At 47.8% G+C, this 115,413-nt stretch overlaps 4 protein-coding genes and 2 non-coding genes across 14 annotated transcripts; 2 read left to right on the top strand and 4 right to left on the bottom strand.

The window, feature by feature from the left end:
• Positions 1–3,772: 3,772 nt before the first annotated feature.
• LOC114817880 (killer cell lectin-like receptor subfamily B member 1B allele A) lies at positions 3,773–18,519 on the top strand. The gene is made up of 7 exons (XM_029082443.2): positions 3,773–4,211; positions 6,310–6,408; positions 8,332–8,439; positions 10,814–10,974; positions 16,322–16,434; positions 17,641–17,858; positions 18,515–18,519. The coding sequence occupies exons 1-7, from the start codon at positions 4,139–4,141 to the stop codon at positions 18,517–18,519; spliced, it is 777 nt and encodes a 258-aa protein (XP_028938276.2). The 5' UTR covers positions 3,773–4,138.
• On the bottom strand, positions 9,827–9,964 carry LOC114818092. Its single transcript, XR_003765913.1, has one exon. It is a non-coding gene; the product is annotated as a small nucleolar RNA SNORA7 (small nucleolar RNA).
• A 5,556-nt stretch (positions 18,520–24,075) lies between the features above and the next one.
• Positions 24,076–46,607, top strand: LOC103168057 (killer cell lectin-like receptor subfamily B member 1B allele B). Its single transcript, XM_007662208.3, has 5 exons — positions 24,076–24,254; positions 36,097–36,195; positions 37,730–37,890; positions 42,430–42,542; positions 45,313–46,607. The coding sequence occupies exons 1-5, from the start codon at positions 24,167–24,169 to the stop codon at positions 45,419–45,421; spliced, it is 570 nt and encodes a 189-aa protein (XP_007660398.1). The 5' UTR covers positions 24,076–24,166; the 3' UTR covers positions 45,422–46,607.
• LOC114818066 lies at positions 28,907–29,044 on the bottom strand. Its single transcript, XR_003765887.1, has one exon. It is a non-coding gene; the product is annotated as a small nucleolar RNA SNORA7 (small nucleolar RNA).
• A 3,117-nt stretch (positions 46,608–49,724) lies between the features above and the next one.
• Positions 49,725–114,890, bottom strand: LOC100077979 (C-type lectin domain family 2 member B-like). Of its 7 annotated transcripts, none has more exons than XM_039914426.1 (5): positions 101,603–101,777; positions 98,630–98,737; positions 96,474–96,676; positions 91,663–91,766; positions 49,725–50,613 (listed from the first exon to the last, which is right to left on the bottom strand). In XM_039914426.1, the coding sequence occupies exons 1-5, from the start codon at positions 101,685–101,687 to the stop codon at positions 50,493–50,495; spliced, it is 621 nt and encodes a 206-aa protein (XP_039770360.1). In that variant the 5' UTR covers positions 101,688–101,777; the 3' UTR covers positions 49,725–50,492. The 7 variants fall into 7 exon arrangements, with proteins under 7 accessions (XP_039770360.1, XP_028937466.2, XP_028938060.1 ...); XM_029082227.1 differs by lacking the exons at positions 49,725–50,613; positions 101,603–101,777 and adding exons at positions 89,593–90,933; positions 114,745–114,890; XM_029082224.2 differs by lacking the exon at positions 49,725–50,613 and adding an exon at positions 89,593–90,933 and having other exon boundaries at positions 101,603–101,767.
• On the bottom strand, positions 68,547–80,504 carry LOC103167308 (C-type lectin domain family 2 member A-like). Of its 3 annotated transcripts, none has more exons than XM_039914427.1 (4): positions 80,328–80,504; positions 73,348–73,721; positions 69,528–69,631; positions 68,547–69,012 (listed from the first exon to the last, which is right to left on the bottom strand). In XM_039914427.1, the coding sequence occupies exons 1-4, from the start codon at positions 80,347–80,349 to the stop codon at positions 68,901–68,903; spliced, it is 612 nt and encodes a 203-aa protein (XP_039770361.1). In that variant the 5' UTR covers positions 80,350–80,504; the 3' UTR covers positions 68,547–68,900. The 3 variants fall into 3 exon arrangements, with proteins under 3 accessions (XP_039770361.1, XP_039770362.1, XP_007658971.1); XM_039914428.1 differs by lacking the exon at positions 80,328–80,504 and adding an exon at positions 74,152–74,244; XM_007660781.3 differs by lacking the exon at positions 80,328–80,504 and having other exon boundaries at positions 73,348–73,816.
• Positions 114,891–115,413: the final 523 nt, after the last annotated feature.

Genomic DNA, 115,413 nt, shown 5'->3' with positions numbered 1-115,413 from the left:
ACTCCAGTCCTTCCCTTGGACCCTTTGGCTGAGATCTGGAACATTTCATTGGCAATAGAGTCCACCATTGTTCCTAATTGCTGACCCCTGTAAGGTCCAACAAGCATTCTGAAGGCAACCTGGACTTGGTGAGACAGTGTGGGGTCCCCAGATATCAGTCAATCAATCAATCATAGATGCAGTTGGATCAGTTGGATCCAAAGTGGAGAGTGGCCTCCAGTACTTGATCACAAGATGAAGGAATCTGCCTTGCGTAGCACTTTATGGCCTGTAGTAAAGATTCAGCTCGTGCTCAGATTTAGCTCAGAGAAGGCATCTCAGGGCCACTGGGCCCATGGTAGGTGCCAAGTTCCAAAGAGTTCTGTAGATATAAAAATATCAGAACAGACAAGGGAACTATTTCCCCCTTTTGGAAGACGAAGAGCATTTCTCCACAAACAGCTCCTTGGAGCAGCATTACCTAGTGGATAGATCACTGGCCTGGAAGTCAGAAAGTCATGGGTTCAAATCCTGGCTCCACCACTTGTCTGCTCTGCGACCTTGGACAAGTCACTTTACTTCTCTGTGCCTCAATTACCTCATCTGTAAAATGGGGATTAAGACATATCATACCCTGCACTTAATATAGTGCCTGGCACATAGTAACCTCCCTTGATGCCAGAACTCCCTCCAGTTATCACCCCATTCCTCATCCTACCATTCCTCCCCAAACTCCTTGAGTGCAGTTTCTAAACCTGCTGCCTCAAGTTGCTCTTCTCCAATTCTCTCCTTGAGCCCCTCCATTCTGGCTTCTGTCCCCTTCACTCCATAGAAACCACCCTCTAAAGGTCACAGATGATTTCCTTCTTGCCAAATCCAGTGGCCTAATCCACCCTAATCCACCCTAATCCTCCTCAACCTCTCAGCTGTCTTCGATGTTGTAGATCACCCCCTTCTCCTGGAAACATTATCCAAACTTGGTTTCACTGTCACTGCCCTGTCTTGGTTGCCCTCCTATCTCTCTGCTTGCAAATTCACAGTCTCTTTTGTGGGTTCCTGTGCCACTTCCCACCCCCTACCTGTGGGGGTCCCTCAAGGTTTGGTTCTGGGTCCCCGTCTATTCTTCATTTTCACCCAGTTCTTTGGAGAACTCATTTGCTCCCATGGCTTCGACTACCACCTCTATGTAGATGATGCTCAAGTCTTCATCTCCAGCTCTTATCTCTCTCCTTCTCTGCAGTCTCACATTTCCTCCTGCCTACAAGATATCTTTACTTGAATGCATGTCCAAAACAATGTTCCTTATCTTTCCACACAAACTGGGTCCTCTGCCTGACTCTCCCAACACAGTAAACCTTCCTTCTTGTCTCACAGACCTTGGCCTTGGTGTTATCTTTGACTCATCCCTCTCATTCAACCCACAGTTTCAGGATATCACTAAATCCTGACTGTTCAACTTTAACTAACCTTAACCAACCTTAACCTCGAGTGCTTAACTATTCCAAAAAAAAACCAATCCTCAACCACCCAGCCCACTCCATGAATGGCGTGAGAAGAGACAGAAGTACCCAACATTGACCCATTGATCTATCCTCTAGAGGGCGCTCTCTTGAACCCCAGGTGATATAAGGGGAGCTATGCTGGACAGTGCATTTTTCCTGCAGGGGTCAACTGGGTTTGGCACCAGGGCTTTACTACTGAGGCGTACTGGAGTCTGTGAGCTGGGGTTTCCTACGCGGGGTGTTCCTGTATCCTGCATCCTGGGTCTCTCGGTGTTTGGGACTGTCAGTAATAATGTTGGCATTTGTTAAGCGCTTACTATGTGCCGAGCACTGTTCTAAGCGCTGGGGTAGACACAGGGAAATCAGGATTTCCCACGTGGGGTTCACAATCTTAATCCCCATTTTACAGATGAGGTAACTGAGGCACAGAGAAGTTAAGTGACTTGCCCACAGTCACACAGCTGACAAGTGGCAGAGCTGGGATTCGAACTCATGACCTCTGACTCCAAAGCCCGTGCTCTTTCCACTGAGCCACGCTGCTTCTCAAGAGAGGGGGTACTGCTGGGTACTGCGGGGACCCAGGCAATAAACTCTACTCTGTTCGCATACCAGTTTCCCAAGGCAAGAAGCTCAACTCCATTCACATAAGGAGCAACCGGATCACCTGGGGTCCTGACTAATGGGTAATTTTGCCAGAAACTGGGAAAGTAAAGGGAAGAGCAATACAGGCACTAGTGGGATGGAGTGGAAAATGTGTAAGAAAATGTTAGTAGTGTTGGAAGTTGTTTAATCTGCAGAAGGGAAGGCTGAGCATCATTGGCTAATGGTTTTAGGGCTAAGAGGAAGGCCCTGGCCACTTCTGCTCTGCCTCCGGAGAGAGCAAAAAAAGAGGAAATGGGTTTAAACAAAAGGAGTGAGACCGAATTCAAGAAAGGCATGAAGTAATAAGGATTATTCCTTCTAGCGAGAGCTCACCTTTTTTACTGTATAAGGGGGGAGGGGGCTGGAAACAGCCCCTTGTAGTGCATTTAAGAGATGAAGATCTAGGCCCTTCTTAACATCTTACAAGTCATGGGACAAACCTGTGGGGCTGTTTTTCATCTCTTCATGGGTGAGACACTAGGTGTGAAAACAAAAGGATTCTGGGAATTACAACCTTAAGAAGGGCTTAGAGCATGTTTGCGGGAAGTTCTCCCAGTGGGCATGCTCCCAGCCCAAAATTAACTCCAAACTCAGAAGTCTGGGGATAATTCTTCCTAAGGCCAAGAACATGGGGTCTTGAAACCAGGAATTGCCCTGGGCTACCTGGAGGCTCAAGTGTCAACTCCCATCATGGATCTGCCACTAGGACATAAGAGACTTGAGGGAAATTCGGTAGACTCCCCGGGAAAGGTTTTTCCTTGCTTGTAACCTCGGGCCTGCAGGAAAGCAGTGGGGCCTAATGGATAGAGCACAGACCTGGGAGTCAGAAGGACCTGGGTTCTCATCCCGGCTCTGCCACTTACCTGTTGTGTGACTTTGGCCAAGTCGCTTTACTCTTTTGTGCCTCAGTTACCTCAACTGTATAATGGGGATTAAGACTGTGAGATCCATGTGGGGCATGGACCGTGTCCAACTTGATTACCTTCTATCTACCCCAGCATTTAGAACAGTCCCTGGCACACAGTAAGCACCTTTTTTAAAAAAAAGAAGACCTAGGAGAAATATCTTACTGGCCATCTGCCCTTTGTTAGTGATTCTGATAGGGGGCATATCTTTAGGAGATTATTGAAGATGCTGGAAAAAAACCTTATTAGTATGAGTAGAATTGTATCACTGTATGACGAGAAGGAGCCCAGCCTAGTGGAAAGAGGCCTGGTGGTCAGAGGGCCTGGGTTCTAATCCCTGCTCTGCCATTTGCTTGCAGTGTGACCTTGAGCAAGTCGCTTAACTTCTCTGTGCCTCATTTCCTCAAATTTAAAATGAGGATTCAATATGCCTGTTTCCTCAAATGTAAAATGAGGATTCAATACCTGTTCTCCCTCCCAGCTAACCTGTGAACCCTAAATGTGTCTGACCTGATTGACTTGTACCTACCCCAGTGCTTAGAACAGTGCTTGACACATAGTGCTTAACAAATACTATGCTGATAATGATAATGACATTAATAATAATAATAATAGTAACAATAATGATTCTCTCATCCACATTTCACAAACTGGAAGGATTTTCCACCTTAGCTCACCTTTTGTGAAATCAAAGACCATGGCCAATGGGTCAGACCATTTGTTCTTTGCCCACAGCATTTGGTCTCCAGTAGTAGCAGCAGAATGCAAAAATTCCCTAAACATATTAATCCAAAGGAAGTAAACCTTCCCTACTGAGAACTTCATACTGTATAAGAGCCAACACACTCAGGGAATCAGACAAAACATGGCCCAGCTCTGAAAAACAACTGCAACGGGAAGTGCTGCTGAAGTTGGACTTGAGTGGATTTTGCAAACCCCTCAGCAAGGCTTCTATTTTCTGTTCCTTCTCTGTGGACTCAACCTGTAGGACTTCAAAGGAGGTAACAGTCAGAGTCCTCCGGGTGGTTGAAGGTCTTGGCCAGGGAGACAATTTCTCTCCATCTCTGTTACCCAAGGCTGGCAAACTCACCCTGCCTCAAGGGCAGGAGGATGCAGGATGAAGAAGGCTACACGACACTGAAACTCCGGTCCAAACAAGGGAAGCCTTCCCCTCCGCCTCCAGGTAACATTGGTCTTTCCTATTTTGCTCAGGGCATTCCAGCTTCCTGCTGTCATGCTCCAGCCCTGATCTCCTGGGGATACCCAGAGAGAGAGGGAAGGGTAAGGGAATGAGGGTGATCACTTCTATCTGTCTCTGGACTGTAAAATGGGACTAGCTTAGAACTCAAATAGTTCAGTCTGTGAATGTTAAATTTAAGGATAACATTTAAGGCTGAACAGCCAGGGCGGGGTGGGGGAGAGAATGTTGTGTGCACGCACATGTGTGTGTGTCGAGTAGTCAAAATTCGAGACATAGTTCAGACGTGCTGTTTCTCTGGGGTTGTTACTCCAAGACAGAGGTAAGCCTGTGCCCTGGAGGAGCTATATGGTAATCACTGCTCCTGAAGCAGCAACTTCTCTCCAGGCTGTTTGTTTTTTCCCTGTTTTTTCTTATGGTTTTGTTAAGCATTTACTATAAGCTGGGCACTGTTCTAAGCAGATACGGCACTGTCAGGTTGGACACAGTCCATGCCCCACACGGGGCTCACAGTCTAAAATCCCCATTTTACAGATGAGGTAACGGAGGCACAGAGAAGTTAGGTGAATTGTACTTTCCAAGAGCTCAAAAAAATGATTGAATGAACTGAATGAACGACTTGAACCAGGTCACACGGCAGAAAAGTGGTGGACCTGGGATTAGAACCCAAGTCCTTCTGACTCCCAGGCCTGTGCTCTAGCCAGTCAGCTGAAGGTTTGTTTCTGGGCTTGCTGACGAAGGGAAACTCTGAGGGCCCCTTGTATGACCTTGAGCAACAGCAACCATAGCCTTGAGGACAGAAGAAGGGGAACTCTGTGAGCCCCTTGTATGACCTTGAGCAACAGCAACCATAGCCTTGAGGACAGAAGCGGCTCTTCCTGCTGTCACCACCACAGGATCTCTGGAGCCGAAGCTGCAGTAGTGAGCACAGTTACAAGGGACCCAGCGGTCCTGAACGAGATCCGCAGAGAGCTGGCGGCCACTCTGTCACCTCCGTTCCCGGCCCGAGAGGGAACTGAGGAAACTGAGTGTGGACTCGGCCATCTTCCTGGAGTAGGAAAAGCTCTGACTATTTGGTGCCCCAAAATAAATACGTCAGACTTAAGACTTTGTTCTTCTAATGCCAACCTATTCATTGTACTTTGAAATCATCTATCATGCCACCCATCCATTGCCCACATCCTCCATCTGGCCTGGAACTCCCTCACTCAATCAATCAATGGCATTTATTGAGCACTGACTGTGTTCAGAACACTAAACTATACTAAGTGTTTAGGAGGCTAATAATAATGATAATGTTGGTATTTGTTAAGCGCTTACTATGTGCAGAGCACTGTTCTAAGCGCTGGGGTGGATACAGGGTCATCAGGTTGTCCCACATGAGGCTCACATTTAATCCCCATTTTACAGATGAGGTAACTGAGGCACAGAGAAGTTAGGTGACTTGCCCAAAGTCACAGTGCTGACAATTGGCAGAGCCGGGGTTAGAACCCACCACCTCTGACTCCCAAGCCCAGGCTCTTCCCACTAAGCCACGCTGCTTCTCTACAACAGAGGGTACAGTACAACAAAGTGGGTAGGCCCATTCCCTGCACACAAGGAGCTTATTCCCCTTCGTTTCCTGCATACCACCACTCTCCGCACCTTTAGAGCCTCCTTAAAATCACATCTTCTCCAAGAGACCTTTCCCCAACTATGCCCTCATTTTCCCTATTCCCTCTCCCTTCGGGGTCACCCACGATTTGGATTTGTACCCTTTATATAGTTGTTATCCACCCTCAGCCCTACATTCTTTGGCATACATTCTTAATTTATTTGAATGCCTCTCTTCCCCTCTAGACTGTAAGCTCATTCTGGGCAGGGAACATGTCTACCAACTCTGTCATAATTTACTCTCCCAAGAAGTTCCTAGAGTGTTTAGTACATAGTAAGTGTTCAAAAATACCACTGATTGATTGATTGATCAGTGCCACGTTCACACCGGACAGGTGACAGACCTGATGAAAACTAGACTGACATAAAATATGATGATGGGTCACCTTTTAAGTGAACAGTTTTTCAATAAAACATTCTCACTGTATAGATTCTCATCAATATCCCCATTGGCACGAGGTTACTCTGAAACTGGAATGTGCAGTGAACATTCTCCTCCTTCTGGCAGTGCTAACGCTGTGTTCTTTGGGTAAGTTATTTCACTCCGAATTGTACTTTCCAAGTGCTCAGTACAGTGCTCTGCACACAGTAAATGCACAATAAATACAATTGAATGAATGAAGAAATTTCACTCTGTTCAGTCACGGGTACATATTTGCAAGTTCCATTGCCTAAACGACCAACAATATCATCCACATTTTTGAAGCACTTGAATCCACAGCACCATACTAAGCACTTGGGAGCACGTGATAATAGTAGAAGATGCAGGCCCTGCTTGTGGCGAGTTTACAGCTGAGTACTAATGCCAAATCCTCCTCTGGAATTACATTTCACCTTCTCTTACTATTTACTGAGCTCTAAAATGATGGGATTTGACACTCAAATCAGAGCCCTTGAACAAGAGAATTGAGAACTAGAAATACTAAAAATAAAATAATAATAATGGTATTTGTTAAGTGCTTATTATGTGCCAAGCACTGTACAATTTTTATGTTAATGACCAAGGGAAGGATAGCTTCTTCTTTCTACTGAAAGAATGAGTGCCCTCCCTCTCTCGGTCAGAAGGTGCAGTTTTACTGACCAGAGGTCAGGCAGAGTGCAAACTGAAGTGTGCAGTTGGGTTGGGGGAAGGTTGTCCTGACCATCCCCTTAGGTGTGCTGAGCAATTTCAGTTGAATCAGCGGCCCCAGGCCAGGGCTCTTGAGGTTGTTCATGTGCAGTGCAGGCTTGGATCAGCAGCTGCCTCAGGACTTCACTGAGACATGCACACCCCCACCCCAGTAAATCAACCAATTAATTGTATTTATTGAGTGCTTACTGTGTGCAGAGCACTGTATTAAGTGATTGGGAGAGTACAACCTAACGGAGTCTCCGGACACCTTCTCTCCCACAGGTAGTTTACAGCCCAGATTGGGAAACAGACATAAACATAAGTTAAAAAACAATTACAGCTATGTACATTAAGGCTGTGGGGCCAAGGGGGAGTCAATAAAGGGTACGTAATCCAATTGCAAGGTAATACAGGAGTGATTGGGAGAAAGGAAATGAGGGCTTAGTTGGAGGAGATGTATTTTGTTGTACAGATGTATGTAGCTGGAGGAGATAAGCAGCATGGCTCAGTGGAAAGAGCATGGGCTTTGGAGTCAGAGGTCATGGGTTCGATTCCCAGCTCTGCCACTTGTCAGCTGTGTGACTGTGGGCAAGTCACTTCACTTCTCTGTGCCTCAGTTACCTCATCTGTCAAATGGGATTAAGACTGTGAGCCCCACGTGGGACAATCTGATTCCCCCATGTCTACCCCAGCGCTTAGAACAGTGCTCTGCACATAGTAAGCGCTTAACAAATACCAACATTATTATTATTATTATTATTATTTTAACAAGGATCGTAAGGTCGCGAAAGTGATTGTTTTCCTATGTGAAGAGAGAAGTTGTTCCAGGCTAGAGGCAGGACTCGGGTGACATGTGACCACCAGTTGCAGACCCCATATCCGGTGACTCCAGGACTACCCCGGCTCCAGTTGCCCGGCTCTCATCAGGCCTGGTCACCCCCAGGGTGGGCTCACCGTCCACCCCCCTCACTGACACTGAGTCCTGGACCCAGGACCGGGGCCCAACCGGAGAAGACCATGAGACAAGAGCTTTCAGGCCTCAATATTTTCCTCTTTTAACATTCAAATTTCTAGTTTTCAAAGAGGGCTCAGAGAACGTCTTCTTCCCTCCTCTACTGGTACAATTCTTTGTCCTTAGGAAAACTCCAAGAGTTAAATTGCCTATTCCCCATCAGCCCTTAGGAACATCTGCCATTGTGAGAAACCACAGTTTTGGTTTTCCTTCGAATGACTTACTCAATTTGAAAGACGTTTCCGTTCAGAGTCTCTTCAGAGCTACAGGGAGGGCAAAGTTTCAGGCTTGGGATTGACCTCTGCCATATCTCTCTCTTCCTTTGCTAGTTTTAAAACAGATGAACTCACTGGAATGCCTGCAGTTTGGCGCAGGAAATGCAGCTGAAAGTAGCAGTTGCCCAGGAACAAGTCCAGATGGAAACGATCCCTCAACAGGTGACTTTAATCTGCTTCAGACTGGAGGGTTCTCCAAGGGCAAGGGAATTATCTTTCCTTCAGTAACTTTAACAATAAAATGACGGAGTAACTGCCTTAGGTAATAATAATAATAATGTTGGTATTTGTTAAGCGCTTACTATGTGCCGAGCACTGTTCTAAGCGCTGGGGTAAACACAAGGGAATCAGGTTGTCCCACGTGGGGCTCACAGTCTTAATCCCCATTTTATAGATGAGGTAACTGAGGCACAGAGGAGTTAAGTGACTTGCCCACAGTCACACAGCTGACAAGTGGCGGAGCTGGGATTCGAACTCATGACCTCTGACTCCAAAGCGCGTGCTCTTTCCACTGAGCCACGCTGCTTCTCATGAAGCTTAGGTGTAAGCTTGCTGTGGGCAGGGAATGTGTCTACCAGCTCTGGTGCATCATACACTCTCAAGTGTTTAGTACAGTGCTCTACATACTGTATGTGCTCAAGAAATGTCATCTGTTGATTGCTTGGGTGCTTTAGGGATAGTTCTGTTTGGAGGCAGGGGGATGGATCACTTGATCTTCCAAGGACTCCCCACTTCAAAGTGACATATCTCACATGTATACTGGATCCCAGTGTAATCTCGAGGCATTTGACAATATAACTGCTCTTGACCTGAAAAGCAAGTCAACCGATCCATGAAATAATTTATTCTCAAACCCTCTAGTTGGTTCACACAATCACCCTTCTCAGCCCCCTGACAGGTTCACTAACTGTAAATTCTCCTAAACATTTAGTACAGTGCTCTGCACACCGTAGGACCTCAATAAACACCAGCAACTGAAATACATTGTAAGGGCTGGCAGAGTCTTAGTTTCAGACACCTGCTTGGCCCAGCACTAGTTGGGTGGCCGTGGTTAATCGCTGACACTCTTTCTGGTTTCTATTTCTAATGATGACATTTATTAAGCGTTTGCTACGTGCCAAGCTCTGTTCTGAGAGCTGGAATAGATGCAAAATAATCAGATCAAACACGAGAACTATTTCCCCCAGTTGGAAGGGGAAAAACACACCCAGCTCCTTCCAGTATCAGTCTATGAGAGTATACTATTCTCCAACTACTACTCCTAATATACTATCACTAACAATAATAATAATAATAATACAGCACTACTACTACTAGTTAGCATAGTCTTTTCTTACGCTGTCGAGTCGTCTCCAACTCCTAGCGACGCCATGGACACATCTCTCCCAGAACCCCCCACCTCCATCTGCAGTCGTACTGGCAACGTATCCCTAGCTTTCTCGGTAAAAATACGCAAGAGGTTTACCACTACCTCCTTCCGCGCAGTAAACTCGAGTCTCCGCCCATGACTCTCTCCCATGCCGCTGCTTCCCAACACAGATGAGTTTTGACTTGTAGCAGATTGCCTTCCACTCACTAGCCTCTGCCTAAGCTAGGAATGGAATGGGTAAGCCTCTACGTGACTCTCCCTCCCATAGTGGAGACTGGTAGAGTCCTGGAAACTCTCCAGGTGCTACCATGAGGGGGGAATTAGTACCATATTATATTCTACTAAGTACCATTTTACTGTGCAGGAAGCAGTTTGGCCTTGTGGAAAGAGCATGGGCCTGGGCATCAGAGGACCTGGGTTCTAAGCCGGCTCTGACACCGATTGGACAAGTCACTTCATTTCTCTGGGCCTATCCCACATGGACCTCCCAGTCTCGATCCCCCTTTTACAGATGAGGTAACAGAGGCCCAGAAAAATGAAGTGACTGGCCCAAGGTCACACAGCTGGCAAGCGACAGAGCCAAAATTAGAACCCATGACCTTCTGACTCCCAAGCCTGTGCTCTAACCACAAGGCCATGCTGCTTCTTACTACTTGCTTCTTCCTTTCTTCTGACTACTACTTCTTAATACAATTATATTATACTTTACTATCAACTATGCTATTATGCAGGAAGCAGTATTGCCTTGTCGAAAGAGCAATGGCCTGGGAGCCCGAGGACCAGGGTTCTAATCCAGGCTCAGATACTTGTCTGCCATGTGACTTTGGACAAGTCACTTCACTTCTCTGTGCCTCAGTAACTGTGACATTCGCCCCAGGATCCAGAGAAGATAATAATTATACTGATAATAATTATGGTACTTGTTAAGTGCTTACTATGTGCCAAACACTGTTCTAAGTGCTGTGGTAGATTCAAATTAGTCAGGTTGGACCCAGTCCCTGTCCTTCATGGGGTTCCCACTCTTAATCCCCATTTTACAGATGAGGTAACTGAGGCCCAGAGAAGTGAAGTGACTTGTCCCCAAGTTCACACAGCAGACATGTGGCAGAGCCGGGATGGTTCTGGTTTTAGAGACCTGAGAACTGCTCATCTTCTTTCTCTTCCCAGTGGTACCCACTCTACGAACATGCCCAGAAGACTGGCAGCTGCACCAAGGGAAATGCTATTGGTTTTCCAACGGGAGTAGAATCAGAACCTGGAATGACAGTGACGCCGACTGTGAGGGAAGGAAGTCAAATCTGACTGTGATTCGGGATATGTGTGAACTGGTGAGGATTGAAATTTCAATCGACCAATCAATAGCTTTTTTGAGCACCTACTTTTTTTCCGGACAGTGAACAATTGCTCTTTTTGACGCCTTCTCTGTGCTAAGAGATCAGGAGAATACGTAGAGCCAAAGAAGGAGCACCTCTTCCAGGAGGCCTTCCCAGACTGAGCCCCCCTTTCACTCTGCTCCTCCTTCCCTCCTCATCGCCCTGACTCCCTCCCTCTGCTCTACCTCCCTCCCCGCCCAACCTCACTTGTGTATATATGTACATATTTGTTATTCTATTTATTTTATTAATGACATGTATATATCTATAATTCTATTCATTTACACTATGCGACATAGGCTTGGGAATCAGAGGACATGGGTTCTAATCCCTGCTCTGCCACTTGTCAGCTGTATGACTTTGGGCAAGTCACTTAACCTCTCAGTTACTTCATCTGTAGAATGGGGATTAAAATTGTGAGCCCCACAGGGGACTACCCTGTATCTACCCCAGCGCTTAGAACAGTGCTTGGCACATAGTAAGTGCTTAAACACCATCATCATCATCATATATTACCCAGAGGTTGAGATGTCTTTCAGGAGAGCACATGATAGTCAATCACTGAGGCTGTCACGAAGAGTAATGAATCTCTGGAAGTAATTCAAAGCACTAAAGAGATATGCTGTCGATTACAAAGAGGAGAAGTCGTCACACCACAGCAATAAAAATAACGATAATAACTGTTTTTATAATAGTATTTAAGCACATAATATGTTCCACGCACTATATTAAGTGCTGAGGTATACATGTGACAATTAGGTAGGTCACAGGCCATGACTCAGGGGGACATGGACATTGTGGACATAAGCTCATCATGGAAAGGGAACATATCTGCCAATTCCGTCAGACTGTACTCTCCCAAGAACCTAGAACAGTGCTTTGCACTTAGTAAACATTCAATAAATACCACTGATGATGAAGATGAGGGAGGACAGGCAATTAATCTCCATTTTCCAGATGAGGAAATTGAGGCACAGAGAAGTTAAGCGTCTTGCTCAAGGTCCCACTGCAGGCAGGTTGCCCAGCTTGGATTAGAACCCAGGCCCCTTAATTCCTAGGAACATGTTCTTTCCATTAGACCATGCTGATTCTCAAGTGGATGCCTATCCACTTGCTTTGTTTTGTTTTGTTGTCTGTCTACCCCATCTTAGACTGTGAGTCTGCTGAGTAGGGATTGTCTTCATTTCTTGCTGAATTGTAGTTTCCAATCACTTAGTACAGTGCTCTGCACACAGTATTCATTAAATATGAATGAATGAATGAATGAATGAATGAATAAAGATGCTACCCTTCTAGGAGATTATTATCTAATTGGAGACTCAACACACACACAAAAAATTTACAAATTAAAAGAAGTGGTCAAAGTGTAGAATATTTAAACGGATATGTGCAAAAGTACTACGGAGGGGTGTGAACGCATAAATTGTGAGGTGGTAAAAAAGTGCTGAGATGATAGTTGAGAAGATAAGATGATTAGGGGATAAGGAAAATGAATTGAGGGAAGCCTCCTGGAGGAGGTGTGCTTTCAGAAAGTCTTTGAAGGTAGAGAGAGCTGAGGACTGATGGGTTTCAAGAGGGAGGGAGCTCCAAGCAAGAGGAAACCTGTCAGCAAGGCATCACAGGCGGGAGAATAGACAATGTGGCGCACAAAGAGTAAGCTAACTTGAGAAGAATGGAGAGAGTGAGATGGAGCATAGTAGGAAAAGAGAATAGTTAAGTTAGAGAGATCACTGAGCAATCAATCAATCAATTTTACTGAGCACTTACTCTGTGCAGAGGACTGTAATAAACACTTGGGAGAATACAATATAATAGAGTTTGTAGACACATTCCCTGCCCACAGTAATTTTTCAGTCTAGCAGGGGAGACTGACACAATAAAAATAAATAAATTACACATATATATTTAAATGCTATGGGGCTGAGGGAAGGGTGAATAATGGGTGAGATCCAGTGTGAAGGTGCCACAATAGGAAGTGGAAGAAGAGGAAATGGGGATTTAGTTGAGGAAGGTCTTTGGGAGGAGATGTGCTTTAAATGAAGCCTTGAAGCTGGGGAGAGTGGTAGTCTTGTCAGATTTCAAGAGGGGGGGAGTTTCAGTCGAGGAGAAGAACATGGATGAGGATTCAGTGCTCACTGGGGGCAGGGAGTATGTCTATGGTATTCTCCCAAGTGCTTAGTACAGTGCTCTGCACACAGTTAAGTGCTCAATAAATGTGATTGAGAGAGATGAGATAAAGGTACAGTTTGAACCTTGTGAAGTGTGTGGGCTGGGTTGCAGTAGGAAAGCAATGAGGTAAGGAAGGAAGGGGAAAGGTGATCGAGTGAACTGTGTCTATGATAAGGAGTTTCTGTTTGACGCAGAGGTAGGTGGGCAACCGCTCGAGGTTCTTGAGGAATGGGAAAACATGGACTGAATGATTTGGTAGAAAAATAATCCAGGCAGCAGAATGAAGTATGGACTGGAGTGGGGAGAGGACAGGAGCAGGGAGGTCAGCCAGGATGCTGAGGTAGTAGTCAAGGTGGGATAGGTTAAGGACTTGGATTAATGGGGGAGCAGTCTGAATGGAGAGCAGTGGGCAGATTTTAGGGATGTTGCGAAGTTTGAACCAACAGGATTAGGTGACAGATTCATTCATTCATTCAATAGTATTTATTGAGCGCTTACTATGTGCAGAGCACTGTACTAAGCGCTTGGGATGAACAAGTCGGCAACAGATAGAGACAGTCCCTGCCGTTTGACGGGCTTACAGTCTAATCGGGGGAGACGGACAGACAAGAACAATGGCAATAAATAGAGTCAAGGGGAAGAACATCTCGTAAAAACAATGGCAACTAAATAGAATCGAGGCGATGTACAATTCATTAACAAAATAAATAGGGTAACGAAAATATATACAGTTGAGCGGACGAGTACAGTGCTGTGGGGATGGGAAGGGAGAGGTGGAGGAGCAGAGGGAAAAGGGGAAAATGAGGGTTAAGCTGCGGAGAGGTAAAGGGGGGATGGCAGAGGGAGTAGAGGGAGAAGAGGAGCTCAGTCTGGGAAGGCCTCTTGGAGGAGGTGAGTTTTAAGTAGGGTTTTGAAGAGGGAAAGAGAATCAGTTTGGCGGAGGTGAGGAGGGAGGGCGTTCCGGGACCGCGGGAGGACGTGACCCAGGGGTCGACGGCGGGATAGGCGAGACCGAGGGACGGTGAGGAGGTGGGCGGCAGAGGAGCGGAGCGTGCGGGCTGGGTGGTAGAAAGAGAGAAGGGAGGAGAGGTAGAAAGGGGCAAGGTGATGGAGAGCCTCGAAGCCTAGAGTGAGGAGTTTTTGTTTGGAGCGGAGGTTGATAGGCAACCACTGGAGTTGTTTAAGAAGGGGAGTGACATGCCCAGATCGTTTCTGCAGGAAGATGAGCCGGGCAGCGGAGTCAAGAATAGACTGGAGCGGGGCGAGAGAGGAGGAAGGGAGGTCAGAGAGAAGGCTGACAGATTGAATACATGGGGTGAATGAGAGAGAGGAGTAGAGTATAACATCACAGTTTCAGGCTTGTGAGACAGAGTGGATGGTGGTGCTATCTACACTGATGGGAAAGTCATGGGGATGAAAGGGTTTGGGAGGGAAGATAAGGAGTTTTGTTTGACACAACTTTTTAGACACAAGTTTGAGGAGTCAGCGGGACATCCAAGTAGAGAGGTTCTGAAGGCAGGAGGAAATATGTGTCTGAGCCGAGAATGAGAGAAGTCGGGGCTGGAGATGCTGGTTTGAGAATCATCTGCACAGAGGTGGTCATTGAAGGCATGTAGTGGATGAGTTCTCCACGGGAGTGTAAAAGGAGATTGGCACTGATCCTCACCCTGATACTGGAGGGTGGAGACCCACAAGGATGAGGCGAGTCGGGGCAGGTTGAAGCTTTGATCACCTATTAGTAATGTCCCCGTTAAACTAAAAGGATAGTTTTGTCAACAGGAAAAGGGGCTTTGCCTGGAGGAAACAGCCTGATTTAGTAGAAGGAGCATGGGCCCTGGGAGATGGAGGACTCGGGAGTCAGAGGACCTGGGTTCTAATCCTGGCTCTGACACTTGTCCGTTGTCTGACCTTGGACAAGTCACTTAATTTCTCTGTGCCTCAATTTCCTCTTATGCAAAGTGGAAATCAATTCCTGTTCACCTTCCTACCTGAATGTGAGCCTCAGGTTGGACCGGGATTGTGTCCAACCTGATCAACTTGTATTGTCCCCAGAGCTTAGAACAGTGCTTAGGACTTAGTAAGCACTTAACTTCTACCATAATCATTATTACTGTTAGTATTACCAGTCGCATCAGTATTAATGATTCCCACCTGTGTATTCCCTCTGAGCCCTAACTATAGGCTCTGCTCACAGCAAGCACTTATATGTTCTTACTCATACCTATTCTAACACACACACACAAACACACACACATGGAAAATACAGGGATGTCCACAGGTTTGTTCCAGCTTCCCTAATTTGGGTGGATGGAGAGATGAGAGTCAAGTGTCTGGGAGTTTGGGGCCAACTGTACTTCTCCTGTGCTCTCTGTAACAGTTCAGGACTAGAGCTCATCCATGTTGGGAATCTGTATTAGAAATTCATCACTGCCTGACTGCTTCAAGCTGATGCTGGGTGAGTCTGTGCCTCAGGGAAGAAATAGTTTCCTGAGGAGAGAACCCAGAAAAACCAATTCTCTCACTAGCCCCTGATTGTTTGTTTACCCTTAGATGTGGAACGTCCAGAATTTTCTAGAGAGAATTTCAGACCATGATATGTGAGCTCCAGCTCAGGTTCCCGGCTTGGTGCCATCCCTCCACTTAGAGATGCTGTTCCCTGTCTACTTATTTTATTTTGTTTTGTGGTCTGTCTCTCCCCTTCTAGACTCTGAGCCCATTGTTGGGTAGGGATTGTCTCTATTTCTTGCCAAATTATATTTTATAAGCGCTTAGCACAGTGCTCTGCAAAAAGTAAGGGCTCAATAAATATGATTGAATGAATGAATGAATGAAAGAATCTGTTTTCTTGTGCCCCCATTTCCTAATTATTGCAATTCACTCATGGATCCTCCACAACCTGTGAGGCTGCCATTTCCCCACTGACAATTAAGGTGTAAATCTGCTGTGCTGTGATGGGTGGAGCTGGAGTGTTGGGGTGTATTGGGATGTGGGATGGAGGAGTTGGTCATTCTCTCTTGGGTCCAGAGATGTTCTCGTAGAAGTGGGGGCAGCAGATTCAGGGACCCCTTTTGTGCAGAGGGAGAAAATGCCAAGGTATCAGGGTTCCACTCACCCTCTGCTGTCCCCTCTCCAGGGCTTCATCTGGTCAAAGATACCACAGTCATGCAAATATTGGATCAGGCTGCCTATTCAAAACGCTGAAGGCAACTGGACCTGGTCAAATGACTCTGTCCTTAACTGGAGTCTGTGAGTATTTCGTGGAGTTTGACCTCTGATTGCGGAGTCAGGAATGACTTTCAGTTACCACGGGCTCCAGGTGGTGGTTTCCCTCCATCCTTCCCTGCCCATCGGTGCCTGGTTCACCCAAGGAAGACCCTGGGATTCTGCCTCCCTCCAGACATCATCAGGGATAGGATTAGTGTCCCTGTCACATTTCCTCCCACAGTCGTAGCCTAAAGGCACAGCACCATCTCCTTTGGTCGGCCCAGCCAGCTAGTCAAACCATCCCCTTGGGGTCTCCAATCCCAAAACTCATTTCCTCAACCTCAGCTCTCCAGAAGAGACCACTCCTACCTCCTTAGTCCCACCTAACGCTCAACCCTGTCTCCTGTGATTTGCTCGGCCTAACCGGACCTTCGCCGGAGCAGTAGCACAGCTGTCTGCGGCTCTTCCCATCCTGACTCTCTGCACTCAGAGGGACCGAAAGCCTTCCTGGGCACTCTGGACACCTAGAGCACTGTAATAATAATTATTGTCAGCTCAAAGGTTTGGTCACTGTGGTATTTGAGGAAGTTATTAAGCGGTAGATGAGGAGGAGGTTCCTGGAGGAACATTTTGGTCTAATTCCAGGACGAATAAGATGTACCGCTCCCCTCTTCTCACTCACATCCACAGGATTAGAGGAGAAAAAAGGAGAATAGCATGTAGGGTTAAAGTGTGGTGGGGAGGACCAGGATTCCCTCTTGCTAGGAGACTGGCAAAATCATGTCCCTCCCCCTTCAGTTCCACTCCCCCTTCCTCCCACCTTCTCCTGCTCCCTGGAATTCTGGGCTAACTCTAGAAAAGGATCTGCCAGGACCAAATCCTCACACGTTCCTACAGTCACTCACTCCAGGGAAACCAACCCAAAGGGAGACTAAAGCAGAGATGGCTCCTTACGCTGAACTGGGTTTGTACTTGCCGCCTGATTTCACTTTTTTCATTTGTTATTTTCATGGCTTGTTTTGTTCTGCTGTCTGTCTCCCCTTTTAGACTGTGAGCCCTATGTTGGGCAGGGATTGTCTCTGTATGTTGCCACATTGTACATTCCAAGTGTTTAGTACAGTCCTCTGCACACAGTAAGCGCTCAGTAAATACGATTGAATAAATTGAATGAATGAATGAATGGCTGTAGCCCATGCTGTTTTAAGGTCACTGTAAATGCTGATAGAGCATGTCTGCTTCTATGTACAGGTTCAAGGATAACAACCCGACAAATGAAAAGAATGAGGGGCAGGAAAATAAACAATGTGAAATGGACCCCCACAGAGATCAACAGAACAAGAAGCTCAAGGAAAACAAACGTGCCCAGGAAAATCCTAAAAATGAAAGGAAGAAGAAGCAGGCAAATAAATATCATGAAAAGCACAAACCCTCAGATAAAAAGAACCAGTGTCCTGTGCTCTCATGGGGTAAAATTGGTCTTGACAGTTGTGACAATGCAAATTTCTGGCTCTGCCAGCAGTAATGTGGACCCCTGAACCTCAGCATGCCCTGGGACTCTGGGAAAGGGGTGGGGAATGTCCTTTGGATTTGGCCTTTTCATTCTGTATGAGCTGGGTGGTGACTAAGGAGACGGCAGGAGAGATCTCAATCAACAGCAAGAAAGAAGCAGCATGGCCTAGTGGAGAGAACATGGGGTCCCTAATCCCACCTCCACCACTTGTCTTCTGTGTAACCTTGGGAAAATCTCTTGAGTTCTCTGGGTCTCAGTTACCTATTCTGTAAAATGGGGATGCAGACTGTGAGTCCCATGTGGGAACAGGGACTATGTCCAACCGTAAAACGTTGTACTTACCCTAGAGTTTAGTACAATTCTGGGTGAGCACTTAAACAAATGCCATTAAAAATATATATTCCAGCCTCCCAGGACTTCTCCAACAGCATGTGTGTCTGATTGTATGTGTGGGCGAGAGTGTGTGCGTGTCTATTTGAAGTGTTTAGCATGTTCTTGTGTGACAGTTTGGGGTTTCCCCAGTTCTGCTGTCATACAGGAGGAGTCCAAAGTCCACTAGCAATGTCCAGGCAAATCCAGCATTGAGAAACACTTTACTTTTTCCCTTTGCAGGATAAGGGCGGTCTGCATGACTCTGCCACCAGAACCCCAAACTCTGTCACTGTGTGCTGTCACTACCACACCACATTTACTTTCAGATAATAATAATAATGATAATGTTGATATTTGTTTAGAGCTTGCTATGTGTCGAGCACTATTCTAAGCACTGGGGTAGTGAGAGGATAATCAGATTGTCCCACGCGGGGCTCACAGTCTTAATCCCCATTTTACGGATGAGGTGACTGAGGCACCGAGAAGTCAAGTGACTTCCCCAAGTCACACGGCTGACAGACGGCGGAGCTGGCATTAGAACCCATGACCTCTGACTCCTAAACCCATGCTCTTTCCACTGAGCCACGCTGCTTCTCTATAAGGGCCCAACGAGCTAGAGGATTCTTCAGGGTTCCAGACGGCCAGACACTGCTTCTTGGGGCCTGGATTATCCTGCTTCAGGAAGGATAGCCTGCAGCCACCCCAATCCCGTGGCTCTTCCTCCGGAATCCTCTTTCTGATTGGTTTCTCCCTAACCGATTCAGGGAGACTTCATGTTTTCTTTTTCATCATTTGAACTATCACTAGCTTTACTATTCATTTTTTCTCTCATTACAACAATTAATTTTCCTATAATGACATTTATGCCCCAGTCTGAATAATAAGCTCAAAATTTTCCAGCCAAATGAAAACTAAGCCAGTCTAAGGCAGCAACAGCAGCTACAGCCAAACGCAATCTTTCTCTTTTTCCTCTGTCGCCCTTGAGCGTGTTTGGTGACATTAAGCACAGAGAGGCCGAGTTCTTGCTACGGTCACTATCGCTTCGATACAGTGGCTGTGAGTGGGCTAACGGATGTTGCCACTGATGTCCACTGTACCAGAATAACCCCCCAAAGTCCCAGGAAGTCTACCCACGGAGCCAGCCGAATGTCGAGAGGCTCGAAGCGAAGTAAATGCTGGACCCTGGAGAAGCAGCATGACACAGTGAAAAGAGCACAGGCCTGGAGAGTCAGAGGACCTGGATTCTAATCCCTTCTTGCCACTTGTCTACTGTGAGACCTTGGGTAAGTTACTTAAATTCCCTGGGCCTCAGTTTCCTCATCTGTAATGTGGGTGTTCCAAACCTGTTCTCCCTCTTTCTTGTGTACTTTTGGAGACCACCAGGGGTACCCCAGATGTCTATTGTTCTGGTGAAGAGCAGACCCTTTTGAGCACTGGTAAACACTCATTAAAGCCAACTGCAGTTGGAATCCATGAGCAACTCAAAATTACCTGCTCGTGTGGAGAGAAATAACTCCAGTCCTTCCTTTGGACCCTTTAGGCTGAGACCTGGAACATTTCATTGGTAATAGAGTCCATCATTGCTCCTCATTGCTGACCCCTGTAAGGTCCGACAAGCATTCTGAAGGTAACCTGGACTTGGTGAGACAGTGTGGGGTCCCCAGAGACCAGTCAATCAATCGATCATAGATGGAGATGGATCAATCGGATCCAAAGTGGAGAGTGGCCTCCAGTAGTTTATCACAAGATGAAGGAATCTGCCTTGCATAGCAGTTTACGACCTGTAAAATCGTGCTTAGATTTTAGCTCAGAGAAGGCATCTCTGGGCCACTGGGCCCATGACAGTTCATTGCTCTGTCCACGGTGTTAAGGCTTATGTGGCTGTGACCTTTGGTCTCTGGCGGAAGAGGTCTCAAGGTGGGGGACTGCTAGGCTGTGCTGCGTTACCGTCTTGAATGAGAGCTGTGTGCTTTCGAAAGCTTCAGTGATACTGTTGAAAGTTGGCCAGGGAATTTCAGAGAAGGAAAGGAGAAATGGCATCAAACTGTTGGGAAGGTAAGACAGAGAAGTGAGAGTTGATGATAAATTTGGGGGGGTTTCTGGGGTAAATCTTATAGTTTTAAGTTTCTATTTGATTCTCTCTGTGTGCTTGCTTTGTACATACCTCCGATTAAAATATCATTCGTTAGCAAACATGTGGGTAATCAGTTTTACAATTCTTCGAAGATCTCACAGTTTCCTTTCTGATTCTGGCCAAATTCCACTTCTCCTTTATTCCTTTGGAATACCTGAATTGGTGAAGGGCTCTTTATGCTTCTCATTCTAGGCATTTTAGCAACAAGCTGTTCCCCTCTCGTAGAACATGTGGGTAGAATACACAACCTAGAGGAACTGCCATGGATAAGGGTGTGGGCAGGAGAGAAAGAACTAGAGAAAGAGGTGGAGAGGAACAACTAAAGGGGGAAGAGGAAGACCAAGAAAAGACCGTGTCAAAAAGCACATAACTGCTTCTAGAAGAAGGGAGTTAAATCACATATTCAAGTTATTTATTCTGATCCAAATTATCACTAGTAGTATTATTATTATATCATTAAGTGCTTATTATTTGTCAAGCACCAATCTAAGTGCTGGGGTAGGTACAAGTTAATCATGTCGGGCACAGTCCTTGTCCCACATGGGGCTCACAGTCTAAGTTGGAGGGGAACAGACCTAGAATCTCCATTTTACAGTTGAATAACCTGAGGCACAGCAAGCAATTAGCAGACTCAGGCCCAGAACCCAGGTCCTCTGACTTCCTGTCATGGGCTCTTTTCACTAAGTCATGCTGCTTTTCTTCATGTAAAGATTTTTTAAAATCTGTTTTCCCATTTGACTGTGAGATCCTTAAAAGTTCAACAATTTTTGGTGCACATCTGTTGTGTTTTCCCAAGCTTCTAGTACCATACATTGCACTTAGTAGGTGCTCAATAAATTCCAACACTACTACTGCACTACTAATTGGAAAATAATAATACTTATTAATTATTTACGATTTCCTCTATGTTCAGCACTTGATAATTATTAAAAATAATGAGGGCAACAACAATAATATTATCGATGATGATACGAAGATGAAATGCTAGAGGTTTCCTAGGACTATGGCATGGAGAAACTAGTATGGACCCCTGTTTCATCCATCCACTTTCACAGGACTTGCAGTCTCTGAATTTCTCTGATTCCAGCCCCTGGAAACACTGAGCTCCAAGCAGAGCAGAAACCAATGGTGAGGTGACTAAGAGGCAGGAGGAAGTGGTTTGTCTGGGCACAGCTGCCAAGAGAGCAGAGCTGCTTGGAAGGAAACTGGGGTTTGATCTCATGATGCTCAAAATTAGCCTTTCGCCACTGTATCCACACCCAGCCCCCAATGCAAAAAGGAAAAAAAGACACAAAGACGCCTACTCATGGCAGTTCTCTGCATTTATCCTCCAAATCTGGTAATGAAAGCTCAAAATGTTTTTTATGAGACACTGTATTATGGCGCCAGGCTGGATAGAGGCTGCAACGTTAGAGCTTGTAGGACTCCCAGAGCTTAGTCAAGGACTCAGTGTACAGTCAACTTCCCCCTCAATTTCCGGAGTAGGGGTTCTTCTCGGGGTCTGATGAAACCGAATAGAAGCCAACTCCTCCAGAAACCACTTCAGGTCTCAGGAGAAGGGAGCAGGAGCTGACTGGACACCGGGACAGTATGGAGGCCAAGACATTCCAGAGAGAGGAGATGAGGGAATGGGAGGAGCTCAAAGGCTGGAGAAGTGACAGGAGACAAAGAGACTGGCTCTGCTATTCCTTACTTGATTAGGACCAGGATGAACTTTCCAAATCCTCCTACTGAAGTGGCGTTCAGAAAGAGCACCGTGGCCTAGTGGGTAGAGCACGGGCCTGGGAGCCAGAAGGCTCTGCCACTTGTCTGCTGGGTGACCTTGGGCCGGTCACTTAACTTCTCCGTGCTTCAGTTACCTCATCTGTAAAATGGGGATTAAGACTGAGATTCCTATGTAGGTAATGGTCTGTGTCCAACCTGATTAACTTGTATCAATCCCAGTGCTTAGTACTGTGCTTGGCACATAGTAAGCACTTAACAAATGCCATTAATATCATTACTATCATTATTATTATCTACCCTAGCAGTTAGTACAGTGCCTGGCACGGAGTAAGTGCTTAACCAATACCATTAAAAAAGCAAGAAAGGTAAGGAGCGGGGAAAATGGAGGGTTGGCATTTTTTCCTTCCAGTCCCACTGCTTACCCGCCATCTGCCTACCCACCCATAAGAAGTCAACAACTCTAGCAGTGGTTGCTGAAAAATGGATGGGGATACAGCAAGAGCTGTTACTCAGCAAGCTTAAAGAGAAATCTGTTCAACTTCCTCCGGAAGCACCTGCCATCCTTGTCCGGCACCCTGCCGTGAGGACTACTGGGCCCAGAGCACCAGGTGAGAGAGTGTGGATGGTTCAGTTGCAAACCTTCACCACTACTTCCAAAACAAGTGCATGTCCTGCTGGAGGTTAGATATCACATTCCCCTTCCCCATTTTTAAACTAAACTCTAGGGAATATGGGCAGTCCCATTCAGGTCTCTAGGTGAAATCGTTTTGCTGTCCAAGCTTCATAATCATCACCAGCACCATTTAGTGAGCAACAATCCTGTAGAAGTGAGATGCACATTCCCCACCCTATAAAAATTTGCAATCTAATGGAAAAGCCTTTCTTAGCAATGATCACGCCGCTAGGCGTGAGAGAGAAAGGGTGCCCAACTATTCTTTCACAGGCACAGAATGCAAGAGATTGCCTTTCACTGACACTCACACACAAGAATGAACTCACACTCTCATCAGCTTGTTTTCAAAAATGAAGGACAGTGAGACATATGCAACTTCTGTCTAGTGAGCTGTGTCACCTCCCAGTCTTTTTAGATTTCCTGAGATTTAACACTTCTCCTCAGGACTCATTCATTCATTCATTCAATAGTATTTATTGAGCGCTTACTGTGTGCAGAGCACTGTACTAAGCTCTTGAAATGTACAAATCGGCAACAGACACAATCCCGGTCCATTGATGGGCTTACAGTCTAATTGGGGGAGACAGACAGACAAAAACAATAGCAATAAATAGAATCAAGGGGTTGTACATCTCATTAAAACAATAGCAATAAATAGAATCAAGGGGATGTACATTTCATTAACAAAATAAATAGGGTAATAAAAATATATACAAATGAGCGGATGAGCATAGTGCTGAGGGGAGGGGGAGGGAGAGGGGGAGGAGCAGAGGAAAGGTGGGGAAGGGGGCTTAGCTGAGGGGAGGTGAAGTGGGGGGTAGAGAGGGAGCAGAGGGAAAAAGAGAAGCTCAGTCTGGGAAGACCTCTTGGAGGAGGTGAGCTCTCAGTAGGGCTTTGAAGAGGGGAAGAGAATTAGTTTGGTGGAGGTGAGGAGGGAGGGCATTCCAGGACAGCGGGAGGACTTGGCCCAGGGGTCGACGGCAGGATAGGCGAGAACGGGGGACAGTGTGGAGGTGGTGAGACTGTGAGGCGGTGAGACTCTTACCCCTACTTCCCTGGGAAGAGTTTCTTTTTATGTCAAAGGAGATCAATATCCCAAGTCCCCCTGTAGATCACAGCCTCATTTTCCCACCTGTGGTCCAGAGGACCAGGTTTCTTAAGAATCTAGTGTACTGTGGCTTTGGTTTAGTGACAGGCCTCTTCCCCATTCACATGATGTTATGAAGGAAGTCCATCCCCCATCAGCAGCAATTGCAACATTTCCTTAATCAGGCAGAGAGCTCATGGTGTTGGCATCCAGAAGCACAGAGAAGCCTTCAACTCTGGACTTTTCTCTCCATTTTCCCTCCTTCCCGGAGCAATGTCCAGAGACATAGTCTACGCTGACATCAAACTTCCGGGGAAAAATCCTTCTCCTTCCAGCCTTTCAGCCCCATCTCAAACCCAGGGTGAGTTCATTTCACACTGCTTCACAATTGTTTTGCCTCTAGGATTGGTGTGTATGTGTCTTATATAGTTGTCTTTCCTTTTTAAACAGAACTTAGGAGCAGGGTGGGTTAGGGGGCAGGGAGGGGCATGTGTGGGTGTGTAGACTTATCCAGTGAAAAATTCTTGGTTCTTGAGTTGGATTGAGAGCTGACAAACTTTTTAGGGAAAAATTCAGTTAGTAAAACCTACTCTGTTGGCGAAGCAGCCCAGCATAGTGGACAGAGCACAAGGCCTGGGAGTCAGAAAGTCACGGGGAAGTCGGAAGGTCACAGGTTCTAATCCCGGCTACGCCACTTGTCTGCTGTGTGACCACGGGCAAGTCACTTCACTTCTCTATGCCTCATTTCCCTCATCTGTAAAATGGGGATTGAAATCATTAGCCCCACATGGGACAGGGACTGTGTCCAATCCGATTTGCTAGTATCCACCCCAGCGCTTAGTACAATGCCTGGCACAGAGTAAGCGCTTAACAAATACCATAGTTATTATTACTAATGAAGAGATCGCCAGACGCTGAACTGCAGTTACAGCTATACCCCCAATTTGCTTAGTCTAAAGGGAGCAAAATAGACACAAAATGGCTCCTTCTGACTTTATGAGGCACACTGGGAAAGTTACTTTTCATCGTCATGTTTCCGGAAACATTTCATCACTCAGCAGGGAGTAGACATATGGAATTTATTTTCACAAGTGGTTGTGTAGCTGAGGATAGTAGGAGAGTCTTCGCCATCATCCCATTAATCTTTAGCAGTGGCATTTGTCGAGCACTTACTATGTGCATAGCACTGTACTAAGTGCTTGGAAGGGTACAACAGTTTTGGCAGATGAGTTCCCTGCCCACAACGAGTTTATAGTCTAGAGGGGGAGAGGCAGACATTAATACAAGTAAATAATTTATAAAATATAGTTTAAAGATACGTACATAAGTGTGGTGGGGTTGAGAGTGGGATGACTATCAAGTGTCCAAAGAGCACAAATCCAAGTTCATAGACATTGTAGTAGGGAGATCGAGCCAGGGAAAAGAAGGCTTAAGCAGGGAAGGCCTCTTGGTGGAGGTCTTATCTAAATAATGCTTTGAAGGTGGGGAGAATGGTAATCTGGTATATGTGAGTGGGAAAGGAGTTCCGAGCTAGGGGGAGGATATGGGTAAGGGGTTGGTGATGAGATAAATGAGATGAGGGTAAAGTGAGTAAGCTGGCACTAGAGGAGCAAAACGTGAAAGCTGGACTGTAGTTGGAAATCAGGGAGTTGGACTGTAGTAAGAGGGGACGAGATGACTGAGTGCTTTAAAGCAGATGGTAAGAAGTTTCTGTTACATATTCAGCTCTTCATTAAATCCTGTCAGTTTGACCACCACATCATCACTGAAATCCACCCTTTCCCCCCCATCCAAACTGCTACCATTTTAATCCAAGCACTTACCCTATCCTGTCTTGATTACTCTATCAGCCTCCTTGCTGACCTCCCTGCCTCCTATCTCTCCCCATTCCAGTCCATACTTCACTCTGCTGCCCAGATCATTTTTCTACAAAAACGTTGAAGCCACTTTTAGCACTCCTCAAGAACCTCCCATCCACCTCCATAGCAAACAGAAACTCCTAACCGTTAGCTTTAAAGCAATCAATCACCTTGCCCCTTCCTACTTCACCTCACCACTCTTCTCACTGTACCTCAACCTAATATATCTCACTGCCGACCTCTTGTTCACGTCCTGCCTCTGGCCTGGAATGCCCTCCCTCTTAATAGCTGACAATTACTCCCCCCACTTTGAGGCCTTATTGAAAGCACATCTCCTCCAAGAAGCCTTCCCTGATAAAGCCCTCTTTTCCTTTCTTCCTTTTCTTTGCCTGGACTAACTCCCTTTATTCATCCCCCTTCCCAGCCCCCAGCACGTATGTTCATATGTGTAATATTATTTGTTTATATTAATGTCTGTCTCCCTCTCTGGACTGTAATCTCATTGTGGGCAAGGAATTTTCCTGTTACATTGTTATATTGTACTCTCCCAAGCACTTGGTACAGTACTCTGCACACAGTAAGCGCTCAGTAAATACAGTTGACTGACTGACTGATACAGAGGTGGATGGGCAACCACTGGAGGTTCTTGAGGAGGGAAACATGGACTGAATGTTTCAAGAGAAGCAGCGTGGCTCAGTGGAAAGAGCACGGGCTTTGGAGTCAGAGGTCATGGGTTCGAATCTCGGATCGGCCACTTGTCAGCTGTGTGACTTTGGGCAAGTCACTTAACTTCTCGGTGCCTCAGTTACCTCATCTGTAAAATGGGGATTAAGACTGTGAGCCCCACGTGGGACAACCTGAATGCCCTGTGTCTACCCCAGCGCTTAGAACAGTGCTCGGCACATAGTAAGCGCTTAACAAATACCAACATTACATTATTAAGAGGTGTTTGGAGAACTCATAGCAATGGAAGGAAGCCTGTAGTGGGGTAGAGAGGAGATGATTTCATATTTACCCCAGTAAATGCTGAACAAATTGCATAAGTATTATTATTACTATTATACGATTATTATGATGACCCAAAGAGGTGTCCTTGGGGTTCCTTCATGTTTGGCACTAGTATTGTTCCCAACCATATCTTAGCCTTCACACCCAATAATAATTGCTCACTTTGGTGGTCTTTTGAATTTCACCATTTGCCTCCAACATCTAGTATTCTGGAGTTAACGTCCCTATATGGATGGAGGGACATTCCTTAGCTCTCCCCAAAGCCAGAGGTTAACTCCCAGGACAGAATTCCAGATCCTCAGATGAGGCTATAAATAGGAATCTGATTGCTTCCTCTTCCTTTATTTTTTTTTCCTACAAAGCAAGCAAATTCTGTGGAAATCTGCAAAGGTAAGCCTACTTGACTGAGGATCCACTAGAATGTAAGTTCCTTACAAGCAGGAATTGTGTCTACCCACTCTAATGTAGGGTATTCTCCCAAGCACTTAGTACTATTCTGCACACAGTGAGCAATAAATATTATTGATTGATTGATTTAACTCTGCTGTCTGTCTCCCCCCTTCTAGACTGCGAGCCCATTGTGTGCAGGGATCGTCTCTGTCACTGAACTGTACTTTCCAAGTGCTTGGTATAGTGCTCTGCACACAGTTAGAGCTGAATAAATATGATCGAGTGAAAATAAATGCATCTCTACTCCAGCATTGCTAACTACAGTTACCATCTGTATAGCCCCCCCACATAGTAAGGGCTTAACAAATACCATAATCATTAATTATTATTATTATCAAGGTCCCAGATTCGAGTTTTTTGTATCCTCAAATCACCCTCTAGACTGTAAGATCACTGTGGGCAGAGAATGTGACTGTTCATTGTTGTTGTACTCTTCGAAGTGACTCGTACTGTGTTCGGCACACAATAAGCATTCAATAAATACGATTGACTGGTTCCTGCCTTTCCCCAAAATTTTCTTGTGAACAACATCTATTTATCAAAACAAATATTAACTGAGGAATTTAAAACTGCTGTGTTTTATATAGTACACATTTTCTCCCCAGTTTGTATCTGGTTTTCCTGAGTGAGCTCAGGTTGGCATAAACAGTTTCTATGGAAGATTTCATTCATTTATTCAATCGTATTTATTGAACGCTTACTGTGTACAGAGCACTGCACTAAGTGCTTGGAAAGTACAATTGGGCAACAAATAGAGGCAATCCCTACCCAACAATGGGCTCACTGTCTAGAAGGGATGAATTAATAATAATAATGTTGGTATTTGTTAAGCGCTTACTATGTGCCGAGCACTGTTCTAAGCGCTGGGGTAGACATAGGGGAATCAGGTTGTCCCACGTGGGGCTCACAGTCTTAATCCCCATTTTACAGATGAGGGAACTGAGGCACAGAGAAGTTAAGTGACTTACCCACAGTCACACAGCCGACAAGTGGCAGAGCTGGGATTCGAACTCATGAGCCCTGACTCCAAAGCCCGTGCTCTTTCCACTGAGCCACGCTGCTATGCCACTGGCCTTCAGCCAGTGAATTCACAGTCTAGATTTGACTCTCCACCAGTATTCGCTACAGCGCCTAAGAGATACCAGACTTTCCACTTCTATTTTTGAGGTGTACTCACTAATTCCAATCTATCAATTTTTTCTAGCCAAATTCCCAACATAGCCAACACTGGGTTTATAGTGATATATTTTTTCATGAATTTGTGAAATGCTTACTAAGTGCCAGGTACCATACTGAGCACTAGGGTGGGACACAGTCCCTGTCCCACAGTTTTAATCCCCCCTTTGCAGATAGGGAACTGAGGAACAGAGAAGTTAGGTGACTTGCCCAAGGTCATACAGCAGGCAAGAGGCAGAATCACTCTAATAACTGCATAATTTGTTAAACGCTTCCTGTAGACCAAACATTGTACTAAGTGCTGAGGTCTTGTCTTATGCCGCCGAATCATTTCCGACCCATAGCGACACCCGGACACATCTCCCAGAACACTCTGCTCTCCATCTGCAATTGTTCTGGTAGTGGATCCATAGGGTTTTATACAGAGGTAGTTTCCCGTGGCCGTCTTCCACGCGGTAAACTCGAGTCTCCGCCATCAACTCTCTTCCTTGCCGCTGCTGCCCAGCATGGGTGAGTTTTGACTTGTAGCAGATTGCCTTCCACTCGCTAGCCACTGCCCAAACTAGGAATGGAATGGGTAGGCCTCTGCTTGACTCTCCCTCCCCTAGCTGAGACTGGTAGAGTACTGGAAGCTCTCCAGGTGCGATCCTGAGAGGGGAAAGTGCTGAGGTAGATAGAAGATAATCAGGTCAGACACAGCCCCTGTCCCTCTTGGTGCTCATGGTCTCAGTAGGAAGGAGAACAGGAAATTAATCCCCATTTTACAGATGAGGAAACCGAGGCACTGAGAAGCTGAGTGACTTGCCCATGTTCACACTGCAGACAAGTGGCAGAATTGGGATTAGAACTCAAGTCCTCTTTGCTCTTTCCTCTAGGCAATGCTGCTTACTCTAGGCCAGGTTTAGGGAGAGACAGGAATATAGAGGGAAAAGTTTGGGTAGTGAGACGGTCCATCTCTAAACGGCAAGATGACTGCTCAGAAAGACAACCATCACAGGGTCCCTTCAATCATCCTGGTGCCCCTGACAGAGCTAGAATCCAGTGCTGGATGGACTATGGGTCTTACTCCCCAGTAACATCTCTCACCTTTCAATCCTTCGAATAATGGTGCTCTGAACCACATTGAAATTGAACCAGGTAGAGAAAAGTGCCAAGTTAAAGTCAGTTCTGGTTTCCAATGCATTTCTGGAGGGGTCTGATTAGCTTTGTTTTTTGTGGCCTCAGAATCAATCAATCAAATGTATTGAGCGCTTACTGTGCACTTGGGAGAATACAACATAACAGAGTTGGTGGACAGGTCCCCTGCCCACACTGAGCTTACAGTGTAATAATAATAATAATGTTAGTATTTGTTAAGTGCTTACTATGAGCAGAGCACTGTTCTAAGCACTGGGGTAGATACAGGGTAATCAGGTTGACCCACATGAGGCTCACAGTTAATCCCCATTTTACAGATGAGGTAACAGGCACAGAGAAGTTAAGTGACTTGCCTACAGTCACACAGCTGATAAGTGGCAGAGCCTGGACTCGAATCCATGACCTCTGACTCCCAAGTCTGGGCTAAAGACGAGCTCAGAAAATACTTAGGCTTGCTCAATGTGTTTTTCAAATCATCTTTGAGGGAGATTTGCCCCCCTGGGTCAAGGTTTAATAGAATTTTGAAAATATGAGGTTAGTCAACTCCTGTGTCCTTGGGAAAGGGCCTTGCCCCCTTGCTCCTCCATTTTGCAATCTATATTTGAGCAATAGTATCAATAGTATAAATCTATTGATCAATAGCATTTTTGAATGCCTTCTGTGTGTAGAACCTTCCCTGACTAAAACCTCATTTCCCCTCCCTCTCTCCCTTCTGGGTCACCTCTGCTCTTAGCTCTGTTTCCTTTAAGTACTTGCTGTTCACCCTGCCATCATCATCATCATCATTATCATTATAATGTACTGGGGGGAGATGGATACTAAAATAAATCAGAGGTAGAAGGAAGGAGTAGAGTATAAAGATATGGCCATGAGTGCTAAGATGAGTGGACTGTATACCCCAAAGTGCTTAGACTGTAAATTCTTTGTGGACAGGGAACTTGTTTTCGAACTCTGTTATACTCTGTTGTACTCTCCCAAGTGCTTAATACAGTGCTCTGCACACAGTAGGTGCTCAATAAGTATGAATGATTGATTGACTGGGCAAAACAGAAATGTTGAGGTGGCAGGTGTGAGCGAAATTGGCAGGAGAGAAGAGAGATAAATCCCGGAAGACCTCTTGGAGGAGATGTGATTTCAAAGGGCTCTGATGTGGAGATCAGGGTACTGCCAGATTCATTCATTCATCATATTTACTGAGTGCTTACTGTGTGCAGAGCACTTTACTAAGCATTTGGGAGAGTACAGTATAAAAATAAACAGACACATTCCCTGGATGTGAAAGGGGGTTCTAGGCAGAAGGGAGGAATTGAGCAAGACAAGAGAGTGAGGCACAATCAGTCAGTCAGTCAATCAGTGGTATTTATCGAGCATTTACTGTGTGCAGAGCACTGTACTAAGCAACTGGGAGACTGCAGTACAACAGAGTTGCTAGACACGTTTCCCTGCCCACAGCAAGTTAAAGGGGAAGATGAACAAAAATGTAAATAAATAATTTATAAAATATACTTCATAGATATGTCCATAACTGTTGTGAGGCAGGGGGTAGAGTAAATACCAAATACCCAAAGTTTGCAGATCCAAGCATATAGATGATGCAGAAGGGAGCGGGAACCAGGGACAAGAGGACTTAATCAGCTTGCTAGTGGACACATAAATAGTATTTATTGAACACTTGTCTGTGAAGCACTTACTAAGCACTTAGTATTGGACTAAGTAGTTATTCCACTTTAGCCCCTTACAGAATTCTTACTGGTTCCCGGTGTGATTTTCTTAGTCGGTCAGTCAATCATATTTATTGAGCACTTATTGTGTGCAAAGCACTGTACTAAGCGCTTGAGAGAGTACAAGAGACCAATAAACAGACACATCGCCTGCCCGTAACGAGCTTACAGTCTAGAGGGGGATACAGACATTAATATAATGAATAAATTAGAAATATGTTGTTAAGTGCTGTGGGGCTGGGAATGGAGATCCTAGACCAGTTTCTTTCATGCATTTTATTGTATGTACTGAGCGCTTACTGTACGCAGAATGCTGTACTAAGTGCTTGGGAAGTACAATTCAGTAACAAATAGTGACAATCCCTGCATATGCCGGGCTCACAGTCTAGAAGAACCATGGCCTGGGCTAAACGTTCTTCATGCTTTTATTTCAGGACCATTCAGGTAGTAGATGCCAATAATAATAATAATAATTTTGGTATTTGTTAAGCACTTACTATGTGCTGAGCACTGTTCTAAGTGCTGGGGTAGATACTGGGTGATCAGGTTGTCCCACGTGGGGCTCACAATCTTAATCCGCATTTTACAGATGAGGGAACTGAAGCCCCAGGAAGTTAAGTGACTTGCCCAAGGTCACACAGCTGACAAGTGGCAGAGCCGGATTTAGAACCCACGACCTCTGAGTCCTAAGCCGGTGCTCTTTCCACTGAGTCATGCTGCTTCTCTGCTAGGGTAGCAGTAAGGCCTAGTGGAAAGAATATGAGCCTGGAAGTCAGGTGACCTGAGTTCTAATCCCAGCTCTGCCACTTTTCTGCTGTGGTACCTTGGGCAAATCACTTATATTCGCTCTGCCTCGGTTATTTCATCTGTAAATCCAGATTTAGCCTGTGAGCCCCATGTGGGATAGGGACTGTGGCCAACCTGATTATCCTTATCTACTCCAGCACGTAGCACAGTGCCTTGCACTTAGTAAACTCTTAATAAATACCATTAAAAAATAGACGGGAAGGGCTGAGAGACCTGGAACGGAAAACTTAAGTAACGCCTGAAGCCATAGAGAAGTCTAATAACGGTATTTACTCAGGGCCCACCAGGTGCAGAGCCAACATTAACTCTAACTTCCCCTTTTACTGAGCCCCACAAGTGATTTTAAGTAAATAGATGCACTTGTCCTCCTTTAGCCCTACCTGCAGTGGGTTGGGGAAAACACAGGGTATGGTGGTGGAGAAATGTCCCTGGAGGTGCTAATTATGCAAAACCCTAAAACACATTCATATCAGGAGCTCCTCTGCCTCAAAAATGAGAGATCAAGAAGGATAGATATAATTGGATACCTGATGAACTGCCCCTGTAGAAGCCGCGTGGCTTAGTGGATAGAGCACGGGCCTGGGAGTCAGAAGGACCTGTATTCTAATCCCAGCTCCACCACGTAATAATAATAATAGTGATGGTATTTGTGAAGCACTTACTATGTGCTGAGCGCTGTTTTAAGAGCTGTGGTATACAAAGTAATCAGGTCATCCCACGTGGGGCTCACAGTCTTAATCCCCGTTTTACAGATGAGGTAACTGAGCCGCAGAGAAGTGAAGTGATTTGCCCAGTGTCACACAGCTGATCAGTGGCGGAGGTGGGATTAGATACCACGACCTCTGACTCCCAAGCCCGGGCTCTTTCCACTAAGCCATGCTGCTTGTTTGCTGTCTGACCTCGGGCAAGTCACTTAACTTCTCTGGATTTCAATTACCTCATCTGTAAAATGAGGATTAATAATAATGTTGGTATTTGTTAAGCACTTACTATGTGCAGAGCACTGTTCCAAATACTGGGGTAGATGCAGGGTAATCAGATTGTGCCAAGTAAGGCTCACAGTTAATCCCCATTTTACAGATGAGGGAACTGAGGCACAGAGAAGTTAAGTGACTTGCCCACAGTCACACAGCTGACAAGTGGCAGAGCCGGGCTTCGAACCCATGACCTGTGACTCCCAAGCCCGGGCTCTTTCCGCTGAGCCACGCTGCTTCTCTAGCCACGCCGCTTCTCTGAGTTTAAGCCCCTCTATGTCCAACCTGATTAATTTCTATCTTCCCCAGTGTTTAGAACAGTGTTTGGGTGTTCACAAGCTAAGAATGAAAGGGGAGAGGGACTGGTGATAGACACCTATGAAAGGATGAAAAAGTATAAACTCAAAAGAAATATAAAAGAGAAGGATAATTATGCATACAGCAAGAGAGCACTGTGGCATTTTGTTTTGCTTTTTTAATGGTATTTGTTAAGCGCTTATTATATGTTAGGCACTATGCTAAGGGCTGGGGAAACAGTTGGAAACAGTCCCTGTCCCACATAGGGTTCACAGTATTAATCCCCATTTTACAGATGAGGTAACTGAGGCCCAGAAAAGTTAAGAGACTTGTCTAAGGTCACACAGCAGACAAGTGGTGAAGGAGGATTAGAACCCAGACTGAGAGGTCTGTGCTGTTCTCTGCTCAAAATTCAAAGGCACAGCTGAGACCAGTTGTCTAAGATGCATGTTAGTAGCAACCGAGATGCGCAGAACAAACCAAACAGCTTCTCACCATGATTGACAATTGTGATTTGGTTGTGTGTGTGTTTTTGTGTGTGTACTAGACCCTTGGCCATTCAGCCTGAATATTCAGTCGATTCCATGATTAAAAAAAATTGAAGGCACAAGGTTTTTTAACAGGACCACTTAGATTCTTTATTCTGCCTCCGGCTCTGTCCTCTAAAAAGCAGTAATGATTACAATTAGTCCCTGAAAAGCACTTTGGGAAGGACTCTCTTGATGTATTTACCAGTGTTCCCATGCTGGGCTCTCTACAAACCGAGAACTCAAGGCACTTTCGATCTCAGCTGTTCTATTTTAAGCACATTGGGGGAAGTTGAGCCTTTAATTATACACAATGATTATATTGTGTATTGTAATCAATGTAATTATACACAATACACGCGAAGCAGCGTGGCTCAGTGGAAAGAGCACGGGCTTTGGAGTCAGAGGTCATGGGCTCGAATCCCTGCTCGGCCACATGTCAGTTGTGTGACTTTGGGCAAGTCACTTAACTTCTCGGTGCCTCAGTTACCTCATCTGTAAAATGGGGATTAAGACTGTGAGCCCCACGTGGGACAACCTGATTCCCCTGTGTCTACCCCAGCGCTTAGAACAGTGCTCGGCACATAGTAAGCGCTTAACAAATACCAACATTATTATTACAATGCCTAAGCAGGTGATACTGTCACCTCCAGAGAAAGTGTCTGAACCGGAAACAGGTTGAGTTGTTGCTCTGCTTCACAATCAGCCACAGGGCACCAGAGCAGGATTCAGGGGAGGTTTGCTGTGGGGATAAATCCGCTCTGAGAGGCTGATCACTTCCTAGCAGGGCTGGGATGAGCCATTCTGAGCCCAGGGAGCCCCTCCAGTTCCACTCCATCCAGCCTGGCGTAGTGGACAGAGCACAGGCCTGGAGTCGGAAGGTCATGCGTTCTAATCCCAGCTCTGCAATTTGACTGCTGTATGAACTAAGGTAAGTCATTTCACTTCTGTGTGGCTCAGTTACCTCATCTGTAAAATGGAGATTGAGACTGAGAGCCCCACATGGGACAGGGATTGTGTCTAACCCAATTTGCTTGTACAATTCTTGGCACCTAGTAACTAGTTCTTCTTTCCCTGTGGCCTGCTAGTGTCTCCCCAGCCCTCACCAGTGTCCCAGTTAGGATTCATTGAATTGTATTTCTTGAGCGCTTACTGTGTGCAGAGCACTGTACTAAGTGCTTGTGAGAGTACAATATAACAATAAACGGACACGTTCCCTGCCCACAACGAGCAGCAAAGGCAGAAGACGCAGGTGGGCAGTGGAGACCTGTCTGAATGACAACAGCCAGAAAAGGTAAGTGGCTTAAGGTGGCAGAAGGAAGACTGGGTGGTACAAATGTAACTCTCTGGCAGAGCATCTAGTCATGTTTGTTGTAGTTGTACTGTCTTTCATGTGCTAAGCATTCTGCTAAGGACTGGGACATATAGAAGATAGATTAGAACCAGTCCCTGTCTTACATGGAGCTCATAGTCTAAGGGGTAGAAGGGAAAATAGGTACTGACTGAGGAAAGTGAGGCACAGAACAGTTAAGTGACTTGCCCAAGATAATACAACCAGCAAGTGGCAGAGACAGGGTTAGAACCCAGATCCTCTAACTCCTGAGCCCGTGCCCTCTCCACAAGGCCACATTGCTTCTCCCTACATCCATCTTAGTTGCTGTTATCACTCTGTCAAGTAGCAGTGTTGCCTAGTGGATAGAGCACAGACCTAGAAGTCAGAAGGATCTGGCTTCTAATCCCCACTCCACCCCTTGTCTGCTGTGTGATCTTGGGCAAGGCACTTTACTTCCCTGTGCCTCAGCTCCCTCATCTGAAAACTGGAGGTTAAGACTCTGAGCCCAGCATGGGACAGTGTCCAAACTGACTATTTTATACCAACCCCAGTGCTTGGAACAGTGCCTGGCACCTAGTAAGCGCTTAAAAGAATCTGCAATTATTATCACTATAAATGATACGTGTCAGGCACTGTTTTAAGCGCTGGGACAGATGCAAGTTATCAGGTTGGAAGTAGTTCCTGTCTCTCATGGGGCTCACAATCTAAGTAGTGGGGAGTAAGATTTAATCTCCACTTTACAGTTGAGGAAACTCTGGCACAGAGAAGCTTAGTGACCTGCCCAAAGTCACACGACAAAGAATTGGAAGAGCCAGATTTAGAACCCAGGGCCTTATACTCCCAGCTCCTTGCTCTTTCCAGTAGGCCAAGCTGTCTCCTCGATTGTGTTTCCAACGGAATGTCTTTTCTTACAGATTCCCTCCAAAGCGGGCAGAGGATCAGGGCTGCTTTGAAAGTGGCATGTGTTGTGATCGTTCTCCTCCTGGGGGCAGTTATCGCGCTGAGCATCCTAGGTAAGTGCAAGGATGGGCGCTCACCCCCTCTACTCATCTCCTCCCCAACCAGGACATGGTCTGAAATTAACAGAGAGCAGATTCCCTCCAGGCAGTGCAGGGACACAGAGAGAGCGGGCAGTTATGGAAGAGGTCAGGGCCGGCTGCCAAAGATGGTGGCCACGCCCCTGGAAGTTCACGCAAAAACTTGTGGCAAGGATGACTTAGTTGTGGGGCTATGGCAGCTGCAGGGGGTGCGGCGAGGAAACCCCATCCTGCAAAGCGCTGCCCACGGTGCTGTCGTGCTACACTGTGTGCTTGGAACATGCCCCGAGGGCATCACTCGGAGTATGGAATATCATTTTGGCCCTGCCTGGAGGAGGTAGAGGAGGAGGCTGTGTCTCCTTGGGCAAATCACTTAACTTCTCGGTGCTTCAGTTCCCTCATTTGCGAAACAGGGACTAAAAACTGTTCTGCCTCCCGTTTAGACTGTGAGCCCCGTGTGGGATCTGATTATCATGTATCTACCCCAGCAGTTAGTACAGTGCTTGGCACAAAGTACATGCTTAAATAGTAAGTGCTTAATAAATACCGTTGTTATTATAGAGAAGGAGTGTGGCTTAGTGGAAAGAGGCCGGGCTTGAGAGTCAGAGATCGTGGGTTCAAATTCTGACCCAGCCACTTGTCAGCAGTGTGACTTTGGGCGAGTCACTTAACTTCTCTGTGCTTCATTTACCTCATCTGTAAAATGGGGACTCAGACTGTGAGCCCCACTTGGGACAAACTGATTACCTTGTATCTACCCCACTGCTTAGAACAGTGCTTGGCAAATAGTAAGTGCTTAACAAATACCATTTTTTAAAAAATGCTTAATACCTTTATTGTTATTATTATTAAATTGGCCATTGGCAACAGATATCCTTAGATGGAGCCTACCATATTCTAGTATAGGATTGGGGTCTGAGCTTTGAGCACCAACTTATAGGTTCAGGATAGAGCACTGCAAGGTGTGATGCTCCTCTCTGGCTCTTCCATTTCCTTTCCCTCCCTGATCTGCCAAAACATTCTGACTACATCCTGGAATCCACTCTGAGAGTCCCCAATCCACTGCTCTGTCAATCATATTTATTGAGCACGTACTGTGGGCTGAGTACTGTTCCAAGCACTTGGGAGAGTTCAATATAACAGATACTTTCCCTGCCCACAATGAGTTTATGGACTAGAGTGGGAGACAGTAATTAAAATATTATAAAATATTAAAAAAATTACAGATATGTAAATAAGTGCTGTGGGGTTGACGCTGCAGGGCTGGGTTGGGGGTCAGGGGTGGGTGTCAGTAAATAAAGGGAGCAAATCAGGGTGACACAGAAGGACATCGGAGAAAAGGAAATGACAGTCAGGAAAAGCCTCCAAGTTTCTCTCTGGAGAAGAGAGATCCCCTTGGGTCGATGGAGTTTGAGCTGGGCCTGCCCTCAGAGATGTTCAACCCGGAATCCAGGGAGGATTATTCTGGTTTCAGAGACCCGAGAACTGCTCATCTCCTTTCTCTTCCCAGCGGTCCCCAGACGACGAACGTGCCCGGTGGACTGGAAGATGTACCGAGGACAATGCTATTGGTTTTCCAAAAATAATGAAAAGAAAACATGGAACCAGAGCACCGCATTCTGTGCAGAAAAGAAGTCAAATCTGCCAAAGATTCAGAACATATGTGATCTGGTGAGGGATAATAATAATAATGTTGGTATTTGTTAAGCGCTTACTATGTGTAGAGCACTGTTCTAAGCGCTGGGGTAGATACAGGGTAATCAGGTTGTCCCCCGTGAGGCTCACAGTCTTAATCCCCATTTTACAGATGAGGTCACTGAGGCACACAGAAGTTTAGTGACTTGACCAATCACACAGCTGACAAGTGGCAGAGCCGGGATTCGATGAAACTTGGAGCTAAGTGTCTCCTGGGGATTGAGGGTTCTGTCATTAAGGAGTGTGGGTTTGACCTGTGTGTTTACAGAGAGACCCCAAGCAGAATTCAGTGCCCGGACTCCCCTGTGGGCCCTGGATCCCCCAGTAAAACAGGAAATGGCCAATGTAATTTCCAGGAGGATCAAAGATGAGAAGCTTGAAACATCTCAGGGGAACACTATAGACCAACTACTGTTCCCCAGGCAGAGATGCAGTGTAACCTAGTGGAAAGAGCAGATGCCTGGGAGTCAGAGGACGTGCATTCTAATCCTGGCTCCACCCCACGTCTGCTGCATGACTTTGGGCAACTCACTTTGCTTTTCTGTGCCTCACTAACCTCATCTGTAAGAGGGGATTAAGACAGTGAATCAGTCCAGCCTGATTACCTTATAACTACCCCTGCACTTAAAACATAGTAAGTGCTTAACAAATTCCACAGTTGCTTTTTTTATTATTATTATTATTAGGGTTCAGGACTAAGAGAAGGCAATTCTAGGATGGGTGGTCCTTTCCCTCCCCACTTCAAGCTGGTGCACATCTTAGGCACAAACCCTACTTTGGTTACAAACACAGGCTCTTCTCTAAGACGTAACCCTGGGCTGTTCCTGATTGGGAGGACTCTTGGTCTAAAGTCCACTATGTCCCCTGACAGATCCCACCCTATCTAGGGCCCCTGCTTCCATTCCCATCCTATGCCCTCAAGGACAGATATCTGTGAATCTTGGAATAGACCTTTTGGTTAACATTGCAACCAGTCCCAGAGAAAAAGGACAGAGTCAGAAAAAGGTAAGTGGGTCGGGTGGTGGAAAGAGGAGGGAGGGAGGGTCTTTCAGGGCTCAGTGGTCACATGGGAGTACACATTCATGTGCACACACACGTATAGAGTGAACACACAGAGCAATGGAAGCAGAGGCCCGGAGAAGCAGTGTACCCTAATGGATAAAGCATGGACTTGGGAGTCAGAAGGACCTGGGCTCTAATCCCAGCTCTGCCACTTGTCTGCTGTATGATCTTGGGGAAGTCACTTAACTTCTCTGGGCCTCATTCACCTCATCTCATTTACCTCTAAAATGGGGATTAAGAATTGAAGGCCTTGTGGGACAGGGACTGTGTCCAACCTGATTAACTTGTATCTACCCCAAAACTCACCTGTGCTGGGCAGCAGCGACCTGAGGGAGAGTTGAAGGCGGAGACTCAAGTTTACTGCATGGAAGGAGACAATGGTAAACCACTTCTGTATTTTTCCCAAGAAAACGTAATGGATACACTACCAGAACGATTGCAGATGGAGTTGGGGCGTTGTGGGATGTGTCCATGGTGTTGCTACGGGTTGGAGACAACTCAACAGCATAAGACAAGATCCAACACTTAGAACACAGTGCTTGGACATAGAGCTTAACAAGTACCATCATCATTATTTTTATTATCTACCCCTGCATTTATTATAATGCCTGGCACATAGAGAGCACTAAACAAATTCCATAAAAAAACCAGGAGGCAAACAAGGAGACAGAAAAAGAAAAAGCTCCTCTTCCTCCATCACCTGCTTCTCCTCTGCTGCCTCTGCTCTCTACATCCCAGCTTTGACAGACTGACTTGGAGGCTCTGCAGTGCAGGAACTCTAGACTCAGGGAAGGTTGGGGAGGTGGGGTACCAGCAGAACAGAAATGGGATCTGTCGCACTGAAGCTGTAGAAAAAAGCCCTCCAACAAGCTACCTAAAGGGGGAGGAGTTGGGGTGGAGAGCGGGAACACAGGAAGGTGAGTTTGGGGTATGAGAAGAGGGGCCACAAACTCTCAGGAAGATAAATGTCTGGGTTAGGATTGAGCAGGAAGGTGGCTCGCTAAATTTGAGGCATCAACTCAAGAAGAAGTCATTTTCAACCAGGGTCCACTTACAGGGATTTCATCCTTTTCCTTCTCTCTTGCCCCCCTCCAGCCTGCAGGTTGAGGCCAGAGGGCAGACAACTGGAAAGGAGAGAACTGGCCAGTGCCAAGGAGCCCAGAAGATGCGTATGAGAGTAGGAGAGCAGAGCTGGTTGTGGGTGAGGGCAGTGCTGAGCCTGATTTTGTAAGGTGCGTCGGAGCTCAGTTGCAGTAGGGAGGAGAGTAGGAAGAGATGAGCTGAGTGCAAGGAATTGCCAGGCAGAGAAGAGACAACGACACATAGAATCATTGTGGTCTTGAGCACTATTTGTAGGTTATTATAGTAATGATGGCATTTGTTAAGCACTTACTATGTGCCAAGCACTGTCCTAAGCACTGGGGTAGATACAGGGTTATCAGATTGTCCACATGAGGCTCACAGTCTTAATCGCCATTTTACAGATAAGGTAACTGAGGCACAGAGAAGTTAATCAGCTTGCCCAAAGTCACACAGCTGAGAAGTGACGGAGCCAGGATTAGAACCCACAACCTCTGACTCCCAAGCCCACGCTCTTTCCATAAGTCACATTGCTTCTCATGACACCCTGAGTTTCAGTGAGTGGAAAATTCAGAGTACATGATAGTAGCCCGTCTCATTGGACTCCCGCTAGGATCTCGTCAGAAGTGGAGACAACAGTGACGTGCTGCAAAAACTAATGCATCTGACTCTCTCTTGAAAGTTAGGGATGATTGAGGCATCTTTGAAGTCCCGTGGAAGGTCCTTGTGTTTTGGACACTGAAATATTCATTCATTCATTCATTCGATCGTATTTACTGAGTGCTTACTGTGTGCAAAGCACTGTACTAAGCGCTTGGGAGAGTACAGTATAACATCAGACACATTTGCTGACCACAACAAGTTCACAGTCTGGAGGGGGAGAAACATTATATAAATAGATAAATAAATAACAGATATATATATGCATGTATATGCATATATATACACACATATATAATATAAAAATAATATATAAAAATACATATAAAATACATGTTTTATATAATATATTACATAATATTTTATCTATAATATATGAACTATATAATATATACAGTAATGATATAAATATAATATTTGTATGTTATTTATATAAGTATGCATATTTATATAAGTATGCATATATATACACACACACACCTATGTGCTCTGGGGAAATATCACCTTCCCTGATTCTAGACCTCACCAGGCATGAAATCTGATGAGGGGAGAAGGCGGGAGTCAGGAATGGAGTCTCATTTTAAACAGACATTTGGAGATGACACAAACAGTATAACAGGTAGAATCAGAACAATGCCAGACCCTTCAGTTAACACGTGCAAAATCTCACAAAAGTCGATTTTGACACATGCACAGTGAGGATGGGATCGTCTGTTGTGTATCAGTTTTCTCAGCGACATGCCAAGGTACAGGAGGGTCCCCTTCCATCAGAAGTGTCCCCTTTGAAACCACGAGGACTGAACCTGTACACACACCAATACACACACTCACACAAACAGGTATACATGGAGAGAGAGAATCCCAGAGTCTTTAGTTTGCTATAGTTTTCCCTAAGATAAAGCATTCAACTGACTGGGGAGAGAACGGTACCTCACCTATCCTACCTGTCCCAGATCAGACTTAGAGCTGATCCATTAGGAATCCATCACTGGAGGACTGGGAAAGACTGGTTCCTGCCAGGGGAGCCTGGGGAATGAACCAAAATTACTTAATAGCCTTCGGTCACTTGTATCCACCCAAGTGTGCAATATTTCGTAGTGAGGACCAGGGCCTTAGCTTGGGAGCTCGGCATCAGTCTGCTGTCCAACACCAGCCTCCCCTGCATCGCTCAGTATCCAGGCGTGTCTGCCTTCACCCTCCCACTCCCCACTTGACTATTGAAAACAGGGAAGCAGCAGAAATAGCACAGGCCTGGGGAGGCAGAGGATCCAGGTTCTAATCCCAGCTCTGCCATGTCTGCTGTGTGATTTTGGGGAAGTCACTTAACTTCTATGCCTCTCGGTTCTCTCAACTCTAAAATGGAGATTCAATATCTGTTCCCCCTCCTTCTCAGACGGTGAGCCCCATGTGGGACATGGACTGTGTCCAACTCGATTATCTTGTATCTACCCCGGTGCTCAGTACAGTGCCTGGCACAGAAGAAGTGCTTAACAAATACCGCTTAAAAAAAATCAAAAACACCCACCACTTGTGCAGGAATCATTACTGTCTGGAATCATTAAGGCCTGGAATCTGCTGGTGATGGGAGGAGCTGGAGAGGCAAGAGATGAAAAGATGGGATGGGGAAGTGGTCATTTTCTCATCCTGTCTGAGCAGAAGGAGAAGGCTCCAGAGACTTATGGTTCCACTCACCCTCCAATGTCCCCTCTCCAGGGCTTCCTGTGGTCACAGATCCCACCCTCAACTTTTTTTCGGATCGGGCTGCACATTCTGAGACCTGGGGCCAACTGGACCTGGCTGGACGGCTCTGCCCTCGACTGGAGCCTGTGAGTATTTTCTGGATTTTGATCTCTGATTGGGAGGCGGGAATGACTGTCCGTTGCCACGGGCTCCACATGCCAGTTTCCTCTGTCCTGCTCCCTGGGCCCTGCTCTCCTGAGATCCTTGCAGCTCTTCTCCAGTTCTGAAGGGCTACTGATCCTGCTGGGGTCAGCAGTGACATGACCCTGCCCGCTCCAGGGGTCTGTGCCAGGACACAGCCCGGATGGGGCTCAGAACCCACAGGTCCTCCCTGATCGGCACAGTGCCGGGGGAAGGAGCCACCAGCAAACCCACAGGGGATCCGGGTCCCCAGGGGGAGTGGAGACAGGATTGAGTGGGACGCAGCCTCCCGCCAGACACCTCCAGGGACAGGATTAGTGTCCCTGTCTCATTTCCTCTCAGAGTCGTAGCTAAAGGCACAGCCCCACCTCCTCCGCCCGGCCCGGCCCCATTCCCAAATCACCACCATCCCCTCTGTGATCCCCAAACTCATCTCCTCGACCCCAGCATTCCTGGAGAAACTGCTTCTTATCCCCCAACCCCGCCCCACCTCTCAACCCTGTCCTCCATGACTCCCCTTGCTCTACCAAACATTGGCCAAAGCAGCAGCTCAGCTGCCCTGGGGCTCCCTCCATCCCTGACTCTCTGCACTCAGAAGAACCAAACCCCTGACTGGGCACTCTGGACACCTAGAGCCACAAGCAGGGGACACTGGACTTCAAGAGATGCCATGTCAGTCATGGAAAATCATTTTCTTTCACTCAATTAGTTCTCCTCCCACCATCTAAACTCACATTTCCTACTACACCCAAGCCCTCAGACTTCCACCATCTAAACTCACTTGTTTCCTACTACAACCAAGGCCTCAGACTTCACTCCAATGACACCAACCTTCTCAATGTACCTCAGTCTCATCTCTCTTGCCACTGACTCCTTGTCCACATCCCCACTCTGGCCTGGAACTCCCTCCTCCATATCTGACAGACCACCACGCTCCCCCCTTTCAAAGCCTTATTAAAATCACATCTCCTTCTGGAGGCCTTTCCCAACTAAGCCCTCATTTCCCCTACTTCCTCTCCCTTCTGTGTTGCCTCCACACTTGAATTTGTACTGTTTAAACACTTGATAGTCACCTTACCCCCAGCCCCACAGCACTTGTGTACACATCCGTAATATATTTTAGTGACTGTCTCCCCTTTTACACTTAAAGTTCCTTGTGGGCGAGGAATTTGTCTACCAATAAGGTTGATCGTACTCCCCCAAACACTTAGTACAGTGCTCTGCACACAGACAGCACTCAATAAATATAATTGACTGACTGCTCTGAGAAACAATGTTCACTCAATACAAACCACTGATTGACTAATTGAAAGTGAATTTGAGACTTCATTTTGCTAATTTTCCAGGGAAGTAATCCTCCTTCCCCATAGTCCTCCTCTTTATCTTCTTGTACTTCTGAATCCAATCCTGTCACCAAAAACATCTTTCTGTTCCCCAGATTCCTCTCCTGGCTTCCTTTGTCCCTCCACATGAAACAAAAACCCCTCACCAACTCTTCCCCAGTTCATTCACTCTCTTCACTCCTCTCAAGTTATCACTGTATACTCCCCCATCTCCATTCCTTGCTCACTCCCTTCACCCAAAATGTGACACCCCAGAACTCTCCACATTTATAGCCCTCCTAAAATCCCACCTCCCCTGGCGAGTCTTCCCCGCTTAATTCCCAGCACCCTGAGTCCTATAAATCCAGCAATCCCTAGCTTTTATATTCTTATTTAATCCATTCTGAGCACTGAGTGTTCCCTGACTGCTGGAGAACAAGTTTTTGGGCATCAGAGACCTTGCCCCAACTCCTAGAGACCCCACCTCAATCCAGAAGGCAGGAAGGAAGAGGGGAGGAGAGAGACAAGGGTAAGATCCCCTCCCCCAGACACTGGCCAAGGTAATAATAATGTTGGTATTTGTTAAGCGCTTACTATGTGCAGAGCACTGTTCTAAGCGCTGGGGTAGACACAGGGGAATCAGGTTGTCCCACGTGGGGCTCACAGTCTTAATCCCCATTTTACAGATGAGGGAACTGAGGCACAGAGAAGTTAAGTGACTTGCCCACAGTCACACAGCTGACAGGTGGCAGAGCCGGGATTTGAACTCATGAGCCCTGTCCAAAGCCCGTGCTCTTTCCACTGTGCCACGCTGCTTCAGGTAGAGATGGAGAAATGGTAACAACCCCTCTTCTAGCTAAGTCCACCTCAGTCTCCTGGATCCTGGATCTCTGGGCTGAGCGACTAAGGATCTGCCTTCAGCAAACCCCTCCACTCCCCCAGACACAGACCCAGAGAAAAGAACACAACCAAAATGGAAAAGAATCATGGCTCAGAGGAAAGAGCCCAGGCTTGGGAGTCAGAGGTCAAGGGCTCAAATCCCTGCTCAGCCCCTTGTCAGCTGTGTGACTTTGGGCAAGTCACTTAACTTCTCTGTGCCCCAGTTACCTCATCTGTAAAATTGGGAATTAAGGCTGTGAGCCCTACGTGGGACAACCTGATCACCTTGTATCTACCCCAGCGCTTAGAACAGTGCTTGCCACATAGGAAGCGCTTAACAAATGCCACCCCCTGCCCAAATAAAAAAGAATGGAGTAGCCATGTATTACATTGGGTTTAGGCCTATAGCCTGATTTCACTGAGAATCCAATATTTTGGTTTTCATGGCCGTGGTCATGTTTTGGCGGGGAGGGCATTGTAAACACTGACACAGATTTTCTCCTTCTCTGCACAGGTTCCAGGTTAAAGGCTCAACTGGAATGAACACATGTGCTGTGCTCTCACGAGATGGAATTTATTCTGAAAACTGTGATGCTGAAAATCCCTGGATCTGCCAGCAGTAGCACGGCCGGCCCCGAGCCCAAGGGAGGTTCTTGTTCCCTGGCCCTGTGTCTGAAGGAGATGCACAGAAAGCAAGTGCCCTCCCTCCCTCTGATCCCCGGATGTCCCAGCATTCCTGGGCTTGGGGGAGAGGACAGAGAATAACCTCTGGGTTCTTCCTTTTCATTCTGTAGCTGAGTAGGGTGGTGACTAAAAGAAACAAATTGCCCTTGGAGGAGGAGGAGGAAGAGAGAATTGCATTTCCAACCCCATTCCTCCTTCCCTCCCTGGCACTGGTGGGAGGAATCTGAATCTTGAGGAAGAGAAGTATTCAAACTCAGCTTCTTGAGTTCTCCCAGATATATCTACAATGCCCCGTGGGCCAATTGATGACTCCTCGGTGGACACATCTACCCGAAGAACCACCCGAAGAACCCCGCGGGATGGTTTGCTAAAGGGAAGAGGGCTTTCAAGAGCCAGCCTGTGACTCTAAGAGCAAGGCCTAAGCTTCATTTTCAGTCTAATGAAAGGAGCTTGTAAACCTGGATTTCATAATTAACCTGGGATCCAAGGCTGAGCTTGTCAAGGCAGAGCAGCAGGCTGGGGGGCTTGATTCATCATGCAAGACTTCTCATTGGCCTGGGAGTCTATGTGATGGACAGCTGCTGCCCTGGACTGAAATTAACCCTGTGTGGCCCTGGGCTTTGCTGCCAGCAGGCCTGCACACCGGGATCTGCTCTGAGAATCTCCCAGTCGGCAGCGGAGAGGGGCTGGAAAATCCGAAAGACTGTGACACCAACGTTCCTGGGCCGAGATGGCCGATGGGACGAGCGTGTTCTGTCTGACCTGGCCACGACGCCTTACGATTACTCTCATGTCATTCGTGCTGTCGGCTTGGCTTGTCTTGAGTAGAAAAGTAGCCAGAACCAAGTTGCCAGAAGGAACTTTCCCCCAAAACACTCTTGTCTTAACATGGACGTGATCACTGAAGTCCTGCTTAACTTTAGACCTTACGACATTTACAGAGATCAAAAGAAAACAAGGATTACTATTTAAATTGCCCGGCTAGGGTTTCCCTAACAAATACTTTCTACTAAAGGTAGCTTTACGTTTCTACCAGCAGTGTACTGTTTCACCCAGACGATGTATACTGGCTGTGATTTGTGCTAAGATCTGAGATGCTGGAATCACAATCATTCATTCTTTCAATCGTATTTCTCGAATGCTTACTGTGTGCCAAGCACAACTGTGCCTTCCTCTTGCCTCTTAATCACCAGGCCCAGAGCCTCAGAGCTCTGGTTTTTCCCCAGTCCATGTCCCAGAATGTTACGGGTCACTAGTCTGAGCATGGGCTGGGCGTGCTCCTATCCAGACAGGGAAATCCAAGCATTTAAATTGAGGACTGTCTCTATCTGTTGCCGACTTGTTCATCCCAAGCGCTTAGTACAGTGCTCTGCACATAGTAAGCGCTCAATAAATACTATTGAATGAATGAATGAATGAATCAAGAGAAGCAGAAGAGTCCGAGGAGTTGATCGAGACTGACCAGCTCCAACTCCATAAAATATTTTATAATCTACAATGGCTCAACACATGAACCTATAAATTCTGGACCATTCCCAGACAAATAGAGGCAGGCAATTAGTGAAAACAGTACAGACCAAGTCAAGGGATCTGGTTAGAACATCTACCAAAGTGTAGAAAGTCTAGAAAATCCAGACCCTGCCACTTGCCTGCTGTGTGCCCTTGGGAAATGAAGTGACTTGCTTGATACTTGTCCCTCCGTGTTAGGCTGTGAGCCCCATATAGGACAGGGACTGACCTGATTATCCTGAATCTACCCCAGTGCTTGGCACATAGCAAGCACGTGACAAATAGCACAGTTTTCAAGGGAGATACCAACCTTGAAACCCCCCAGATAGCGTGCACCTCTTGAAAGCAGCTGCAGGAATTATTTCCACCTTTTGCCAGGCAACCAGAGCTGCTACGGCCTGGAAGTCAGGTGTCTAAGGGACAACAAGTAACACTAGGGAAAAACCAAACAATCTTTGCATGTCCATCTGTCACATTTTTTTTTATTATTGTTATATTAGGCACTTACTTTGTATCAAACGCCATTCTAAGCACTAGGGTGAATACAAGTTTATCAGATTGGACACAGTCCCTGTCCAGCATGGACCTCACAGTTGAAGTAGAAGACAGAACAGGTAGTGAATCCCCATTTTACAGATAAAAAAACTGAGGCACAGAGAAATTAAGTGGCTTGCCCAAGATAGCATAATAAGCAATTGCAGTGTCAGCATTAGAACCCAGGTCCTCTGACTCTCAGGCCTGTGCTCTTTCCCCTAGACCACGCGATGTCATTTCTTATTACTGGCTGCAGAGCATGGTGCTACAAACTTGCCCTCGAGAAGTTTACAGTCTAATGGCGGAGATAGGTGGGCACAAAGGTTTTTACATATACAGGGAGCAGGAGAATGTAAAAAAATAGACCTGGTAGTAGAGTTTGGAAGGATGAATAAACAAGTGAATAAATAGTGCATGTTGATCAACATATACATGAGTGTTAGAGGTGCCTAGTGGGTTGGTGTGATTTGGATGTAGGTAGGAGCTGAACCATGGGTACGGATGAGTTCCTAGGCACGCTTATGTGTGTGTGTGAACTGGAATGGTCGGTCCCATTCAACCTTCAATCTCTTTCCCAAATCTGATATCTACAAAACAAACCATTTAAGTAGTGTAATCCTCACATATGAAAGAAGAGCATTTGATTTTTGTATTTATATTTGAATATATCCATATATTCTCCAACCTAGACTGCAAATAGTCTTTCCCCAGTCAATGACTCTTCATCATGACTTCATCACCTCTTCCTCAGCTTTTCTACTCCAACCTTTATCAATCAATTGTATTGGTTGAGCTCTCACTGTGTGCAACTAATCACTATTTTACCTGGGAGAATGCAATATAACAGAGTGGGTAGACACGTTTCCTGCCCACAACGAGATTCCGGTCTAGAGGAGGAAGACAGACATTAATATAAATACATGAAATTACAGCTACATAAATGGAGCCAAGGGACATCCCCACCAGACCTCCGCCAACGCTGGCCACTCTCAGCCATGAACCCCCGGGCCCCGACTGCAGAGACGGCCCCCGGGCTGCCACACCCTGTTGCCATCTCTCTTGCCAAACACAATCCCTGCTCTCCGTGGGAACCATGGCAGAGGTGCCGAGGTCAAGCACGATTCCCCCCACCCCCCTTGTCAGACCCCGTCCCCAGCACGACCACTGAGAAACAGCAGGGGACCTAGTGGAAAGAGCACATGTGGCCTGAGATTCAGAATACCTTGGTTTCTAATCCCGGCTCTGCCACTTTTCTGCTGTGTGATCTTGGGCAGGTCACTTCACTTCTCTGTGCCTCAGTTACTTCATCTGTAAAATGGGGATTAAATTCTCCTCCCTCCGACTTAGATTGTGAGCCCTTTGTGAGACAGGGACTGTGTCCAACTTGATTACCTTGTATCTACCCCAGCACTTAGAACACTATTTGACACATAGTAAGTGTTCAACGAATACCAAAAAAAAAAAAAAAAATCACTGGCTGAGCCCACATTAAATTTTGGGGTGCTTTCACTCCTTCCATCCAAGCTGGAAGTCCCCTGGCCTCAGTCCTGCAGAGGCAATGTCACTGTGGGCAGGGAACATGTCTTATTGTCATGTTGTAGTTTCCCAAGGGCTTAGTACAGTTCTCTGCCCATAGTAAGCGCTCAATACGACTAAATGAAATATAATTGAATAGAAGGAAAAAGGAAAAAGAGCTCTTGGAGTAAATGTCTTGTCTTATGCTATTGAGTCATTTCTGTCCCACAGCGACACCACGGACACATCTCTCCCAGAACTCCCCGTTCTCTATCTGCAATTGGTCCGGTAGTATATTCCTAGAGTTTTCTTGGTAAAAATCCAGAAGTGGTATACCATCGCCTCCTTCCGCGCAGTAAACTTGAGTCTCCACCGTCGACTCTCTCCCGTGCTGCTGCTGCCCAGCACCGGTGAGTTTTGACTTATGGCAGATTGCCTTCCACTCGCTAGCCACTGGCCAAGTTAGGAAGGGAATGGGTATGCCTCTGCTTGACTCTCCCTCCCATAGTCGAGACTGGAAGAGTACTGGGTGTGACCCTAAGAGGGGCTTGGAGTAATTAGACTGTAAGCCCATCAAAGGGCAGGGACTGTCTCTATCTGTTACCGATTTGTACATTCCAAGCGCTTAGTACAGTGCTCTGCATATAGTAAGCACTCAATAAATACTATTGAATGAATAATTCCTCCTGGTTTATCAGTCTTATATTTGCAATCTAGCTTGACACATAGTTAGGGTACCTTGAATTTTTCCCATTTAATAAGTGCCCCGAGTTTGAGGGAGAAGATCTGGGGGCTTAATCTGGATTTAGCACTTTATTCTTCAACTCTGCCAGATGCTGCCAATCAGTCAATTAAAATGCTTCTTGCTACTCAAGGTTTTTGGTTGGGGACATTTGCTACTCATCTCTAGCTAACAAGAGAGGTTACAGCATCGCTCGTTAGCACTGTCCAGGGCCTCCCGGGAGGTCTGCCACTCTGTGACCGGGTAAACAGCCCAGCGCCCAGCTGATCAGGCACCAATGGGTCACCACCAATGACCAGGGAGTCTTGAACTCTGGCCTGGCCCCGGGCACGGGCAGCTAAAGGTCCAAGAGTCTTCAGGAGGAGAGAAAGAGCAGGAGTTGCGGGAACTTTCCCTGCCTCCAAAAACTGAGCCTCCAGGAATTCTGGTCCAAAGGCCTGGGGCAGGGAGTGGGGGGGGTCCCTGAGGGAAAATCAGGAGGAGCATCTGGAAGGGGAGAGGGGGAAAATGAAGGATGTAATGGCCCCCGCTGAGGAGCCGAGGAAGAAGTCCTGTTGATGGTTTGTGGGAGGAGACACATGAGTCATTTCAGAAATGCTTCACTGTGAGCTGTAACAGTCTCTGGCAGCAAAGGAGGTGGGTGTTAAGCCCCTTTCCAGACCCATCCTTACACAACACTTAACACGAGGGTTCCACGATGGAGCATTTTCTTAGCCCGAGGAACTCGCAAGTGGCCCGGAGCAAATCCACCTTCTGGGCTGGCTGCAGCCAGCACTGTTTACGCTGCTGGAATCCAAGTAGGCACAGTCCCCAGCTCCCCGGATGTTGAACCTGGAACAGAGCATACCGTCAGTCCAGAGTGGTCGATGGACAGACTTTTCCTCTTAGGGAGGAGAGCCAAGTGAGATCCAGGACTTCTTTCCATCCTGTCCTTTCTGAAACTCAGGTAATCCAAAATGGCCCTGGGCTTGTACAGGGTGAACCCATGGGCCTAGAGAGCGGACAGCTCGGTCTCCTTTTCCCACCCTTGCTAAAAATGCTGGGTGGCTCCCAGCCACTGCAAGGTTTCCACCCCTTTCCCCACAGCCCCAATCCAGAAATCCCCTCCTCCTGTACCCACCCTGAAGCTCATGAACAAGTGATATACAAGCAGTGAAGGCCAAACTGCTCCCAAACCTGAGAGACACAGTCCAGGCTAACTCCCAGGGGACAGGGAGCCCGAATTTCATCCCAGGGTTTGGAGTCTGAGGGAATAATTCTCCCCTGGTTTCTTACACCTCTGACTCTGGGCTAAGGGGAGGATTTGCTATCCTGATCGATCGGTTCTCTGAATGGCAACTTCACAGAACAATATTTCATTACAAAAGAGCCACCAGTGGAGGCAAACTCTGTGTGCCGGGAGTGTGTCAGCTCTAGGGATGGAGAGCAGCCCCCAACCCACCACAAACTCGAGGTGACCTCCAGTTGGTGTCAGGTAACAAGGCTGGGGTCCCTCAGGGGAGGGAGGCCCCATCACTCCATTGTGGGGAGGGATGAAGTCTTCAAACTCACAAGTTGTTGAGTGCTGAACCATTAAGCCATCTCCAGTCTGAACTGCTTTTCTTGGTCAGTCCAATCCAGTAATCGGAGGTGCCCACCTGAGTCTTGAGGTATTCCTGAGACAAAGCACAGATGAACCCACAATATCCCCGGTTCTCTCCGGGCCCCCTCCCCACACTCAATTCACATCCTGGCCCCTCATCTCAGCTTCTGAGCTTCCACCCACTCTGTGTGGCCGGATCAAGTCTGAACTATGGTTAATGCCTATGACTGACAGGTGTCTAGTTTGAGTGACACTAGGAGCCTGTGGCTCAGATAGGGGAGTGCGAGGTCCATAAGTAGCCTGGCCTAGTGGATAGAGCAAGGACGTGGGTTCTAACCCCGGCTCTGCCACTGGTATGCTAGGGCAAGTCATTTAATTTCTCACTGCCTCAGTTACCTCACCTGTAAAACGAGGATGAAGATTGTGAGCCCCATGTGGGACAAGGACTGAGTCCAACCTGATTACCTTTGACCTACTCTGGTGTTTAAAAGACTGCCTGGCACATAGTAAGTGCTTTAACAAATACCATGAAAAAAAGGAATAGAGGGATGTGGAGAGTAATCTGAGTTAGGCAAAAGAAAAGGGAAGGCTAAAGAGAGCTGAGTGAGAGTGGCCACTGAAGTGAGAATGAGGCAGGTCCCGGAGAGTGAACAGGAAAGATAATCCTCAAGGAAAGAAAGGGAGAGAGGAACTGAAGAATGGCTGATGGAGACGGAAGCCTGTCTCCCTCTGACAATTCTTGACAAAGTCACATCCGATGTCTGCTCCCCAAGGCCACCAACTCAGAGCACCCTATCCTGCACGTACAAACACACACCCAGTCAGAGGGCTGGGAGTTGGAACTAAACCTGAGGGGTGTAAGGAGCTATAGCTCATCCTCTGGGACACAGGCTAGAAGACACCATGGAGTGGAGATGGAGAGATCCCAGAGCACAGGCCACAGGCAGGACCAGGGGAGAGGGGAGAGGACTGGATGAGAGGGGTAAGAGATCGGGGGGAGACAGATGGGGGGTTACACAACACCATGAATATATTCATCAATGTGGGAGAAACAAAGCGGGTGAGAGTACCAAAGAGGGAAATGGCCACTGGCCTGGAGTCCATGACCTGGAACGATCATGGCGGTGGAGATTGGGAGAGTTTCCACACCAGCCTAAAGAGCCTCCCTTCCTAACAAACCACCCTGAGCTTGACAATCCACTGCCCCAGGTTCACCTGAGACCAAGTAAACAATCCTGCCCTCTCTCTCCATGCCCTCCTTCTTGACCCCTGGCCTATCCCCAGTCTTCCCAAACTTTGGCTTTCAAAATTCTTCAGTGACAGAGGGAGGTAGGCCTGTAGGTTTAGCTGATCACCAAGAAGGAACATCATCCTTCAGGAAGCAAAGCCCAAATGGCGGCACTGCTCTGTGAACACTGGAAGAAAATCCCTTTGGCTGGTGCTACCTTTCCCTCAGAGATCAAAAATCAGCGTTCTGGGCTCACCGAGCCAATGAGCAAAGCAAAATGAGCCGGTTCTCCTTACCAACTGCACAATGGTCATCATGGCGAGAGTCGCCTGTTCTTGCTCACAGAAGGTTTTGCTCCCCTCCCAGTCCCTGGTTTTGGTAGAAAGAAAGAAGCATGTTTCGTTTACTTCCAACCAGGCTGATGAACACTTAACTGCATTTGGAGTCGAAGGTAGAGTCATAGTCGGAGTCAGAGCTGGAGGTGGAGACAGAGTCGGAACCGGAGTTGGAGAGGGACGGGGAGACTGAGTCTGAGTGGTGCTCAGGGGCACAGATGGATCCGGGGTCTTCTTCCCTGAAACAGACAGTGACACATAGGGAGAGGCTGAGGGAATAATAATAACAACAGTAATGACAGTATGTGTTAAGCGCTTACTATGTGCCAAGCGCTATTCTAAGTGCTGGAGTAGATACAAGGTAATCAGTTTGTCCCATGTGGGGCTCACAGACTTAATCCCCATTTTACAGATGAGGGAACTGAGGCGCAGAGAAATGAAGTGATTTGCCCAACATCACACAGCTAAGTGGTGGAGCCAGGATTAGAATCCAAGACCTCTGACTTCCAGAACCCGGGCTCTTTCCACTAAACCACGCTGCTTCTCCTGCAAGGAAAGTGGGGAACTGACCCCCTCGGTGACATGGAAAGAGTCTTCATCACAGCCCTGAGGGAACCAGGTTCTGGTTCCACGTTAATACACTCATTTTATCCTGCCCGGATTACTGCATCAAGGCTCCTTGCTGACCTCCCAGCCTCCTGTCTCTTCCTTCTCCAGTCCATAATTCACTCTGCTGCCCAGATCATGTTTCTACAAAACGTTCAAGACATGTCACCCTACTACTCAAAATACTCCAGTGGTTGCCCATTCACCTCCACATCAAACAGAAACCCCCCACCATTAGCTTTAAAGCAGTCCACCATCTTGTCCCCTCCTTCCTCACCTCACTACTCTCTTACTGCAACCTAAGCCGCACATTTCACTCCTCCAAAACTAACCTTCTCACTGTGCCTCGATCTTGCCTACCTCGTTGCCGACCTCTCGCCCACATCCTGCCTCTGGCCTGGAACGCCCTCCCTCCTCAAATCCGACAGACAGTTACTCTCCACCCCTTCAAAGCCTTAATGAAGGCACATCTCTTCCAGGAGGCCTTCCCTAAGCCCCCCTTTCCTCTTCTCCCACTCTGTTCTGTACCTCCCTGACCTGCTCTTTGTTCTTTCCCTCTCCCACCCCCACAGCACTTATGTACATTTCTATCATTTATGTATTTATATTAATGTCTTCTCCCCCACTCTAGACAGTGCGCTCATTGTGGGCCGGAAATTTGTCTATTTATTGTTGTATTTTACTCTCCCAAGTGCTTAGTACAATGCTCTGCACACAGTTAGCATTCAATAAATCCATTTGAATGAATGAATGGTTTCTCCATCTGGTGTGGTTCAAAAACCAGTCTATGGGGGTGCATGATAGGTTTGAGGCCTGCTAAACTAAAACACTCTCAAAAGATGAGAAGCAGCTTGGCCTAATGGATAGAGCACGGGCCTGAGTGTCAGAAGGATCTGGGTTCTAATCCTGGCTCTACCACGTGTCGACTGTGTGACCTTGGGCAAATCACTCAACTTCTCTGGGCCTCAGTTACCACATCTGTAAAATGGGGAATAAGACCGTGAGCCCCATGTGGGACACGGACCGTGTCCGACCAGATAGGCCTCTGTCTACTACAACGCATAGTACAGTACCTGGCACCTAGTAAGTGCTTAACAAACACCATAAAAAAAAAAGACCTCTGGGGAACCTTAATTGTTCGGATTCATCTACTTAAAACACTGGCTTACGATCATCCCATCTTGGCCTCTCCTCTGATTCGTTCCCCCAGCCAGGACTGATTGGTGGGCAAATCTGTCTGAGTCACTCGGGAGGATGGGTACAATGGGCATTTAGCAGTCACTGTACCTTGCTTTGGGAGAGAGTCGAGGGCGGAGACTCGAGTTTACTGCGTGGAAGGCGGCAACGGTAAAACACTTCCATATTTTCACCAAGAAAACTCTACGGATACACTACCAGAACCATTGCAAACGGAGAGCCGGGCATTATGGAAGAGATGTGTCCATGGTGTCGCTATGGGTCGGAAATGACTCAATGGCATAAGACAAGTACCTTGCTTCTCAATGCAGTGGGCATTCTGCTTCCCTGGCTAATAATAATAATAATAATCATGGTATTTATTAAGCGCTTACTGTGTGCCAAGCACTGCTCTAAGCACTGGGGTAATCAGGTTGTCCCCCGTGGGGCTCACATTCTTAATCCCCATTTTACAGATGAGGGAACTGAGGCACAGAGCAGTGAAGTGACTTGCCCAAAGTCCCACAGCTGACAAGAGGCAGAGCCGGGATTAGAACCCACGATTTCTGATTCCCAAACCCGGGCTCTTTCCACTGAGCCACGCTGCTTCTCATCCCATGCTTGTTCCACAGCAAAAGCAACAACTCTAGGAAAAGGGATATCAGAAAGTGCAGGCGGCTGGGAGAGGTGGAGGGAACAGTTAGGATATGATCGCTGGAATTTAGAGCGGAAGGGGAGAGAGGCTTTTTTTCCCTTTACAAACCTGGGGGAGGGTCAATACCTTTGGAAGTCCAGTAATACAGCGCAAACAAGTGGGAGGGAAAGCAAAAAATATTATTTGCTCCAGCATCTTCTCTCCTGCTTTCCCACAAATCTCCACAGAAAATCCAAGCAGTACCCTGTTCCACTCTGCCTCCTTCCCTGCTCCTGTCCCCTCATTACTTGCAGTGCTGAAATCCAGTCTTAATAGAATTACAAATGGAAAAATCATTTTGTACCTCTAAAACCATTAATCTTGAAGAATTCGCCAAACATTAGGATCTCTGACCAGAAAGTTGAATTAGCTGCATGGTACCACCACAGCGCTGTTGTAGGACAATGAGGGTGGGGAAAACAAAAGTCATATTCCAACTCTACTTTATTGTTCCAACTCTACTAATCTGTACTCTCCCAAATGCTTAGTACAGGGCTCGGCCCATAGTAATCACTCAATAAACACAATGGATTGACTAATTATAATCATCTTCATCATTATTATTATTACGGTATTTGTTAAGCACTTACTAGGTGCCAGGCACTATACTGAGCTATGGGGTGGATACAAGCAAATCAGGTTGGATGCAGTCCCTATCCTACGTGGGGCTCACAGCCTCAATCCCCATTTTACAGATGAGGTAACTGAGCCACACTGAAGTGAAGTGACTTACCCAAGGTCATACAGTAGACAAGTTGCAGAGCTGGGATTGGAACGCATGACCTTCTGACTCCCAGGCCCACCACGCCATGCTGCTTCTACAGCATACCGATTGAAACATACTGTACTCTCCTCAGAGGTTAGGAGAGTGCTCTGCACCTAGTAAATGCTCAATAAATACCACCGGTTGATCGATTGATAGACCAGCCTACACCTCAGGTAAACTCAAAGTCAGGTGCATATTTTCCACTTCGCAAGAGCCACCGGAGGGCACCAAGTCCCTCGGTTGAGAATGTATTCTCTTTGTTTCAAAAATTACAATTAGATCTTTAAATGATACAGAGGCTCATAGTGTATTACTTAGCCAAGCTCTTTATCCTTCCTGCTCCTCACCATTAGCTCTTCCTACTACAAAATCTATAGATTATAAATTATTCATATTAATGCCCCTCTCCCCCTGTAGACTGCGAGCTCACCGTGAGCAGAGCACGTGACTACAACTCTGTTAGACTGCACTCTGCCATGCAGTGCTCGGTATGCTGTAAGCACTCAATAAGTACCATTGATTGATTCATTTACAGCAACTAATCAATCGAGCTGCAGACTTGGAGGTCAGGTTCTAGTCACAGCTTGTTCGCTGTGTGACCTTGGACCAGTCACTTAACTTCTCTGTCTCAGTTATCTCATCTGTAAAATGAGGATTATGATCGTGAACTCTATATGGGACGGAGATTGTTTCCAACTAGATTATCTTGTATCTAACCTAGCACTTAATACAGTGCCTGGCCCATAAGTGCTATTTTTTTTAAAAAAAAAAGCTTAAAAAATGTATGTTGTTTACTTTTGTTCAGATAACCAAACATTAATCAGAGATATTTTTTAAGCACCTGCTGAGTGTACAGCACTTGGGACGGGGGAGTTGGGATGGGGGAGAAATGGGCAGTGGGGGCTAGGGAGAAAGAAGAGCAAGACAAATTCTACCGCGGCAAGCAGGTAACTCAGCGTCCCTCTTAGAGACAGCCACACTGGCTCTCCTCCTTTGCACTGCCAAGGAGACTCCATCCTGACCTGCCTTCCACCGCCCCAGTGGGAAAAAGAAAAGTAGTTGCTGCAAGAGGCCTCCACAGAATCCAAGGACAACTGGTGACTGCCACAGTGGTCGCTGTGGTCACAGGTGTGTCTTGGACTCTGGGCCTCCAGGAGCCAAAAATTCTTCTCCTCTAGTCACAGTAGCCTACTGAATTTTGTTTTTATTTTGTGCATTTGTTTTTGCTTTTTACTGTTTAGCGTTTATTGTTTCATCGCTCTTTAAGTGTCTGTCACCTGTCTCTGGCATTTCAAGCTAATATGCTGAAAACTGAACTCCTCACCTTTCCTGTTAAATCCTCTCCCCCACTTAACTGGCTCAACACAACTCACAATCCTACCATCTTCCTTGTTTCTAAGGCTTCCAACTTTGGCATTATTCTTGATTCTTCCTTTTTTCCTTCCCAACCTTTCCCGGATCCACCCTATCCTCTCCATCCAAACAGCCACTATTCTTAATCAATCTTATTGAGTGCGTGCAAATCACTGTACTAAGTGTTTGAGCATACAATATAAAAGAATTGGGGAGACACGTTCCCTGTCCACAATGGGTTTACAGGCTAGAGGGAAGACAGATTAATGTAAATAAATTACAGATATGTACTTAAGTGCTATGGGGCTGAGGGAGCGGTGAATAAAGGAAGCAAATTCAAGTTCAAGAATGCTGCAGAAGGGAATGGGAGAAGAGGAAATGAGGACTTAGGGAGAAGGAAATATGGAGGAGATGTGTCCTCAATAAGGCTTTGAAAACAGGGATAGTAATCGTCTCTCAGATATGAAAAGGGAGGACTTACCAGTGCGGAGGTAGGATATGAGTGAGAGGTCAGGGGTGAGATAGACGAGATCGAGGTACAGTGAGTAGGTTGGCATTAGAGGAGTGAAATGTGCGCGCTGGGTTCATTCATATTTATTGAGCGCTTACTGGGTGCAAAGCACTGTACTAAGCACTTGGGAAAGTACAATTCGGCAACAGATAGAGACAGTCCCTACCCAACATCGGGCTCACAGTTTAGAAGGGGGAGACAAAACAAAACAAGTAAAGAGACATCAATAGCGTCAAAATCAATAGATGTGTAGGTATAGACACATCATCAATAAAATAAATAGAATAATAAATACGTACACATATACACAAGTGCTGTAGGATGGAGAAGGGGGGAGAACAGAGGGAGGGAGGGGGGTGATGGGGAGGTGAAGGGAGGAGGAGCAGAGGAAAAGGGGGGGCTCAGTCTGGGAAGGCCTCCTAGAGGAGGTGAGTTCTCAGTAGGGCTTTGAATGCGGGGAAGAGAGCTAGTTTGGCAGATGTGAGGCGGGAGGGCATTCCGGGCCAGTGGTACGACGTGGGCCAGGGGTCGACGGTGGGAGAGGCGGGAACGAGGCCCAGTGAGGAGGTTAGCGGCAGAGGAGCGGAGTGTGAGGGCTGGGCTCTAGAAGGAGAGAAGGGAGGTGAGGTAGGAAGGGGCAAAGGGATGGAGAGCTTTGAAGCTGACAGTGAAGAGTTTTTGCTTCTTGTGAAGGTTGATAGGCAACCACTGGAGATTTTTGAGGAGGGGTTGTGACATGCCCAGAGCGTTTCTGTAGAAAGATAATCAGGGCAGCGGAGTGAAGTATAGACTGAAGCGGGGAGAGACAGGAGGGTGGGAGATCAGAAAGGAGGCTGATGCAGTCATCCAATCGGGGTACTGTGAGAGATTGTACCAGCAAGGTAGTGGTTTGGATGGAGAGGAAAGGGCGGATCTTGGCGATGTTGTGAAGGTGAGACCGGCAGGTTTCGGTGACAAATTGGATGTGTGGGGTGAATGAGAGAGCAGAGTCAAGGATGACAGCAAGGTTGCGGGCTTGTGAGATGGGAAGAAGGATGAAGGTGCTCGATAATTACAGTTGATTGGGTGAGTGATTATCCCCCATTTCAACATGAACTGCGGTCCAGACAAACACAAACACCAAGAGTGCAGTATTGAGAAGCAACGTGGCCTAATGGGTAGAGCATGGATCTGGAAGTTGAAAGGATCTGGCTATGGCACTTGTCTGCTGTGTGACCTTGGGCAAGTCACTAAACTTCTCTGTGCTTAAGTCATCTGTAGAATGGGGATTGACTTTGAACCTCATATGGGATATGAACTGGGTCCAACTTGATTAACTTATATCTAATCAAGCATTTAGTACAGTGCCTGGCTCATAATAGTAAATGCCTAACAAATACCATTTTTTAAAAAAGCCACATTCATTAAACACGATAAAGAATGTCTGGAAGACACTCAGATCAGCACTGCTGCAGCTCTCTGCCCTTTCTCTTTAATAATAATGTTGGTATTTGTTAAGCGCTTACTATCTGCAGAGCACTGTACTAAGCGCTGGGGAAGACACGTGTTTCTTTAGCTCAGAAATGGGGAACTTGATCAAATGACTGGGAGTCAGAAGGATCTGAATTCTGCCTACTGACTGCAGTATGACCTTGGGCAAATCACTTCACTTCTCTGCGACCCAGTTACCTCATCTGTAAAATGGAGATTATGACTATCCTCCCTAAATGGGACAAGGACTGTGTCCAACCCAATTATCTTCTATCTACCTCAATGCTTAGTACAGTGCCTGGCATATAGTAACTGCTTAATGGTATTCATTATCATTATCATTATTATTATTACTATCAATAGCATTTACTGAGAATTTACAGTGGGTAAATCACTTCACTAAACACTCGGGAAAATATAAAAAAAAAGAGTTATTGAAGCAATCCCTTCCCACAAGGATCTTACAGTCCAAAGGGGGAGGTAAAATAATCGATTGGAATAGAGGAAATAGTCGAGTTTCAGAATGTACCACCTATAGGGGAGATAAAAAATAGATTGGAATAGAGGAAATCGTCGAGTTTAAGAATGTAACACTCTATCAGCACCTTCAAAAACTGGGTTACGTTGACTCTCCTGAGAAACCTAAGTGCACTATCAGCACTAATGATGGGCCAGACCGCCAGCTATGAAAGTAACTTAAACCTCTTACTGATCCATTAAAACCAATCAGTGGAATTTACCGAGGGCCTACCGAATGCTAGGCACTGGGCTGAGCACTTGGGAAAGCACAAAGCAATAAGGCACTCACTCCTTGCCTTCGGGAAGCATAGAGTCTAAAAAGGGAGAAAGACCAAGTATTTACAGTTAGTGAAATCTGGAAGAGGAAGCAGGAAGAACCCACACAGGCAGCTGAAGCGACAAATGAAACAATAACTGCATTAATACAAATGGACATAGGAACGTGAGTATTTAAGAGAGGTACAAAGTCAACGAGGGCTAAGGAAGATGTTGGAGGATATAAGCGGTATGTCGGGAAGCAATTAAAGAAGGCATTCTGGAGAATTTGTGTGACCGATCAGGGCTTGGCCAGATTAACAAGTTCATGCTCTCTAACGCCAGAGGGGCTGGTAATGAGCAACAGGAAGCAGTTTGGCTAAGGAAACACCCTTCCATACCCCTCGGCGCTACCAAACCCAGAGGACTGGGTGAGCAATAAGGCCAAACATTTATCGAAATGAGTAAATTCGAATGGGTCTTGTTTGGGGAAGCAGCGTGGCTCAGTGGAATGAGCCCGGGCTTGGGAGTCAGAGGTCATGAGTTTGAATGCCGGATCCGCCACTTGTCCGCTGTGTGACTGTGGGCAAGTCACTTCACTTCTCTGTGCCTCAGTTACCTCATCTGTAAAATGGGGATTAACTTTGAGCCTCATGAAGGACAACCTGATTACCCTCTATCTACCCCAGCGTTTAGAACAGTGCTCTGCACATAGTAAGCACTTAATACCAACATTATTATTATCTTTTTCACCCCCAAATATGGCCCAGGGAGGGGAAGATGTTCGGGAAGTAGCCACGTATATCTGGGAAGGGGTCTCCACGACCTCTTGGTAGCAGGTTGAAACTCTGCCACACCGATGTAGCGAGTCACTTCTACCCAAAGTCAGGGATGCCCACTCTGCGGGACCCTGCGTGATGCCGAGTGACCGATAGGACCTCCTCGCTGGAGCAAGGAGAAATGAATATTCCGAGAGAGAAAGCTCAATTTCTGGGTGATTTGAAAGGTAGCCCCTGGTTGATTCGCAGGTAGCCCCTGGAGACAACCGGTGTTTCCTTTCCTGTTCCACCAGCTGGTAGAAGTTGGGGACCGTGCTGGCTGCATAAGTGTATTGCTCCCCACACTTTCATGGGGTGGGAATTAGGTGCTTAGCCACATGCGAGAGTGTATTCCCGCCGAAAAGTTCAATTCTCTGGGAGGAATAAATCTTGCACACTTCAGCCTTTCTGACCCCTATCTCTCACTCTCGCCTCACCGACCCTCAAACCCGTGCCTGCGTGACGGGTGAAAAGGTAGGATTTATTTTAGTTGGAATTTAAATGGGAAGAAGATGTGGTTTGGAGGAATTGGTGAACTTGGAGGGAAAGGATTTTCAGGCTCGAGGAACAGGTTGTTCCAGGGGCTGTGGGCAGGAGAGGAAACAGCGAGATACAGTTAGCAGGTGAGGTTCCAAGAAGCAAAGGGTGAGAACTAGGAGGAGTGGATGAAGACCGCTGAAAGAGAGATGGAGGGAGTTGGCGGAGAACCTTGGAGCCAATGGGCGGAGGTTCCTGTTTGCCCCCAGCCAGCCCCACCTCCGCCCACAGCCTCAATCACTGCCCCTGTACTACCCTAAATGAGGAGGGCCAGGGGGAGAGAGGAAGGAGGGGAACGGTGGAAAGGAGAAGCAGCCTCACACAGAGTTTTCCTGCTCCACTCACTCATGTTCTGCTCACCCCAACATTTTCTCTGCCCCACAGTCTCCCTCTCCCAGCTTCTGTCCTCACTGATCCAGCCCCCGCCCCTATTCCCAGGAATCCCGGCAGTTTCCCGTATTCCTTTTGTCTTCACTTGTGCCCCTTTGCCCTTCCTGGAATAAGCACAGTGTGGCACCTCAGTCGAGTTCTTATCAGCCCGTAACCACTTAGTTCCACGTCTGAGGCCGCTCGGGGGCATATGTCGAGCTGGAGAAAGGCAGTGGAGGAAGAACCCAGAGCCCCTTGCAAGGCCCACCTGCCCTGAGAGAAGAGAGGGTCTGAGAAAGGGAATTCAGGCCCGGGGGAGGGGGCTTGTGCCTATAAGGACTTGGCAAGCTTACAAACCCCTGCCCTGCTATGGGTCTGAAGGGAAAGGAGATGTAGGAGAGCCACAGCCTGGGCTGCTGGGAGAATTCTTGCTGATCCCAGGTCCTGCTGTTCCACGGCAGGGAGGAGATAAAGGAGGACAGGATCAGCACAAGGTCGGACCCAGCCCTAAACCAGAAACGCAAGGAACTGGCTCAGTGGCTTACTTACTTCCCAAAGTCACTCCCAGGACAATTCCCAGAATTGAAATAAGGCCTACTGCCAACACGACAAGGCCAATAATCACATTTCTGGACAGGCCCCAGCTACCTGAAAAATACAAATAAAACATTGTCTTAGGTTACCTTGGATATGTGATCCACTCAATCAGTGGTATTGATTGAACACTGAATGGGTGCAGAGTGCTGAACTAAGTGTTTGGAAAAGTACATACAATAGTTGGTTGAAATGACCCCTTCCCACAAGTAGTTTTTAGAAACTACTTTAAGCTACTACTTTTAAGCTACAGGGGAGAGAAACGTTAAAATAAATAACAGATAAGGAAATTATAGACTATATGGTTATCAGATACCACTCCTATTTACCAACTCTACCTCATTACACACCTTGGAGTGAGAAGAAGCAAAGCCTAGGGGAAAGAGCATCGGCTTGGGAATCAGAGGCCCTACGTTCTAATCCCAGCTCTGCCATTTGTCTTCCGTGTGAACTTGGGCAAGTCACTTAACTTCTTGTGCCTCAGTTACCTCATCTACAAAATGGGGATTAGTCTGTGAGCCCCATATGGGAGATGGACTGTGCACAGCAAGATTAGCCTGTATCTACCCCAGCGCTTAATGCAGTGCCCGGCACACAGTAAGTGCTTAACCAATACCATTTTAAAAAAAATACCATTAAAAAAATTACTGTTGCTGTGATTAGACAAGAATCACATCACATCTGTGGTATCAAAATCATGCCCCCACTGGAAGAGGAGACATTATATTCCATCCCCTCTTAGTTCAAAGAGGAGGCAACTATACATACACTGGTGAAATCTCTATGTTTAGAGATTCTTAGACCCAGTAGTCAGTGATGATGGAGTGAGCCTTACTCTTCTCCCTCCATTCTACCTCCGCAATTGTTTGATTCTTTTGCTGTCTAGCAACTAGTCACCTGTGCTAATACACCTGAATCCCCTGGACACTGGTTATCCCTCAAAAAGTAACCCCTGATTGTCTTCCTACAAACAACGACCTCATTTCATCCATGCCTTTTTCAGTGACTAAGGCCTCCTTTCCTCTTCTCTCACTCCTTTCTGACTTGATCCCTTTATTCATCTAATTTCCCAGGCCCACAGCACTGATGTACATACCTATAATTTATTTATATTAATCTCTCTTCCCCTCTAGACAGTAAGTTCATTGTGCACAGGGAATGTGTCTTACTGTTATACTGTACTTTTCCAAGCGCTTAGTATTGCTACAAAGAGGAGGATGGCCAACTCTTCTTCCATTTTCAAAGACCAGCAGAAGAGGAAGTGGGTTTAAACTGAAGCTTGAGGGATTTAGGTTAGATAGAAAGAACACCTTCTTGACAGTGAGGGTTGTTAGAGCCTGGTGTATCAGCTGTACTGAGTGCTGGAACAGATACACAGTAATCAGTTTGGCCCGAGATCCCGCCCCACACAAGGCTCTCAGCCTTAATTACATGAGATCAGCCTCCAAAGTTAAACAAACAGCCACAGCTGGGATGAATTCCATGAGTTCATCAAAGATGGGAAGTTCTGCCAAGGGCAATAAATGGAGACAATTAATCAAGCACTGAATATATGGCTTGACTCATGTTGGTTGGTGAAGAAGATAGGCAGGAGGGAAACAGGGAATGGTCTTGAAAGGCTTCCTGGAGGTGAAGAAGGGGTAGGAATAAGAGGAGGGGATGAGGAGGGGAAGGGGAAGGTGCAGGGGTGTTAGAGGTAGAAGCACCGTGGCTTAGTGGTAAAAGCCCGGGCTTGGAAGTCAGAGGTCGTGGGTTCTAATCCCAGCTCCGCCACTTGTCAGCTGTGTGACCTTGGACAAGCCACAACTTCTCTGTGCCTCAGTTCCCTCATCTGTAAAATGGGGATGAAGACTGTGAGCCCCATGTGGGACAACCTGATTATCTTGTATCTACCCCAGCGCTTAGATCAGGGCTTGGCCCATACTAAGCGCTTAACAAATACCACCATTATTAGTAGTGTACTACTATTGTACATTAGTAGTAGTAGTACAGTGCTTGCACACAGTAAGCACTCAAAAAATACCATTATTAATAATATAATGATAATCACAGTAATCACCCAATAAATAGGAGTGAATGAACTTGACTGGGAGCCCCATGGGAGACAGGGGTTGTCCCCCAGCGTCTAGAACAGTGCTTGACACCTAGTAAGCGCTGAACAAATACGGTTTGGGTTTTTGAAGGAGAGGATGCAGAAGGGAGGGTCTCTTGCTCAGTTTTCCCGGGAGAAGAGAGAGTCGTGGGGGCGACCGGACCCGAGCTGAGCCCCGGAGCCGCCCCCGTCCCCTACCTGGCTGGGCCCAGGACCCGTCCCCGACACCCATTTCGCCGCCGCCTGCTTTTATTTCGGCTCCATCTCTCGGTTGCGGGTTTCTAATAGTTCGCTCCGCGTCCGCGTACCGTCCCCAGCCGAAAACAGGAGGTGGGGCTTAAGGGGACGGGTGGGGGTGGGCCTAAGGTGTGGGGAGGTGGGCGGGGCTAAGATGAGGTAAGTGGTGGGGGTGGGGTCTAAGGTGGGGAGTGGAGTAGGGGTGGGCCTAAGGTGAGAGGTTGGGGGGTAGGACCTAAGGTGGGGGGCATGGTGGGGGTGGGGTCTAAGGTGGGGGGTTATGGTGGGGTAGGGGGTATGGTGGTGGTGGGGCCTAAAATGGGGGTGGGCCAAAGGTGTGGGGTGGGGGGTGGATTGGGCCTAAGGTGAGGGATGGGGGGGGCCTCCAACTGCCAATCACTTTGTGGGGGGCGATCTCATCTCCTACCTGACCACCACCACCCCCAGAGCCCCTAGATTCCCCGGGGCGGGGGTCCCAGAGGGAGGGGAGAGAAGAGGAGTCTCCCCCGGGCAGATCAGAGATGGGGGGACTCCCGCTGTCAATCAGACCAAGAGAGGGAGGGGTCTCCTCCCCTCCCCACAACCCCCTAAGTACCCGAAGCCCTCCCAAACCCCAGGCGGGGGTCCACGGGGAAGGAAAAGGTGGGTTGAGGAAAGGAGGTCGGGGGGGGGGGAGGTCTCTTCCGGATTCCAAGTGCTTAGTACAGTGCTCTGCACATAGTAAGCGCTCAATAAATACTAATGAATGAATGAATGAATAGAGGAACAGACCACAAATCGCTCTGACTTTCACTTTTGGTTCCCAGAGCGTGCATTCATTCGTGCATTCAGTCGTATTTATTGAGCGCCTACTGTGTGCAAAGCACTGTACTAATCGCTTGGAAGCAGTGTGGCTATGAGAAGCAGCGTGGCTCAGTGGAAAGAGCACGGGCTTTGGAGTCAGAGATCATGGGTTCGAATCCCACTTTCATTCAATAGTATTTATTGAGCGCTTACTATGTGCAGAGCACTGTACTAAGCGCTTGGGATGAACAAGTCGGCAACAGATAGAGACAGTCCCTGCCGTTTGACGGGCTTACAGTCTAATCGGGGGAGACGGACAGACAAGAACAATGGCACTAAACAGCGTCAAGGGGAAGAACATCTCATAAAAACAATGGCAACTAAATAGAATCAAGGCGATGTACAATTCATTAACAAAATAAATAGGGTAACGAAAATATATACAGTTGAGCGGACGGGTACAGTGCTGTGGGGATGGGAAGGGAGAGGTGGAGGAGCAGAGGGAAAAGGGGAAAATGAGGCTTTAGCTGCGGAGAGGTAAAGGGGGGATGGCAGAGGGAGTAGAGGGGGAAGAGGAGCTCAGTCTGGGAAGGCCTCTCGGAGGAGGTGATTTTTAAGTAAGGTTTTGAAGAGGGAAAGAGAATCAGTTTGGCGGAGGTGAGGAGGGAGGGCGTTCCAGGATCGCGGGAGGACGTGACCCAGGGGTCGACGGCGGGATGGGCGAGACCGAGGGACGGCGAGGAGGTGGGCGGCAGAGGAGCGGAGCGTGCGGGGTGGGCGGTAGAAAGAGAGAAGGGAGGAGAGGTAGGAAGGGGCAAGGTGATGGAGAGCCTTGAAGCCTAGAGTGAGGAGTTTTTGTTTGGAGCGGAGGTCGATAGGCAACCACTGGAGTTGTTTAAGAAGGGGAGTGACATGCCCAGATCGTTTCTGCAGGAAGTTGAGCCGGGCAGCGGAGTGAAGAATAGATCGGAGCGGGGCGAGAGAGGAGGAAGGGAGGTCAGAGAGAAGGCTGACACAGTAGTCTAGCCGGGATATAACGAGAGCCCGTAATAGTAAGGTAGCCGTTTGGGTGGAGAGGAAAGGGCGGATCTTGGCGATATTGTAGAGGTGAAACCGGCAGGTCTCGGTAACGGATAGGATGTGTGGGGTGAACGAGAGGGACGAGTCAAGGATGACACCGAGATTGCGGGCCTGCGGGACGGGAAGGATGGTCATGCCATCCACGGTGATGGAGAAGTCTGGGAGCGGACCGGGCTTGGGAGGGAAGATGAGGAGCTCAGTCTTGCTCATGTTGAGTTTTAGGTGGCGGGCCGACATCCAGGTGGAGACGTCCCGGAGGCAGGAGGAGATGCGAGCCTGAAGGGAGGGGGAGAGGACAGGGGCGGAGATGTAGATCTGCGTGTCATCTGCGTAGAGATGGTAGTCAAAGCCGTGAGAGCGGATGAGTTCACCGAGGGAGTGAGTGTAAATGGAGAACAGAAGAGGGCCAAGAACTGACCCTTGAGGAACTCCAACAGTTAAAGGATGGGAGGGGGAGGAGGCTCCAGCGTAGGAGACCGAGAATGATCGGCCAGAGAGGTAAGAGGAGAACCAGGAGAGGACAGAGTCCGTGAAGCCAAGGTGAGATAAGCTGTGTGACTGTGGACAAGTCACTTCACTTCTCTGTGCCTCAGTTACCTCATCTGTAAAATGGGGATTAAGACTGTGAGCCCCACGTGGGACAACCGGATTCTCCTGTGTCTACCCCAGCGCTTAAAACAGTGCTCTGCACATAGTAAGCGCTTAACAAATACCAACATTATTATTATTATTACACTACAACAACAAACAGACACATTCCCCGCTCACAACGAGCTGGCAGTCTAGAGGGGGAGATAGGCATCGATATAAATAAATAAATGACAGATATGTAAGTAAGGGTTGTGGATCTGGGAAGGGGGGGACGAATAAAGGAAGCAAGTCAGGGCGACTCAGACCCGAGTGGGAGTGGAGGAAGAGGTGGGCTTAATCTGGGAAGGCCTCTTGGAGGAGGTGTGCCTTCCATAAGGTCTTGAAGGGGGGCAGAGTAATTGGCGGATTTGAGGAATTTTAGAAAGTTTAGAAATGGTGAAGGAGAAAGTGATGTCTGACCACCAGCAGGCCACGTACTTAATTAGTTTTGGAAGTAGTGGTGAAGGTTTACGCTGAGCCACCCATACTCTCATCTGGTGCTCTGCGGCCAGCCCAGCAGCCCACCGTGCAGGGTGCCAGGTGAGGATGGCAGGTGTTGCCTGGGCTCAATGCCCAGCATTTCTTTGTAATCCTGCTGAGTAGCAGACCCTGATGGGCCCCCATCCATTTTTCAAAAATTCTGTGTGGGTGAAAATGACCTTTGCCCCTAAATGAGTTTACAATGAAGCTGGGGAGACAGGCGTTAAAATAAATCTCAGATAAAGGAGACAATAGACTATTATGATCATTATTACTGTTGTATTTGTTAAGTGCTCACTATGTGCCAGGCACTGTTCTAAGCGCTGGGGTGGATACAAGAAAATCTGTTTGGATGCAGTCTCTGCCCCATGAGGGGCTCACAGTCTCAAACCAGAGTTACAGATGAGGTAAATGAAGCAAAGTGAAGTGACTTGCCCAAAGTCACACAGCAGACACGTGGCAGACTTGGGGTTAGAACCCATGACCTTCTGACTCCCAGGCCTGTGCTCTATCCACTATGCCATGTACCCAAATGTGTTGGGGCTGGTGTTAGGTTACAGATCCAAGTGTGTGGATTATGCAGAACGGAAGATGAACGGGGGGGGGGGGGGGGGGGGGGATGTTTACATAGGGAAAGCTTCTTGGAGGAGAAACCAGAAATGCAGAATTGAAGCCAGAAATTCAGGCAGCCATGGCAACCTGCCCAACTGGCTACATCCCCGCTTCCAGCATTGTGGGGCTCGTCAATGGGGGGCTAAGGGGAAGTTGGGAGAATTATTGGTGAGGGAAGAGGGAGATTTGGGAAATGAATAAAGCTCTCAGACACCATAGGCTCCCCCAGCGAAGAGCTGAGGGAGAAATCCTACTGCTCCTGCTACATGGGAGGAGACGCAAAAGTTGTATTCGCAATGCCTCCTTGCAACCTGAAACACCCTGTCTCTGGGGGCAGAGGAGGCGGATGTTATGCCCCATTCCAGAACCATCCTTCAACGATGTTAAACATCTAATGTTTGGGTGACCTGGAGCAAATCCACTTTTTTTTCACGAGCCATTCATCACTTTTAACGCCTGTGGCATCCAAGTAGGCAAACTCCCCAGTTCCATGGATGGTGAACCTGGAACACAGCACATGATAAGTCAATAGGTGTTGATGGATGGGCTCCTCCCCAGCTGCAGTCCAGGGTCCCCTCCACCTCCTCACTTCTGGAACTGAGGTGATCCAAAATGGTCTCTGGGCTGGGGGGGTGGTGCGGGGTGAGACCCAATGGGCCCAGAGAGGAGAGGTCTCAGCCGCCTCATCTCACACTCACTCCAAGTCTCCAGCCCCTTCCCCGCAGCCCCTACCTAGAAACCCCCTCCTCCTTTGTCCAGCCTGAGGCTCACACACACTGACATCCGAGCGATGAAAGCTAAACTGCTCCCAAACCTGAGAGACACAGTCTGGGCCAACTCCCAGGAGGCAGACTGCCAGACTCTTATCCCAGAGTTTGGAGTTTGAGGGAATCGTTCTCCACTGGTCTCTAACAGCTCTGAGCCTGTGCTAAGGGGCAGATTCACTATTCTGGAAGGCAACTTCAAAGAGCAAACATTTCATTAAGAAAAGTCACCAAAGACAAGACTCAGAACTCACTCGTTGTTGAATGCTGAGTTATCAACCCATTTCCAGCTTGAATCTCCTTCCTTGTTCAGTCCAAACCAGTAGGTAAAACTGCCCACGTGAGTCTTCAGGATTTCCTGCAACAAGCACAGATGGGCCCACATTCCCACCAGTTCTCTTCTTGCCCCATCCCCTCCCCTGATCCATTTTCCATCCCCTCATTTCAGCTCCTGAACTCCCACCTGCTCTGTGGTTAATGCCTATGACTGACAGCTGGCTAGTTTGAGTGACACTAGGATCCTGTGGCTCAGATACAGGGGTCAAAGGTATAGAAACAGAGGGATGTGGAGAGGGACTTGAAGGAAAGGGGAAGGTAAAGACCGCTGAGAGGAAATACAGAAGTAAAGAGGAGGCAGAATTAGGGTGAACTTTTTTTTTATGTTTATGATACTTATTCATTTCTTACTATGTGCCAGGCACTGTACTAAGCTTGTCTTGTCTTATGCTGTGGAGTCTACTCCAACCGGTAGCGACACCATGGACATATCTCTCCCAGAATGCCCCATCTCCATCTGCAATCGTTCCGGTAGTGTGTCGGGAAGACAGGGCAGACCGGAGACCTAACTGTGACCTGGGGTGAAAAGAAAGCCTTGCCATGGAGAAGTCAGGCTTACTGAAAATGCCTTAGAGATTTTGACATGAAACTTTCATTTAAAAGAGAGTCATTCCATTGGAAATGCAAGTAGCTGTGGGGCACCTAATGGGTGAGTGAAGGGAGGGAAGGAAGGGAGAGAGGAACGGAAGAATGGGTGATGGAGAAGGAAGCCTGTCTCTGTCTGACAACTCCTATCAAAGCTATATCCGGTGTCTTATCCCCAAGTCCTCCTACCCAGATCACCCCATCCTGCACTCTTACTTTCATTCAATCATATTTATTGAGTGCTTACTGTGTGCCAAGCTCTGTACTAAGCGCTTGGAAGAATATAATACAACCACGGATACATTCCCTACCCACATTGAGCTCACAGTCTAAGCACACACACACACACACACACACACACACACACACACACGTCTGGGAGTTGAAGCTAGGCCAGTGAGATGTAATGAAGCTATTGTTCATCCTCTGGGACACCAGGGGAGAGGAAACAAACACAGGGCAGAGGTCAGCGTGGTTGGGGAGGACTGGATGAAGGAGGTAAGAATGTGGGGGGGGGGGGGCGGGGGAGGGAGAAGATGGGCAGGAGGGGTCACATCGAACAATGAATATCTTGGTCGCTGCGGGGCACGGGAAGGAGGTGCGAGAGCTCAACAGGAAAGAGGGAATGGTGACTGTCCTGGAGTCCGTGACCTGGAACCATCATGGTGGCGGAGACAGAGACCTTCCAGACTAGCCTGGAGAGCTTCCCTTCCTAATGAAACACCACCGAGCTTGATGAAACATTGTACATGACCTTCCCTCTCTCTCTACCATTCCTTCCTGTCCCAGGTGCCGCCGCCCCCACGCCAAGCGAAGCTGCTGTCCGTAACCAGCTCTGGGCATGACTTGCTGCTGCTTCTTTCTTCATCTCTCCAGCTTGGTTGCCAGTACTTCAGCCCAGACCACACACTCTGCTCCTCTAGTGCCAGCTTGCTCACTGTGTCCCGATCTCATCTAATCTCACCACTGACCCCTTTCCCACATCCTCCCTCTGGCCTGGAACTCCCTCTCCACCCATATACATCAGACTATCACTAGCCCCACCTCCAAAGCATTATTAAGGTCACAGCTCCTCCAAAAGGCCTTTTCCAATTAAGCCCACTTTTCCCAGACTCCCTCTCTGTTCTGGCATCATCTACGCACTTTGGATCTTGTACCCTTTGAGAATTTAATATTCTCTCCACCCTCAGCCCCATGGCAATATGGACAGCAGTGTGGCCTAGTGGAAAGAGTATGGCCCTGGAAATCAGAGAACCTGGGTTTTAATCCTGGCTCTGCCAATTGCTTGCTATGTGACCTAAGCCAAGTAACTTGACTTATCTGTGCCTCAGTTTCCTCTATCTGTAAAATGGAGACTCAATACCTGTTCTCCCTCCTACTTAGACTGTGAGTCAAATTCAGGGCAGGGACTGTGTCTGATCTAGTGTCTGGTCATCTGGTCATGGGTTCGAATCCTGGCTCCACCACTTGTCAGCTGTGTGACTGTGGGCAAGTCACTTCACTTCTCTGGGCCTCAGTTCCCTCATCTGGAAAATGGGGATGAAAGACTGTGAGCCTCATGTGGGACAATCTGATTACCCTGTATCTACCCCAACGCTTAGAACAGTGCTCTGCACATAGTAAGCGCTTAAGAAATACCAACATTATTATTATGATCAGTGCTTAGAACAGTGTTTGACACATAGCGAGCACTTAAATACCATAAAAAATACGTAGTTTATTTATATCGATGTCTGTCTTCCCTGCTAGACCTTAAACTCACTGTGGGCAGGGAATAAGTCTACCGACTGCTGTATTATACTCTCCTATGAGAAGCAGCGTGGCTCAGTGGAAAGAGCACGGGCTTTGGAGTCAGAGGTCATGGGTTCAAATCCCAGCCCGGCCACTTGTCAGCTGTGTGACTTTGGGCAAGTCACTTAACTTCTCGATGCCTCAGTTACCTCATCTGTAAAATGGGGATTAAGACTGTGAACCCCACGTGGGACAACCTGATTCCCCTGTGTCTACCCCAGCGCTTAGAACAGTGCTCGGCACATAGTAAGTGCTTAACAAATACTAAATACTAAGTATTTAGTACAGTGCTCTGCACACAGTAAGCACTCAGTAAATACCAGTCTTCTTCTTTGCTGCTTCCTTATGCTACTCACTCTTCAGGCTCCTCCAATCTCTGCTTCTCCTGTGGTATCTCCCTGGGCATCCATACACAAAACCACCTGGTGCAGCATTTTTTCTTTTTACCAGGTTCATCACCACCACCACCCTGACTCTTTCCCTGCCCTACAGCCCCCTTTCTGGCACTTCCTAATGCCACACATCAGAGGCCAGATTGGCTGGATGGAAGTGGGCAGGAGAAGGATGATAGCAGTCTTCCTCCGAGAGCTCTCCTTTCTCCTTCATCTGGGTCCCTCAGCTTGAAGCAGGGTCTGCAAGCCAGGACAGGAGCTGGAAGTCGTGGCCTTGAGACTAGAGACCTTGAGACTAGATATAAAATTAGAAAGCAGGACCAGGAGTGGAACATAGTTGTGATGTGGGGCAGGACGAACCGCAGGTGAAGAAACTTATGGTGATAGAGATACGAAGTTTAACAGAAAGCCACGGCCGAAGTGACTACAGGAATACAGAAGCAGTGTGGTCTAGGGAAAAGAGTCCAGGCCAAGGAGTCAGATAACCTGGGTTCTAATCCCAGCTCCACCACTTATCTGTTTTATGACCCTGAGCAAGTCACTTCACTTCTCTGTACTTCAGTTTCCTCATCTGTAAAATAGGGTTCTCCATCTCAGTTGGACTCTGAAACCCCTTTAGGACAGAGCTGTGTATAATCCACCTATCGGGTACCTACTTAGTTCAGTCTTGTGACCTGTAGTAAATGCTTAACAAATACCATTATTATTTTTATTATTATTATTATTACTACAAGCAGTCGAGTAAGTTGAGGGGAGACCTGGATCAGGGAAGCTTTCAAATACCTTCAAGGGGAAAGTGTTAGGGAGAGAAGGGGGAAGCTTAGTCATTCACCTACAGAGAATGTCATCAGTCAGGAAATAAAGCCCAGAGATCACCACACTGGCGAGTGAGAACTAGAAGGAAATCTCTGTTATGGGTGCAATTCTCCCCCGAGACAATGAGCAAAACAAACGGAGCCAGTTGCCTTACCATTTGCTGGGGGGTCATCATGGCAAGAATAGCCCCGTCCACTTCACAAGACGTGTTGCTCTCTTTCCAGTCCGCAGTTCCAGCAGAAAAAGAGAAGCATGTCCCCAGTACTTCCAACCAATTCAGTGAACATTCAACTTTACTTCCAGTTGGAGTTGGAGATGGAGGTGGAGTCGGAGTGGGAGCGAGAGTGAGAGTCGGAGTGGGAGTCAGAGGGGGAGTCAGAGTGGGAGTTGGAGTGAGAGTCGGAGTGAGTGTTAGAGAGGGAGTCAGAGGGAGAGCTGGAGTGAGAGTCGGAGTGAGAGTCAGAGGGGGAGTCAGAGCGGGGGTCAGAGTGGTTCTAGAAGGCCTAGATCGAGCTGGGGTTCTCCTCCCTGAAACAGAGACAGTAACACATGGGGAAAGGCTGAGAGGAGGAGGGGGACTGAATCCCTCAGTGACATGGGAAGGGTCTTCACCACAGTCCTGGGGGAACCAGTTTATGATTTAGTGGTTAGAGCAGGGGCCTGGGAGTCAGAAGGTCCTGAGTTCTAATCCTGGCTCTGCCACTTATCTGCTGTATGACCTTCCCCAAATCGCTTAACTTTTCCATGCCTCAATTCCCTCGTCTGAAAATGAGGATTAAGACTGCGAATCCTATGTGGGCCAGGGACTGTGACCGACCAGATTATCTTGTATCTACCCCAGTGCTCAGAACAGTGCCTGGCACACTGAAAGCACTTAACAAATACCATTATGATTATTATTATTGTTCTTACTATTATTATTATTATTTTTCAACTGGTATGCTCTAGAGATATGGACCCCAGACGACCGGCAGATGGTTATGAGTGGCTTTGCAGATGCAATGTGGTGCTGTGACCTGAAAATAAGGCTGAAGAAAACAGAAGTCAAAAACCTATCTACACCACAAATGAACCCCAAACTGTTTCAGCCTTTTCTTCCTCCAATTGCTGTTGCTCTGAGCATATAATATATGGTATAATAATAATAATGATAATAATTATGGTATTTGTTTATGCTTACTATGTGCCAAGCACCGTTCTAAGCGCTGGAGTAGATGCAAGGCAATCAGGTTGTCCCCACATGGGGCTCGTGGTCTCGATCCCCATTTTACAGATGATGTAACTGAAGTATAGAGAAGTTAAGGGACTCACCCAAAGTCACACAGCTGACAAGTGACGGAGCAGGGACTAGAACCCACGACCACTCCCAAGCCCAGGTGTAACTTCACTGTAAATAATAGCAATGCTAATAATTGGAAGCTCATTGTGGGTAGGGGGCTTGTCTGCTAATTCCATTGCATTGAACTCTCCCAAGCACTTAGTAGAGTGCCCTGCTCAGAGTATGTGCTCAATAAATACCACCAATTGATTGACCGGAGATAAGGGCTATAGAGTGACATCCTGGACTGATCTGCTCACACGGGTCTGTCTCACTATGATCTTGCATTTCTTTTTGCTTCCAGGACACAGGATGCTCCACTGACCTCTCAAGCTCAATATGCTGAACCCTCATATTCAGTTTGTCCCCATATCTGGTCCATGCAACCTTGGCAGCCTGCCTAAAATCCACTCTTTCCTCTCCATCCAAATGGCTACCAGATTGCTCCGAGTACTTATCATTTGTCAGCTGTGTGACTGTGGGCGTCACTTAACTTCTCTGTGCCTCAGTGACCTCATCTGTAAAATGGGGATTAACTGTGAGCCTCACATGGGACAACCTGATTACCCTGTATCTACCCCAGCGCTTAGAACAGTGCTCTGCACATAGTAAGTGCTTAACAAATACCAACATTATTATTATTATTATCTCTCACCTTCATTACAGCATCAGTCTTCTTGCTGACCTCTCTGCCTCTTATCTCTCCCCATTCCAGTCCATACTTCACAACACTGCCCAGATCATTTTCCTACAGAAATGTTCAGTCCATGTTTCTCCACTCCTTGAGAATGTCAAACAAAAACTCCTCACCATCATCTTTAAAGAATTCCATCACCTTGCCCCCTCCTAACTTACCTTGCTGATTTCCTACTACAGTCCAGGCAACACACTTTGCTCGATTGCCAACCTACTCACTGTACCTCAGTCTTGTCAATCTCATCTATCTTGCTCCTGGCCTAGAATGCCCTCCCTCTTCATATCTGACAGACGATAGTCTCCCCACTTTCAAAGCCTTATAAAAGAGCATCTCCGCTAAAGAGGCCTTCTTCGACTGTATCCCCATTTCCTCTTCTCCCACTCCCTTATGAGTTCCTTCAGCTCCACAACACTTATGTACATATCCATAGTTTATTTACATTAATGTCTGTCTCCCCCTTTAGACTATAAGCTCATTATGGTCAGGGAATGCGTCTTCCAACTCCGCTATATTGTACTTTCTTAAGTACCTAGTACAGCTCTACAGAGAACACACAGTACACACAGTAAGCACTCAGTAAATATGATTGATTTTGTAAATCGAACTCTGTGTCTTCCCTCCAAAATCCACTCCTCCATCTGACTGGTACCTGCAGCAACCCCACCATTCTCCTTTTTTGGCATTATTTTTCATTCCTGTCTTTCTTATAGGGTCGGTTAAATGCTCACTATGTGTCAAGTAATAATAATAATAATGTTAATAATGTTGGTATTTGTTAAGCGCTTACTATGTGCCGAGCACTGTTCTAAGCGCTGGGGTAGACATAGGGGAATCCTAAGCACTGGGCTAGACACAGCTTATCAGGCCAGACACAGTCTCTGTCCCACACGGAGCTCTCAGTCAAAAAGGGGAGGGAGAACAGGTATTTTTTCATCCTTGTTTTACTGATGAGGGAACTATGGCTAGAGAAATTAAGTGACTTGCCTATGGTCACACAGCAAGCAAGTGGCAATTCTCATACCCAGGCTACTGCTAAATCTCATTGCTTTCTCCTCCACCCCATTTCCCAGATCCTCCCTTTCTTCGCTGTCCATACAGCTACTATCCTGGTTCAGAGCTCACCGTTAGCCTGACTTAACTACAGAATCAGCCTTTTCATTGGTCTCCTTGTCTCCAGCCTCCCCCTTCTCCACAGCATTTCACCCTGCTGCCTAGATCATCTTTGCATCCTCGTATCTATCTCTGAAAGACTGAACGCCTGAATTAGAGGGGCAGGGGCAGAAGGACCAGCTATAGCTTCTACATCTCCCCTTCTCCTCTCCCCAGCCCCCGGTTACCGACTGTGGGATAGCTTCAAGCTGAACTCTGTCCCCATCACTCCGACCCTCTCCCTTTGCTCTATCCCCCTTCCCGCCCCACCGCACTTTTGTATATATGTACATATTTTATACTTATAATTCTATTTTTTTAGTAATGATGTGTATATATCTATAGTTCTATTTATTAAAAAATGATGCTGCCGATGCCTGTTTACTTGTTTTAATGTCTGTCTCCCCCCTTCTAGACTGTGAGCCTGTGGTGGGCGGGGATTGTCTCTATTTGTTGCCGAACTGAACTTTCTAAGCACTTAGTACAGTGCTCTGCCCACAATAAATGCTCAATAAATACGATTGACTGAATGAATGAATGAACTCTGGCAGGGTTTCCTCTTGCTCTATCCCTTCCCTCCACCCTACATTCCTGCCTGAAGCGCACCAGCTCTCTAGCGGATGACCGTCAGATGGCAGAGTCTGCAGGAGCGAGACAAGAGAAAACGAGCAGTGAGGACCAGACCGCGGAGTGCAGGCAGTGAGGATCCAGTTGGTGGTGGAGACGAGACCCTTGACCCAAAGGGACAGCCCAGTGGAACATGAGGGTCCTCCCGCAACACATGTTGAATCGGACCCTTTGAGCCTCTGGTGGACTCAAGCCCACCGTAGAATGCTGGGATTCAAGGCGGAAGACCAGATCCAAGGGGGAGAGTCCTCCTGGGTCCCCATCCAGGTGGTGGCCCCAGGCCAGGGTATGGTCACAGCAGGGCAGACTGTGGATCCCAGACAGGATGAGTGCTTAGCAGCATGTTCTAGTGGAAAGGGCATGGGCATGGGCTTGGGAGTCAAAAGACCTGGATTCTGCTACTTACCTGCTGTGTGACCATAGACAAATAACTTCTCTGGGCCTCCATTTCCTCATCTGTAAAATGGAGATTCAACACCCGTTCTTCCTCCTACTTAGACTGGAGCCCCAAGTAGGACAGGGTCTGTTTCTGACCTGATTATCTTGTATCTACCTTGGAATTTAGAACAGTGCTTGACTCATGGTATGGGCTTAACAAATACCATAATTATTATTACAGTGTGATGGACTTGGGAGGACTCATCCTCTGAGAGAGTCCCCCCAACACCCTGCTAGGCAGGCTGCTAGCTTGGATAATAATAATAATAGTAGTAACCACGGTGTTTGTTAAGCGCTTACTATGCGCCAGACACTGTTCTAAGCGCTGGGGTGCATACAAGATAATCGGGTTGTCCCACATGGGGCTCACAGTCTTAATCCCCATTTTACAGATGATATAACTGAGGCACAGAGAAGTTAAGGGACTTGCCCCAAGTCACACAGCTGACAAGTGATGGAGCAGGGATTAGAACCCATGGCCTCTGATTCCCAATCTGGGCTCTTTCCACTAAATCCAAGATGACTGCCTGGCCAACAACACACACACACACACACACACACACACACCATGGGATGGCAGGGGTACCTCCCTTCTGGAAGCAAGGCGGTCCCCAGGGTGCCAGACAGCTATCCTGGCAGTAACCCTCCAACCCGAACGGAGGGATGGGACTTGAAGGATTTGAACAAACAGGATCATTATCACCCTCTAATGAGACCCTCTAGCCTGGGATCAGCAGCATCACATCAGGTCAGGGGAGGAAACTCTGCAGCAGAGGTCTTGCGGTGTTTATCCAGATGAGGCAAGAGGAGGAAGGGCTGGGCCAGGAGGTGAATTGGAGTAGCCGCAGCTGGTCATAGCCTTGGGGACATGCAGCCCACGAGCTCCTTGGGGCTCATTCTCGGGGGGCAGCCCAATGGGGGTGCCCATGGGACCCAGCGATCCTCGAGGTCGATGGCCCCAGGCCCCTCACAAACATCATAGAACTGAGTCCACTGTGTAACACAGTGTAACAAGAGAAAATTGAGCTGGGACCATTTGGGCCTTGGGGGGCAGGACCAAGCATCCAGTCAACCAACCGATCAATAAATGGTACTTATTGAACGCTTCTGTGTGCCGAGCACCGTACTAACAGCAAGGCCTAGTGGATAGAGCATGGGTCTGGGAGGCTGGAGGACCTGGGTTCTAATCCCAGCTCTGCCTCATGTGTGCTGTGTGACCTTGGGCAAATCACTTAACATCTCTGTGCCTCAATTACATCATCTGTAAAATGGAGATTAAGATCATGAGCCCTTTGTGAAGAACTGGGTCCAACCTGATTAGCTTGTCTCTACCCCAGAACTTAGTAGAGAGCCTGGAACATAGTAAATGCTAACAAATGCCATTTTTCAATAAAGAAGAAAAAAACTTCCTGGAGTCCTTCAGGACATCTCTACTTGGACGTCCTCGCACCACCTCAAACTCAACAGGTCCAAGACAGAGCTCCTTATCTTCCCTCCCAAACCCTATCCCCTCCCGAATTTTCCCATCACTGTAAACTGCACAACCATCTTTCCTGTCTCACAAGCCCGTAACCTTGGGGTTATCCTTGCCTCGGCTCTCTCATTCATCCCACATATCCAATCTGTCACCAAATCCTGTCGGTCTCACCTTGGCAATATCTCCAAGCTCCTCCCTTTCCTCTCCATCCAAACCACTACCACATTGGTACAATCATTCATCCTATCCCAACTGGATGACTGCATCAGCCTCCTTTCTGACCTCTCAATCTCCCGTCTCTCCCCAACCTCAGTCCCTACTTCACTCCACGGCCCAGATTTTCTTTCTACAGAAACGTTCAGGGCACGTCACCCGCTTCCTCAAAAATCTCCAGTGGTTGCCTATCCATCTCCGTATCAAACAAAAACTCCTCACTATTGGCTTTAGAGCTCTCCATCACCTTGCCTCCTCCTACCTCACCTCCCTTCTCTCCTTCTATATCTTAGCCCACACACTCCACCCCTCTGGTGCTAACCTTCTCACTGTCCCTCGATCTTGCCTGTCTCGCCACCGAGCCGGGGCCCACGTCCTACCTCTGGCCTGGAATGCCTTCCCTCCTCAAATCCGCCAATCACTCTTTCGCCCTTCAAAGCCCTACTGAAGGCCTACCTCCTCCAGGAGTCCTCCCCTAAGGACTAAGCCCCGCTTTTCCTCAGCTCCCCTTCCCTTCCACGTCACCACGACTCGCTCCCTTTGCTCTTCCCCCTCTCCCCGCCCCAGCGCAATTATGTTTATATGTATATATCTATAATTCTCTTTATTTACACTGATGCCCGTTTACTTGTATTGTTGTCTGCCTCTCCACCTCTAGACTGTGAGTCCGTTGTGTGCAGGGATTGTTTCTTTTTATTGCTGTACTGTATTTTCCAAGCACTTAGTACAGTGCTTTGCACACAGTAAGCACTCAATAAATAAGATTGAATGAAAGAATGAACCCAGTGCAGCATCTCTGGCAAGTTTTAGTGAACCAACTCATCACCCATAACTGCTTAGTTTCACATCAATAACTGCTCAGGGTGGAGTAGGGTTGGGGTGGGAAAGAGGATGATGGAGAAGAAATACGGACCCCAGTGCTGAACCTACCTGCCCTGAGTGATCAGAGGGACTGAGAAGGAGAACTGAGGCCTGGGGGTGGGGGGACTGGGCCTTTAAGCACTCAGTTTTCTGGGTATGGCTACAAACCCCTGCCCCACTGTGGCTCTGAAGGGAAAGGGAATGTCAGCGATCCAAAGTGTGGGCTGCTGGGAGAATCCTTACTGATGCCAGGACCGGCTGTCTCACGGGGCAGATGGAGGAGGATAGGACTGGCACAGGACTAGACCAGTCTTAAACAGGGGACATGAGGAACTCGGTCAGTGGCTCACTTACCTCGCTTATTTCCCAAAGTCATACCCAGGACAATCCCCAGAATCAAAGCCAAGGCTATTTTCCCTGCAATGAGACCGATAGTCTGGTTTCTCGACAGGGACCAGCCACCTGAAAAACACACATGAAGAAATGCCCCCAGGTTACCCTAGATAAGTGATATCAATCCATCAGTGGTTTTTACTGAGCACTTATTTGTGCAGAGCACTGTACTAACCACTCAAGAGAGTAAAATAGAATAGAGTTGGTGGACACAATCCCTGTCCTCAAGAAACGTACAATATCAACTCCTTTATCTTTTACTAATATCCCAGTATACCTTTTTGAATAGGCATTGAAGTGGTTTGAAATGAACAGCACAGAGAAGCAGCATGGCTTAATGGAAAGACTGCAGGTCTGGAGGTCGAGACCTGGGTCCCAATCGGGTCTGCTACTAGCCTGCTGGGTTACCTTGGTCAGGTCACTTAACATCTCTGGCCCTCATTTTTCTCATCTGTAAAATAGGAATCCAACACCTGTTCTCCCTCCCCTAAGACTATGAGCCCCATGTGGGTTAGGGTCAGGGTCTTATACGATCTCTAATCTACCACAGAGCTTAGTACAGCACCTAGTTCATAGTAAGTACTTAGCAAATACCACAACAAAACAATACTACTAAAATCACCCCACTGCTGGTGGCAGGAGTGAGATTATATTCTGCCTGCCCTTAGTTCATAGGTACATCAGTGAAATCTCTATGTTTAGGGATTCTTAGACCCGTTAGTCAGTGATGATGCAGTGAGCCTTCTCTTCTCCCTTTATTTTGCTTCTACAATTGTCTGATTCTTCTGCTGCCTAGCAACTATTCCCCTGTGCCAGTCGGCCTGAATCCTCTTGACATAGGCTACCCCTCAAAAATTAACCCCTGCTTGTCTTCCTAAGGGCCTCATTTTCTCCATGTATGGTATGGTGACTTCCCCACTGTGGGAATTGAGAAAATATTACCGACAGGGGTGGACGAGACCCAGAGTACAGGAAAAAAGGGATGAGGAGGGAGACAAGGCCAAGCAGCAGGGGAAAGTAGTCAGACATTTCACCCTACCTCAGAGAATGAGAGAGAGAGAGAGACAGGAGGGACAGAGAGGGCAAGTCCAGCACTATACAACCAACAGTGCCATGCCCACCTCATCAAACTTCCCAGCCAGACCAAGTGGCCAAACTAGGTTGGGTGGGCTCCCACCAAGGACCAATCATCATCAATAATATGTACTGAAAGCTATAGTGTGCTGAGCACCTCTTTCCCCTAATGACCTGGCTGCAAACTTCAACAAACTGAAACCATCAGGAGTGATCTCCCTTAAATCTCCTGCTCCTCTTCAATCCCCACTGCTCCTTCTATGCTCTTTGACTTTCCCTATATTCCCCGCAGGTACTCAAGATGAAATCTTTCACCTCCTCTCTAAATCCACCCCCTGAATCTGATCCCATGTCTTCATACCTTTTTAAAACACCCGCTCTCTCCTTTCTTCCCTCTTTGCCATCTTCAACTATTCACTGTCCAATAGCATCTTCCCTACTTATTTCAAACATGCTTATGTCTCCTTTATCCTAAAAAACTTTCCCTTGACCCCACGACTCCCTCTAGTTACTGCCCCATCTCTCTATCAATTCTTTCCAGACTTCTTGAGAGAGCTATTTATATTTGTCTCCACTTCCTCTCCTCCAATTCTCTCCTTGATCCCCTCCAACCTGGCTTCCACCCCCTTCACTCCACAGAAGCAGCTCTCTCTATAGTAACCAGTGACCTTCACTCCACAAAAACAGCTCTCTCTTAGGCAGTGACCTTCTTCTCTCCAAATCAGATGGCCTCTTCTCTATCTTAATCCTCCTAGTCCTCTCAGCCACCTTCGACACCCCATTCTTCTTGAAACTTTATCAAGCCTTGACTTCACTGACACTGTCCTCTCTTGGTTCATCTCCTATCTCTCTGATCGTGCCTTCTATCTCTTCTGCTGGCTCCTCCTCTGCTTCCCATCCCCTAAACGTAGGGATCCCTCAAGGTTCAGTTCTAGGCTCCCCAGTGTTCTCCATCTATACCCTCTCCTTTGGAGAACTCATTCACTTCCAAGGCTTCAATTACCATCTCTACGCAGATGTTTCCCAAATCTACACAGCCAGCCCAAGAGCACATAGTAAGCACCTCAATAAATGCCATTGGATACCATTTTAAAATGGAAGGTAAAGACCGATCTTACAGACAGTTTAATTTCAAATGTATAATTGGTCAAATGACATTAAAAGGACCCTAGTTTCTCAGACTTATGAGTTACAAAAGCTCTTGTGGCCACACCTGGGCAGATGATGGCTCCGGTTAAAGAGGTCATTTTCACTTTAAAAAAGCTGTCGATTTTTTTTAAGCAATGTGTGTCAAGGTTCCTTATCCAGGACCTTGATTATGCCTGTTTGTATCACTGCTTTAACAAATTAAAATAGGAGTGGATCAAAATGGAAAATAGGGAAAAGAGATGCCATTTGTTCACTTTTGCCTTGCATTTTACTGATTATTATGAGAGGTAACTCAGCAGAACTATGGGAGTTAAGTTGCTAATGATATGTAGCTGAAAAAAATCTACTTATGAGGAAAATTATTAGTTTTTCATTTTTAAGGGATTTGAAAACTAACAGATCACCCTAGCCCTAATTGCCAGAGGTCTTGCTAAATTTTCACAGATGGGTTTTAAGCTCTAGGCACTTAATGCTAACCTGCAGTACAGTTCGACTCGATTTGCCTGTATCCAGCCCAGCACTTAGTACGATGCCTGCCACGTAGGAAGCTCTAACAAATACCATAATTATTATTATTATTATTATTATGAAAAAAGACATGGTCTTTGACCCTAACGTGGGGGGAGACAGGCATCCATAAAATATTATTCAAAGGGTATGGAGTATAGGGAAGAAATGGAGATTCCAGTAGAGAGTGTAAAAAGGTGAATAAATAAATACTATTTGTCAAATCCTGTTCAGACTACTTCATCAGTACCCTCAGTGATTTTGCTGCCTCCAGCCTCTCCCCTCTCCATCACATACTTTACTCTGTTGCCCAGATCATTTTTCTGAGGAAAAACAAATTCTTCCTACCTCTACCCCCTCCTTGGAAACATCCAATGGTTGCCCATCCAACTCCACTTTGGGCAGAAACTCTTGATAGGCAGCTTCAAGACATTTAATTCTTTCTCTCCCCCTTAGTAATCCTCACTCCTCCTCAACTACAACCCAGTCTACACACTTTGCTCCCCTATCACCAACCAACATACTGTGCCTCAATCTCTTCTCACCATCGACCCCTTGCTCATAACCCACTTCCTGCCTGGTACTCTCTCCCCTTTCACGTCTGATGACTATCTTATTCCTATCTTCAAAGTCCTACTAAAATCACATCTCCTCCAGGAAGCCTTCCCTAGCTATCCTCTCACCTCCCTATTCTATTTTCCCTCATCTAACCACACAAATCCTCACACTTTAAGCACTTTGATACTCACCTCCTCACCCTAACCGAGCACGTATGTACATATTCTTATACTCTGTTGCTTCCCCTATCTATATTTTATTTTACTGTAGGATTCCTCCTCTCAGTAGTAAATTCCTTGAGGGCAGGAATCATGTCTATTTCTTCCAAATACTTTTCCAAGTGCTCTGTACACAGTAAGTGCTCAATACCATTGATTAATTGATCATTAAGAACTATAAGTAGCTCTTGGAATGTCATGATTTGTGGTGGTGCAAGTTAATCGTGAAAGGCTTCCTGGAGGAGGTGGAGCTTTTAGGGGTCTTTGAAGACAGAGAGGTCTATGGCCCTGTGGATTTGAAGCTGTGAAGGTGTTCAGGGTCAACAGAAAGGGCAGGAGCAAAGGGTTTGGAGATGAAAGAGTCAGGAATGAGGCACTGTGAGAAAAGTTTCTTGGGAAGAGAATCTGCCCCTTCTACAGATGGGAAAACTGAGACCCAGAACCAGCACCCAGATCCTCTGCCTGTTCAAAAATCCCAACCTTCTTCAAGACTGGAACTGCACCTTGGAGCAGCTCAGAGAAACTCCAACCGTAAATCCTTCAGCATCAATGTCCAAAACATCATCTCTGCCTGGCATTTAACATCCAAACTTGGACAAACACCCGCTCCTAGTTCCCTTAGCTCACCAAAGACTGGCCAGGAATGGATAATAGAGACATCGAATCAGACACTGGATAGATAAGGGAAATAGTGTTGCCCTTGGAGGAGAGAGATTCATGTATGGATTGGGAAGGAGGAAAGGTGACAGGAAGGGGAGTAGTTCTGGAGGCTTCCTGGAGGAGGTGGTCAAGCTTAGCAGCTGGGCAGGGAGGAAGAGGCAGCTGGTGAGCGGGCAGGAGACGGAGGGTGACGAAGATGATAGTGATGGGGGGTGGGCAGGGGAGAAGGAGCTTTCGGTAAGTTTCTGTGAGAAGGGAAACGCTGACTGGGCACAGCCCTGGGGCAGCTTCCAACCGAGGGTCTTCCTTCTCCTCCCGCCCATGCCCCATCCCCAGCCCCTACCTGGCTGGGACCCGAACCAGGTCCCGCGCCCCATTCTCGCCGCCCGTCTTCGGTTTATTCTGCTCCTCCTGATCCTTCCCTCATCTTCAACTCTCCCTTTCCCTGCTTGGCACCCCCGGCATCCCCGCCTCTAACTCTGCCCACGGCGGGGCTACAGCCTCAGGCCCCGCCTCCCGCTCCATCATCCTCTGTCCCAGCTATTCCCCATCTTCCCCCCACCTCCGTTCCCTGGGGCTCCCCATCCCTCCGCCACCCCTCCCCAAGGTCCCAGGTGTTCACCCTCCCCATCATCCGTAACTGTTCCCCCTCCAGGCCCCAGACTGCCCCCTCCCCCCCTGCCGCCCGAAAAGGTCCCTGGTCCCAGCTGTTCACCAGGACCTTGTGTCTCTCACCATTGGCCCCGTGCATATGCCCTCCCTCCAGGGCAGGGTCCATTTATTAATAATAATTAATAATAATTTTGGTATCTCTAAGTGCTTACTATGTGCCAGGCATTATACTAAGCAGTGGGGTGGATACAAGCAAATTGGGTTGGACACAGTCCCTGTTCCACTTGGGGCTCACAGTCTCAGTCCCTATTTTACAGACATGGTATCTGAGGCTCAGAGAAGTGAAGGGCCTTGCCCAAGGTCACCCAGCATACAAGAGGCGGATCCGGGATTAGATCCCATGACGTCCTGACTCCCAGGCCTGTCCTCAATCCACTATGCCATGCTGCTTCCCATTTCTACTAACTTGACCGTAATCTCCTAAACAGAGCAAACGCTCACAGTAAATAGTATTGATTGAAAGGGCAGAAAAGAGTCACCACCAAGAAACTGGAAGGTCCACGGGGTAAGCATGGGCTGGAGTGGGACCAGACCATCCATCCCGTTCGTTTACCCCGCATGCGCAGGGCCGCAGACGAGGCTCGGGCAGCGCAGAAACCCGCAGAGAGAGCTCTCTGCTACTCCCACACATTTCCCTTTTTTTAAGTCCATTGCAGGTTTCGTCCCTTGACTTTAGTTTACCGAGGAACAGCTCCACCCCAGAAGGGGCTCTTCCGCCCCTGCTGAATGCTTTATAGATGCCTCCAGCCCTGCACTGGCTTCTTCAGCTGTTTTTTGTTGTTGTTGTTGTTGTTGTTTTTTCTCCCACTCCATTCATGTCTAGGAGATTTGACAAGGTTTGTCCCGCAAATGTTCTAGACAAGCCACATAGAATAAGGTTTTGAGGGGAGATCTGAAGGCGTTGTGGAGGAAAAGGTTGTGTGGAATTTAGTGAAATCCAATTTTCTCAACTCATCATGCCCCACTTAGCCTCCATACCCAAACAACCCTCCCTTGATGACCAATAGACGTTCTCAACACCACCCTCTCTACTAAACTCAACTCATTCCCCCCATCCCTTCGTCGATCTCGTACCACTAACTCACAGCCAAGGATCACCTGCTCAGTCCACCCCCACTTCGCTCCTGTGTGCGAACTTGCAGAGCGCTGCTGGTGGAAATCTAAATATCAGGCTTTCTCCACTTCAAGTTTATCCCTGCATGCTTGAACTCTGCCCTCTCCTCTGCCCGGCAAAACTATTTCTCCACCCTTATTTCTCCACCGACGCCCATCACCCTTGTCAATTGCTCCAGTGATTTAACTCCCTCCTCAGGGCCCCTGTCCCCCCCACTTCCCCAACCTTTGCCCCCAGGGACCTGACCATCTACCTTATTAAGAAAATTGACACCATCAGGTGTGAGCTCCCTAAAATCCCCGCCTCCCATTCATTCATTCATTCAATAGTACATATTGAGCGCTTCCTATGTGCAGAGCACTGTACTAAGTGCTTGGAATGTACAATTCAGCACCAGACAGAGACAATCCCTGCCCAACCCAATGACGGGCTCACAGTCTAAATGGGGGAGACAAACAGCAAAGCAAAACAGAACAGAACAAGACAACATCATCAAGATAAATAGGATCAAGGAGATATACACCTGATTAACAAAATAAATAGGGTAATAAATAATATATACAAATGAGCACAGTGCTGAGGGGAGGGGAAGGGGGAAGAAGAGAGGGCAGGGGGAGGGGAGAGGGAGCAGAGAGAAAGGGGCTGGGCTCAGTCTGGGGAGGCCTCCTGGAGGAGGAGAGCTCTCAGTAGGGTTTTGAAGAGGGGAAGAGTGTTAGTTTGGTGGATGTGAGGAGGGAGGGCATTCCAGGACAGTGGTAGGACGTGGGCCAGGAGTTGATGGTGGGATAGGCATGAATGGGGGACAGTGAGGAGGTGAGCGGCAGAGGAGCGGAGTGTATGGGTTGTCTCCCTCCTCAACCCCCACGCCACGCTCCCCAACCATTCAGGCCCCCTTTTCAACTCTCCCATCCTTCCCAGCAGTATCTCTAGAGGGGATCTCCTGCCTTTTCTCAAAAGCCACCCCCTTTACCTGCACATCTGAACCCAATCCTTCACATCTATCAAAACACTTGCCCCCTCCTTTCTTCTCTCCCTAACAGCCATCTTCAACCCTTTGCTCTCCCATGGCTTCTTCCCTACAGTTTTCAAGCATGCCCAAGTCTCCCCTATCTGAAAAAAACCCTCCCTTGATCTCATGGTTCCCTCCACCTATTGCCCCATCTCTCTCCTACCATACCTCCCCAAACTTCTTGTCTCAAATTCCTCTCCTCCAGTGATCTCCTTGACCCCCTTCAATCTGTCTTCCCTCCCCTTCACTCCACAGAAACCGCTCTCTCAAAGGTCACCAATGATCTCCTTTCTAAATCCGAAGGCCTCTACTCCACCTTCATCCTTCTCGACCTCTCAGCTGCCTTCATCACTTTGGACCTTACCCTTCTCCTGGAAACATTACCCAACCTTGGTTTCACTGACTCTTTCCTTTTCTGGTTCCCCTCTTACCTCTCTGGCTGTTCATTCTCAGTCTTCTTCACAGGCTCCGCCTCTGTCTCCCACCCGCTAACTGTGGGGGTCCCTTAAGGCTAGTTCTGGGTCCCCTTCCATTCTCCATCTACACCCACTCCTTTGGAGAGCTTTTTCACTCCCACTTCTATGAGGCTGATTCTCAAATCTACATCTCCATCTACATTTGGAGAAGCAGCGTGGCTCAGTGAAAAGAGCATGGGCTTTGGAGTCAGGGCTCATGAGTTCGAATCCCAGCTCTACCACTTGTCGGCTGTGTGACTGTGGGCAAGTCACTTAACTTCTCTGTGCCTCAGTTCCCTCATCTGTAAAATGGGGATTAAGACCGTGAGCCCCACGTGGGACAACCTGATTCCCCTATGTCTACCCCAGCGCTTAGAACAGTGCTCGGCACATAGTAAGCGCTTAACAAATACCAACATTATTATTATTATTATCTCCAACCCTGATCTCTCTCCAACTCTGGAGTCTCGCACTTCTTGCTTTTAAGACATCCCTACTTGGCTGTCCTTCTGTCACCTCAAACCTAACATGTCCAAAACAGAGCTCTTCATCTTCCTCCCCAAACTAATTTTCCTCCTGATTTTCATCACTGCAGCACCATCCTTCCCGTCTCAAAAGCCCGTAACCTTAACATTATTCTCGACTCCTCTCCGTCATTCAACCCGCATATTCAATCCATAACTAAACCCCGCCGGTCCTACCTTCAAAACATCGCTAAAATATGCCCTTTCCTCTCTATCCAAACTGCTATCATGTTAATACAATCACTCATTCTATCCTGCCTGGATTACTGCATCAGCCTCCTTGCTGACCTCCCAGCCTCCTGTCCCTTCCCACTCCAGTCTATAGTTCACTCTGCTGCCTGGATCATTTGTCTAAAGAAATGTTCAGGACATGTCACCCTGCGCCTCAGAAAACAGTGGTTGCCCATCCACCTCCATATCAAACAAAAATGGCTCACCATTGGCTTTGAAGCAGTCCACCATCTTGCCCTCTACCTCCCCTTACTTCTCTCCTTCTACAAACCAGCCCACACCCTGCACTCCTCTAGTGCTAACCATCGCACTATGCCTCAATCTCACCTGTATCACCACCGACCCCAGCCCACGTCTTGCCTTTGGCCTAAAACACCCTCCCTCCTCAAATCCGATACACAGTGTCTCCCCTATCGAGGACTCATTAAGGGTAAGTCTCTTCCAAGAGGCCTTCCCAGACTAAGCCCCAGTTTTCATCTCCCACTCCCTACTGTGTTACCCTGACTTGATTCCTTTGTTTTCCCCCAGCACTTATGTACATATCTTTAATTTTATTTACTTGCATTGATGTCTTCCTTACTCTAGACTGTTGTGGGGAGGGAATATGACTGTTTACTGTTGTATTATACTCTCCAAGTGCTTAGTAGAGTGCTTTGCACAGTTAGTGCTCAAAAAATACGATTGATTGAATGAATGAATGAATGAATGAATGGAACGCAAGCATTAAAGGACATTGAGGAATCAAGGATTACACCAGGTTTACAAGCTGGAAAGTTGAAAGGACGTTTGGGAATAGGAAAGAAGAGGAAGAGCTAGACTTTAAATCTACTGAGTGTGTGGTATATGTAGGGGGCATCCGAAGGCAGGAGGAAATTCAGTATGATGTAGCAGATGAATATAAACCCCAGCTACTCAATGACTGTCACTGATTGAGAGGAAGCTAGGGCTGGTGAGATAGAGGTGAGAGTTGAAAAGATGGGAATGTGGCTGAGAGAAACGGAAGTGCAGTTGGTCAAACACCATTCTTCCATCCAGAAAGAAAATGATGCTCTCAGTAATGTTATCCTCAAAGATGACAGGATACCGCCCAATTTTATTTCAATTAGCTTTTACATATATTCCAATTAATATAACAGGTGCACCGTCCCCCAGGCAAATACTCTTAACTCAGAATTGAATTTGGGCATACTCTTCCTCGGTTTTCCCACCCTACCCCTGTACTGGCTGTGCCTGCATTAACTTCCAGGTGTCTCCCAGACTCAGGCCCACTAAGGGAATGTGTTTATTATGTCCCTGAAGCAAGCTGGTCTTGTCTTGAGCTAATGGAGGAGACGGCACTTCCCGTCTGTGGACGACAGCCACCATACCTGAGGCCCCTCACCGGCCCCTCAACCTTGTCCATCTACCACTCCAGGGAAACATCTCTCGCATTCTGGGGAGTTTCAGGGGTGTCTTCTCCAGCTGGTCAGTGCCCCTGCCCGGCAGGAATAAAACCATTCTCAGAGAGAATGGGCCTGTTCCTCCATCTTGTTTTTGCTACCCACTGTGACACATGGATATTTCCCAATACGTCTCCAGGTGGAGAAAGATTTGTGGATTTAATTGGGGTTTGATACTTGATTCCTCATTTCTGTCAAAAGCTATCGATGAATTGCTTAAAGCGTCTGCAGTTTCCTTTGTGCCGCAAGGGAGCAGAATCCAGATGCTGCCCTTCCTGGTTCTGGCTGGGAGGGTTTGCAACTCAATTCTAGCTTACACAGGAGGTTGTCAACATCGTTCATTAGTACCATCCAGATCCTACTGATAGGTCTGCCACTCTTTGACCGTATAAATAGAGCAGAGGATCTTTCACCAGGGGGTTTGTCATTGGCCTGGCAGCCTTAAACCGTGGCCCAGATCTAGGCATAGGCAGCCACAGGCCCATCAGGCTTCAGGAGGAGGGGAAGAGGAGTAAGAAATGCAGGCAGCTGGGGCGGCCTCCCCAGTTTGCAAAACCTGCACTTCTGGGGGGTGGGGGGTTGAGAGGAAGTCAGGAGGAGCATTTGGAGTCAGTGAAGAGGGAGGGAAGGGAAAAATGAACAAAAATCACAGACACCATGGGCTGCCACAGTGAGAAGCTGAGGGAGAAGTCCTGCTGAGATACAAGAGTTAAGTCAGCAGGGCCTCACTGTGACTTGAAACAATCTCCAGGAGCAGAGGAGGTGGGTGTTATGTCACTTTACAAAACCATCCTTACACCAAGTTTAACACGTGAGTCCCACGATGGTGCATTTTCTTATCCTAAGGAAGTTTGAGGTGGCTTGGAGCAAATCCACCTTCTGGGCTGGCTGCAGCCAGCACTGTTAACACTGCTGGAATCCAAGTAGGCACAGTCCCCAGCTCCCCGGATGTGGAACCTGGAACAGAGCACACCATCAGTCATTCATTCAATCGTATTTATGGAGCGCTTACTGTGCGCAGAGCACTGGATTAAGCACTTAAATCAGTCCAGAGGGGTCAGTGGACAGTGGACAGCCTTCTCCTCTGCGGAAGGAGGGCCAAGTGAGATCCAGGGCCCCCTTCACACTCTCCTTCTTGGCACTGAGGTGATCCAAAATGGCCCCAGGATTGAGGCCCTAGGCCCAGAGAACAGAGGGGTCGGCCTTCTCATCCCACGCTGACTTCAAATTCTGGGTGGACACCAGCCACTGCGAAGTCTCCAGTCCCTTCTCCGCAGACCCAACCCAGAAATTCCCTTGTCCTCTGCCCAGCCTGATGCTCACGCATGCTGACATCCAAGCGATGAAGGCCCAAACTGCTCCCAAACATGAGAGACACAGTACGGGTCAACTCCCGGGGGCAGAGAGCCTGAGTTTTATCCCAGAGTTTGGAGTCTGAGGGAATAATTCTCCCCTGGTCTCCAATTCACTACCCTGATTGGTAGGTTCTGCGGATGGCGATTTCATACAACATTTCATTAAGAAAAGTCACCAAAGGAAGCCAGTTCTAGGAGTGGAGAGCAGCCCCCAACACACCAACACTTAGGGTAACTGTCAGGGGGTGTTCAGTAATGAGGCTGGGGTCCCTGAGGGAAAGGGGGCCCAGTGCCTCAGTTTCGGGAAGGGAAGACAAGTCTTCAAACTCACTCCTCATGGAATGCTGAGTTATCATTCCAAACCCAGCCTGAGTCGCCGCTCTTCTTCAAGCCAATCCAGTAGTCGGAGTTTTCCACGTGACTCTTCAGGACTTCCTGGGACAAAAGACAGTCAAATCCATAATCCCACCATTTCTCTCCGAGCCCTGCCCCTACATTCAATCCATGTTGCGTCCCCTCATCTCAGTTCCTGAGCTCCCACCTGCTCTATATGGCTGGACCAAGGGTGGACTGTGGTTAATGCCTATGACTAGGTATTCATTCATTCATTCATTCAATAGTATTTATTGAGCGCTTACTATGTGCAGAGCACTGTACTAAGCGCTTGGGATGAACAAGTCGGCAACAGATAGAGACAGTCCCTGCCGTTTGACGGGCTTACAGTCTAATCGGGGAAGACGGACAGACGAGAACAATGGCACTAAACAGCGTCAAGAGGAAGAACATCTCGTAAAAACAATGGCAACTAAATAGAATCAAGGCGATGTACAATTCATTAACAAAATAAATAGAGTAACGAAAATATATACAGTTGAGCGGACGAGTACAGTGCTGTGGGGATGGGAAGGGAGAGGTGGAGGAGCAGAGGGAAAAGGGGAAAATGAGGCTTTAGCTGCGGAGAGGTAAAGGGGGGATGGCAGAGGGAGTAGAGGGGGAAGAGGAGCTCAGTCTGGGAACGCCTCTCGGAGGAGGTGATTTTTAAGTAAGGTTTTGAAGAGGGAAAGAGAATCAGTTTGGCGGAGGTGAGGAGGGAGGGCGTTCCAGGACCGTGGGAGGACGTGACCCAGGGGTCGACGGCGGGATAGGCGAGACCGAGGGACGGTGAGGAGGTGGGCGGCAGAGGAGCGGAGCGTGCGGGGTGGGCGGTAGAAAGAGAGAAGGGAGGAGAGGTAGGAAGGGGCAAGGTGATGGAGAGCCTTGAAGCCTAGAGTGAGGAGTTTTTGTTTGGAGCGGAGGTCGATAGGCAACCACTGGAGTTGTTTAAGAAGGGGAGTGACATGCCCAGATCGTTTCTGCAGGAAGATGAGCCGGGCAGCAGAGTGAAGAATAGACCGGAGCGGGGCGAGAGAGGAGGAAGGGAGGTCAGAGAGAAGGCCGGCACAGTAGTCTAGCCGGGATATAACGAGAGCCCATAATAGTAAGGTAGCCGTTTGGGTGGAGAGGAAAGGGCGGATCTTGGCGATATTGTAGAGGTGAAACCGGCAGGTCTTGGTAACGGATAGGATGTGTGGGGTGAACGAGAGGGACGAGTCAAGGATGACACCGAGATTGCGGGCCTGCGGGACGGGAAGGATGGTCGTGCCATCCACGGTGATGGAGAAGTCTGGGAGCGGACCGGGCTTGGGAGGGAAGATGAGGAGCTCAGTCTTGCTCATGTTGAGTTTTAGGTGGCGGGCCGACATCCAGGTGGAGACGTCCCGGAGGCAGGAGGAGATGCGAGCCTGAAGGGAGGGGGAGAGGACAGGGGCGGAGATGTAGATCTGCGTGTCATCTGCGTAGAGATGGTAGTCAAAGCCGTGAGAGCGGATGAGTTCACCGAGGGAGTGAGTGTAAATGGAGAACAGAAGAGGGCCAAGAACTGACCCTTGAGGAACTCCAACAGTTAAAGGATGGGAGGGGGAGGAGGCTCCAGCGTAGGAGACCGAGAATGATCGGCCAGAGAGGTAAGAGGAGAACCAGGAGAGGACAGAGTCCGTTAAGCCAAGGTGAGATAAGGTATGGAGGAGGAGGGGATGGTCGACAGTGTCAAAGGCAGCAGAGAGGTCAAGGAGGATCAGAATGGAGTAGGAGCCATTGGATTTGGCAAGAAGGAGGTCATGGGTGACCTTAGAGAGAGCAGTCTCGGTAGAGTGGAGGGGACGGAAGCCAGAATGGAGGGGGTCTAGGAGAGAATGGGAGTTAAGGAATTCTAGGCATCGATTGTAGATGAGTCGTTCTAGGATTTTGGAAAGGAAGGGTAGTAGGGAGATAGGACGATAACTGGAGGGGGAAGTGGGGTCAAGAGTGGGTTTTTTTAGGATGGGGGAGACGTGGGCATGTTTGAAGGCAGAGGGGAAGGAGCCCTTGGAGATTGAGTGGTTAAAAATAGAAGTTAAGGAAGGGAGGAGGGCAGGGGCGATGGTTTTAAGAAGGTGAGAGGGACTGGGGTCCGAGGCGCAGGTGGAAGGGGTGGCACTTGCGAGAAGGGAGGAGATCTCCTCTGAGGATACTGCAGGGAAGGATGGGAAAGTAGGGGAGGGGGTTGTTGGGGGGGGAGGGGAGAGGCGGAGGGGTGACTTTGGGGAGCTCAGACCTGATCGTGTTGATTTTCGTGAGGAAATAGGTGGCCAGATCATTGGGGGTGAGAGATGGGGGAGGGGGAGGAACAGGGGGCCTAAGGAGAGAGTTAAAGGTCCGGAACAATCGGCGGGAGTGACGGGCATGGGTGTCGATGAGGGAGGAGAAGAAGCTTTGCCTGGCGGAGGAGAGGGCAGAGTTAAGGCAGGAAAGGATAAATTTGAAGTGTGTGAGGTCGGCTTGGTGCTTGGACTTTCGCCAGCAGCGCTCAGCAGCTCGAGCATAGGAGCGTAGGAGGCGGACGGAGGAGGTGATCCAGGGCTGTGGGTTAGTGGAGCGAGAGCGGCGGAGGGAAAGGGGGGCGAGAGAGTCGAGATGAGTTGAGAGGGTGGAGTTGAGAGCGGAGACCCGCTCGTCGAGAGTGGGAAGAGAGGACAAGGCGGCAAGGTGAGGAGAGATGCTTTCGGAAAGACGGATGGGATCGAGAGAGCGGAGGTCTCTGTGGGGCAGTAGCGAAGATTTGCAGGGGGAGGGAGTGTGAGAGATGAGGCAGGTGAGAAGGTTATGGTCAGAGAGAGGGATTTCAGAGTTGGTGAGGGAGGAGATAGTGCAGCGGTAGGAGATGACGAGATCGAGGGTGTGACCGAGTCGGTGAGTGGGCGCGGTATGGTGGAGGAGGAGGTCGGCAGAGTCGAGGAGGGATCTGAAAGACAGAAGGAGCTTGTGGTTCAGATAGGGGGGTCCAAGGTGCAGGAGAAGAGGGATATGAAGAAGGCCCAGAATGAAGCGGGCTGAGTGAGAGGGAGCGGTACAAAATTGAGAATGAAGCAGGTCTAAAAGAGTGAGTGGGAAACAGAACCAATGGACAAAAAGAGAGGGACAGAAGAATGAGTGGTGGAGAAAAAAGCCTGACTCTCTGAAACCCCCATCAATGTCACATCTGATGAATATTCTCTAAGTCCTCTTATTCAGAGCACCTCAACTTGCACGTGCGCCACCCCCCCACACACACACACAGACGCCTGAGAGTTGGAGCTAATCCGAGGGGTGTAAGGAAGCTATTGCTCATCCAAAGGGAACTAGGCTGGAAAGCACCATGGAGCACAGATGGAAAGATCCCGGAATGCGGGCCGCAAGCAGGACCATGGGAGAGGGAGCAGAGGGCTGGAGTCAGCATGGTCGGGAAGGACAGGGTGGTAACACCACGCCGTGAATATCTTGGTCATTGTAGGGGACGTGGAAGAGAGAATGGCAACTGGCCTGGAGTCCATGACCTCGAATAATCATGGTGGCAGAGACGGGGAGAGTTTCCGCACCAGCCTAGAGTGCTTCCCTATCTAACAAAGCACTCTGAACTCACCCACCCATTGTACCTGGTTCATCCATGACCCTCTGTCTCTTTCTCTCTCTGCCCCCATCTTCCTGTCCATGGTCCCCCCAACAACCCTCAAGCCAAACCAGTCTGCTGCCCATAACCAGCTCCATCCATGACTTAATAGAAGCAGTGTGGCTTGGTCGTGGGATCTAACCCCAGCTACACCATTTATCAGCTGTGTGACTTGGGGGCAAGTCGCTTCACTTCTCTATGCCTCGGTTACCTCATCTGTAAAATGGGGATTAAGACTGGGAGCCCCAGCTGGGACAACCTGATTACTTTGTATCTACCCCAGTGTTTATAATGCACTTGACACATAGTAGGCGCTTAATAAATACCATCGCTATTATTATTATTATTATTATGACTTACTGCTGCTTCTTTCTTTATCTCACCAGCTCAGTTGCCATAACTCTTTCTCCACAGCTCCCTCATGCTCCTCGTTCAGCCTCCTCCAAAATCCCCCTACCCCGGGTGCCTGTAAGTAAGACCACCTGGTGCACTTTTATTCTTACCTGGTTCCACCATCATCACTGTGGCCCATCTCTGACCCACAGCTCCTGTTCTGGGACCCCCAGTACCACAGGCCGGGGGGCTGAACTGTGGTGGGAAAGGGGAAGGTCCCATCCAGGCCCCTCGGCCTTGGCCAACGGAGAAACAGACTGCAAGCCAGGGGGCCGACAGGGGTGGCTTGAGACTAGTTATAAAATAAGGAAGCCAGGATGGGGGGCTGGGGGTTGCCAGTTTTGGTGTGGGGTGGGGCAGCCCCAGGAACATAGATTTGGGGGCACAGGGGCAGGGGTGCACTGCAGCTGAACAGTTATAAAGAAATAATTATTAAAAAAATAGTTTTAAGAAACCCACCAATGAGAGTTGAGGAGGGATTGGGGAAGGGGGACAGGGAAGCTTTCAAACATCTTCAAAGAAAGGGAACGGTGGGTGGGAGCAGAAAGGAGGGAGGTAAGGGCCTCAACCAATCCCCTCCAAGGAATGGGCACTGGTCAGGAAGCAAAGCCAAAAATCACCATACTGTCCTTCGAACACTGGAAGGAAATCTCTGCTGCTGGTGTAATACTCGCTTAGAGATCAAAAAATCAGTATTCTGTGCATACCAAGGCAAAAAGCAAAGCAAACTGAGCCAGTCTCCTTACCATTTGTAGTACGCTCAATTTGGTGAGAAGCGCGTTGTGTTCCTCACAGGCTCTTTTGCTTTCCTCCCAATCTTTGGTTCCAGTAGAAAGGAAGAAGCAGTTGCCGTCTACTTCAATCCAGCCTGGAGGACATTCAGCTTTACCTGGAGTTGAAGGAAGACTTGTATCTGTTTCTGGGTTTGGTGTAGTCAGGTTTTCCTCACCTGAAACAGAGACGGTGACACTCGGGGAGAGACTGAGGGGAGGAGGGGTCCTGACTCCTTCAAAGACATGGGAAGAGTCTTCACACCAGTCCTGAGGGAAGCAAGTTCTGGTTTCTCCACCTGGTGTGGTTCGGGAACTGCTCTATGGGGGTGACTGTGGTCTAGAGACACAGGTGTGGCACGGAGGTGCAGTCTGACAATCTAGCTGAAGAAAACAGAAGCCACACACCAACTCACAGCCCAGGTAAACTGTTGAGCTTCCGAGGATGTAATAAAGTCACCAATAAGAGACAGCCACCAGAGACACCAAATCCCTCGGGATGGGGTGCGTGGCGGTGAGAACCGATCCTGAAAAATAACAATTGGCTCTCAATGTTGATCAGAGGCTGATCACGGTTCATTGCTTAACCCAAGCCCTTTTCTTTCCTGTTCCTGACCACCGGAACATTTTACTGCAAACGAAACTCAAATCAATCAGTTTGGCTATGTGTATATAGGTCAGGTTGGGAAAAATGAATTGTGATTCAGTGTTGTTTGGATACCTGAACCTCAAGCCCATCGATCCAGGGTGGCTTGAGGGGAAGTGGAGCAAACAGGAAGTCCTGACTGAACGTTCCCACTAATAATCACTTGCTCATGCTGTTCTCCAAGTTTCATAGTCCTTCTGGGTACAAAACCAACATACACAGTTCTTCCCATCTTTAAAGCCATCCTTAAAAAAAAAACAGCCAAAAAACCCTTCCCTGTTTGCTTCAACACCCCAAATGTCTCGGCTCTAAACCTACTTCCATACCCTAATGCCCGGCACTGTACTAAGAACCTGGGGGAGGGCAACAGTTTCAAGACACTTATTCCTTGCCCTCAAGGGCCATATATCAAATAAGGGGAACAAGAAAAAAATTATTTATGGTTCGTGAAAGCCAAAGGTAGAACAAAGATAAAGGAGGAAGCAGTACGAGACAATTAACTGTACCGATAAATATACAAATGAACATCAAAATGATTAAAGCTGCATCTGTGAGCTTGCCTCCTGAGGAAAGCTTTAAAGTCCACAGGGTGTTCGGAAGCAATCAGGAAAGGCTTCTTGGAGGAGATGGATTTTAGGAGGGCTGAAGAGACGGGGAGAGCTGGGGTCTGGTGGATTTGGAGAGAAAAAAGTTCCAGGCTCAGGGAACAGCGAGAGCAAAGGGATATGGCCAAGAGACTAGAAAGCGAGATACAGTTAGAAGGAGGCTGCAATCCACCAATGGTATTTACTGAGCTATTTATTTTCAGTGCAGAGCACTGTACTGAGCACTTGGGAGAGTATGACATAACAGAGTTAGTTAACACGTTCTCTGCCCACAGTGAGCTTACAGTGCAGAGGGGGAAACATACATTAATATAAATAAATAAGGAGAGAAGAGTGAGAGCCGGGAGGAATGGGTCAGGAGAACCGAAGGGTGAGATGGAGGGAGCTGGTGGAGAGTCTTGGAGCCGACGGATGGGGGTTCCTATTTGTGCCCGCCAGCCTCCCCCTCCCCCAATACAGCCTCAATCACTGTCCCTAAACTGGCCTGAGTGTGTGTATGTTGGGAGGGGTGGGAGAGGCAAGGAAGAGCAGCATCACACATGGCTTCTCTTGCTCCCACCCCCTCCTCGCTGCCAAAGTTTTTTCTGCTCCACAGCCTCCCCACTCCAGCCCCTGTCCTTACGGCCCAGCCCTCCAGCCCCATCCCCAGGAATACCAGCTGCTTCCCATCTTCCTCTTGCCCTCATTTAGGCCCCTTTGCCCTTCCTGCAATAAGCACCGTGTGGATGTGGGGGGATCTACAGTGTGGGCTACCGGGAGAATCCTTACTGATCCCAGGACCGGCTGCCACAGGGGGAGAGATGGAGAAGGCCAGGACCAGTCTGATGCCAGATCCAGCCCTTAACCGGGGACATGAAGAACTGGGTCAATATGTCACTTACCTGTTTTAGCTACCAAAGTCACTGGCAGGGTAATCACCAAAATCAGAACGATGGTTCCTATCACCACGGCAAGGCCAATACACATCTTTCGGGACGGGGGCCAGCAAGCTCGAAAACACAAATGAACAAATTCTCCTAAGTTACCCAGCATCTGTGATATTAGCCCCTTCTATTTCTTGAATCAACCTCATATATATCTTAGAATGAGTGTTCATATAATTAGAAGGGAACTGGCCTACCAAAAATCAGGCTCCAACAGACAAGAGAGATCGTATTCTCTCAACCCTTAGCTCTGAGAGGAGGTTAACGGCTGAGCCTGACCAATGGATGATTTTTGACAAGTTGGTAATGTTGCAGGCATAGGAAATTAATCATAATAATAATTGTGGCATTTGTTAAGCACTTACTACGTGCCGGTCATTGTATTAAGTGCCAGAGTGGACACAAGCTAATCGGGTTGGAGACGGTCCCTGTCCCACGTGGGGCTCACAGGCTCAATCCTCATTTTACAGAAGAGGTCACTGAGGCCAGAGAAGTGAAGCAGCTTGCCCAAGGTCAAATGGCAGACAAGCGGTGGAGCGGGAATTAGAACTACACCATGCTGCTTCTCCACTACCAGCACTAGTAGTAGTTAGTGAGCACTGGGCTCTGTAATAGAAACAGCTCAACATTTTCACTGCGGGGTCTGGGTCATTACAGAGGAAGCTGCAGGGTGAGCTGAAATGGGGAGCTCACATCGAGGGAGAAGACAGAAGAAATGTTCCGAAGTCACGGTGAAGCCACCTCAATGAATTTTGAGACCGGAAAGACCGAGAGGAAATGACCAAACAGGTCAGCTTGTGTGTGGGAAGCAACAGATGAACTCTTCTTGCCTTGGAGATCAGGGGACCAAGAGGAAGATTCAGAAGCAGCTTCAGGCCCTGCAGGAAGCGAACGCACCACTGGACATAAAGGACATTCTTTATGCGTGGTATGAAATAGGGGGTTGATGGCGCATTGACCGAAGAGACACATGAATAAGATCTCCTTCGGCCGTAGTGTCACGTTTGAAATGAAGGTCTGTGCTCTCCTGTCTTGCCCTCCTAAAGGGGCAAGATTGAGGTAGGCAAACTCTACTCTTATGTTGGAAAAACAGAGACTCATATGTTTTGCACGAAGCTTCTAGTGGGTCTCACCCATAGTTTTATGGAAAGCAAAGGTTGTGTACATTATTATTATGGTATTTGTTAAGCGCTTACTTTGTGCCAAGCACCGTTGTAAGCGCCGGCACTGTTCTAAGCGCCAATATGCAAATGAGGACAAGCAGATCCCCTAACCAGATCCCATCTACCAGCCAAGAAATATCCCAGCCCTTTTTCCCCTTGCCATAAAAGGAAAGGAACCAGGCCTGAAATAATAAATGATCTCCGAGCTTCGACCTCTGAAGCCCCACCTCTTCTCTCCTCCCTCCCTCTCCTGCCATCTCTCCTCCTCTCCTCCACTCTCTCTCATTCTACTTCAGCGACTGCTTAATTATCCCACTTCTTGAAAATTATTCAGAATCAGCCTGACACAGTCTGCTGCCCAACGAATAACCCCTCTTTCTTTGCCTTTGTACAGACAAGACCCTCATTTTCTAGGCCTTCTATGGTGACTTCCCCCAGTGGGAATCTAAAAACTGTTAGCCCAAGGGGTGGAGGCAGATGTTACCCAGACTATGGGAAACAATGGGGTAAGGGTTAGGGAGAAAGTTGAGAGCAGCAGAGCGGCCTAGAGGTAGTCAAGGGGGTCTGGCTCTAATCCCAGCTCCCCCTTTGTGACCCTGGTTAAGACGCTTAAACCTCTCTGTGCCTCGGTTATCTCATCCGTAAAATGGAAACGAAAACTGTGAGCTCCATATGGGACGTGGACTGTGTCCAGCCTGATCGTCTTGTATCTACCCCAGGATTTAGAACAGTGACTGGCACATAGTAAGTGCTTAACAAATACTTAAAAAAAAAAAAGGCCAAACAGCAGGGGAGAGTAACCAGAAATTTAGTCGAGAGAAAGACACAAAGAAAATGAATGAGAATAAATAAGAATGCAGGGGCCCTGTCCAGTTAATCAGACCTGCCAGCCTGATTATCCTGGAAGTAAGGTCTCCCCTTTGAGGTCAGTCAGTTGTACCTACTGAGCACTTATTGAGCGCAGAGCCCCGTGCTAAGTGTTTGGGAGGGTACGATACAACGTAACGGACACTTTCCCTACCCGTGACAGACCTACAGTCTAGAGGGGGGGAGACGGACACGCCAGGGGCCAGTATTCATCATCATCAATAATATTCACTATTTCCCCCTCTAAACTTCAAGGTCCCTGTGGGCAGGAAATGTGTCTACCCATCCCGTTATACTGTCACAGCGTACTCCCCGAGCACTTTAGTGCTCAGCACACGTTGAGCGTTTACTAAATACGGTCGATTGATGAATAGCCGTAGAACAGAAGTGGATAAGGGGATTTTGTGTGCGGATCACTGGATTCCTTGGAGCCCCAAGGTTGGTGATCAACACATAACTGCTCTGGGTGTTTAAGGCGGGGGATGATGTGAGCTGGAGGGGGGGGGAGACTTCCTGGATGGGGGGAGGGGGAGGAGATCTAGAAAATCTAGAAAGACTTCCTGGATTGGGGGGGGGGATCAAGAAAATCTAGAAAGGCTTCCTGGGTGGGGTGGGACAATTGAGAAACGGGAGGGCCCCCGAGAAGAGGGCAATTAAGCCCCCCGACCCGTCCCTTCTACCTGGCTGGGCCCCGGCCGGTTCCTGCTTCTGTGCCATGCTCTTCGGTTGCGATCAGGCCCTCGAGGCCTCCCCAACCCCCGCCCCACCTGCAATGGCTGCGGGACCCCCTCCCCTTATTTTTTAACCGTTATCCTCCCCGGAGACCCAGGTCTCGGCCGTTAACCCCCTCCCCCCGGCATCCCTTGGCCCCAGGCGTTCACCGGCCCCGGCCCCCCGCTACCTGCCGTGCTGTCCGCGGCCTGGCCGCCGCCGCGGCCCGTCAGCTCCGTCCGCACCTCCACCTCCTCCGCCTTCTTATTCTCCATCGCCGCCCGCCCCTCGGGGGGGGGAAACTGAGGCCCGCTGGACGCCGGCCGGCGCGGCGCCAAGCCGAGGGAGAAGGCCGGGCGGGGCGGGGCCGGGCCGGGAGGGGAGGCGCCTAGTGCCTCCACCCTCCACCCCACCCCCCCAACACATACACACACGCCCCCGGGATGGGGGTCCGGAGGGAGGGAGAGCTGGGGGGGTCCGTGCCGGGCAGGGGCCGAGAGGACCAGCCCCCCCAACCCCCCTCTCCCCCCCGACTTTCGCTTTCAGTCTACGGGCCCAGCTGGGCCGGTGGGGGGGGCGGGCAAGACCGGACCCCCTTAGCGGCGGGGCGCGTTGCCGGGATGCGACCCAGCAGCCCGACCCCGGGGGTCCAGACCGCCCCTCCATCACCTTCTAGGCCTTGAGCCTTTGTGGACATAGATTTTGTCTCTTTATAGCCGAATTGGTCGTTCCAAGGGCTTAGCACAGTGCTCTGCGCACAGTAAGCGCTCAATAAATACGATTGAATGAATGAATCACCCCCACACACCCACCCCTTTACCCCGAGCGATTCGAGGCTCAGAGAGGGCAGGGGACCGGCTCAGTGTCACCCAGCCGGCCGGGAGCAGCCATTAGTCTACAGGCGGCTCTCCCCACTCTGGGCCCTGCCCCTTCCTCCCCGGACCCCTCTTGCCTCCACCCGTGCAGGGCTGTTCCCATAAGAGCTTTCCAATCCAAACCTGGGAAATGGCTGGATTTTCCTACCTGAGGCCCTCTTCTAGGGAACGCAGCCATCCCGGAGGAGCAGGGTCTGGGAGTCTGAGCCCGTTGTCGGCTAGGGATGGACTCTATCTCTATCTCTTGCCGAATTGTACTTTCCGAGCGCTTAGTGCAGCGCTCCGCACACGGTAATGGCTCAATAAATACGATCGAATGAGTCAGGGGACCGGGGTTCTAATCCAGACTCCACAACTTGCCTGTTGGGTCACCTTTGCCGATCATCGCTCGGCGCTTCGGCTTCCTCATTTGAAAATGAGGATTCGATACCTCTTCTTCCTCCTACTGCCACTGTGAACTCCATCTTGTACCCGTCTCCGTGCTTAGTAATAATATTAATGGTATTTATTAAGCGCTTGCTATGTGCCAAGCACTGTTCTGAGATACAAGGTATTCGGGTTGTCCCACCTGGGCCTCACAGTCTTAATCCCCATTTTACAGATGAGGTAACTGAGGAGCAGAGAAGTAAGCGGCTTGCCCGAGGTCACACAGCAGGCAAGTGGCAGAGTCAGAATTAGAACGCACTTCCTGACTCCCAAGCCTGCACTCTTTCCACTGAGCCACGCTGCTTCACTACAACGCTTAGTGCACAATAAACACTTAAATACCATTATTATCCATAACTCTTAATCAGTTATGAGGTATGTGCAGAACACTGTACTAAACACTTGGAAGAGTACAAGACAACAGATTTAGCACTTTCCCTGCCCATAATGAGCTTACAGTCTAGAGGACAAGGCACCCCTTAACGTAAACAAATACATAATTTATTAATATGTAACAGAGATATATACCTAAGTACTAGGGGGTTGAGGATAGAGCAAATATCAAAGGTCACGGATGCAAGTGCAGAGATGATGCAATAGGGAAAGTGAGCTGAGGGGGAAGAGGATTTAATCCAGAAATGCCCCTTGGAAGAGATGTGAATGCTATAAGGTGGGGAGAGTGGTGGTCCGGTGCATATGGAGCGGGAGCGAATACCGGGCCAGGGCAAAGAGACCAGGGAAAGGGGTCAGGGGCAAAAAAGGCGAGATTGGGGCACGGTGAGTAAGTTGGTGCTAGAAGAGCTGGGCTGGGCTGCAGTAGGAGATCGGTGAGGAGAGGTAGGGTGGGGAGAGCTGTTTGAGTGCTTAAAAGCCAAGAAGTTTGTTTGATGCAGAAGTGGGATGGGTAGCCACTGGAGGAGTGGAGAGATACTGACTGAATGTTTTTGTCAATAAATGATCCGGGGAGCAAAGTGAAGTATAGACTGGACTGGGGAGAGGCAGGAGGCTGGGAGGTCAGTCGGGAGGCAGATTCAGTGGTCAAGGCGGGATAGGATAAGTGCTTAGATCAGCATGGTGGCAATAGGATGGAGAGGAGAGGGCAGATTTTAACAGTGGTAGATCTATCAGGATTTGGTGACAGGACTTAATGACAGATTGAATATGTGGGTGGAATGAGAGGAGCCCAGGACCATGCCAAGGTTCTGCTTGTGAGAGAGGCCGGATAGTGGTATTGTCTACAGTAATGGAAAAGACAGCCAAAAGTCTGGGTTTGGGTGGTTAGATAAGGAGTTCACCTTTGGACGTGTTTAGTTTGAGACGTTGGCGGGACATCCAGGTAGAGATGTCCTGAAGACAGGAGGAAAGGCAAGATCATGGGGAAGGAGAGAGGTCCAGACTGGAGATGTCAATTTGCGAATCATTCACAGAGAGGAAGTCATGGGAGCGAATGAGTTCTCCAAGGGAGTTCATGTCGATGGAAAATAGAAAGAATGAGCCTTGAGGAAGCCCTATTCTCAAAGGGTGGGAAGCAGAGGAGCCAATAAAAGAAACTGAGAAGAAACAGTCAGAGAGTTAGATAGAGAACCAAGAGAGGACAATAAATCCAAGGTTGGAAAAATGTTTCAAGAAGAAGTGGGTGGTCTACGAAGTCAAAAGCTGCTGAGAGATCTAGGAGTAGGATAGAGTAGTTTGGGGAGAAGAAGGTCGTTGATTACCTTTGAGAGGGCTGTTTCTGTGGAGTGAAGGGGGTGGAAGCCAGATAGGAGGGGATCAAAGAGAGAATTGGAGAAGTGGACACAGCTGGAATAAATAACCCTCAAGAAATTTAAAGTGGTAGGTGAGAGATAGGGCAATTACTGGAAGGAGCCATGGAGTCAAGGGAGGAGTTTTTTTTAAGGGGTAGGTATACAAGTTTGAAAGCAGTGGGGAAGAAGCCGTTGGAAAGTAAACATTTGAAGATGGCAGTCCAGGAAGGAAGAGGGGAAGGGGTGAGTGTTTTAAAAAGATTTGAAGGGTTAGGGTTCAGGAGCTCAGATGGAGAGGATAGATTTTGAGAGGAGGTGAGAGATCTCATCTTGAATTCCTGCAGGGAATGTAGGGAGAGTCAAGGAGGGTGGTAAGGAATAGGGGGATTGGAGAGGAGCACTGTGCTTGGGAGAGTACACTAAAGCTAGTAGATAGGTACCCTGCCCCCAAGGAGCTTACACTTCCACACACTCCTGCTCTTTTATTTGGCGCCTGAATCTGAGCCTCGGTCCTGGACAAACACAGCCTACGGTGCTCCATAGTCTCCCTGCTTTCATTTTCACAGTCCAAGCCCCGTAATTATTTCAGGTCCTGGAGTAAAATCCAGTCAGCTCCGTGCCAACACATGTTTTCGTTAAGAGGTTTGGCTAGACAGCTATAGAATTAGAGAAAATTCTTGCCCCACTGCGATTTACCTCTGATGTCGTCTTGGAGAATCCTGGTCCCGGGATGTGGAAGTGAAAAGTGAAAAAGGACCTATTCAGAGGGGATTTACACTTTTGCCTTTAGCTTTTGCTTCTGGTTACAGGAACTTCTTTTATGGAGTGAAGACCGACGGGATGGAACTGAGCTCCAGCATATTAGTGTTTATTTAGTCAATTTATGGAGCACCTACTGTGGAGCGCCGTAATAAATGCTTGGGAGAGTACATCGGGCAAAAAGACTCAATCTCTGCCTTCAAACAGTTTACAGTCTAATGAAGGAAGCAGATGGAAATTATTCACAAGTAGCCGAAGCAGCGAGTGGGACAAGTCTGTAAGGGGTACTGCACTCAGATACTGGACTAGGAGTCAAAAAGACACCAATTTCTTGGTTCTTTTTTCTTCTAATGTCTGGATCCCTGCACGGGGAAGAGCTCATGAGTGATCTTGAGTCCCCACCCCATCCTAAGCACAGAACTGGGAACCAGGATACCTGCGTTCTAATCCCAACTCCACCACCTGACTACTCTGTCAGAAGTCACAACTTCTCTATGGTCACAACTTCTCTATGTCCTCGATTTCCCCATCTGAAAAACGGGGATTAAATACCAATTCTTCCTGGACCGTGAGCCCCATGTGGGAGAGGGACTGTGGCCGATTTGATCATCTTGCATCTATCCCAATCCTTAACACCCTGCTTGGTACATAGACAGCACTTGCTAAGTACCATTCTTAATAATAATTAATAATACTAATACTTTTAATAACGATGCAGAGAAAATCTTCGGCCCATGTGGGCATAAGGCCCCATATCTTCAGTTGATTTTTTCTTTTTCCTCCTCTTTCACTGCCTGTAGCTGGCACCTTCATTTCTGAACCCCTCGAGATTGCTGAGAATCTGAATACGGGCACAAGAATACTGTAAGCCTCCATCTCTTTCTACTGCCCCGTCCTAGTAAAGGGAGTTTCTAGACTCCCCCGCTCCTAGCCGGTGAGGTGCAGTGTGTGGCTTGTCCATTTTTTCCACCCTGTTCCTTCACTCTCCTTGAGAGAGTCACTTTCCTCGTGTCTCCCCTCTGTCTGCGACTCTGAAGGCTGATGAGAATTCAACACCCAGAAGAAGTACGACATCACTTGTAGGATGTGCAGCGTGGCTCAGTGGAAAGAGCCCAGGCTTGGGAGTCAGAGATCATGGGTTCGAATCCCAGCTCTGCCACTTGTCAGCTGTGTGACTGTGGGCAATCACTTCACTTCTCTGTGCCTCAGTTACCTCATCTGTAAAATGGAGATTAAAGCTGTTAGCCTCACATGGGACAACCTGATTACCCTGTATCTACCCCAGCACTTAGAACAGTGCTCTGCAAATAGTAAGCACTTAACAAATACCAACATTATTATTATTATGTGTTGATATGAGAACACCTGCCGGAGGATTTGAGGCTCCCAGATAAGGAAGCAGCATGGCCTAGTGGAGAGAGTATGGGCCTGGAAGTACCCCAGCTCTGCCATTTGTCTATGTGACCTTGGGCAAGTCACTTTACTTCTCTATGTCTCAGGTACCTCATCTGTAAAATGAAAATTGAGACTGTGAGCCCTTCATGGGACACAGACTGTGTCCAACGTGATTACCTCATCTCTACCTCAGGGTTTAGAACACTGACTGGGACATAGTAAGTGCTTAGCGAATAACACCAAAAAAAAGGAAGGAAAAAAAAGGTTGACCGCATCCTGTTTCTGCAAAACCACGCGCTGGGACGAGTAAGCTGACCAGAGAGTTTCTTGACGGTCAGACAAGGTGCTGGGAACTCAGCTGACTCTGCGCTGACCCCTGAAATCATCATGCTTGTATGCATGTGCCCTGTTCTAATGCACCTATTTCCATCTGAGGAAAGGATAACTGACTAAATTTTGTGGTTGTCGCTGTTGTTGATCTTTGTGTTTTTTGTTTAGCCCTTGGTTTTTACTCTAATTTGGAAAGGTCCTCCCCCGCCATGACAAACCTTTATTAAGTCACTCGGAGTGTCAGATTCAACAGTGGGTTTCCCAAGCTTCCCTATAGTAAGCTTCCCTATTGTGGGCAGAATCTATGACTACAGACTGCATACCTTCTCTGTGACCTCGCAGAGGCCTGGGAGTTAGAGGATCTGGGTTCTAATACTAGTTCCACCACTTGCCTTCTGTGTAACCTTCTCTGGGCTCCAGTTTCCTCATCTGCAAAATGGAGATTCAATGCACGTTTTTCCTCCTACTTAGGCTTGGGAGTCCAAGGAGGGACAGATCCTGTGTCCATACTGATTACATTAACCCAGCATTTGATACAGACCTCATGCTTGACAAATACCATCATTATGAATGGTAAAAGGCGTAAGGATTCTCTCTCAGAAACCCACTCCTGGATGCAGTTCACGTGATTTCAGTTACCATCTCTGTGCAGGTGTTACCCAAATCTACATCTCCTCCCTGATCTCTCTCCTTCTCTCCAGTCTCACATCTCCTTCTGCCTTCAATGCAACTCTACTTGGTTGTCCTCCCGTCACTTCAAACTTAACATGTCCAAAACAGAGCTCCTTCCACCCAAACCCTGTCTTCCCCCTGACTTTTTCATCACTGTAGACGGCACCACCATCCTCTCTTTCTCACAAGTCCGTAACCTTGGCTTTATCCTGGACTACTCTCTATCACTCAACCCACATATTCAATCCGTCACCAAATCCTGTCGGTCTCATCTTCGCAACGTTGCTAAAATCCGCCCTTTCCTCTCCATCTAAACTACTACCATGTTAATGCAATCACTCATCCTATCCTGCCTGGATCGCTCAGTAAATACCGCTGACGGATTAATGGGCCCTGAGCTGGAGAGGGAGAGGGTAGATAGGACTGACCTCCAAATGACCTCCAATCCTTTACCCCTCCTTGTGATTGCAAAGGGAGAGTGGCTGGGGGAGGGTGGGGGGCGGAAGTTGAAGCACCACTGGGAACCCAAAATAGTTGTATGACTGTACCATTGACATAAAAGAATCTGAGGCAGACTTTAACTTTTCCTTCCTGGGGCTTACATTTCAGTCTCACTGGGCTTTTCTCATAGTGATGGGCAAACTGCAACACTCAATAGTTTGTGCACCGGAAAGGGTGAGGAAGCAGAATTAACCACATTATATTTTGAAGGGTTTTCATATGGTATCTGTGAAGTGCTAATTAAGGCACTTCACTTGGAGAAGCAGCGTGGCTCAGTGGAAAGAGCATGGGCTTTGGAGTCAGGGCTCATGAGTTCGAATCCCAGCTCTGCCACTTGTTGGCTGTGTGACTGTGGGCAAGTCACTTAACTTCTCTGTGCCTCAGTTCCCTCATCTGTAAAATGGGGATTAAGACTGTGAGCCCCACGTGGGACAACCTGATTCCCCTATGTCTACCCCAGTGCTTAGAACAGTGCTCGGCACATAGTAAGCGCTTAACAAATACCAACATTATTATTATTATTATTAAGGCGACAGGCACTGTATTAAGTGCTGGGGTAGATTCAAGCTAATCAGGTTGGACATAGCACTTAAAACAGTATGTGACACACACAGTAAGTGCTTAACAAATATCATCATTATTATTATTACTGCATAGTCCAGTCCCAAATGGAGCTGACAGTCTTAATCCCCATTTTACAGATGAGGTAACTGAGGCACAGAGAAGTAACCAAGGTCCCACAACAAACAAGTGGCAGAACCGGGATTAGAACCCACAACCTTCTGACTCCCAGCCCCATGCTCTATCCACTAAATCACGCTGCTTCTCACTACAATCACAGAAAGCACATGAACTCTTTTACACCCTCCTCAATATCTATTTATACCTGAGCTTAATTTATTTCTTTTGAGCAGTCTATCTGTAACTATATGTATTTTATCCCCCCATTGAAAGTGGAAGTTCCTTGTAATACATCAATGGTATTTATTGAGCACTTAGTGTGTGCAGAGCACTGTCTAAGCACCAGGAGAGGACACTACAGTTGGTAGATACGATCGCTGCCTTCATTCAGTGGTAAGTGAGTACTTACTGTGTGCAGAACACTGGAGTAAGCGCTTGGGAGAGTACAATAGAACAATAGACACATTCCGTGTCCACAACGAGTTTACAGTCTAGAGGGTAAGAAGGGGCAATGTGATGGAAAGCTTTGAAGCCAATTGTGAGGGTTTTTTTGTTATTGGTTTTTTTTGATACAGAGGTTGATAGGCAACCACTGGAGATTTTTGAGGGGGGGGGGAACGGGCTGGGGGGGTGGGGGTGGCATTTCCTGAACATTTGTGTAAAAAGATAATCCAAGCATCAGAGTGAAGTATGGACTGAAGTGGGGAGAGGCAGGAAGATGGGAGGTCAGAAAGGAGACTGATGCAGTAATCCAATGTTAAAAATGATGGGGAAGTAAATAGTGGTGGGTTTACATGGGAAGCAATGTGGCCTAGTGGAAAAAGCATGGGCCTGGACATTAGAGGACTTGAGTTCTAATCCTGATTCTGTCACTTGTCTGTCATATGATCTTGGGCAAGTCATTTTGCTTTTCTGGGCCCAGGACCTCATCTGTAAAATGGGGATTGAGACTGAGCCCACGTGGGACATGGACTGTGTATAGCTTGTATCCATCCCAGGGCTTAGTACGGCACCTGATACATAGTAAGTGCTTAACAAATACTATTAAAATAAAAGAGAGAAAACGAGAGCTCAAATTTTGCCAAATTAAGATTGAGGTACCAACGGGTCACCCAGAAGAAGGTTTTCCTGAGGCCAGACTAAATGGGATTTTGTAAGGCAAGAGGGGTTGGAGTTGATGAGAGAACTAGGAGTTACCCAGAGCAACAGCTGAAGCCATGGGAGGGGGTGAACTTCCCAGCCTGCACGAGAACAATCCTCCTCACAAAGACTCTCTCAGTGACCCAGAACAGAGCTGAGGCTGTGCCCGAATACTCCAGCTGAGTAGTTCACTGTCCAACAGTGCCCAGGTCCACACACAGAAAAACAAACCAAGTGGTCAGCAAATCCTCTGGACGACTCTCAGAGCGTAGGGACTTCCCAACGGAAGGTCTCCAGAGTCACGGTTATCTCCGACTCTCTGCGAGGCCCAGTGGAGAGAGCACGGGCCTGGGAGCCAGAGGTTGTGGGTTCTAATCCTGGCTCCGCCACTTATCAGCTGTGTGACCTTGGGCAAGTAACTTCACTTCTCTTTGCCTCAGTTACCTCCTCTGTAAAATAAAGATGAAGACTGTGAGCCCCATGTGAGACAGAAACTGTGTCCAACACAATCATCTTGGATCTATCCCAGCACTTAATACATTGCCTAGAACACAGCAGAAGCTTAATGAATACCGTTAAAAATAAAAAAAACCCTCTCTTCTTGGTGGTGAGACAGGGTCTCGAGCAGTTTCATCGGCGTGGCAGATGTTACAGTCAGAACCACCGCCACTGGGGTGCACAGTTGCGATGCGTGTAAGATCGAAGAATGGAGCTGACGTTCCTTTACGCAATCTGCCAAACATGAACAACCACGGGAAACTGGAGCATGTAAAGCGAGCTGATCTAGGGCCACCACAGAGGGTAAAAGTTCAAAGAAGCCATGCAAAGACATTCTAAAGCACGTTTGCAGGTGAGGAGATCAAAACTTGTGTAGAGTATCAAAGCAGCTGCAAAAGGGCCACTTGGCGATGGGAGACCCAGATAAAGAGAAGTGACAGCTCCCCCAAAAGCAGCTATTACGGCCTAGAAGAATCTTCACGTGTGAGCCCTCTAAAGATAATTTGTGTTCTTTTATTGGGAAGGGCATTTGGAAGCAGTGGAATACCTGAGAAACTAAAATAGGATCTGGCACAGGAGCAAGAAAAAATAGGCACTCAGGAGTGAGAGAGTGGAGGAAATGACTGACGTTTTTCTAATTCCGCCTACACAGGTCGGATTCTTTATCTGACTCAAGACAATGTGAACTGGGCTCTGTGAGGCCGATTATGCTGCCTGATTAATTTCCTGTAAAATCATATCACCACAAAGAGGCTTTCCCCAACTAAGCCCTCATTTCCCCTACTCACTCTCCTTTCTCTGTCACCTCTTACATTTCCCATTTATTCACCCCGCCCTCAGCCCCACAGCACTTATGTCCATAGCTGTAATTTATTTTAATGTCTGTCTCATTTCTGGAGTGTAAACTCACTGTGGGCAAGGAACGTGTCTACCAATCCGGTTATGTTCTACTCCCCCAAGCACTTAGTAAAATGCTCTGCACACAGTAAGCACTCAGTAAATATGATTGATTTATTTATCTTGGTCTTCCTGCTGCCTCCCAAGAAATCTCAAACACCCACATCTTGAAGATGGGAAAATTCTCAACAGTAACTTAGGATATAGGGGGAATCACCAAGGGAGCAAACAGTTGGAGGGACAGCTGTCTCAATTCAAGTCAAACTATTTTTTTTTTAAACTCTGGATCCCAGAGTTATCCCAGGACGAGGTTTGGAAAGGGGGTTTTGAGCAGTTTCCTCAATGTCACAGACATTGACACTGGAAGGGGAGAACGGGGTCACCAATAACAAGGTGCTGGAATGCCGTAAGGGTCCTATGATTGAATTGATGCATCTGTATCTTCAAGGAGAATTCATTCATTCAATCGTATTTATTGAGCACTTATTGTTCATTCAGTTGATCATATTTATTGAGCACTTACTGTTTGCAGAGCACTGTACTAAGCACTAGGCAACAAATAGAGTCAATCCCTACTCAACAGCGGGCTCAGTCTAGAACTATTGATATATATATATATACATCATTAATAAAATAAATAGGATAATAAATATTTATGCATATATACACAATTGCTGTGGGGCAGGGAGGGAGTCGGGGCAATGGGGAGGGGAGGAGGAGCAGAGGAAAAGGGTGGTTCAGTCTGGGAAGGCCTCCTGGACGTGGTGAGCTTTTACTAGGGCTTTGAAGCGGGGGGAAAGTGTGCTAGTTTGGCAGATGCAAGGATGGAGGGCATCCCAGGCTAAAGGTAGAACCCCTCGGGACAGGGATCGAAGGCAGGACAGGCGAGAACGAGGCACAGTGAGGAGGTTAGTGGCACCAGAGGAGTGGAGTGTGTGGGCTGGGCTGGAGAAGGAGAGAAGGATGGTGAGGTAAGAGGGGACAAGGTGATAGAGAGCCTTGAAGTGAGGAGTTTTTGCTTGATACTGTGTATGGAGCACTGAACTAAGTGTTTGGAAGAGTAGAATATAACAATAAACTGACACATTCCCTGCCCACAATAAGCTTACAGTCTAAAGAGGGAGTCAAATATTAATATAAATAAAATTACAGATATGTACATAAGTGCTGTGGGACAGGGAGGGAGGATGAATAAAGGGAGCAAGTCAGAGTGATGCAGAAGGGAGTGGGAGAAGAGGAAAGGGGGGCTTAGTCAGGGAAGGCCTCTTGAAGGAGATGTGCCTTTAATAAGGCATTGAAGTGGGGTGGAGAGTAATTGTCGGAGAGTGAGCAGCAGCAGCAGGATACCCAAACAGCAGCGGCATGGTGAGCTGAATTTATTTTTTTAATGGTATTTGTTAAGTGTTCACTATGTGCCAGGCACTGTACTAAGTGTTGGAGTAGATGCCAGCTAATCAGGTTGAACACAGTCCATGTCCCACATGGGACTCACAGTCTTAATCTCCATTGCAGCATGGCTCAGTGGAAAGAGCCTGGGCTTCAGAGTCAGAGGTCATGGGTTCGATTCCCGGCTCCGCCACTTGTCAGCTGTGTGACTGTGGGCAAGTCACTTAACTTCTCAGTGCCTCAGTTACCTCATCTGTAAAATGGGGATTAACTCTGAGCCTCACGTGGGACACCCCAGCGCTTAGAACAGTGCTCTGCACCTAGTAAGCACTTAACAAATACCAACATTATTATTATTTTACAGAAGAGGTAACTGTGTCCAACCTGATTAGCTTGTGTCTTCCCCAGAGCTTCATATAATACCAGGCAAACACAAGTGTACCACATTGTCAAACCACACCAGGGCCTCAGCCTGTATTGTTTTATGCCTCTTCCCAGGTTACAACCATCCTCCCATGAATCAGCCACCTTGGGAATTCAGCTTTGATTGCTTGATGCCTCACCCTCGGCTTACACCGACTCCACGAAACAATCCCTCAGTAATTCAGGCTGTATCGTCTGGTGATGTACCCCAGAGATGACCACAATATTCAGGAAAATCATTGCTATATCCCAAACGCATGCATTTGTGAAGAGGCTCCTCCTCACTAAGATTGATAATAAACAATCAACATTAATGACTGTTGGAGAGAACTCTATCCCCCAGTTTGTGTTAGGATTTTAAGCCCTTGCAGAGACCCAGTGCTACTGACCAAAGAAACTGCTGAACTGGGGAGGCAATTTTCTCACATCAATTTTCAAGAAAGCACCCGAACCAATAATTCCTCTAGACTGCAAGCTCGTTGTGGGCAGGGAATGTGTCTGTTTACTGTTATACTGTACTCTCCCAAGTGCTTAATACAGTGCTCTGCACACTATAAGCGCTCAATAAATACAACTGAAGTTTGAAGAAGACTCTACGGAAACTAAGCTCGTTATGCGCAGGGAAAGTGTCAGCTAATTCTGTTGTATTGTACTCTCCCAAGCGCTTAGTTCGGTGTTCGCCACATAGTCAGCACTCAATAAATACGACTGATTGACTGCAGCGATCACAGATGCGCAGAGGTGGGTAGGAGGTAGTGAGGCCCAGTGGAAAGAGCACAGGCCTAGGAGTCAGGAGAGTTGAATGCCAGACCACCTCTACCACTGGCCTGATGTGAGGCCTCTGGCAAGTCAGTTTACTTCTCTATGCCTCACTTTTTTCCTCTGTAAAATGCGGTTGAAATATCTATTTTCCCCTCCCTCGTAGAGGGGGAACGCTCTGTGGGACGGGGACAAGTTTGTATCTACCACAGGGCTGGACACATAGTAAATAATACTACTTGCTACTCTTTTATAGGCTCTCAAGTGCTTAGTACAGTGCTCTGCACACAGTAAACTCCATACCAGCTATTAATCGATTGCTACAAGGTGCTTAAGAAAAGAAGGAGCCTGTTATATTGGACAAATTCTTCACCAGAGTTGAAACAAACCATATCAGCAGCAGCAGAACAAACTTCTATTTCTTCAAGACTCATAATAGCACAACTTCTCTTATATTTTCTTACTAAATTTGGGATTACCTCAATAAATCATCCCACACTCCAGCCGTGAATGGTTAAAATCACATTTTTGGGGAGCGGGAGGGTGAGGGGGTGTGGGGAGGAGGTGGGAAGTATCCCTTACTGGTAAGTTTCGGATGAGTCCTGGAGGCCAGCACCCCAAAATAAGCCTACCATGCCCAGCAACAAACTGCAGTGTTTTCTGCTCAGGCATTCACACTACTGTAAACTCAGAAAGTTCTATCACCATAGAGAGATTTGTCATGCAGATACTATTAGAGAGAAGCATAGCAACGAACCAAAATAAATCCAGCATTCTTCAACTGTTCAAAACACAAACCTGATTTTTATCCACTTTTTAAAAAAAACATAAAGCCCCATAATTACCTCCTGAAAACTCCATACTTCATAGTCTTAGGTTTCTGGAGGGAGAGAGGTTTTTCCCTTCTTCGTTTTTAATAGCTGCAGCTTTTAGTCAAGGGATTACATTCCAGGCTCCAGGCTTCCATTTCCAATTAGAGCTCTAATGGAATGAAGGAGAGCATTTGTTCCACCCTTCTAAAGAAGTCCTTTCTCTGGGGTTTGGGTGGAGTCCAGCCAATGATGATGCAGCTATGCTGCTGCAGCCTCTCGGTCAAGAAATAACATCTGCCTCAGTTTGATTAGATGCTTTTTTGCTAGTCCCCACCCACCCACGTCTCTGGGGAGGGAGAATGGGTCCTTCGGAGTCCTGTTGTAATAACAATAATAACTGTGATATTTCTTAAGCACTTACTATGTGCCAGGCACTGTACTAAGCGCCGGAGTGGGTACAAGCAGATCAGGTTGGACACGGTCCCTGTCCCACCTGAGGTTCACAGTCCCAATCCCCATTTTACAGATGATGTAACTGAGGGCCAGAGAAGTGAAGTCACTTGCCCAACGTCACACAGTAGACAAGTGGAAGAGTCAGGAGTGGAAAAGTCAGAATTAGAACACATGACTTAGTGACTCCCAGGGCCATGCTCTATCCACTATGCCATGGTGGTTCAGGGACAGAACATTTCCTCAGTTCTG

The sequence above is a fragment of the Ornithorhynchus anatinus genome, chromosome 17 (assembly GCF_004115215.2).
Source record: "Ornithorhynchus anatinus isolate Pmale09 chromosome 17, mOrnAna1.pri.v4, whole genome shotgun sequence".
Lineage (NCBI taxonomy): Eukaryota > Metazoa > Chordata > Mammalia > Monotremata > Ornithorhynchidae > Ornithorhynchus > Ornithorhynchus anatinus.
Note: the sequence above shows the minus strand (reverse complement) of the source record. Positions and strands in the feature narration are given on the sequence as shown.

Excerpts from the sequence above, each read along its gene's own strand:
- LOC100077979 (XM_039914426.1), bottom strand. The coding sequence starts at position 101,687 with ATGGAGAATAAGAAGGCGGAGGAGGTGGAGGTGCGGACGGAGCTGACG. Across the intron at positions 96,677-98,629 it reads GACTTTGGTAGCTAAAACAG|GTGAGGAAAACCTGACTACA; the intron begins GTAAGTGACATA and ends TCTCTGTTTCAG. Across the intron at positions 91,767-96,473 it reads AATTGAGCGTACTACAAATG|GAAGTCCTGAAGAGTCACGT; the intron begins GTAAGGAGACTG and ends CTTTTGTCCCAG.
- LOC103168057 (XM_007662208.3), top strand. The coding sequence starts at position 24,167 with ATGTCCAGAGACATAGTCTACGCTGACATCAAACTTCCGGGGAAAAAT. Across the intron at positions 24,255-36,096 it reads AGCCCCATCTCAAACCCAGG|ATTCCCTCCAAAGCGGGCAG; the intron begins GTGAGTTCATTT and ends CTTTTCTTACAG. Across the intron at positions 37,891-42,429 it reads TTCAGAACATATGTGATCTG|GGCTTCCTGTGGTCACAGAT; the intron begins GTGAGGGATAAT and ends TCCCCTCTCCAG.
- LOC103167308 (XM_039914427.1), bottom strand. The coding sequence starts at position 80,349 with ATGACTTTGGGAAATAAGCGAG. Across the intron at positions 73,722-80,327 it reads GACTTTGGGAAATAAGCGAG|GGAGGAGAACCCCAGCTCGA; the intron begins GTAAGTGAGCCA and ends TCTCTGTTTCAG. Across the intron at positions 69,632-73,347 it reads TGATGACCCCCCAGCAAATG|GAAATCCTGAAGACTCACGT; the intron begins GTAAGGCAACTG and ends TGCTTGTTGCAG.
- LOC114817880 (XM_029082443.2), top strand. The coding sequence starts at position 4,139 with ATGCAGGATGAAGAAGGCTACACGACACTGAAACTCCGGTCCAAACAA. Across the intron at positions 6,409-8,331 it reads GCTAACGCTGTGTTCTTTGG|TTTTAAAACAGATGAACTCA; the intron begins GTAAGTTATTTC and ends TTCCTTTGCTAG. Across the intron at positions 8,440-10,813 it reads TGGAAACGATCCCTCAACAG|TGGTACCCACTCTACGAACA; the intron begins GTGACTTTAATC and ends TTCTCTTCCCAG.